General features: G+C 42.6%; 3 protein-coding genes across 3 annotated transcripts; 1 reads left to right on the forward strand and 2 right to left on the reverse strand.

Moving 5' to 3' along the window:
* The first annotated feature begins 5,250 nt into the window (after window positions 1-5,250).
* On the forward strand, window positions 5,251-56,764 carry il16 (interleukin 16). Its single transcript, XM_056278724.1, has 26 exons — window positions 5,251-5,345; window positions 9,992-10,223; window positions 10,581-10,848; window positions 14,178-14,317; window positions 14,759-14,876; window positions 18,071-18,214; window positions 20,078-20,183; window positions 20,552-20,700; window positions 21,864-21,974; window positions 22,400-22,514; window positions 28,997-29,070; window positions 29,384-29,633; window positions 33,188-33,305; window positions 34,071-34,203; window positions 35,181-35,268; window positions 35,953-36,206; window positions 37,065-37,202; window positions 37,694-37,843; window positions 38,946-39,069; window positions 39,449-40,662; window positions 40,911-41,077; window positions 41,865-42,030; window positions 44,032-44,133; window positions 52,566-52,803; window positions 53,320-53,448; window positions 53,559-56,764. The coding sequence occupies exons 1-26, from the start codon at window positions 5,333-5,335 to the stop codon at window positions 53,717-53,719; spliced, it is 4,902 nt and encodes a 1,633-aa protein (XP_056134699.1). The 5' UTR covers window positions 5,251-5,332; the 3' UTR covers window positions 53,720-56,764.
* A 3,225-nt stretch (window positions 56,765-59,989) lies between these two features.
* On the reverse strand, window positions 59,990-68,818 carry stard5 (StAR-related lipid transfer (START) domain containing 5). The gene is made up of 6 exons (XM_056279222.1): window positions 68,551-68,818; window positions 68,401-68,450; window positions 67,825-67,957; window positions 67,493-67,610; window positions 67,020-67,113; window positions 59,990-60,229 (listed from the first exon to the last, which is right to left on the reverse strand). Exons 1-6 carry the CDS (start codon window positions 68,638-68,640, stop codon window positions 60,079-60,081), a joined length of 636 nt encoding a protein of 211 aa, XP_056135197.1. The 5' UTR covers window positions 68,641-68,818; the 3' UTR covers window positions 59,990-60,078.
* A 694-nt stretch (window positions 68,819-69,512) lies between these two features.
* Window positions 69,513-104,421, reverse strand: LOC130111736 (transmembrane channel-like protein 3). Its single transcript, XM_056279005.1, has 22 exons — window positions 104,300-104,421; window positions 103,216-103,362; window positions 98,999-99,074; window positions 97,387-97,468; window positions 97,018-97,124; window positions 95,766-95,864; window positions 95,196-95,338; window positions 94,403-94,550; window positions 93,896-93,939; window positions 91,502-91,649; window positions 86,538-86,647; window positions 85,451-85,529; window positions 85,001-85,261; window positions 78,657-78,785; window positions 78,148-78,215; window positions 77,546-77,674; window positions 72,106-72,216; window positions 71,771-71,896; window positions 71,520-71,598; window positions 71,373-71,415; window positions 70,819-71,092; window positions 69,513-70,497 (listed from the first exon to the last, which is right to left on the reverse strand). The coding sequence occupies exons 1-22, from the start codon at window positions 104,419-104,421 to the stop codon at window positions 69,513-69,515; spliced, it is 3,510 nt and encodes a 1,169-aa protein (XP_056134980.1).
* Between the last annotated feature and the right edge of the window lie 39,758 nt (window positions 104,422-144,179).

Here is a 144,179-nt window from a genome sequence, read left to right on the forward strand (position 1 = left end):
TAGATGGCGCCTTCTACATAAGAAATAGTCCACCTGTGTGCACTTTCCTCCACTCTTGTACGTCACCCTGTGTTCCTCCCTCTTCTTGAAATATGTATTCACCACAGCCACTTCCATCCTTTTTGCAAAATCCACCACCATCTGTCCTTCCACATTTCTCTCCCTGACACCATACCTACCCATCACCTCCTCATCACCTCTGTTCCCTTCACCAACATGTCCACTGAAGTCCACGCCAATCACCACTCTCTCCTCTGTGGGTACCCTCTCCACCACGTCATCCAACTCCCTCCAGAATTCTTCTTCTATCTCACACCCAACTTGTGGGGCATATGCGCTGATAACATTCAGCAATACACCTTTTTAAACAAATCCATCATTGCACTACAGTGTGTACTTCGTCAACAGCCACTCTAACCAGCCAGTCCCGAAATAACAGTGTTTGTTGAAGCCGTCTCCACTTTGCTTGGCCAACGAAAGTTTCTGGTGTGCCAAACACAAGGGCGAAATCACCGGTGGTGATGTAGTCATCGATGTCCTCGCTTTGTCCCGTGTATGCAGCAGGAATGCCTTTTGCTTTCAAAAACTGCACCTGCTCCTCCATTATCGATGGCAAAGGGCATATGACCAGCACCATTGATTTCTGTCCCTGTGTGGACAAGTCGCAGACAGTTGGCCAGGCTTGATAGACCAAGCTTTTCCTGTAACCAGTTGGTAAACAAGCAAACATGTCTTTCTTGTCCTGGGTTAAAAGTTTTAAACAAAGCCGCTTTAAATCCTTAACTGCACCAATCTTGTGGACTGAGCACACATTCGATAAAACGGAATCAAATGATCTAACGTTACTCGGGACATCCATTTTCAATGTTTTAAAAAGCTCTCTCCGCGTTACAAAGTGATTCGCTATATCTCCAGTTTGTTTCACTACAGAGGAGGATTGAGAGAGCACATAGTTTCCAGTAAGGTGTGTCCTTGACAAATTGTAAGGGGCATAGCAGTAGGCGAAGGTTTGTTTTGCAGCCGTTCTAGCAACCATCTTGCATTTAGAAATCCCCAGACGATTGGTAGGCAGAGATCTCCGATTGTCTGGTATCGCAAGACTACCAGTATGTAGGGGTCAGTACCTACCAAGTCATCCAAGGAAGGACAACCGGTGACAGGGTCATGGGCCCCCAAGGCTCATTGATGAGCATGGTGAGCGAAGGCTAGCCCGTCTGGTCTGATCCTACAGAAAAGCTACTGTAGCTCAAACTGCTGAAAAAGTTAATGCTGGCTATGATAGGCAGGTGTCAGAACACCAAGTGCATTGCAGCTCACTGCATATGGGGCTGCAGACGGGTCAGAGTGCCCAACAAGATCCTGTTAGGGTTGTTTAAATGTGTATTCTATGACAAATCTCAGAATGGTACAGCTTGGTTTTCACCTGTGAAATATTTGGTGGAGAAATATGTCAAACAACACTTTCCATTAGAAAAAAAGAACTTTGCAAACAAAGCACGAGTCATTGTCATTTTTACAAATCAGCCATGTATTGTGTGATTTTCACTTGTTCTGACAAAATAAAGCACAACCCACCCCAAATAAATACCACTAGTCTCTGTTGAATATGGTGACACAGCAAATACACCTCCTGCCCCCCATGACCCTGAATTTGATTAAACAGGTTGAAGAATGAATAAATAAAAATGTCACATTTGTTGTGACTTGGTCAACTCGTATGACCCTTGGGCAGTTAATGTGGAGGTCATAGGTCACAAACAGAATTCAGTCACCATTACTCTGCACATATGAACTCATAGATCCAGAACTTGTTACTGTATCACTATTCATGTATACATAGGTAAGTGGACACACACACAGACACTTCCTTTTTTATTAATTTATCTTTTTTATACAAGATGGTTATGAGACCAGCTATGTCATATGGTTTGGAGACAGTGGCACTGATGAAAAGACAGGAGGCGGAGCTGGAGGTGGCAGAGTTGAAGATATTAAGATTTTCATTGGGAGTGATGAAGAAGGACAGGATTAAGAACGATTATATTAGAGGGACAGCTCAGGTTGGATGGTTTGGAGACAGAGCAAGAGAGGCAAGACTGAGATGGCCTGGACGTGTGGAGGAGAGATGCTGGGTATATTGGGAGAAGGATGCTGAATATGGAGTTGCCAGGGAAGAGGAAAAGAGGAAGGCCAAAGAGGAGGTTTTTGGATGTGGTGAGGGAGGACATGCCGGTGGCTGCTGTGACAGAGGAAGGTGCAGAGGGCAGGAAGAGATGGAAATGGATGATCCACTGTGGTGACTGCTAACGGGAGCAGTCGAAAGTAGTAGTAGTAGTAGTAGTAGTACATATCTGTACAATCAATCCAAAATCCGACGGGTCACATTTGCTGATCAAATATTATCCTCCAGGAATTCTGTTGTTGAAGTCCTCATTTGTCAATGCTGCAGCATCCACCACAGTGACGCAGATAAACCATCAGATGGCAGTGCAGGACACCAAACAGCACATTAGGGGGAGGACAATGAGAGTTATTTATCCAGAAGACAAACATATATCGAGATAGCACTGGTCATGTCAGCACATGTCAATAAAATCATTTCATTAAAAAATAAGACAATAGCTCCTTTTACAAAATTTTGGAAAACATATTTTGAATATTGAAGTTTTCATTAGGCCTGACAGGAGAGAGCCATATTTTGAAACGTGAGAATTATTCTATAAGTGACTATACACCGATCAGCCAAAACATTAAAACCACTGACATATAAGTACACAACATTGATTATCTCGTTACAAAGGCATCTGAGTTTCATTCCATGCAAATGGCATTTTGTGTTCCATCTGATTTAAATTTACAGACTTACTGGCCCTGTGATAGACAGGCGGCCTGTCCAGTGTGTCTGCCCAGTTGCCGCCCAGTAACTGCTGGGGTAGGCTCCAGCAGCCCGTGACCCCAATTGGGATAAACGGTTTGTATAATGGATGGATGGAAAGGCATCTGTCAAGGGGTGGGATATATTAGGCAGCAAGTGAACAGCCAGGTCTTGAAGTTGATGTGTTGGAAGTAGGAAAAATGGGCAAGCGTAAGGATCTGAGTGACTTTGACAAGAGCCAAATTGTGATGGCTAGACAACTGGGTCAGAGCATCTCTAACACGGCAGGTCTTGTGGGGTGTTCCCGGTATGCAGTGGTCAGTACCTACCAAAAGTGGACCAACGAAGGACAGCTAGTGAACCAGTAACAGGGTCATGGGTGCCCAAGGCTCATTGATGCGCATGGGGTGCGAAGGCTACCCATCGGGCCTGATCCCACAGGAGAGCTACTGTAGCTCAAACTGCTGTAAAAGTTAATGCTGACTATGATAGACAGGTGTCAGAACACACAGTGCATCGCAGCTTACTGAGTATGGGGCTGCATAACTGCAGACTGGTCAGTGCCCATGATTACCCCTGTCCACCACCAAAAGCACCTACAGTGGGTATGCGAGTGTCAGAACTGGACCATGGAGCGATGGAAGAAGGTGGCCTGGTCTGATAAAGCACATTTTCTTTTACATCATGTGGACGGCCAGGTGCGTGTGTGTTGTTTACCTGGGGAAGAGATGGCACCAGGATGCAGTATAAAAAGCTGGCAGAGGCATTGTGATGCTCTGGGCGATGTTCTGCTGGGAAACCTTGGGTCCTGGCATTCATGTGGGTGTTACTTTGGCATGTACCACCTACCTAAACATTGTTGCAGACCAAGTACACCCCTTCATGGCAATGGTATTCCCTGATGGCAGTGGCCTCTTTCAGCAGGATAATGCACCCTGCCACACTGCACACATTATTCAGGAATGGTTTGAGGAACATGACAAAGAGTTTAAGGCGTGGCCTTGTCCTCTAAATTGCCCAGATCTCAATCCAATCGAGCATCTGTGGGATGTGCTAGAAAATAAGTGCAATCCATGGAGCCCCCGCCTCACAACTTACAGGACTTAAAGGATCTGCTGCTAAAGTCTTGGTGCCAGATACCAGAGGACACCTTCAGAGGTCTTGTGAAGTCCATGCTTTGATGGGCCAGAGCTGTTTTGGTGGCACGAGGGGGACCTACACAATGTTAGGCAGGTGGTTTTAATGTTTTGACTGATCAGTGTGTATCTCACTGCTGAAAGTCGATGTATGAAAGAGTCATTACATTTCTACATGTCTACTGTTTAACGGTTCACATTAAAATGATAGAATATATTTCAACTGAAGGTTGTGGTTGCGTTATGTGTAAATGCTGGTGTGTCTGTGTAGGATACGATGAGCATGAGAGAGACGGCATAAAATCAACCATCCTTAATGAAGTGAGAGAAAACGTGAGCAAGTGAGGCCGATAAGGGCTGCTTATCGATTTGTTTATTCAAGACATTTTTAGGTGACTGATTATTGAAGCTTTTCAATAGCCCACACAGGACAGACAATAATAGATGTGAGCTTCAGATTTTGTTTATAGAATTGCTTGGTTGCCTTACAGATTGAAAATAACCTGTGTCTCATGTTCCTTTGTGTACATAAACTATACACCTTACCCTATAAAGGCCTCTCTTAGTACCATAGTCTGTCTAAAACAAACTGTTAACCTTATAGTTGCCCTCAAAACCCTTTTCCATTACCAGATTCTGCAATTCAAACAACTTGGGCTATACAAATAAAATTGACTTGACTTGACTTGACCACAGAGGGACACATGAGTCGATACTTGCACTTGAATGTGCACTCGTACAAACATTCTCACGCACGCACACACACAGATGCAGACTTGTGCACTTGGGAGTGGAACGTGTGTGGCACAGAGAAACCATTCATCCCCTACAGCATGTGTACCCACATTGATCACTCACACACACACACACACACACATGCACACACTCACACTCACCTTTTACTCTCTTCTTCAGTCTCTCTCGTTTTCTCTCTCTCTCATAGACACACACACACACACACACACAGAACCCATAAAAGTCTATATAACACAGTGATGTAAAGTGGGTGTGAGGTGAGTGTTTTTCTCTCAGGAAGGCAGCCCCGCTCTGACACAGACTCCTGTGTGCTCCTGGAGAGGAGGGAGAGAGGGAGGAGAGGAAAGGAAAGAGGGAAAGAAATAGAAGCATATATTTCGGCTCAACTCAGAGCAAGGAGCCATGCTCTGAGAGGGGAAAACGCCAAATTTGCCTACCCCCCCCACCCCAGATGGGATTTTTGGATTAAGTCCTTCCATTTGTCTTTAGAGCAGAACCGGAATTTTGGGTTACCTGGACCTAGGCCCCAGCACCAAACCTTCCAGATGCTGTCTTAAAGGACAACATGGTCGACTTTGGTAAGTAAGACTACTGCAACTAGTTTCTGAAACTCAAACTGAGACATTGGGTAACCATGTGTTTATCAGCATTGGACAAAGCTCATATTTGCCTGTCAGCTGTGTACATAGTGTTTGGGGTTTCACATTTAGCTGGCTGATATCCATCTAGAACTAGTTCTGAAGTTTATTGTTTTTTTTTAGTTGTTTTTTTTTTGTTTTAAGACTGACAGATCCAGACAGCCTCCTAGATTAGAAAGATATATCATTCTGTTGATAGCTTGAAATTTGATGTTTTTCCTGTACTTTAAATACATTTACAGTTTGATAGATACCCAACATCGGTATCAGCACATGAGTTTCGAACACTGCTGACAAATTGCAGGGAATTTTGTGTAACTAGCCAAATTGATCGCAGAGCAGAACAGTTAAATGATGCACTTGTTGTTCTGAGGGATGCAGCTGATGAATCCGTGCAAGTACATTTGTTCAAATGCGTTAGTGTCAAATGTGCTCACATGGATTCTTTCACTCACATGTGCATACACACACACACACACACACACACACACACACACACACACACACACACACACACACACACAAAATCCCAAATAGAGACACGCACAGAGCGCCTTTGTGAAAATAGAAATTACGTAACATTGTGTATGTCCATTCCAAGACGGCCTTAAAAAGACAAACAGCCCAGTCAAGCCAGTGGTGGACGGGCAAGGCTTCCTGTCTGCTTGCGCTATAGCCACACATAACATTCTTCAGCATGAAATCTACGGGCCATGCTCACCACAGACAGGACACATCCAGTCACATATGTGACCAAGGTTGTGTATGGTCACATATGTGACCATACACAACCTTGCTATCATGGCACTCAAACCCAACAGGGTCTGGACAGAAATCATTTATTTGCATAACCCACATTCAATGTCAGTCCTGTCAACTTCAGTGCCAATAACTGAAGGAAGGCCTGCCCCTCACATACCTTATACAAGCAGAATTCATTTCCAGGTTGATTGGGAGGTTTCCCCTGACTGGGTCAAGTGTTGAGAGAAAATGTTTGGCTGAGAGCACTGCTCCTTCTCTTTGACTGGAAAAATCCACGGTGTAAACTCAGCCAGAACAACATGCCCTCTCTCTCTCTCTCTCTCTCTCGCTCTCGCTCTCGCTCTCTCTCTTTCCCTCCTTCCTTGAGGCAGACATGACCTTCCCCCTCTCCCCCAGCACACGCACACACACACACACACACACGCACACACGCACACACACACACACAGAGTTTTCCTCAATCAGGTTCTGTTAGTCTTTCATGTCTGGCAGGCTAATGCTGGAGTCAAAAAGTATGGTTAGTGTGAGCTCTCTCGCTCTTTCGTTCACTCTCTCTCTCATGCTCTATCCTCTGCACCCCCCCCCCCCCCACACACACACAAAACCTCCCACACACAAACATACACACATTCGAGGAAACTCAATATTTGTACATACGCATGCAGGTGTGTACTCCCTCTCTCTCCCTCTCTCACACACACAGGCATGAATGCACGCATGCACACCCACACACACAGTATTCATACATACATAGGTAGGTGCACACACAATATTTACACATGAATATTGACACACACACACACACACACACACACACACACACACACACACACACACACACACACACACACATCCCCTCCTCTCTCTTCCCTTTCTCAAAAGTTTTCATATGAAACAGTTTTCATGTGAGCATGTGCACTGTGTCCCGTTACATAAATAAAATGTAAGAGCGGGGTGGAGTGCAAGTCAGAGGAAAGTCACAGTCTCAGTGTAGTGCTGCTGGTATTCAGGGCAAGAGAACAACTTCTCTTCCGTACCTTTGAAACAAGTGGCCCTCATAAAGCAAGGCTATAAATACACACATTAACCAACACATAGCCTGGCGGAAAAATGGCTCGAGTGAGAGAGAGGCAGGGAATGCTGACTAGTGGTTGGATATGGAAAACTGTGTAAGCCCAAGGAGAGTGAGAGAGAGACAGTCAGAGAGACTGAGACAGAGAGATAGACTGGTACACACAGAAACTGTTGGGTAGAAAGACAGTCTTGGGCAAAAAAAAAAAGAAGATTGGATGAGAGACAAAGGGACAGAGACAGAAAGGTCGATACAAAAAGAAAGAGAGTGAAAGACTGAGAGATACAAACAGAAAAAGAGAGAAGGGGGCAGTTGGAGTGTTAGGCCCACCACAAGATATATGTGTATGTATTGCCATATGACTGGCACAATAAAATACTACATAATTGCTAATTATCTCTCTCTCTCTCACGCTTCATATCATCTATGTTTGTTCTGGTGGAATGAGTATTTGATACATTTAAGTGTGATAGACTTAATTTAAAAGAAGGGTGAACATTTCCACTGGAGCCGCCATATTCTATGTTTACAGTTTGAGGAGGTCTGTTACTTTGCACCTGCGTGCTGTAATATTCACAGGACACAGAGGTTTTTTGTTTTTTCCTTCATGTTGCTGTTACGGCACCAGCCAAGTTAATTTTTGGTATTCACCAAAACCTATGAGCAGTCGCTACCACTTGATTGTCTTTTTAACTTAGCGGAACAAGTGCACCTCGAAAAGACTTCCTTTTTTATTTTTGTATTTTCCCCCCCTTTTCTCCCCAATTGCACTTGGCCAGTTACCCTATTTTCTTAGCCGTCCCAGTTGCTGCTCCACCCTGTCTGCTGATGCGGGGAGGGCTGCACACTACCACATGCCTCTTCCGATACATGTGGAGTCACCAGCTGCTTCTTTTCACCTGACAGTGAGGAGTTTCACCAGGGGGATGTAGCACGTGGGAGGATCACGCTATTCCTCCGAGTTCCCCCTCCCCCCTGAACAGGCGCCTCAACTGACCAGAAGAGGTATGACCAGGACACATACCGATATCTGGCTTCCCATCCGCAGACACAGCCAATTGTGTCTGTAGAGACGCCCGACCAAGACCAAACCAGAGGTAACATTGGGATTGGAACCAGCGATCCCCGTGTTGGTAGGCAACAGAATAGACCGCTATGCTTCCCGGGCGCCCCCTCAAAAACACTTCTGTGCCTTTTTTTTTTCCAGGGGAGAGGAATAGATTACAAGATTTGTCATATTACCTGAATGGGTGGAATATGCACTTAAAGTTACTTGGCTGGCAGACAGGGCCTCTCTCCATCCGGCTGCTTGTGCTCGCTGAAGCAATATCTCCATTATGCCACACGGTTTCCATCTGTCATTTTAAACCTGCCAACCAAACAATCCCACCATGCTGTCATTTCAATGTTATGTGACTCTGTTGTATGTACCTGTTAGGTCGGATGATCGATGCCAATATTGAAACTTAGGAGCATGCTTGTCTGCAGTTAAAAACGAGACGTCATCACTACTTTCACCAATCAACAAAACAAATGCTGTCGATTGGCTCAGTGAGACATAGGAGTTCCTCGGTTAAAAACTGGATGTTGCTTTCAAACTAACTCTTTTCTTGTGAGTTACACATCAGAAAAATCACCAAGACTCTGGTTTTCCCCAACATTTGAAACATTGCTATAATCTGACCTATCCTGTCTCCAAGAACCTTCTTGTGATTGGTTGATCAAGACTTGATAATGGCAGTGTCCTTCTCTATGACCTGCCATGTACTAGGATCAAGAAAGTGTCGTTGCTAGAATCTCGGCTAAGTTTGACTCGCTGGTTTATCCTAGGTGCCATGTTTTATATCAACCAACGTGCAAGACATATCAAAGGTAATCCATTTTCAGGATTAGACTGCATCTAATGATTCAGACCAATGCCAAGACAGCCAGTGAGATAGGTGTAGGAGATAGGTGTGTCATTATCTGCCCATCGGCTGTTATCTTGAGGAAGTATTAAGAAGTTGGACAGAGAGAGAAAAAGAGGGTGAGCTGATAGTACTAGAGAGAGAAATCAAGGAAGACAACTGAGCATAGTGTGGGAAAAGTTAATGATGTCTTTTGAGTTTTCAGAAAAAAAGTGCCTGTCACGTTGTGTACAGTACTAAGTGTTTGCGGGTAAAGAATATCAGAGAGACCTACTAGAATAACGTGTAATGCATTTGAGGGTCATGCTGCAGTGTTGTCAACCGTGTGAAGTCTGGGACACCATCATTCATTGCAAACCTCTAATGGGACCCGTCAGCCATGACAACATGCACCATTTGCAAGCTGTATGAGAACACGACTTATGTTGAGCAGTGTGCCTCAGTTTGCATGTCCAGCATTGCATTTATTGAGGTGTAAGGACTATGTCTGGCAGTCATGGCCTTAGATAAGTCCTGTCAGTTTGAACTGACTGAAGTGATTGTGTTTGTGAGTGTCAGTGTATGTGTGTCATTGTGTGCCTGCCCGTGTGTGTGTGTGTGTGTGTGTGTGTGTGTGTGTGTGTGTGTGTGTGTGTGTGTGTGTGTGTGTGTGTGTGTGTGTGTGTGTGTGTGTGTGTGTGTGTGTGTGTGTGTGTGTGTGGACGGACAGTGTCAGCACTTAGGACAGAGCTTAGGCACTTAGGAAAGGAACACATACGTATATTTATACACACTCACACACACACACACAAGCACTCTCGAACATAGAGAGGCTCTACTAACTGAATTTTCTAATTGTCCTCCAGAGCGTCCTTCTCCATTAGGCTTTGCGCTGGCTGGGAGGAGTGCATTTGTTCCTGAGCTCACAGCTCACGTGAACACACACTCTATGATGGCCATGCCCCAGAGATACTCCCACCAGCGGAGGAAAGCTAGCACAGTGGCTGCTCGGAGGATGGAGAGGAGAGGCAGGGACCGGGGGAAAGGCGAGATCGGCGGCCACAACTGTAGGTCTAAGAAGCTGGCTATGCTTTCCAGGTACTGCGTTCACACAGGAGGGCTTGCAGCTCTGACAGCATCTGTTTGTCACAGTTGTTGTCAGATCAGTGTGACTTTTGAACACTTGGTTTGATATTGGAAATAGCAATCATGGTTAGAATCAAAATATTGCACTTGCTGAGCAAGTTTTCACATACCAGGAATTTGGCTTGATGAGTTGCTCACTGTGACACTTGAAATTTTGGAAATTAAAATCAAAATCAAATTTAAGAAAGGCAAGTAAGTAAATAGTGAAAGTAAGTTGTTTAAGAAAAGTCATATCCCATATTCTTTGACATAGAAATGTTGCATGCTGGTCGATTGAATGATTTTGTAACTTTTACTGATACCATCCAGGTCCCTGATCCTGTGCCACTCGAAGCCCAAGGATGACTACCCCAATCCAAAAGATGGGAGCGCTGGGGAGAACTGGGACGGGGACAGGGCTTGGGAGGCAGGCTGGGCAGCAGACCTGGCTGGGGAGAGAGACAGCTGCAGAGACAAACAGATGACCAAGCATCAACCCCTGGAGAAACAAGGAAGCAGTGAAGCAGCTAACCAGCTGGACCACAGCAACCCCCTCAGAGAACACAAGAGGAGCATTAGAAGGTCCTTCAGTATCAAGGTAAGACTGGATCACTTTTCACTATGACTAGATTATATAGATACATCACAGTTGCACATAGCCTCAGTGGTAAATGTTCAAGGTGAAATCCATGATTTCCCCTGTTCCTCACTCTGGCAGGGAGAACTACAAACAAGGTTTAAGTGCCATTTTTACTTATGCTGTCAGCTCAGTAGTTTACAGTACTCGCCCTTTTAAAAACGACATCCTCAGACCAAAACTAACACAGACAATATAATATATTAAAAACTACATCAAACTATATCTGAACATAATGGTGGTAGAATTGGCAGATTACCTGTACAACAGAAGCATTGTCACATCGTCATCAGGTTTTGATCCTTCTACCTGTTTGAGTCGGAATACGTTTACTGCTGCACTAGTGTTCATCCTACCAGGTCAGGAATTTCAATGGCGGTATATGGAGAGTGTCTCCAACCATGGTGAAGAGACCAGTTAGTTTTATGTGACCTGGCTCCGAGGTACAGATAGATGAAATAAAAAATTATTAATGAAGGAAAAAAAATCACAGATTCCAGCTTTAACATGTACAGTAACAGTACAGTACTGTAGCAGCATGCTGCACACGTTTTTTTTTTTCAGAACCACACATGACTCACATCTAGCAGTCTCCACAGTAAATAGCATTAACCTTTTGTCAAGTTTCAAAGACTGATTCAGCCACCATTTTATCTGCACTTATGGAGTGTAAGATTTAAGGTAGTCTGAATGGACGAGCTATCAGTTGTTTATACTTGTTTCAAACTTATTTCACTTCAATCATCATTTAAATGTTACCATTTTCAAAGATTTTTTTTTTTACCCGTACAACCTCACACCCCTTTGAATAAATACACTGAAAACGAATGATTACTGAATGTTTGAGGTACACATGTTTTCCTCTTTGTGCAGTGGGATCCATTTTGGATGACTTACTGCAGCTGTAGTGTTTTCAATTTGTAAATCTGTGGTGTGTTATTACATTGGTTGCTTTTTAGAAAAGTAACTGATTCTAAAAGATCATCCCTAATCATAAATTAGCTCTTATCTTCAAGCTAAGTGCTAGTTTAGCACCTAAACAATTGTTTTGTGTGAAAATACCGTGAAACCGCAGCCATAAAGTATCACATGTCCCAAAGGGCATGCAGCATCATCTTGCTCCATGTGCTCTCTGAGAGTTACTTCTCAGACTGAAATCATTATCACATGTTTTGCATTTTGAGTTGGAGGACCGAGGGCTGTTGCTGGCCTGTTTATCAAGCCTTCAGACAAAGACAGTGTTTGTTTTGTCCCAGTAGCTGTAAGTCATCCTAACTTCTGCAGGCCTTGCAGCAGATTCCTCTGGTGTCAGAGCTGTCCCTCTGACCACGGTGGTCCCGCACCCCCACACCAGGTGGGACTAATTGTGTTGTGCCATTAAGATCATAACTGCAAGAATTGCATTTTCTTTCAAATGCATAAACTGAGCTCCAATGATTTTCTTTATATGCTCATTTATATCTTTTAAACCAGTTTTTTTTTTAATTGTGTCCAGAATACTTCAAGCAGAGGGCAAGAGGACATTCTGATGAGTCTCTTGTCCATCACAAAACAAACAGACATATATGATCATTCATATTCATACATGAATATAAGTTAAGGTCTCCGGTTAATCCGATATGCATGTCTTCGCAAACCCATTTGAACACATGGACACGCACGAAGGAACTTGGATTCATCACAGCGTGCCAATGAATCCGACAGTTTCCCCGTGACCGCTGCAGTGACAGTGATCATCCCAATATGCTTGATACATGATACATGATGATACATGGGTAGGATGCACTTGCATTTCCTGTGAACCTTGTTATCTTTGCGTTGTGATCCCTATTGCCTATACATCACACTATACATTGACAGACTAGAAAACACAAGTTCTGGACAACATAGAAGGCAATATATAGTTTTAAAGGTCGTTATGTCTCAATCCAAACGTTCATTGACTTTTAAGCACACTTGTTAAAGCCAGAAAAATTAAAATAAAATACAGAAATGTTTCCAATGGCTGGTTTAGAGTGATTAAAATAACTGTAGTCAATGCAGAACTACATTATGGTGCATGGTGCACATATGTGTATATATTTTGCTCTTATTTCTATTTCTTATTTTATCTTTCATTTCTATTTGTTTCTGTTTTTATTGTTTCTATTTTCTTGTTATTTTGTTAGTTTTTAGTTTTTTTCTTTACCAGAGTGCGAGTGTCTGTAATAGGACCCAATTTCCCCTCGAGGGTGAATAAAGTATTCTGATTTGGATTTTCCAAAGCACTGAAGAGAACATCAGAGAAAGGTTAACAAAGTTAACCTTCCCTTTGAGAAATTTAAAAGACAAGTTTCAGTGGCTATTTTGATCGCATAGTCCCTTCTCTCACTGACACGTTTCTGCCCGATGTGAGCAAAACAAGTTTTGATGATCAGAAGTGTTTCCAGACTTTTTAGCTTTTCATATTTACATATTTAAAATTCACCAAAATGCAGCTTGGTGGGTACACAGCCAGCGGCTCTGTGTTCATTGACTAAAGTTGGTAACTGTCAGTAACAGATGAAATTGAACTGAACGCTGATGTAATTGGACAGTTATTTTCCTGTTTAGTTTTGCCAGGACACTCATCAATCACCCACAATTAACCACAGCAGAAAAAGAAAAGAATGGATATAAGGATATATACTTTTGCCTCTTCTGTTTGTGATAAGTCTTTTCTGGTTGAGCACAGGTTTTTGGATGAAAACAGATGGGATGGAGGCTGAGGTTAAAGTCACGTCAGTGTCTGCAAAGTTCATTTTATGGTTGAATCCAGAGTATTATCCAAGCTCGTCAGTTCTTTTATATTAAAACAGACGATAAAACAGGAAGTTCATACTAAACAACTGCTCTATTCAGAGTGAGCATAATGCCTTTTATTTACATCCATCATCCATCAGGCAACATGTCTCTATGCACTGCTTTTGGTAGCCTTTGTCAGTAACAGACTCATCCATATACATAATTATTATCGTTTGAGAAGAACCTCATTTAACCCCTTCAGAAAAACACCTTTTACCTGTACTACAATCTCATAATGCATAGCTTTCTTTTGAGAGCTGTCTAAACATTCAAGCGGTTAACCCCATAAAGTTACTCCATAAGTTGATGGTTTGAGAAAATGCTATGACTGTTTCCTTATTTTTTTTCTTCTTTGTGGTCAACTCACTAACGCAGAGGGGTGATTTTGCCATAAAGCAGACTTTTCCTAGTATAGAGGTCCCCTTATGCCTCCCTTCTGCGTGTGTGTGTGTGTGTGTCTGGTACAGGAGAGCAGTATCTGGAGGATGTGTGTTGCCATGAGGCCTGCTGAGGAGATGCGGGGCCCACATATGGCTGATAACAGCGCCCAGACAGAGGACAAAGAAACCAGTGTGGAACCAGGAGGAAATGTGGGGGAGCTATATAGGTGAGCATACACAATACCACATGTCCAACTAATTTACAAAACAAGTATACATTTCAGTGGAAGCTGGTGGAAGAAAATAGCATAATTTTTATGTTGCTAGCGGTGATCCTTGTCCTAAAAAGATCCAAATGTAACCAAAGACTCGTTCAACATCCAAGACAATAATTTCCCAGCAGGGGAGCCATGAAAGTAGCCATAATTACACATTACGTCTAACTTACATTCATACATTTCAGTGGAACATGGTGAAAAAGAGACACAATTTTTTGCTGTTTTTAACCTTGTCATCAGTAGATGCAATTGTAAACAGGAACTCTTTCAACATCTAAGGAAGTAAGTCTCCCCAATCACTGATACTGTGTGTAGCAACTACACATTGTTTACTGCAAAGCATTATGTGCCCTTGCACCAAAACAGCTATCTGCTATGTTTTCTTGCTAGGAGCTCTTACCTCCCAAGCCCAGACAAGCTGGCACCCTTTAACGGACAGTGTCTGAATGACCAAGCAAGGATGGAGGGGGATGCTGGGAGAAACATCCACAGTAAAAACAGCTACGAGGTAAAATCAACCTACAAGCTGACTGAACCCAATGAGACTCAAGAACTCAGAGTGGGACTCTCATTTTTCTTTTCCAAATGATCAAAAGGAAACTATGAGCCTCATTCATCAATCGTTCGTACGTACAAATTTGTTCTGACACACCCATGGGATTTTTTTTAGCCCTCAAATTGTCTGACAGGTAGGAGCAATGCCTGATGGTTATTTGTAATTCCTTCCCCCTAACATCTATTGTCTACCTCTTGCAACGAGCCATCACCCAAGCTTGCAAAGACATAATTTTAGCCAACTGGTGTCTAAATTCAGGGGTTACCCAGGTTCTACACTGGTTTCTGAGACAAACTCCAGGGCTAAAAAATCCCATGGGTGTGTAAGAACACATTTATACATACTAATGATTGATGAATGGACCCATTGTCCTTAGTTAAACTCATTAGAGCAAGATGTACATTGATAAAATGGTTGCGTCGTTTTCAAAACACCGAAGTTTAATCTTTGGTGTCTTCTTAAAAACGTCAGACAGTTCTTTATTTTGTTGTTGTTTTTTTCAGTCTGAACACATACCAACTGCGATTTAACACATGTTGAGATGAACAGTTATTCAGTGTTACACAGAAACTACACACACACACACACCCACCCATCCAGACATGTTGAAAACAAAAAGTGTTAAAATGTATTTGATTCTCCTCACTGTAGTCACTTGCGTGGGCTTGGGATTTTTCCCATGCTACAACCACATTCCAAGTCAACCACACACACACACACACACACACACACACACACACACACACACACACACACACACACACACTTGGTCACTGCAGATTCCAGTCAGGAATAGTCGGGCAGAAGATGTAAGAAAATATTATAACTGGAACTTATTAAAACAAAAAAAAACAGTTGGACTAAAATGAAGAGAAAATGTTGAATTCAAGAAAAGATGATGATAAAATAATGCGTGGCTGCATCACAAGTTCGGACATTAGTCCCACAGTCTTGAGACATTCATCAGAGAAACTCTTGTCTTAATGAAATCACAGACCAGAACAGTGTGAGTGGGTGTAAAGTGAGAAGGTTCACTTTGTTTTCTCTCTTCTACTAAGCTCTGTCTTGTTGACTGGAGCAGGACAGATAGATAATTTCAAAAACCTTTTACATTCATTTCAGAGTCAATTACCTGATTAATTGCTTGATATTAAAGAAAAAAACGTATAAGATGTATATAATCAAAATATTATTTCAAAACAACTTATTTATGTACCTAACATGTTTAATGATATTGAGTGTTATGTTCATGTGAGAAACTTATTTTCTTTGAGTGAGCATGGTATGTTTGAATTCGATGAAATTTCATTATAGATGATGGTCTTCTTATAGAATTTTTCAAATTGTGTTTTAATCATTACTAAATAATGGACCTTGTGTGGGCTTCCATGTTTTTCGAGTACAGAGGTAATCGTGCAAGCGGAGATGCCGATCCAAGTGGAGTCAGTTCAAGTCTGTTGGAGAGAATGTTAAAACCTCAGCTGCAGGACAGGAGACAAACACACAGACAGTGAGAAGGATGGAACAAATTGGAGAGAAAGAAAAAATGTTAGCATGTCAAGTGACCACTCTGGACTCAGCAGATCCTGTTATATTCTTTCATAACTGCACCTCGCGGAAGGCGAGTGTGCTCTTACTAACTCGTCCCTCCATGATAATTGATACACAGAAGAGAAATAGAACAGTCACCATGGATATCAACTTCAAAACAGCCATGTCCATTATTTCCATTATTTCAGTCTGTTTCCTGATGGAGATCATTGATGACACAAACCGCTCGGAAAACGAGAGTGCATTGTTATGCAACATTTGAAGCAAGGCTGAAGGCTGTCAACATGTACACTACATGGCCGAAAGTATGTGGACACCCGAACATCACACCCATATGTGCTTGTTGAACATGTCATTCCAAAACCATAGGCATTGTTATGGAGTTGGCGCCCCCCCCCTTTTTTTTTTTACTGCTGTAACAACCTCCACTCTTCTGGGAAGGCTTTCCACTAGATTTTGGAAAAAGGCTGTGGGGATTCACTCCTATTCAGTCACAAGAACATTAGTGAGGTTGGGCTCTGATGTTGGGGAGAAGGCCTGGCTCACAATCGGCATCCCAGTTCATCTCAAAGGTGTTGGATGGGGTTGAGGTCAGGGCTCTGTGCAGACCAGTCAAGTTCTTCCACATTGAACTCAGCAAACCGTGTCTTTATGGACCTCGTTTTGTGCATGGAGCATTGTCATGCTGAAACAGGAAAGGGTCTTCACCAAACTGGTGCCACAAAGTTGAAAGCACACAATTCTCTAGAATGTCACTGTATGCTGTAGCATTAAGATTTTTCCTCACTGGAACTAAGGGGCCTTAGCCTAAACCATGGAAAACAGCCTCAGACCATTATTCCTGCTCCACCAAACTTTATAGCTGGCACTATGCATTCGGGCAGGTAGTGTTCTCTTTGCATCCACCAAACCCAGATTGGTCCATCAGACTACTAGATAGTGAAGCGTGATGCATCACTCCAGAGAACAATGGCGGTGTGCTTTAACACCACTCCAGCTGATGCCTGGCATTTCACGTGGTGATCTTAACCTTGTGTGTGGCTGCTTGGTGATTGAAACCTCTTTCATGAAGCTCCCAACAAACAGTTCTTGTGCTGACGTTGCTTCCAGAGGTAGTTTGGAACTTGGTGGTGAGTGTTGTAACCGAGGACAGACGGTTTTCACGCACTAGGAGCTTCAGCACTTGGCGGTCCCATTCTGTGAGTTTGTGTGGCCTACCACTTCATGGCTGAGCTGTTGTTGCTCTGAGACGTTTCCACTTCACAATAGCAGACTTACAGTGGACCAGTAGGGTAGAAGTTTGAGCAACTGAAAGGTGGCATCCTATGACAGTGCCACGTTGAAATTCAGTGAACGCTTCAGTGCAACCCATTCACTGCCAATGTTTGTGTACAAAGATTGCATGGCTGTGTGCTTGATTTTATGCATCTATTAGCAATGGGTGTGGCTGAAATGACCAAATATACTCATTTGAAGGGATGTCCACATAATTTTGGCCATATAGTATACATGATTGTGTCTAGTCTTAGACTAGATCAGATAAATTGGTTGAGCCCAAAGCTTTTTCATTTTCTCATTTTTTGTGTGTTGTTCAGGATACTTCTAGGTGTGAGAACAATCTGCCCTCTCTTGGCTACACAGCAGGCCCTCAGCATCCTCCTCCCATAACCCCTTCAGATCCTTCAACACTGAATAGCTGCACAGACAAAGAGCTTATGACCAACAACCTTCACATCAAGGTAACAGTCTATTAGCTTCTCTCACACCACACTAGACAGTCAGTAGGAAAGAATGATGTGGAGTGGCCAAAGATGGCCTTTGTCACATTGTTATAGTACTGTTAAGATATTATTCCATATAACCTTTTCAGTACAGTATTTGATTCATAGTAGTAGCGTTTTAGAGATAATGTTCCTTTATCAATCACACTATAAACATAGGTTATGAGGCATAGTTAAGATAAACATGATTAATTAATTGATTAAAGCTTTATTTATATAGCACTTTTTAAAACACACAGTTACACTTCACACACATGAAAAATATAATTAAATAAATAAAATAAAATAATTTACAATATAAAACATGGTACAATGGGAAACAAACCAAACTAAAAACAAACCAAAACAAAAGATGGGGATGGGGATCTGTAAAAAGGCTTGCGTAGGGGGCGCCTGGGTAGTGTGGCGGTCTTTTCCGTTGCCTACCAACACGGGGATCAGCAGTTCGAATCCCTGTGTTACCTGGTTGGGCATCCCTACAGACACAATTGGTCCGTGTCTGCGGGTGGGAAGCTGGATGTGCGTATGTGTCCTGGTTGCTGCAATAGCACCTCCTCTGGTCGGTCGGGGGCGCCTGTTCGTGGGGAGGGGAAACTGGGGGGACTAGCGTGATCCTCCCATGTGCTATAAACCCCCTGGCGAAACTCCTCACCGTCAGGTGAAAAAAAGCGGCTGGCGACTCCACATTTATCAGAGGAGGCATGTGGTAGTCTGCAGCCCTCCCCAGATAAGCAGAGGGGGTGGAGCAGCGACCAGAATGGCTCGGAAGAGTGGGGTCATTGGCCGGATACAATTGGGGAGAAGAAGGGCAGAACCCCCCCCCCCCCCCCCACACACACACACACACAAAACAAAAAAAAGGCTTGCCTATACAGATGGGTTTTTAAAAGCCGTTTAAAACGGTCCAAAAATTCAGCAAATCTAATAGATTGGGGCAGATTACTCCAGAAGTTCGGGGCTAAAACCGAAAAGGCGTGGTCATCTTTTTTTTGCAGTTGAAGCGGGGATGGATAAAAGACCGAGATTTAAGGATCGGAGAGATTGGGTAGATCAGAAATATAGCTGGGGGCAAGGTCCTGTAGTGCTTAAGATATTGTAATTTATTCTGAATTTTATTTGGAAGCCGATGGAGGGACGCAAGAACAGGAGTAATGTGGGACCTACGGCTAGTTCTAGCTAATAGTCTGGCAGCTGCATTTTAAATCAACTGTAAACGATTTAAAGAAGCTTGACTGAGGCATGTGTAGAGGGAGTTACAATAATCAAGACGAGAGAAAATGAAAGTGTGAATTATTAGTTCGAGATCCCTAGAAGACAAAATATATCTGATTTTTGTGATATTTCTCAGCTGAAGAAAACAGGACTGTACGAGCTTATTAACATCGTGGTCAAAAGACATGATGCTGTTACAGTGCTTTACAGTGCTTACATGGTAACTATACATTGAAAATAGTAATTGTTACATTAATATGTGCATTTTTATAGTATATTTTAAATGATTTAAATATTGATTTTGTTGCATAGTCATGCGCTTTGGGCTGTATAGTGTATTTTATGAGAAATTACACATCCTGTAGCAACCTGGGAGGAAGTATTAATATGTTGGTGAAAAAAGTAGATTTATCCGATTTGAATACATTTCTATAAGGAAAAGGTGTCATTTCTTTTAGCCCGAAAATAATTAGCTCCATCTATGTATGCTGTAAATGTGTATTCACTTGTGTGTGTGTGTGTGTGTGTGCGTGTGTTTGTGCATGCACATCTCTTTGTGTTTGTAATTTGTGTACATTTTTGTATTTCTGTCTGTGTGTTTGTGTGTAGTTTCCGATCCCAGAGGTGAATGAGGAGAGATGCTGGGAGAAAGATAAGACAGAGCAGAGCTCACAGGGACAGACGGCCTGCAGCAGGACACGCTCCAATTCAACTAGTGTGTATCAACACACCCACTTTCCAACACAGGCATACACACATCTGCCCACGAATTCATACACACACACACACACACACACACACACACACACACCGTCACACACACATCTAACTCCTTGTTAGACGTGTGTGCCCTCGTTGTTTCCCTTCTCATCACATAAACTGTTGTGCTAATTGATGAGATCTTGTTGAATTTCCTTCCTGTCCTCGGAAGCAGGCTGTCATTGATAATGCAAAAAGAGGACACTGAGCCTTCTCTGTCTGCAGCCTCTCCTGCAGGGTTCTTCTCGATCTCATCCACCTGGTTGATGTAAAGGGTTCATAAACACTGAGGTTCAGATGCGATACTGTGTGCCCTTTACCCAGGTGTGCACCCCTACTGGATCGGAGACCTAGACGCCATCATTATGAAGACGCCAGAGCTTTGTCCCAGTCTTCCTCAAAGAAATGGTGGTTTCTATGGCACCCGGAAGTCCCTGTCCCAGCAGCTAGAGTTTCCTCATATCACTACACAGGTAAAGAAACTAGTGCATAATTTTTGTGTGTGTGTGTGTGTGTGTGTGTGTGTGTGTGTGTGTGTGTGTGTGTGTGTGTGTGTGTGTGTGTGTGTGTGTGTGTGTGTGTGTGTGTGTGTTCTCCAGAAGGTGGGGGATGGGGGAAAGCAGACTGCATATAGCAGGATTAATCTCAAATAATTCCAATAACTGGCAATAGATTCAGTTAATTACAGTTTATCTGTGAAAACTAAATCATGCTTATCAAGCATAAAATACCTATTGGTTGAGGTAAGTGCATTAGCTCTGTCTACTCTGATAATGACACATCATCATATTCCTATATCCTGACTTCGAGGCATGATACAAGATCCTTGATAGAAATTTAGCTCTTAAGTGACTGGGTGGTAAATTGTTTCTGCTCATTACAGCACTACTGATTTAATTTATTTATTTGTCAGTCTGATGTGAACTGTCGATCTCTCAACCGGTGTTAATAAGGTTAAAAAAACATTTTCCTTTATATTGATTTAGAGACTTTAAAGCAAGAGTAGGAAGCTTATATTTCCAGTTGTTCAAGAGAAACCAGAGAAATAATGCAATAATGGGCTATATTTTCGTGAATCAGGGAACAAACGCAGATGCAGGCACACATGGGTGTGTCCAGTGTATCTTTGGTAATTTGGTTGCTCCAGCATCCCCGCGACCCTGAGAGCAGGATAAGCGGTTAAGATAATAGATGGATGGATGGATGGAGACGCAAACACAATCGTCAAAAAAGAGGTTGGATTAGAATGAATATATTATAATCAGATGGCGATGAGGCAGACTTTGACTTGGTCAGTCACATCAGCTCCTCTCATACCCTTTAAATGCACAGTGGTGCAGTGTATTGTCAATTTCATGAAAATGGATACCAAAAATAAACACCCCCCCCAGCTGCACCACCACAACCATCTTGGTGCAGGCGGGTCTCATTTGAGTTCTGAAATTACCAAACAGACAGCAGGCGGGAAAAATTCACATTGGGCTCTAGGAAATTGCATAATAAGCCTGCCGTCTCTGTGACAGCACGCAAATAGAGCCCAAAGTCTTACTCTGTGTGTGTGTGTGTGTGTGTGTGTGTGTGTGTGTGTGTGTGTGTGTGTGTGTGTGTGTGTGTGTTATATTCCCTTCCTCTCCAGCCTGTGCATCGGCCTTCACGCTCTCTGAGCTCCGCTCAGCTTCTCCACTCCTGCAGTAACTTCCAGGCCTTCATCATTTGTAACATTGTGCTGATGAAGGGCCAGGGGAAGGTAGGTCTTCAGATCCATCTCATCTGCTCTCGTTGTAAGTTGCTTTGGATAAACGTTATCTGCTAAATATAAAAATGTAAACCTATGGACACAACACCTAAAACATGTTTTGTTTTTTTTTTGTTTTAATTTTTCATTATTTCACCGTTCTGTTTGCTTTTATGGGGTACATCTTTTACTTCTATTCTTTTAGTTTTCCATTGCTTTCAGCTGTTGTTCATGCACATTTTATGACATTTCCTTTTCTTTGGAGAAAGTGTCTGCACACTGCCCTTATAGTTTTTATTCACAGATCAATCTTTTGTTCTGCTAAGGATTTTTGTCATGGTTTATAATGATTGAGACTGCTGTGATTGGTTGTCTTTTAACATAATCATACTTTTTAGGTTTTCACTTTTTGCAATGGGTGTTTCTGGAATATCTAGGGCCTTGGCTTCAGTATCGTTGGAGGGAGGGACAGCATGTATGGACCAATGGGCATCTATGTGAAGACCATCTTCCCTGGAGGGGCAGCAGCCACGGATGGAAGGCTGCAGGAAGGTGAGTGTGATACTCACGATTAGGTATCTGATTTATATACTTTTTTTTCTTTCTGGAGTTTACGTCTATTGTTTTATACATTTTGCTGCTTGTTATTACCATTGTGAGGCACTTCGGGGCCCTAGTTTAAATGGATGCCTTCATAAAGGTTTACTCTCATGCCAGGTCCATACTGTATTCTTAAGTATAATGCTTTTTAATGGAATGAATCATTCTGCAGTAACAGTGGGTGTATGCATTTTCCGCTGTCTACGCAGAAAATAGACCCTTATTTCCCTCACTTCTACCTAACTTACTGTAAATCTTCTATTTAGTATGTCAAGTGAAATCTCATGGGATTCATGTAAGCCGGCCTGTGGCAAGACCAGTGGAAGGTTCAGAGATGAGGATGGACACGGATTAGTGAATACACAGTGCTTTCTTTATTTACAATACTAAATGTCCTTACTTGCATGCTGCATGGGCTGGTGCTCAGGCATGCTGGCACCTTTTGTCACATGGTCTTCTTTCTCCTGCATTTGCTCCTTTAGTTTTGTCAGTGTGTCAGTCCAGGACTCAGCTCTCTGCAGAATATAAAGCATGGCATGTTAATTGAGCACACCTGAGGCTGATCACTACACAAGCGCCATCACATCCTCTCTCCCACGACCCCTCTCTTTCCGCTTGTAACCGAGGCTAAACCACACCCCTCTACCACATACCCCCACTGTCCAACTTAGACCGGGGCTACATCTGGCCGACAGCCAACCCCCTTCCGGATTGATGGGCAGGCACTGCTTCTCCACAGTGTTGTGCTTTTGCTTCCTCTCTGCTAGCTGAGGTTTCTTCCTATTTTTTCTCCCTTTAAAGGATTTTTAAGGAGTTGTTCCTTATTCGATGTGAGGGTCTAAGGACAGGATGTTGTGTTGCTGTAAAGCCCCTTGAGGCAAATTTGTAATTTGTGATATTGGGCTATACAAATTAAATTGACTTGACTTGACTTAATGTACCGCACCGGGCGATCGACTCCCTCCACCTCCTTGGACAATACGATCCCCAGCCCTCTGTCCAACATGTCGGTCTACAAGACAAAAAGGGAGAGACATTGGGGATGTGGAGCAGTAGCTCCCCACAAAGGGCTTGTTTAACCCTCTTGCCACCTGACACTGCTCCATTCGCTGGACCGGATCTGAGGCAACCTTTCAGATGAGATCGGTCAGGGGATTGGTCAGCTCTACAAAGGCGGGGATGAATCATCTAAAATAGCTGGCTAGTCCCAGGAATGCCCTCACCTGCTTCTTGGTCCTAGGCTGGCTGCAATTGCTGCAGTCTTATCTGGGGGCACACTAAGCCTGCCACCTAAGTGGTACTCCAGATACTGTACTCCCACTGCGTACTAATTTGGGTTGGCTGTGAACCCCGCCTGCTTCAGACTCGAGCATCGTTGCCACCTGCTGCATATGCTGGTCCCAGCTGCTACTGTGGATGATCTCATCATCCAAGTAGGTGGCAGCATATGCAGCATGTGGCTACAGTACCCAGTCCATGAGGGGCAGAAATATGGCTGGAGCTCCGAACAATCCAAATGGAAGTGGCACTAACTGGTATAAATTAGCTGTTTTTCCTTAGACTCTGCAGCAAGCACGGCGTTATGGGTGGGCCTGACGGTCCTAGGCCCGCCCACTTTTCACCAGGCCCACCCTACAATTTTCCTACTCAAAAAAAAAAAAATTTTTTTTTACAAATTTTCATTTAGTAATAAATGATTCGAAATCAGCCAATAATCGCATGATTTTGTGCTAAAAATAGTTTTTATAAACATAATTTTATATGTTGATGTTCATGCGCAAGCAAGTTCATGAGACGTGATGTGATATTCGATGCCAGCGGGATAGGCTAGGCTAGTTCCAACTGCCATACCAAGCGTTGCTTTTTTTCACAGAAACATATAAGCGGTCGGCTATGCTACCGTATGTGGGTGGAGGCTATGGCGCAACCAACTTTGTTTAAGCTCTTTAAACGTGCACGAACGGTGTCAGACTCGGAGTCGTCACTACAACCAGGAGATGACCAAGAGTTGGTATCCACAACTCCACGCTCTTCCTCTCCGCCACCGTCTTGTGATCATAGAGATTTGTAGACTGTGATTGATAGTGATTGATAATGAACTCTAGTAGCATGTCTTTACATGAGAGATAACGTTATGAGCGAGTTCTGAATACTGGCTTGCTGCTCTGCTCGCGTTACTCGGGCGTCCCAATTCAATTCATTTAAACCTCCTTCCCAAAGGGGACTTTGCATATCCTACGCAACGCTGTAATACCAAACTGCACCACTCTAGGTAGTGCGTAGGGTGGGTATTGGGACAGGGCCTTTGATTGGGCTGTGGTTGCTTGGTCACAGACCTGTTGCGCCCTCTATTGGTCGGTCAGGGATAGAATTATAGTTCAAAATAGTCACTCACTGGCTTTCAACGTTGGCAAGTGATGGTACTGCTGCTGTTCAAGCAATATATATTTTGCACTGAGTAATTTTTAACATTTTGGCTCATTTTGTCAATGTTGCATGAATTATGAGGGTTTTTTGTGATTACATTTGTTATTCTATCTAGCTCGATTTTGGTCTCAAAATGCACCAAATTGATGCATTTAAATGATCAATATTGAAACATTTTCTTCCTGGGGAGCATGCCCCCGGACCCCCCTAGGGAATTCCAGGCCCATCCATAATTGGCCTGGCCCACCCAAAACTGAAATCCTGGAGCCATGCCTGCTCTGCAAACAAAGGAATCTGCCAGTAGCCCATGGTTAAATCCAGTGTCCAAAAAGAGCAGAGCCAAGATGGTCCAGAAGTTCATCGACCTGCACCATTGGATAGGCATCAAACTTGGATACATTCACCTTGCGATAGTTTACACAGAACCGTATAGACCCATTGGACTTACACACAAGAATTATGGGGCTACATCAGTCACTATTAAGACTCCTCTATTACCCCCATTTCCAGCATGGCCTTGACTTCTGTCTGAGTATTCTTTTGGTGTCCATGCATTCGGTATGGATGTGAGCGCACTGTTACACCCAGAGATGTCACTATGCGGTGCTTAATGAGGTTTGTGCGTCTTGGCAGGGAGGAAAACATCAGCAAAACCTCGGCTTTCTGGCAGGTTGAGAGATGGTTCTAACAATGGAGGGAGGCAGATTGTTCTGTTTTTGCACCTCTGGACCCAACACCTCTCTGATACTACTGTGGCCAGAGAAAAAGGGACTGCCTCACTCCATGCTTTTAGGAGATTGAGGTAGTAAATCTGTGTTGCACCTCCCCTGTCATCATGCACAACCTCAGTTGATATCGCCCATTCACCATGTAACCACAAAGGTTCTTTGCCACTTGGCAAGGAATTTGGAGTTGGATCTTGGAAGTAATCCGTGGACTTTCTCTGCTGGTGCACATTGATGCAGTTGCACTTTTTATACACACTCTGCTGATGTTCCTAGGCCTGGAGCAAATTCTCCAGTGATAACCACCCCAGTGTATGGAGTTTTGCTCTCAAGTCCAGGACATACTGTACTTTGTTTTACTGGTGCTTGGACTGTTCTCCCAGCTTTTTTTAATCAATCCCAACACACCCCTCGGTGTTCTGCCAAACAGCAACTCACTAGGGTGTGGGGTGTGAGGGGAGACCTCGGAGGCCTGGGGCACCTACTGAATTGTAAACAGCGGATCCAGTCATTTATCCCAATTGCACCTACCCCCATGCACAAACTTATGAATCATGTTTGTTTTATTAAAGCTCTCCACGGGCCCATCTGTTTGGGGATGATACACACTCGGGCGGATCAATTAACTTGAAACGTTTGCATAGTGTGCGTGATATAAACGATGTGCCATGGTCAGTTAAAATCTCTTTTGGGATTCCGACGTGGGAAATTACATGAAAATGCCTGCGCAACACTCTTAGCCGAGTTGTTATGCAATGGCACAGTTTTGGTATAGCATGTTGTGTAATCCACTAACTAACAGAAAATGTTATCCCCATGCATGGAGATCTAATGGCTCGATAAGGTCCATGCCAATACACTGAAATGAGACCTCAATTAATCGTTAAGGGCGCAATGGCGCTTTTGGGGGGGCAGTTAGTTTACCAACTGGCATTCCCAGCAAATCGCACACCACGGCCAAACGTCGTCGTGAATGCCCGGCCAGTAAAATTGAGCCAATATTCGGTCGTTTTATCGTAACTGAGGTGACCTGCCATGGGGTTGTGATGGGCTGCCTGGAAGATCAGTTCCCAGTGGCCTGTTGGTACCAGTTGCATGGCTGCCTGCCCAGTTTGAGTATCGCGACTCACTCGATATATCCAGTCTCTAATAAAGTGCAAAATATGGTGGAGTGAGTACGGTGTTTGGGTGGACCTGTTGACCGTCCATGGTCATCACACGGTTAAGGTCAAAGTGCAGTATGTTATCCCAAGTGTGCTCGATGGGGAAGTCCTCCATTGGGCAGATGACCGGAGCCATGGTTGACTTCCCCTTGCCTGACTCGGATGAGTTCGTATCACCATTTAGTACCACGCACTACTCGCACCGCCCTGGCTGTCGCTCTTGCTGCCCTGTGGTCTCAACCATTTTATCAAACCCTGGCCAATCTGAGCCTAATAAAAGGGGTGGAAACTGACCATGGCCTGGACGTTTGGCCCCCCCCCCCCCCCCCGATATCTTATTTCGATGGCCATCACCAGATACTTGTGAATATGTCCATGCACACACCAAATTTCCACCCACAATGCCCCTGCCAGTGCCCCGGGCTGAACCAGGCTTTGGTGGATCAGCGTCTGCATGCAGCCTATGTCCACCAAAGCCTGATAAAGTATACCCCCTTGCATACAGTATGCTTTTTTTTCCCATCTGGAGTATGTGAGGGGGCTGACGTGCCAAGAACCCGGACCAATTCCATTGATGGACACTCCTGCCACCAGTGGCCCGGCTTCCTGTACTGCCAAAAATCCTGGCCTGATGTTCGAGGAGCCCCCTGTGGGTTGGGAGGGCAGAGGCTGAAGCTGGGCTCTGTGGAATAGTGAAGAGGGGGGTTACAGTAGGGATGAGGTGTGGGGGGTATGTTCTGCTGTGTGGATGTGTGGGTGCATGTGTGTGTAATCTCCTATTCAGAGCTGGAATGGGGAGAACTACCGGCTCGCTATGTTGGTCCCGAGCGGGAAAGGTGAGGTGGTCCTCCGCCAGGGCAATGGCCCTGGCCAGGTCCTTAGTACTGTGGCACTGGACCCAGTCGGCCATTGCAGGGGGAAGACGTAACGAATGGCTCCAGTGCCACTTGATGGATGATGTCGTTGATGTCCTGGGTGCCTGGTTGTAAGCACTGTCTCGCTGCATTGAGGAGCATCTGCACCAGGATGAAGGGGTGGCTGACATCGGCCAGGTTTAACATCCTGACCGGCGCCGATGTCCATCTGGCATGAGTCCCGCCCTGTCCAGGACAGCTTGCTGTATGACTCAGTTTTCCCTTTGGGAGGTCACCGACAGGCTCTATGCGGCAGCCCAGGCTTTGCCGATGGGCAAGCGGAGTACTCACACATCCCATTCCTCCTCCGGCCACCCACATGCCAATGTTGTGCTATCTAAGAGGTCCAAGAATGCCTCGGGGTCATCGGCAGATGTAATCTTGGGAAGTATGATATGAGGCTAATGAGACGAAGTGGCCAGATCACCCTTGCAGATAACTCAAGGGGAGCACAGCAGCTCCCTTAGGAGAGCCCGATCTTCTGCCTGCCAAGCGGCCAGCTCCTGGAGGCCTTGCGTCTGCTGGTGCTGCATCTGAGCCTGGGTCTCCTGGAGGTCAGCAATTCGGCGGAGGGCTTGCCCTAGCAGAGTATTTTATTCCATCTCTTACACCCGTATGGGCCACCACTGTGGCGCAAGACTGTTGCCAGTGGAAGGGGCAGAGATGGAGGATGGACACGGATTAGTGATAACACAGTGTTTCTTTATTTACAGTATTCAATGTCCTTACTTGCATACTCCACGGGCCTTCTCTGTCACGTTTCGTCGTCTTTCGCCCATGTTCGCTCCTTTAATTGTGTCAGCGTGACAGCCGAGGACCCAGCCTCACTGCAGAAAGCATGGTACGTTAATTAAGTACACCTGAGGCCGATCACTAAAGTGCTATCGCGTCTGCTGTCCCGGGACCCACGCCCCTCCTTTCTCCACTTGCAGGCAAGGCTAAACCACACCCGCCTCTTTCCGCTTGTAGGCGAGGCAATTTCACACCCCACTACCACATGGCCATAAAGGCTAACTCCTTGAAAGTGTAAACTTACCAAATGATAAAACAAATTCTGATTGTGATGTTCATAATGTTCTTATAATAAAACCGGATTCATTACTGTCTACCATGTACATTTTCTGACCTCTAGGAAACGGTGTTTGTGTATCAGAGCAGGCTCTGTGCAGATGTTTTCTTAGATATCCATGTTTGGATCCATACAGGGGATGAGATACTGGAACTGAATGGAGAGTCTCTTCATGGTCTCACTCATGAGGATGCCCTGCAGAGATTCAAAGTAAGACTTTTGCATCACACATCATACCATGCTATGATCCGTCCATGCAAATAGATATTCTGTCGCAGCCTCAATGCTTTGCCATGGTTCTTAGAAGAAGAACACAAATAGAAAAAAGTAAATCTAGTGGCCATTTTAGAGCAGAATAGGCCTGTTTTTGTTGGGTCCCCACAGGACAAGTATGCTATCCCCACCTTCATTCAGAAAGGCAATGCGTTCACCTTATGTATTCATGGGGAAAATTTTTCACACAACCCACTGCATCATGTAGGATAATACCAAGTCTCTGGATTTCTGTCTTGCTCTGTGTAAGCAAATCAAAAAGGGTTTGTTGACCCTGGTGGTGCGGACCAGCCTGCGAGTCGGCGCCCTCTGTGGCCAGGCCCAGGTAGCACAGCTGTGTCGGTCACGGTCCCTAAGCTCCAGCACCGGTATAGCGAGGATCAGCACTGACATGGGAGACTACAACTACCTGACCAACATCAGTAACAACGCACTGAGTGTCTCAGGTCAACCAGCCAAACCAAGGGACCGCATCATGATGGAGATTACTTTGCATAAAGGTAGGTCTGAGGTGACAGTGTAGACTCTACTCTTTACACTTTACTTCGTGGTTCAGAAGAAATGCTGTTCAGATACTGTGGAACATAGACAGAAAATGAGACAACAGACCCCTGGGCACAGATATGTAAAAGTACCTGACCCCCACCTCTGCCAGGGATACTCGGTAAAATCAAACAGCAGGAGTAACTAAGAATCCACCTGTACTTCAACAGTATTTACAGCACAGGTGTGCTCAATTAAAGCCAATAGCACATTAACAAAATACAAGTTCAAGTTCAACTTTGTCATATGCATTAGAATACAAAGAAATTCTTATACTCTGGCTCTCTCTGTCTTAACACAAGGGACACAAGGACAAAGAACACAAGGACACACCATCCCCCCCAAAAAATCAGACTACGCACACAGTAAATTTACACATTATATACACAATATAGAAAAGTACACGATAACACAACAATGTAAGGTGCATATGGGTGTGTCAGCTGTTCGGTAACCTGACCGCCTGTGGAAAGAAACTATTACTGAGATGGGCGGTGTGTGATTTGATGCTCTGGTAACGTTTTTAGATGTAAGGAGCAAGGACAGAACATGAGCGGGGTGGCTGGTGTCCTTAATGATGTTTTGGGCTTTCCGTTTGCAGCGAGCAGTATAAATATTATGAAGTTGTGGTAGTTCCATGCCAGTGATTTTTGCTGCTGTCTTTACAGTCCTTTGAAGCAGTCTGCAGTCCTGAGCAGTCAGGTTGCCAAACCACACTGTGATACAGCCTGTCAAGACACTCTCCATGGTACTGTGATAGAAGTTCATCTTGAGACGCATCAGAAAATAAAATCTCTGCTGTGCCTTCTTGAGGATGCAGTTGGTGTTGAGAGACCATGTGAGGGTGTCTGTGATGTGTAAACTGAGAAATCTAAAACTGTTAACAGATGAACCATTGATGGAAATACCGATAAATAATCAGTGAAAAAATCTGGTAGGTGGTGCATTTGTTTTTAAAGAACTGAGTGAGAGTGGTGTTTTAGAAAAATGTGTATTTGCCAGATACATCGTAACACATCTCTGATTGAGGCTATTTATCCCATCTGTGTGCTGTTGATGGTTTCGTCAGATTTCGCGGTGAATCCAACCTGGAGACAAGCATTTGGACTCATTTTATAGTAATATCTTCTCACGGTCTGCTCATTTGCTGAGGTTGGTCATACAGAGGTAGCAAGATTCAATTGAGACTGTGGCAACACTCATGCCATGGGAGGAGTTCGAAGGGAGTATGGACACTGGCAATAACACAGTCTTTTTATTTAATAGAGTCTTTCGGTCATTCTGCACAGGCTAGTGTGCTCTGGTACCGCTGTTATAGAATTTTCTGACCTCCCCAAGAATCTGATTCCCCTTGGCATGAAGCTAGGTTAGGTTAGGCTTACCCCCCTAACCCCTTAACCATAACCCTCCCCCCCCCCAACCCTAACTGTAACCCATTCACACCAAGGGGAGTCAGATTCTGTCGGGAAATAGGAAAATTCTGTAACACTGATGCTGTTCACTCGCTCTCTTCTTTCAGAGTTTTCTTGGGTTCCTCTCTTCGTCTCTTTCAGGGTTGTGTTCGCAGTGCCTTTGCCAGTGTCAGTCCCAGACCCAGTTTCACTGTGGTATATAAAGGACAGGTTGTTAGTTTGACACACCTGAGGCTACGTGAGGCTGATTGCTAATCAGCCTCCCTATTGTCTGCTCTCCCGCAAGCCACACTGCCTCTCTCCCTTTGCAGTCGAGGCTAAACCACAGCCCACTACCACAGAGACCGATCAGTGAAAAAATCCTTGTAGTGTAACAGTTTTAATATCAACAAATGACAGCCAGTGACAGCACGTTGTTATTGTCTCAAATGACTGAGTCCCTCAACTCGGCAGTGAAAAATGGAACATTAATAACAGCATGCACTGGAGAGAAGAGGAATTAAAGTCAGCAGGAGCAAGACGGAATACATATGAGTGAATGAGAGGAAGGACAGTGGAATGCTGAGGATGCTAGGAGTTGAGGTGACCAAGATGAATGAGTTTAAATACTTGGGGTCAACTGTTCAAAGTAACGAGGAGTGCGGAAGAGAGGCGAAGAAGAGAGTCCAGCCAGGGTGGAGTGGGTGGAGAAGCGTGCCAGGAGTGATTTGCGACAGAAGGGTACCAGCAAGAGTTAAGGGGAAGTTTACAAGATGGTAGTGAGACCAGCTTTGTTATATGGTTTGGAGACGGTGGCACTGATGACAGGAAGTGGAGCTGAAGGTGGCAGACTTGAAGATGCTAAGATTTCCGCTGGGAGTGATGAAGATGGGACAGGATTAGGAATGAGTATGTTTGAGGGACAGGTCAGGTTGGACGTTTTGGAGAGAAAGCAAGAGAGGCAAGATTGAGATGGTTTGGACATGTGTGGAGGAGAGATGCTGGGTGTATTGGGGGAAGGATGCTGAAGATAGAGCTGCCAGGGAAGAGGAAAAGAGGAAGGCCAAAGACGAGGTTTATGGATGTGGTGAGGGAGGACATGCAGGTGGTTGGCATGACAGATAAAGATGCAGAGGACAGGAAGAGATGGAAATGGATGATCCATTGTGGTGACCCCTAACGGGAGCAGCCGGAAGTAGTAAGTAATTCAGTTCGTGTAAGCCTAATGTTGATACACAGTCCTCTTGAGGGTCTAGCAGCAATTATAAACAAACTATCGAAGTAACTAGAGACAAAACGGTTTTTTTTGTACTCCAAATAAATCATAAACCCTTGAATATGAAAATGACTCACTGAAATTGATTGATAAATGTAAACGTCATAGTGCTTTTTATCCAGACAAACTGCAGCTTCCCCATTTACAGGTATTTGTTTACAGGCCAGTCTTGCCCGGTCCAATATGGTGGTGACATTGACGTATCACAGCAACGGACTGAAGCAGTCAATGCAGCGTCTACAGAGGCTTACACGCAATGCATTCTGGTACCTGTGGGAAAGCCTCTGAGCAGGAGAACACAGATTTGTCCATCAATATAGTACACAGCGAGGACTTCACTTAGTCAATCGACTACAATACTTATCAGTACTGATTGCACATACACAAAACCAATAGTGAAATTTTCCTTTAATTCAATAAAGGTATGAAATGTCCTGGTGTCCAATGCATTTCTACAAAATGTTGCATGAAACTGTTTGAAGTTAGAGGCTCTGTTGTGTATGCATGTGTCCTGTCCTTCCACCAAGTTAAACCATTTGTGTGTGCAAACTTGAACCTGAACTTGAATGAGACAAAAAAGTGTGTAGTATATCACATTGTATAGTATGACTTACTTCAATAGAACATTCACATATACTGATATTGTTGACTTGTTTGCATGTTATTTTGGATAACAATGTCTAGTAAATTACAAAATGTAAATATAAGATGTAATCAGTCTATCAGCAATGGATATAAATATTGGCTATAGATAACTGCAATGAATGTAAACAGTGAATAAAGCTATTTTAGATGATTTGAGATAGAATATGAGATCTGATCCAGAGTACATTTGGTTTTCCAGAGGCTGGTGTTGGACTAGGTATCGGACTCTGTTGTGTGCCCTCTGGGGATGGCTGCCCTGGCATCTACATTCACACCCTCTCACCTGGCTCTGTTGCACACATGGACAGCAGACTCAGGTAAGGATGAAACATGTACCCTTACTCCTACTCATACTCTCAAATGAGTTGTTAAGGGGTTGTTTGCAAACCATTTCATTATAGAGGTGAACTTAAAGCTCACTGGAGGCCCAGAATAGATTGCCAGTTACTGCTATTTCACTGTGGTCACATTTTTTTAACCGCTCCTTTGTCACTGCACTGGTATTATATAAAGCATTTTGTAACACTGTTTTAGAAAAGTGCAATATAAATAAAAGTTATCATTATGCCTTCCTGCAGCTGTGTAACCGCACACCTACAAATACTCATTTTATATTGTATGTTGCCTCTTGTGTTGCATTTGACCTTTTGACATTTTTTGTTTCAAATGACTTGTATGAATTATAGAATATTCTCCTATGCAGCTGACCCTGTCCTATTAAAACCAACAATGTCTTGTAGAATACATCACAGTATAGAAACCATGTACAGATCATTGAATGTTCCTCATAAGCTCATCTTTTTTAGGGTTAGCCCTCATAATAAATGTCTAAATTATGACTTTGGAAAAAATGCACATGAGCAAAATAATTCTGATTCAACCATTTTGTAATTCATATGTACTATTAAGACTTGTTTTATGAACACAGATGTAAATGCGCATCCGTAAATACGCATCCGTAAATGCGCATCCGTTCTCAGCTTTTATTTTATTTTTATTTTTTTTACAAAACTTGTGACTCATATACTCTCATTTGCTCCCCTCCTGCTTTTCCCCTTTTTCCACTCTCATTCTCTTTCCAGGTGCGGGGATGAGATCATGGAGATTAATGACACGGTGGTTTACAACATGGCGCTGAACGATGTCTACACAGTTCTGAGCCAGTGCAACCCAGGCCCAATTCAGATCATCATCAGTCGACACCCCGACCCCAAAGTATGTGACTTCCCACCTTTAGCTTGCTTTAGCACGCACGTACGTGCATGTGTGTGCACGCACGCACACACACATACACACACACACACACACACTAGCGTTACTCTTTACCATTGTGATGGATGTGCACATTTAATTGTGTGGCTGTGTATATGTGTTAGGATGATGAAGCAGTTATGGAATTTGTGACAGTCGAAGTCAGAAATCTGTCTGTTGAAGATTTTCCCATGCAGTTCAGCCTGAGACAGTTCCCCAAGTCAGAGTAGCTAGTACATAAATTGCCCTGTTGTTCACGGGCTTTACTCCTTATGTACAGCCATAGGGGTGGACTTTCACTCATGTATGGTAATGTTCTAACCTGGCAAACCAGACCAATCTCATGAGTCAGTCACATCCGTCCTTTGAGTTTGAGAAATGGTGCAACCTACCTCTCACTGAGAGTAAATTCAAAATTGGCTGATCCATCCAAGAAGTGGATGGTCTAATCACAGCTTTGGACACTGATCAAATTGGACTACTTAGTTCAAATGTGGAACGGGGGAATTGAAAAAAAACAAAAACAAAACAAAACAGCAATGGCAGCAGAGACATAATAATAATAATTCCTACAATGTGGGATTATTTCCATACACAACACACCTGAGCCAACATAAACTAGCATGTAGTACACTGTGCCTGTGTCATGTGACTTATTGCTCTGTGATCCGTCTTCCTCAACATAATTACTGTGGCTCTACCCTTCATCACTGCCACCATTGTTGTGTACAATTCTCCCAGGCTTTGTTTCACTATGTAGCCTGTGCTATCCAGCCTGCAAAGCTGTATTTGGACCATCCATCAACTTGAAGATACTCTTAATGAAAGGGGGACCAGACCAAATCCCAAGAAATATTAATATCATCAACTCATGAGACTGGTCTTTCTAATAAAGCTATTAATGACCTCATTCTCCTTATCTGTGCTTTGTATCCATCCAGGTGTCAGAGCAGCAGCTAAATGATGCCATAGCTCAGGCAGTGGAAAACAGCAGACTGAGGAGAGACAGGAGCCAGTGGAGTATTGATGGTAAAAGATTCTTTGTCTATCTGTAATAATGGAACAATAACTAAAATGAAGTTTAAGGGGTGTCCAGGGAGCATAGCGGTCTATTCCGTTACCTACCAACATGGTGATCGCCAGTTCGAATCCCTGTGTTACCTCCGGCTTGGTCGGGTGTCCCTGCAGGTGGGAAGCCAAATGTAAGTATGTGTCCTGGTCGCTGCACCAGCACCTCCTCTGGTCGGTCGGGGCGCCTGTTCAGGGGGAAGGGGGAACTGGGGGGAATAGCATGATCCTCCCACGTGCTACGTCTTCCTGGTGAAACTCCTCACTGTCAGGTGAAAACAAGTGGCTGGCGACTCCACATGCATTAGAGGAAGCATGTGGTAGTCTGTAACCCTCCTCGGATCGGCAGAGCAGGTGGAGCAGGGACCGGGATTGCTCAGAGAGCAGGGTAATTGGCCAGGTACAGAAAAAGAGGGGAAAAAAAAGAAGTTTAAACAGCTGCTTAAACAGCAAAATCATTTGGTTCAATTTCAGGATGAGAAATATTTTCACTCCAATCCAAACATCCCTTAAACATAGTCAATACTGGGACTCCATGCAGCATTAGAAAAACTTAGGGAGAAAAAAAAAAGCTGATATCTTTGGCTTCTCTGAACCTCTCCATCTCTGCATCTTTGTCTCTTTCACTTTCACCCTCACTCCCAGGTCTGCGTAGGCTAGAGTCCTGCTCTCATAGCAGACAGAAATGTGAACGCTGTGTGGAAGGGAGCTTCGGTCAGCTGATGGCACGGCGATCCCAGAGGACCATGACCCGCTCATGCAGTGACACCTCACACAACCAGCACCCAAACCGCTGCTTCGGACCCACTGTCAACCTGGGCTCAGCTATTGCCATCAAGAACCTGCAGAACACACACCATAATCCCCCGGCCCGCGTCCATAGCCTGGACCCACCCACGGTAACCACCCATGGTTTCTCATGGTTACCAATTGAACACATGGGATTTAAGAATATGAAGGAGGGGGGGGGGCGCCCCGGTGGCTGACCTGGTACAGCATGTACCACATAAGGCTGGGTCCTTACCGCAGTGGCCTGGGTTTGAATCTGACTCAGGCCCTTTGCTGGATGTCATCCCCTCTCTCCCCTGTCTCACTCTGTACTATATCACTACCCAATAAAGGTGGAAATGGCCAAAAAGAAAAAGAAAAAAGAATATGAAGGTCTGTGTGTGAGAGAGTGAGAGCGAGAGAGAGAGAGTGAGAGAGAGAGAGAGATTGAGCATATGGTTTCATGATTCATGTGCACATGCAGATAGAGAGCTAGCTTAATGTTTGCAGAGAGGAAATTATTTTTCACAGCAAGTGCAATATGGCTTTTTGCTGATCTCAGTACATGTCAGTAAGCAGTATCAAAATACAGTACGCAAATACAGAGCAGACACAAGTGTACACAGATGCCCACACATATAACTATTTGATATACACCATAGCATTCACATAAGCAAATGCTCAGAAATGCATAAACAATCAACATGGATACACTCACATTATTAAGCCCATACATTCACATAAGCAACAGTCAAAACAGCCAGCAGTCATGAGTGGCGATCTCCTATAGCATAGAGAACCATACTTATGCTGAGGCAGGTCATATTGACCATGGGGTCCTTGATTTGTGGCTGAAGAGGAGATGTGTAAAGTGAAGATGGAGTGAGTGAACACTGGGTCCTGGGCTATATTATTTTTTGTTTTACATGTCAATAGCTGTGGTGATAAGACAAAGTGATGTGTGTCCATGTTATTCCTATTTCCCCTAGTCCAGGACTGAGCCATGGCCTGACAACAGAATGTCAGTGCCAGTGTATCCTGAAGATGACTACAACGTCCCCTACAATTCTGCCACTGCCAGCCTTTCCAGTCAGCAGGCTTTGGATTTGGCTTTCAGGGCAAACAAGGTAATTGAACTACATTTGAACATTATAGTGCTATCGGGTTTATCCGGTGCACAACTTCCTCACCAGGAGACTTTCCATTGGTCAATAAATTCATGACAGCATAGCTTGATGTCCTCTATGGTATCCACTGATAGGTTAGTACATTTTGTCTGGACATGGGTTAATGGATTGGCTTTCTGTCTGTCTGTCAACAGGGCTTCTGTGTAAGTGCTTAGTCTTGATTATGGCACAGGGATTGATATATATCCTGTGTATGTGTGAACAGACTGCCAAATGTGTACACAAAAAACATACACTCAGTATGTGAAAAGACAACACATTTTCCTTTGTTTCATGACATATACCTTCATGCTGCTGCTGGGGCCGTGTGTGTGTGTGTGTGTGTGTGTGTGTGTGTGTGTGTGTGTGTGTGTGTGTGTGTGTGTGTGTGTGTGTGTGTGTGTGTGTGTGTGTGTTTGTGTGTGTGTGTGTCTGTCTGTCTGTGTGTGTAGTCCAAGTCCAGGATTTGCTTCCCTCCACAGAGATACTGCCGATCCCATGATGTGACCAGTGAGGAAGGCTATGCTGGAGACTCCAGCGGCTCGAGCAGAGGATCCCCTGTCAGAGAAGGAGGATTGGGTCTCCCATACAATGGCTGCCAGGTACGGAACAAAAAAAAAAGAAATCATTTTTTAAGTTTTCATAATTTGTACTATAGCCACTATTATGTAGGAGCTACTCGCACTTATTTTATATACATAGAATTTTTTTTTTAAATACACCAAATAATTTCACGTCATATATCTCAGTGAGAAACTCACCAAGCCACATTTCTGGTATGTGAAAACTTAATTTTAACAGTTTTTATACATGACTGTTTTTCAACAAACCGTACTGAAGCCTTTAGAATTAAGCGCATTCATGAAGCAGACATTTTAGAGCAAAGGAGGAATTCTTTCTATCAAATTTAGAAAGTGATTGATTTTATGTTATTAATTATAAATGATCATTCTAAGTAAAGGGTAGTAGTATCAAAGAGGTTGCTAGCTGCAATTCAGATCTCTTGTCTAGATATCTAATAGAGATTTATTTATGTCTTCCCTTATTATACTCTGAATTCCTGTTACGCTTTGTGTAAACCACAACCATCCAAGCATCATGGCTGACAGAATGACTGCATCTAATCAGCACTCTGCTTCTCTCATTGTAGTTACCATGTAGCACCTAATACAACTGCTCTCCTTCTAGTTTTTCAGCAGCGTATACAAGGCCTTAAAGATCCTGAGGTTATTCTTTAGAAATGTATGTGAAGTGTATTTGCTTCAAGTCTTTTGCTGGTGAAGGCATGATGGCTGTAGTTTTTGCCTTTTTCATTTTTTTTTCTTCAGAAAAAACTGAAGATGTCAGGTCAATTACAGAGAAATGCAGAGGATGCAAACCATCTTTTTTCACATTACTTATCGTGAATGCTTTTGCATGTATGTGTGTGTACGTGTGTATGTGTGTGTGTACATGCAAGTATCCAAAGTGCTCCTGTTGTGCCCCCATGCATTACGCTCTTGTTGCTATGAGACTCTAAACTATTGGCTATGGGAATACAGCTATGGCTGTTGGCTTTTAGTGACTTGATTAGATTGTCTGCAAGCTGCTGCCTTGATGCATGTCGGTGTGAGTTTTAGTGGAAACATGGCACATCACTGCACCTTTTTTGTGGTTGTTGTGAGAGGAGCGCTCATGCTCTACACTTCCTGTGTTGTGTACCAGGAAGGAGAACAAGACAGAGAGCACACAGAGAGAAATAGAGAAGTTCTCCCTCACAGACACGTTACTGTTCTCTCTGCCGACTGCCCAACACAGTCATCTTGTACGGAGGACAGATTACACAAAGGTAGGAGAAAGATGGTATTATTATCACATTGTTGACCTCACACCCAAATCCAAAGGCATTTGATTCATTATTTTTTTTAATTATCACATAAAAGGGATCTGAATTTGCTGTCTAAGCCCCAGTGTTGTGGTCCATAACGTGACAGCAAACATCAACAGCAAAGTTTAGTTTACTGTTCAGCGGAGGATTCTAAAGAGTCACCAAGTACATTTCAATAAAGTAAAATTCCAATAAGTTACACAGATTTTATTTGACTGTGGTTGTTGTGTCAACCCTGAAAAACATTTATTTTATTTGATGAAATATTAGAGATCTTGAAAATCTGTGAACTCTCCTCCATGAGGTTCTGTTTTATCTCTGCTCTCTGCTGTATGGACAGGTGACTCGGTGCCCCGGTTCTGCTCCCTTGGTAAGAAAGGAGCCCTGAGGAGGCAGGCGTGTGTCAAGCAGCATACACAGGAACACCTGCATGATCCCTGGATTCGCCTTTCAGACAGCTCCCCCGGAGAACTGCCACATCAGCACACTGTCAACAGCTCACAATCTCTGAACACACAACGCATCCCGCACTCAATCAACGGAAACGACGCTGGCACCATGACTGACATAGGGTATACATATGACCTCAGCGGTACAGCCACATGCTCCACTTCAGTACCTGCCTCTGATCTGCCCCCCGATCCCAAATCAGAGAACCAACCAGAAGTGAAGAAAGGACCCCCGGTGGCACCTAAACCCTCATGGATCCGCCAAAGCTTGAGAGATATTCGTAATGAGCGGGAAAAGAGGGAACTAGCTAAAGATGTGGATCACAGAGCCAAGCCGGGACCCCAAAGAACCTTTGGATCAAGCCTCAGATCCCCCTCCTCTGCAGCCAACTTGTCATTCAAGCAGAAAATTCACTCATTTGAGACCTTTTCCAATCCTGGGGATCCAGAGAAGGGGGAGAACAGGAGGCCGCTAGCCCCCTCTACCTCCCTCCCTCTGATGGAGAAGGACCCTCCTAGAAGACATCATGCTGTGGGAGATTATGGGACTAGTGAAAATGAAATTGCCAAAGAGGTCAACAAAACCATTCCTCTCTCCACTGAAGAGAAAGGTTACACAACCTGTTCTCCTTCAACTTCAGCCCCTTCATCCCCTGCTGAAACTAGCCTCCTGGTCATGGATAAATCCTCTAATGCAAACCCTCCTCCCCCTCTGTCCTCCACTGCTCCCCCATCATCTGAGAAAACCAACACAGATCCAGGATCAGAGATAAGTAACTCCCAAATGGTCTTAGTTAAAGATGATATGGACACCACACCATCGAGCCAGGAGGCAGCGATCCAAGAGGCGTACCCAGAGGTGGTCTCTGTCAGTGGATCCACAGAGCAAGTCATTGCCTTCAACCCTGTTCAGACCCGCATGAGATCCAGAAGTGACAGAGAAGACAATCCTCAAGCTGACGAGAATGGCGAGCTGAGCCAAGAAAAACAGCCGAGCCTGAGAACACGCAGTCTGCCCCTGAGTGCTTCTCCATGTCCAGATGGTTCCTCTCTCAGAGGCCTGGAAGAACAGACCCTGGGCAGAATCCTAGCCTTCAGCAACCAGGTATTGCTTCAGTGTGAGAAAACTAACATTTAACTTCTGCATGTCTCAATGATGCTGTAAATAGTCTTTCAAACTCTTTTTTATAGTAAAAGTTGGAAGGAGTAGGGAAGATACAGGAGAGAAAGTTCCTAGTCATTTCCAGTTTAGTGGGGTCACTCAGAGGCAGCTGATATGACAGATCAACAATCTCTGAGGACCCAATATGTGTAAAGTATTTTGTTCTATTCCATTTTTTTTCTCTTCTCTAGGTGTCCCAAGCTTTGATGCGTTTGATGCAACCCCTGCCCATGACTCCCTCTCCTGACCATCAAAGTAATCCTTGGTCTTCCTCAGAAACCTGTGGACCTCATGATGTTGAATCCAACTCCACCCAGTCCTCTGGACTCGATAGTACTGACAAGGGATTCTCTGTTAGGTAAAACTGTCACTTGCTTCCATCGAGCTATTTTTAGATGCAAATTTTGTAGTTGCGAACAGTTAAAGCTGTATAGAATCATTAAAATACTAAAAAATATCCAAAATACTGACGAGTTTTTATGCTCACATTAGGTGGAAAAGTTGAAGTGTCACAATATAATGGGATACATGCTGATGGATAAAGCAAGTTATTATCCACCCTTTTCAGTTTTTTGTTTGAATGCTTTTTGTGACATAGTCTTGTCACATTAGCCGAAGGGAAAAAAAGACACGATTCACAGTGGGATTTTCTCAACTATTCAACATTTTGCTTTAAATTCCTGTAACATTTAAATGGAAACATGGCTACAGATGCAGTTCAGGCAGATATGATTTGATCCATTACTATGGGGAGACAGGTAAAACTACAACAGAAAGCAAAGGTGGTAGTGAAACACAACACAAAACTTTCACAAAGAACATCAAGAACAGTAGGAGAAAATACAAAGTACAATGCAAAATCCTTTGAAAACACAGAATTGCATCTCTGCATCAGATTTTTAACGGAAGTGGGGGCAAGATGAGAGTTTTCTTCACTTCCTGTTGAGTCACCGTCTGTGTTCAACATAGAGAAACAGTTTGCAAGCTTCAATAATCAAACCCAGGTCATACAGCATGAATGTGCGCTCTTCCTAACTTTGTTAGAAATATGCAAAACAACATACATGTAAAATGTGAGGTTGTATATCGAATAGGTGTCCAACAGGTCATGTGATGTTCATGTGTTTTCTCCTTTTTTGATACAGCTTGGCCAAACTGAGGGAATGTACCATTGAGCGAGGGGAGGGGGGGTCATTTGAGGACGCAACACTAACTTCTGCTTGCGCACAGTCTGTCATCTCAGCTATCCCCTCACATGAAACACAGAGGATGATCCAGGAAGTCAACTCTCTGGATGAGGAGACCCTGAAGGTAATTCATCCAGAGAGATTTTTTTCTCCCTATGATTTTCCCTACCAGTACTTATGTGATAAATTCAAACCTTGTGTTTGGCCATTTTGGTCAGAGTAATGAATTTTGGGTTTTAGTGGTGTTTAAAATCACTAAGATTTAAAGGGAATAGATTTTTCATGTCAAAGAACAAGCATTTTGACTTAACTTTCCAATCATTTTGTAACAAATTGGATAACAAAAACAAAGAACCAAGTATAAATGCTATTCTTTTTCAAACAGGTATGGTACACACTGCTAATCTACACACCAAAATCATCTTCTGACAGTCCCCAGGAAAAACTGGGTGACTGCAGAGGCTTGCTCAAAACTGAATCGCTAAAATTATCACAGCAAGCTCTTGTTCTATGAGAGTGCTTGAGGGGAAATTCAAAGATAGCACATCACACTCCCTCGAGCATATAGGGTTTTAAACCCATTAGCAGCACTACAGTATGTGACTCATGCCAAGCTATGTCTCAGAAGTCATGTCCATTAAAGGTGGAAGCAAATTACTCTGCTGCTAAAGGTACTAAGACACACAAAGTCGTGCACGCCAACACACAAGTGCACAAAAATTCAAACAGGTGGACACATATGGAAATTGAGTGTTAACATCGTTTTCTGCACTATATCACCCAAAAAAAAAGAAAACTGACCTTTTGCTGTTTCTGCTAGTAAGGACAACTTAGCCCTTCTCTTTCATTCATGTCTTGGATCCCATCTCCACCTCGATTCTCCTCCTAGGCTTTGGCAGTCTGAGCACAGTCCAAAACTGGGCCTTACATCACCTGACTGGAGTCCCAGACAAACCAGTGCTACTTAACCCTTTGTGTTTAATGAAGCTTTTAGCACAAGTCAAATCAGGAACATTTTCATCCTCTCACTGGTAGTCATACTATGTTACCCCATTAAGCTATCACTCTGCCACATTATCTTTCAATCAATGATGTAGTATTCCATTGTCTACTTGTTTAAGCCCACCATCCAAAGTCCTTCCTTGCAGGCATTTCAACGTTACCATACTCTTTGCCTTGCCACTACAATGTCCATGGCCCTATTTGAGTCATTAAGGGGGAATGTTCATAGCATTTACTTGTAGGGTTTTATCTTCCTTTATGGGTTTTCCTTGTCAGGACAGGCTAAACATAAAAGCTTGGGCCAGATCTAGTTGTGTCTCCCTTGTTTAGACTATTTGGCTATTTAGTCTTGTGATATAGGGGTGAGAGTGAAATTGCTTCATCTGTCTATGCACTGTTAGGTTGGATCACAGCTGTTTGTGAGCAACATGATCTGAGATCTCAGGCTTTCCACACAGAAGGGATGGCATCATGGTGCATTTTTGTCAAATCTATGAACTCGATCAACTGCTTGCTTTCAATTGTGTGGGTGTAAGTCAGCTATCTGGTGACTAGAGGGCATAATCTGGACTTCCTGAAAACAGAGATAAAGAAGAATACTAAAAAGCTCTGCCAGCTGGCTTTTAATGATAAGTTGGAAGGATGGAAGGATGTTGGTTGACTTGCTGGTCTGGCACTGTTTTGTTGTGTGTGTCTGTGTGTGTTCTTGTTCAGCTATATAAGAGTGAGGAAATTTTTGCAGACAGCACGAGAGCGAATGTGTGTGTGTGTGTGTGTGAGGCCTGAAGGCAAGATGGAGCTGATTGCATCTCCTGGCTGGCCATGGAACTCTCTTGCAACTCAAAAGTCAAAACATCTGGTTGCCATAATGTGCTCAACATCTGATGTTTATTACGCCATCATAGTGGGATTCTCTGTTAATGCAGATGATTCCTACGCTGAGGATCACTCTTTTAAAACACCAGTATATGTCATACAAGTGCACACATTCTCAAAAACTCTTTTCAGATGTTCACAATAGGAACACCTCAGTCAAATCAAATACACGACTATTCCCGTTGAAACTTCAAGAAAAAAAAATGCAACCATTAAGGCACTTCCGTCTATCACCTCTTTTCTATAGCAACTGAGGGACATCCATGTGGTGATTCTCCACAAAGAGGATGGGGCTGGGCTTGGCTTCAGCATTGCTGGAGGGATCGACCTGGAGAGCAAAGAACTTACGGTGGGTAGGAGTTCCAAATCCCTTCACCATTATTCCAATGTTGACTTTATCCGTGTTGTAGGAAATCTATTTTCCATGAGGGCATTTATACATGAAAGGACTTATCTGTGAAATTGTGATTCATTGCTTGAACTTGACTTGACGCATTACTCACTGTGACAGTTAGATATCACCCTAAATTTAAGAAAACATAAAGAGAAAAAGGTAATTGTAAAATAGTTAAAAGTAGTAGAGCGAATATTAGGAATATTACCAGAAAACAATATACAGAGAGCACCAACCTTACTAATAAGCCCAATCAGGCAAATTTGTAATTTGTGATATTGGCCTATACAAATAAAATTGACTTGATTTTGATTCAATATTTTTGCATATGAATCATAGTTAGACAAGTATGCAGTAGCAATGGAATCTGCCATCCCTGTCTTTGCATTATGTTGAGTCTTGCATAGTTTTGCTAATGTCCTCTACTGTGATTTAGTTGTTCATGGTCAATTTGTAGATATTTTACAAGGAGGATGATTGGAAATGTTGGGAACCACTTGGGGCTGGTGGGCTGGAGGGCATGGGGCTTTACACTGTACAATCACCATATTATCTCCAGCCATGCATAATAAAAATAATGCATTCAGACACTCAGGTTTCTTCTGAATCTTCAAAAACTTCCAAAAAATGTCGAAAAACAGCACTCCAGTTATTGGCAGATGCACATCTTTCTCCATCCTCATGATGTTAACTGAGTTGGAAGAACATACGTGCAACAAAAGTTGGTTACTGCCAATTTCCAACGTGACAAAACATATGGATAGAATTTAAATATTGGACATTTACTGATCTCAGATAGGGCCCTTCATCAAAAGAGAAAGGAAATGCAGGATGGTAACTGTACAGAAGACATGTTTTGTTTTTAACTTTTTTATTTCCTTTTATCAAGTGCAAGAGACACAACACAGGCATAAATGTCCTAGGGGACAGTCTATGGATTTCGGCATCCTCTCAATGTCCATCGATAGTTCCCATTCTCAAAAAGAGGGAATGAATAGTGACATTTGTCCATGAACATAGCGAAAACAGATAAATATACATTATAAAAGAAAAAAAACACATAGTGTTCACATTTAAATGAAAAGAAATCCACAAGAATTGTTTCACTATCTCCAATCATCTATCCCATTAATTGAAAAAATATTAAATAATTAGGGACCATTTAGTCAACAATACATCTGTTTTTAGCTGTTACCTTGTGGTTATGTTTTCCATGTAGTAAAAATTCTTAACCTTCTCCCTCCATTGTGTTACCGTTGGGGGCTGCGGCCTCAGCCAGGAGACTGTGATCATCTTCTTAGCAATTAGAAGAAAAACTCTCTGTAGTCATGTCTGATTGTTGTCTGCTACATCTTCTGGTAATATTCCTAATATGAAGCAAGATGTTTCTAAGGGCAGTTCTATGTCTAAACACTTAAATTTCATTTTTTATGTTTTGCCTATAATTTTGGACAGTCCCAAAGTGTGGTCTCAGGGTCTGTGGTACCAGGCCACAGCCCCTCCAGCACTGATCCGAGGTGCCACCAGATTTTGATGTGACGAGGAGCCCTGAAAAATCTCATATTAACTTTCCATTCAAATTCCTTCCAAATAGGGCTAGTTGTTATTTTATGTCCCTCTCTGCATGATAATTCCCAGTTTTTATCTGAAATTATGACATTCATCTCCAATTCCCATTTTTCCTTGATATCCAAACTGTTATTCATTAGTTCTTTTAGTAATATCTTATACACTCACCGGCCACTTTATTAGGCACACCTGTACAACTGCTCGTTAACGCAAATTTCTAATCAGCCAATCACATGGCAGCAACTCAATGCATTTAGGCATGTAGACATGGTCAAGACGATCTGCTGCAGTTCAAACCGAGCATCAGAATGGGGAAGAAAGGTGATTTAAGTGACTTTGAACGTGGCATGGTTGTTGGTGCCAGACGGGCTGGTCTGAGTATTTCAGAAACTGCTGATCTACTGGGATTTTCACGCACAACCATCTCTAGGGTTTACAGAGAATGGTCCAAAAAAGAGAAAATATCCAGTGAGCGGCAGTTCTGTGGGCGAAAATGCCTTGTTGATGCCAGAGGTCAGAGGAGAATGGCCAGACTGGTTCGAGCTGATAGAAAGGCAACAGTAACTCAAATAACCACTCATTACAACCGAGGTATGCAGAAGAGCATCTCTGAACGCACAACACGTCGAACCTTGAGGCAGATGGGCTACAGCAGCAGAAGACCACACCGGGTGCCACTCCTGTCAGCTAAGAACAGGAAACTGAGGCTACAGTTCGCACAGGCTCACCAAAATTGGACAATAGAAGATTGGAAAAACGTTGCCTGGTCTGATGAGTCTCGATTTCTGCTGCGACATTCGGATGGTAGGGTCAGAATTTGGCGTCAACAACATGAAAGCATGGAGCCATCCTGCCTTGTATCAACGGTTCAGGCTGGTGGTGGTGGTGTAATGGTGTGGGGGATATTTTCTTGGCACACTTTGGGCCCCTTAGTACCAATTGAGCATCTTTTCAACGCCACAGCCTACCTGAGTATTGTTGCTGACCATGTCCATCCCTTTATGACCACAGTGTTCCCATCTTCTGATGGCTACTTCCAGCAGGATAACGTGCCATGTCATAAAGCTCGAATCATCTCAGACTGGTTTCTTGAACATGACAATGAGGTCACTGTACTCAAATGGCCTCCACAGTCGCCAGATCTCAATCCAATAGAGCACCTTTGGGATGTGGTGGATCGGGAGATTCACATCATGGATGTGCAGCCGACAAATCTGCAGCAACTGCGTGATGCTATCATGTCAATATGGACCAAACTCTCTGAGGAATGTTTCCAGTACCTTGTTGAATCTATGCCACGAAGGATTAAGGCAGTTCTCAAGGCAAAAGGGGGTCCAACCCGGTACTAGCAAGGTGTACCTAATAAAGTGGCCAGTGAGTGTATATGTGCTATATAATCTTTTTAATAGTCTCTTAATATAAAGACATTTTCTATGTTGGATGGTGAAGTAGATCGTTTGTCCCATTCTTTATGTAATTATTATATAATTATGTAAGTAATTTCTCAGCTGTAGGTATCTAAAAAAGACATGGGCTGGGAGGTTGTGTTTTAAGTTATACACAGTTTGGTCAGTTTATGATGAGGTTTGGGAGACACCAGTACAAGGGGAAAGCACAGATCATAGGCCTGGGAGATACATTCTGAAAACAAAGTAAAGGCCTTTTGTGGATCTACAGACTGAAGGATATCTGTCTATGGATACTTGCTGACCATTAATCCGAACGTCGCTATATTTGCTTCATTGAAGGTTCTCTTATATTTGGGATATAGTGTAAATGTAGGCTTATCATGTTCCTTGAATAATATTAAAAAGATCGGGCAATGGTCAGCAATATCCATACACGGAACTCCTGATTTCATGCCCATACCCAACACATTTGTAAATATATTGTCTATCAGGGTGGCAGAGATCTTTGGTTGGTAGTGTAATCATAGGATGAAAATAATGAGAGAACATTGTGTCAATAAAGTCCTTATTAGTCTTATAGTTTACAATATTGATATTGTAATCACCAATTGAATAATTTTTTTTTCCTTAGAAATAATATCAAGAACATTTGCTAGGCTAGTACTGAATACAGACAAACTAGAGCTAGGTGGTCTATAGATACATGCAATAATGGTCTGGTTGGTTTTCAATAATTACAGCCTCAGCAGAAAGGGTAAAATACTTTTCAATATCATATCTTTCTTTTTAGACCAGGCTAGGGTTAAGAGGGTTATCCCCCCCCCTTTTTTCCCCTCAGTTGTATCCGGCCAATTACCCTACTCTTCTGAGCTGTCCCAGTTACTGCTCCACCCCCTCTGCCAATCCGGGGAGGGCTGCAGACTATCACATGCCTCCTCCGATACATTTGGAGTAGCCAGCCGCTTCTTTTCACCTGACAGTGAGGAGTTTTGCCAGGGGGACGTAGCGCATGGGAGGATCACACTGCGCCCCCCAGTTCCCCCTACCCCCTGAACAGGCGCCCCAACCGACCAGAGGAGGCGCTAGTGCAGTGACCAGGACACATACCCACATCTGGCTTCCCACCCGCAGACACGGCTAATTGTGTCTATAGGGACGCCCGACCAAGCCGTAGTAACACAGGGATTCGATCCGGCGATATATATTATATATATCAACACAGGTACAGGAAAAAAAAGTTTTAATACATTGCAGTTTTTTTTCCTGTTTCTGTGTTGATATTCCGCTTCTCATTAGTTGAGCACTTATAACACCATTGACAGTTTCGGAAAAAACGCTCTACATATATATGTATATATATATATAAAAAACAAATTCCAGCGGCCTTGGTCGTGTGGCTAATAAAACAATCTAATCTAATCTAATATATAAATTTAGCACAAAAAGTAAGGAAATTTGTGTTTGGTAGATTATTTCTTTGCTGTAACAATGCTTCTTGGCAATAAATCTTATATCAGGCATCTGATTGTCAGCACCTGGGGTAACAGAAGCTCAAAACAAGATTCAACAGCAACAGCAAAATAAGCTGTTTGGCATTGGCAGAGAAGATTTGGCAAATTTTTCATGGGCGCAACCCACATACTCAGCTCTGCTGCTCATCCCACAAATGCATGTTCCTTACAAATGTGGCACCATTTAAAAGGGAAATAAACAGGCTTTCCAACGGTATAAGATTGATTGCCAAGAAGCATTGTTACAACAAAGAAATAAGCTACCAAACACAAATTTCCTTACTTTTTGTGCTAAGTATGCTAAGTATATGTGTGTGTATATATATTTGTTGATAGTCCGCTCCTCATTTGTCAAGCACTCACAACACCATTGACGGTTTCCGAAAAAAGCTATATATATACACTACCGTTCAAAAGTTTGGGATCACCCAAACAATTTCGTGTTTTCCATGAAAAGTCACACTTATTCACCACCATATGTTGTGAAATGAATAGAAAATAGAGTCAAGACATTGACAAGGTTAGAAATAATGATTTGTATTTGAAATAAGATTTTTTTTACATCAAACTTTGCTTTCGTCAAAGAATCCTCCATTTGCAGCAATTACAGCATTGCAGACCTTTGGCATTCTAGCTGTTAATTTGTTGAGGTAATCTGGAGAAATTGCACCCCACGCTTCCAGAAGCAGCTCCCACAAGTTGGATTGGTTGGATGGGCACTTCTTTGAGCAGATTGAGTTTCTGGAGCATCACATTTGTGGGGTCAATTAAACGCTCAAAATGGCCAGAAAAAGAGAACTTTCATCTGAAACTCGACAGTCTATTCTTGTTCTTAGAAATGAAGGCTATTCCATGCGAGAAATTGCTAAGAAATTGAAGATTTCCTACACCGGTGTGTACTACTCCCTTCAGAGGACAGCACAAACAGGCTCTAACAGGTACTATTTAATGAAGATGCCAGTTGGGGACCTGTGAGGCGTCTGTTTCTCAAACTAGAGACTCTAATGTACTTATCTTCTTGCTCAGTTGTGCAACGCGGCCTCCCACTTCTTTTTCTACTCTGGTTAGAGCCTGTTTGTGCTGTCCTCTGAAGGGAGTAGTACACACCGGTGTAGGAAATCTTCAATTTCTTAGCAATTTCTCGCATGGAATAGCCTTCATTTCTAAGAACAAGAATAGACTGTCGAGTTTCAGATGAAAGTTCTCTTTTTCTGGCCATTTTGAGCGTTTAATTGACCCCACAAATGTGATGCTCCAGAAACTCAATCTGCTCAAAGAAGTGCCCATCCAACCAATCCAACTTGTGGGAGCTGCTTCTGGAAGCGTGGGGTGCAATTTCTCCAGATTACCTCAACAAATTAACAGCTAGAATGCCAAAGGTCTGCAATGCTGTAATTGCTGCAAATGGAGGATTCTTTGACGAAAGCAAAGTTTGATGTAAAAAAAATCTTATTTCAAATACAAATCATTATTTCTAACCTTGTCAATGTCTTGACTCTATTTTCTATTCATTTCACAACATATGGTGGTGAATAAGTGTGACTTTTCATGGAAAACACAAAATTGTTTGGGTGATCCCAAACTTTTGAACGGTAGTGTATATATATATATATATATATATATATACACTGCTCAAAAAAATAAAGGGAACACATAAGCAATGCAATGTAGCTCCAAGTCAATCACACTTTTGAGATATCAACCTGTCCAGTTAGGAAGCAACACTGATTTGTGAATCAATTTCACCTGTTGGTAAATTGTCTTAATTTCCACCAGGTGGAAATTAGACAATTTGCAAGACAACCCCTATAACAGGAATGGATTTGCAGGTGGTGGCCACAGACCATTTGCCTGTCCTCATCTTTTCTGGCCGATCTTTGGTTAGTTTTTCATTTTGCTAGTGCCCTCACCACTAGAGGTGGCATGAGGCGGTATCTGCAACCTACAGAAGTTGCTCAGGTAGTGCAGCTCATCCAGGATGGCACATCAATGCGTGCTGTGGCAAGAAGATTTGATGTGTCTCCCAGCACAGTGTCCAGAGCATGGAGGAGGTACCAGGAGACAGGCCAGTACACCAGGAGACGTGGAGGGGGCCGCAGGAGGACAACAACCCCGCAGCAGGACCGCTATCTGGTCCTTTGTGCAAGGAGGAACAGGAGGAGCACTGCCGGAGCCCTACAAAACGACCTTCAACAGGCCACTAATGTGCAGGTTTCTGCTCAAACAGTGAGAAACAGAATGCATGAGGATGGTATGAGGGCCCGACGTCCACAATTGGGGCCTGTGCTCACAGCCCAACACCGTGCAGCCCGATTGACTTTTGCCAGAGAACATCTTGGTTGGCAGATTCGCCATTGGCGCCCTGTGCTCTTCACAGATGAGAGCAGGTTCACACTGAACACATGTGACAGACGTGAGAGAGTCTGGAGACGCTGTGGAGAACGTTCTGCTGCCTGCAACATCCTCCAGCATGACCGGTTGGGCGGTGGGTCAGTGATGGTCTGGGGAGGCATATCCTTGGAGGGCCGCACAGACCTCTACGTGCTAGCCAGAGGTACCATGACTGCCATTAGGTACCGGGATGAGATCCTCAGACCCATTGTCAGACCATATGCTGGTGCAGTGGGCCCTGGGTTCCTGCTCATGCATGACAATGCTCGTCCTCATGTGGCCAGAGTGTGTCAGCAGTTCCTGTATGTCGAGGGCATTGATGCTATGGACTGGCCTGCACGTTCCGCAGACCTGAATCCAATCGAGCACCTCTGGGACATCATGTCTCGTACCATCCGCCAACACGATGTCGCACCACAGACTGTCCAGGAGTTGACCGATGCCCTGATCCAGGTCTGGGAGGAGATCCCTCAGGAGACCATCCGTCGTCTCATCAGGAGCATGCCCAGACGTTGTAGGGAGTGCATACAGGCACGTGGATGCCACACACACTACTGAGCCTCATTTTGAATCGTCTTGAAGAATTTCCACAGAAGTTGGATCAGCCTATGTTCTCATTTTCCACTTTGATTTTGAGTATGATTCTGAATCCAGACCTTAATGGGCTAATGATTTTGATTTCCATTGATCATTCTTAGGTTATTTTGCTCTAAACACATTCCTCTGTCTAATAAATAAAGATTTTCAGCTGAAATATTTCATTCATCGAGGTCTATATTGTGTTTTTAGGTGTTCCCTTTATTTTTTTGAGCAGTATATATACACTATATATGCATACAGTTGTTAAAGTCATACAAATCAGCATTGTCTTTAGTCAACCAAGTTTCACTTAATCCTATTACATTAAAAGAGAAGTCGAGATTGGCCAAGCAACTGCATGAAGTATCATAGTTTTTTAGCAGGCTGCGAACAATAATATGACGAAGGGAAAAGTCACTCTTCATTTTTTGGAGGTCAACAGAGGATTTAAATTCGTTCTCATGGTAGTAATCAGGTATTTCTAAAGACTCTTGTTTCAGTTGAGCAGGTTCATGTTCTGTTTGACCTTCATCTTTAATACCCTTAATACTATAATTTTGTCTCATTAATGCTGCCAGAGGTTCAATATTTATAGCAAAGAGCAAGGGATTGAGAAAATCTCCCTGTCGGATCCCCCTCTCAAAAAGAAATGTTTTTGATCAATTTTTTTAAGGAGTGGCATAGCATCCCCTTTCAAATTAACCCGTCACACTCTTTTGTGTGTATATTTATTGTACCATGCACATTTTTACTGCTGCTGTTGTACTCATTATGATGCCAACATTTGCTCTTAACTGGTCATTAGATGTTAACCATTACATCCTGTTTGAAATTCATATTGTTTCATTTGGACACATTTCAGTCACAGGCCTAAAATGACTATAAACTTGACTTGACTCACGTAGGCTCTTCCTGTCATTCTCTCTAGGTCCACAGAGTGTTTCCCAATGGCCTGGCAGCTCAGGAGGGGACCATTGAGAAAGGAGATGAGGTACTGTCTATTAACGGGCAGACCCTTCGCAATGTCACGCATGCAGACGCAACAGCTGCCTTGCGCCAAGCCCGTGGTCTGAAGCAGGCGGTAGTTGTGATCTCAAAGAGACCTGAAGCTGAGAGGAGAGAAGGAGGGGACAAGAGCATGAACACACAGCACTCTGGCCCGGCAGGTGAGCAAAGGGCTTTCTGTGGTAAGACTTATGAGTTACTTACAGAATTTAACCTGCTGGATTCATACTGGTCACATGCTAAAAATATGTAATTAATTAGAAATATAATTCACTGAAATACTCAGTTACATTACTTTAGTAGACTTCTAATCACACAATTTAGTTTGTAATGATCATTAGCACCTTTTTTTAAGTGCAAAATATGTGTAAAACGGTCACAATCTCAAGAAATAACTATCTTTTCCTTCACATTAGGCTAGGTTATTCAACAAGTAAGCCTTTATTTCTCCGAAAGTATCCATAATGTATTAACAGGTTAATTACCATTTTGAAAATTTGTAATGACAATACTGTGAGTAAAATCTTATCACATAACTGATAACTTCTCATGCTTGATAGTCACATATATAGCTTTGGGAGTAAATTGCAAAACAATCTGTTTGGAAAGACTATCTATTCACTGTATATAATATAAGTGTGATTTATCAGAAAAAACCCCAGTGCTTGTGTGTTTAGTGGAGGAGCTTGGAGCCCCAGAGAGTGTGATGCTAGAAAAAGGAGCAGGAGGAGTGGGGTTCACCCTGGAAGGCGGAAAAGGTTCCCTCCATGGTGACAAACCTCTGGTCATCAACAGGATCTTTCAAGGTAGACTGATAGTTCCACAACAATCATAACAGATGGGCATTTTGTTGTTTCATCAGCCAACAGGACGACATAAAGAGACATCAAATCTGTGTTTACTCTGGTGAACCTAGGTGGTGCTGCAGAGCAGAGTGGGCTGCAGTCTGGAGATGAGCTACTGCAAATCGAGGGCAGCTGTCTGCAGGACATGACCCGCTTTGAGGCCTGGAATATAATCAAGGCCCTGCCCGAAGGACCAATCACGGCTGTCATCAGGAGGAGGGGGCGGGTATAGAATGACCAGCCCAGCCAATGATACGCAGCTAAAAACGATTAGGCCAAAGAAAACGGAAAATAAAACAACCCTTCACATTCTGGGAATGCAAACTACGACAATGGCAAGCTGAGTGATAACACATTCCTATATAACAAATTGAAAAACAAGCAACTTATACTATCTCTGTGCTTTATAGAGGATTATGAGTGACTGTTGACTTCTGTGGAGGTGGTTTTCACGGTGATTTTCAACTGCTTTTCTGCTTCCAAAGCTGCCCCACAAACCTGCTATAATTGTAAAAATTAGTGTGTGTGTGTATGTATGTATGTGTATATATATATGCACTGCCCTCAAAAGTTTCGTACACCTTGGCTTTTTTTAAATTTCGGCGTAACGTCTGATTTTGTTTTATTTTTCTATGAAAGCTAAATTGGCTGCAAATCTTTTAACATAAAACTATTAACCGATACTATGGTTAGATTTATGCAACACTCAGCCTCATGTTCATCAAAGTGTCTTCCTTGGTATTGGCATGTTTTCTCTAAATAATGATATGACAGTTTTCTTTTTCCCAAATTAATGCAACTGTTAAAGAGTACCATTAAGCTGTCAGTTAGGACAGGTTAAACATGAAGAGAAATTGATTATTTAATATGTTTGTGGAGTTGTTCATCTTGGCCCTCTACATCTCTTTCTCTCTGTTGGAGCCAGTGCTGTCTTTTCTTTTCAGAGTTATAAACCCCATTCTTTAGTTTCTTAGCTATTTGTCTATTAATATGACCTTCACCTTTTAAACCAACTACAGATTGACAAACTTTAATAGAAAGCAGTTTAGAGCTTGCCATTTCTCTTTGTAAAACTACATAACGAATGGGATAAATGACTAAAGTGCTATCTGGAAATAATGACATACCCCAATTTTATACTCTTGTTACGATGTCAGCACTCATCAGTGGCTACCCTTTAGGTGTTTTAAACTAAAATATCTTCAATTACTTTTAAAGTACTTTTAAAAATAGTTTGGAAAATGAAAGCTTTCAAATCATTATCTAGGCAAAAATGAAGCTGAATGTTGCATTAATATACCCAAAGTATTAGTAAATAGCTGTTTTAACAAAACATTTGCTGATTTTTTTTTTTTACTTAATTGAAAAGTAAAAGAGAAAACCTTCCATCATCTGGAAAATGTAAAGGCAAGGTGTGCACACACACACACACATCAGCCAAAACATTAAAACCACTGACAGGTAAGTGAATAACAGTGATTAACTCATTACAGTAGCACCTGTCAATGGGTGGGATATATTAGGCAGCAAGTGAACAGTTCTTGAAGTTGATGTATTGGAAGCAGGAAAAATGGGCAAGTGTAAGGATCTGAGCAACTTTGACAAGGGCCAAATTGTGATGGCTATAGATGACTGGATCAAAGCATCTCCAGAACAGAAGGTCTTGTGGGGTGCAGTGGTCAGTACCTACCAAGGAAGGACAGCCAGTGAACTGGTGATAGGGTCATGGGCACCCAAGGCTCATTGATGCACGAGGGGAGTGAAGGCTCCGTCTGGGCCGATCCCACAGAAGAGCTACTGTAGCTCAAATTGCTGAAAAAGTTCATGCTGGCTATGACAGATAGGTGGCAGAACACATAGTGCATCGCTGTAGACAGATCAGAGTGCCCATGATTACCCCTGTCTACCACAGAAAGCACTTGTGGCACCAGGATGCACTATAAGAAGAAGGCAAGCTGGTGGGGGCAATGTTCTGCTGGGAAACCTTGGGTCCTGGCATTCATGTCATTGTTACTTTGACATGTATCACCTACCTAAACATCGTTGCAGACCAGGTACATCCCTTCATGGCAACGGTATCCCATGATGGCAGTGGCCTCTTTCAGCAGGATAATGCACGCTGTCACACTGCACACATTGTTCAGGAATGGTTTGTGGAACATGACAAAGAGATCAAGGTGTTTCCTTGGCCTCCAAATTTTCAAAATCTCAATCTGATCAAGCGTCTGTGGTCTCCATCCATTATCTGAACTGCTTATCCTGCTCTCAGGATCGCAGGGATGCAGGAGCCTATTCCAGCAGTCACTGGGCGGCAGGCGGGGAGACACCCTGGACAGGCCGCCAGGCCATCACAAGGCCAACACACACATTCATACATAGGGAACATTTAGTATGGCCAATTTACCTAACTTACATATCTTTGGACTGTGGGAGGGGACCAGAGCCCCCGGAGGAAACCCACGCAGACACGGGGAGAACATGCAAACTCCGCACAGAGGATGACCTGGGAGGTCCACCAAGGTTGTGGACTACCCTGGGGCTCGAACCCAGGACCTTCTTGCTGTGAGGCAACCGCGCTAACCACTGCGCCACCGTGCCGCCCGCATCTGTGGGATGTGTTAGAAAAACAAGTGTGATCCATGAAGGTCCCATCTCGCAACTTACAGGACTCAAAAGATCTGCTGCTAACGTCTTGGTGCCAGATACCAGAGGACAACTTTCAGAGGTGTTATGGAGTCCATGCCTCAATGGGTCAGAGCTGTTTTGGTGGTATGAGGGGGACCCACACAATTAGGTAGATGGATTTAATGTTTTGGCTAATCTGTGTGTGTTTGTATTTATGTGTGTGTGTGTGTGTGTGTGTGTACATATATATATATGGAGAGAGAGAGACATAAAATCAGCGGTGTTGCTAGATGTTGAAATTACAACATAAAACTCAAACACTGATAAGCACATTTGTTTGCCGTTTGCTAGCCTCAATTTTGATATTTGACAATTTCTCCTGTACAAGTCAAATTAAAGACAACTGAAAGGTCTTTGTATGTAAACTGAAAAGCTGACAAGTTTCCTGAGGTTCACTTGAAAAATGTCATTCTTTAAATCGTTGATATGTTACATCTGCTGTAAAAGATCAAAATAACTTAAGGATATAAAACTATCCATATTGGAGCTACATACACGTGTCTGTACAACATTTTATCCCAGATCAAAGATAGTCAATGTAAGTTACTTTTCATTTGTATTCCTTTACAGCTTAAATACATAATGGACGCCAGTGGGTGAACATCCTTGTCAATAATTTTAATGATAATGCTGGTGAAATACAAAACCTATTGGGTACATATTAGTAAAGGTAATGTCTGATTAACATGTGCTGAGTTGACAAGTCAACATTAGATCACTTACTAGCAGCATTGCTTTCAGTAGGAAAACATGACAGGTGTCAAAACAAGAACAGTTGCTGTCAGAACAGGTATAAATACTAGGTTGCACAAAAGTGGTATCAGTTTATGAAAAACAAAATACCCAGGACACCATGCAGTTAACTTCCGAGATGCAAGAAACGCCCAAATTGAGTCTCCTGACAGGATAGCGGGCTGCAATAGGGGCAGGATCCCTGCTTTTTGGCAGTTAAGTATTATTTACTCTCTTGAAGAAAGACAATCACTTTCCAACAGGAATTTAAAAATTTGATCGATAACCGATTTGATGGATGTTACAATTCTGTCAATCAGGGTGTCTGCAAGTTCAATTTAAAGCATTTTAAAATGAGATGCATACAATAACAGTTTTGAAGATACATTTTAAATTGATAATTTTAGACCTGGTAGATTATAAATCTGTGTTAATGGGCTGAATTCTGATCAAAAAATAAAAAGTTAAAAAAATATAAACAGTTCAACATTAAACAGCAACATTTTCAAGTCTTGTACAACTGAATTTGACTTAAAATTGCCTTCTTTAGATTACATTTCAGCTCTTTTTAAGGCCTTGAGTTTATGATTTAAAGTATTTTTAAAAGCAAATTAGGTCCTGCAGACACCATGTCAATTATCAGTCAAAATGTCTGTCTACTGAGAGGTTAAGTGAGTGTCAAGACCATAGTGATAAAATGCACTCGACATGTTTTCAAGGTACTAGTTTTCTTTTTTAAATCACCTCCCTACCTGTATGTATTCTGTTTAACACAATGGCACACTGCAAGAATTTCCTCTCTATTCACTGATCTACGCTTGCATAAAAATACTTCAGATCTCTTAAGGAAGCAATAACACTAAGTGCCAAACACATGAGCAGTAGGCAGTGGAATGTGCTTTTAAGATTTGCCATTAACAGGATTATCACCATAGGACATAAGGGGTAAAAAAAAAAGCTTAAGAATTACAGTTCAAACAGAAACTTACCAAGGTTAAAAAGATTGGTTAAAACATGATTCTTGTAGAACTCATCATACACATAAGGCTTGAAAAACATTAGGCATGCAGGTCACACTGCTATCATATCACTGTAACAGATAATTATTTTCTATCCATTCCTTCATTCTCATCTGCATCATGATACACTGATTTCATCTTAGTTTACATTTCGACTTGGGCCTCAACATGTGAGCCTGGCTTGACTCGATCTTAAACTTACGTTTGTTCTCAGGGATATTGGGAAAATCCTGAAACTACAGATAAGTTATTGACTATAAAGGGCTAATAACAGAAGTTTTATCAATAATTGAAACCTGTTCAATTCAGTGCCAAATACTAAGGTAAACTTCCAGCTCATCATGAGTGCCATAATTAGGATTCTGAGGGCTTGACAGATAATGGGAATGAGAATTGCAGGTAATGTTTACACAGTGCATATTAGACCACCAACATGTCATTATTGTCTTTTCTTGACCAAAGCCCACCATATGGTAAGGAGATTAAAGGACTGTGAGGATACATTTCTGACCAGCTATTAAATGTCTTGTCGTGTAGAGCAGAGAAAAAGGACTTTGTGCAAAGTCCATTACAGCAGCACTGTATTTTATTTAAAAAGAAAAACAGCATTACTTTTGGAAACAAAGATGTTTCCATTAATTCCCTCCCTTTATCAAGTAGTTTCCCATTTAAATCTTTAGCAGGTAATATTGCCTTTTTCCCATATTGCAAACTAGTCTAACTGTGCTTATTTCTGTGCTTGAGTGTACACTAGATATTAGAGGCAGATGTTCTTGGTTCGAGGTGAAAAGAGACAAAAGTAAAAACAGTACAAAAAAACCCCCAAAAACACACACACACAGTATGAGGTATGAGTCAATACCCATGCTTAGGAATCTGATTCCATCATAGGGTAAGTAAAGTCCATGCAACATGCATGTTTACCGTACACTGAGTGTGCATTCAAGAGAGGACTGGCCCGGGAATTAAACAGCTACGGTAAGAAAGGAAAGATCTTCAGTTATTCAGTACCTTAGACACATAAACAAAATATAGATTTTTCATTTATTTTCTTTTTTAAGTGAGGAGGAGGAAAGGAAATGTAAAGGGATTTTCCTCTTTAAATGAGGCTGGGCAAATGCTAGCTCTCATTCTTCTATTGGTGCAATCGACTGTGCAAATTGTAAGCCTGCACACCAATATGAGAAGTGAGAGAAAAGATTTGACCGATTTGCCTGACAAAGGTAACCCCCAAAAATGCTATTTTGTTTGTGAGGGAATATTTTTTCGATTAAATGGACACTTTTAATTACAGTATATAGGATATTCAACTTGGAGAAAGCACCATTGTAAATCAGGCTTGGGTCCATTGATCATGTTATATCCAAATCTCCACTGATTGTTTCTCAATTTGGATGAATTTAAAGGTGCAATGAGTAAGGTTTTTTTTTTTTTTTTTCCTGGAGCATAATAAGGCTGGTAAATATCAAGAGGGTTGATGACTGAGTGGTGATTGAGACTGAGATTTCTGGATGAAAAACCTAAAGAGGCATGATAGGCTAAATTATTTCAGTTGTTGCTTGACACCTCGCCGGCCAAAGACTTGGCTCACACTTGCTGTCCTTAGTAAACTATGCAGCAGCTGCAGCAAACTGATATCGGCTGAAGTTGTTTGAAAGTGTCACACACCAGCTAATCTTTATTAACAGATTATATATATATATCTGTAGGCACGGGACAAGATTTTGGTATCGGAAGCATTCTGGTTTCTGTTTCCGTAGTCCGAGTAGCATCGACCAAGACATCATCTCTCAACTCCGACTCCATTCTCGCATCTCAAATTGCTAATCTGACTCTCAACAATGATAGGCGCATGGAAGAGGAAGTCTTCATAGGAAACGGAAGTGAGCAGCCGACAGCTACACTGGAAGCCCCGAAATATTGGCCGTTGTTTCCAGAGGCTAAATTGTCTAACAATGATTTAGCCTCTGGGTTCTGAGATTGCGCACCATCAAACATATTAAATATTTGATACCTTTCTATTTAAATTTGCTTGTCAGATCTATTTTGATTTGTGTTGTTTTTAACACTGATAAACAATAGAGGTCAGCATTTAGAAATTACACATTGCATCTTTAAAATGTAATGGAACAGTGTAGCTCCTAGACTCTTGGTATCAGTGGTCCTTGAGGGACTTAACAGCCTTGGCCAGGTTGGTGTAGAACTCTGCCATGCTGGAGGGGAAGAAGGAATCGACCACAGAGCGAGGGAGGAAACCACCCAAGTCTGTTTGGAAGAAACTCATCACTTGCGTTTTGTTGGGTTCTCTGCAAAAAGAAAAAGAGGCCGAAGAACAGACAGAGAGAAAGACATACAGAAAGACACAAACAGAGAAAGGGAAAGAAAAAAGGAAAAGGGTGACAGAGAGGAATGTCAGTTCCGAGGACAATGTATTACTGTGTGATTCAATGCTGTCCTCCTGTGGACAAATACTGCCTCTACAAACGGCAACAAAAAGAAAAAAAATTAGTGTGAGATAAACACTTCATGGCCAAAAGTATGGACAACCGAACATCACACCCATATGTGCTTGTTGAATATCTCATTTCAAAACTATGGGCATTAATACGGAGCTGGTCCCCCCTTTGCTGCTATAACAGCCTCCTCTGTTGCTCTCCCTGAGGTTTCTTCCTATTTTTTCTCCCTGTTAAAGGTTTTTTTTTAAAAAATTTTTTTTAGGGAGTTGTACCTTATCCAATGCGAGGGTCTAAGGACAGGATGTTGTATTGCTGTAAAGCCCCTTGAGGTAAATTTGTTATATTGGGTTATACAAATAAAATTGACTTGACTCTTCTGGGAAGGCTTTCCACTAGATTTTGGAAAATAGCTGTGAGGATTTTCTCCCATTCAGCCACAAAAGCATTAGTGAGGTTGGGCACTGATGATAGGGAGAAGACTTGGCTCACTGTCAGCATCCCAGTTCATCCTAAAGGTGTTGGATGGGGTTGAGGTCATCGCTCTGTGCATGCCAGTCAAGTTCTTCCATATTGAACTCAACAAACCATGTCTTTATGGACCTCACTTTGTGCACAGGAGAGGGCCTTCCCCAAACCTTTGCCACAAAGTTGGAAGAACACAATTCCCTAGAATGTCATTGTATGCTATAGCATTAAGGTTTCCCTTCACTGGAACTAAGGGGCCTCAGCCTAAATCATGAAAAATAGCGTCAGACCATTATTCTTCTTTCGCCAAACTTTATAGTTGGCACTATGCATTCGGGCAGGTAGTGTTCTCCTGACATCTGTCAACCCCAGATTGGTCCTTAAGACTACCAGATAGTGAAGCGTGATTCATCACTCCAGAGAATGTTTCCACTGCTCCAGAGTGCAATGGCAGTGTGCTTTATGCCACTCCAGCTGATGCTTGGCATTACAAATGGTGATCTTAGGCTTTTGGAAAACCCATTTCATGAAGCTCCCAACAAACAGTTCTTGTGCTGATGTTAATTCCAGAGCCAGTTTGGAACTCAGTAGTGAGTGTTGCAACCTAGGACAGATTATTTTCATGCACTATGTGCTTCAGCACTCGCTGGTCATGTTCTGTGAGCTTGTGTGGCCTACCACTTAACAGCTGAGCTGTTGTTGCTCCGAGACATTTCCACTTCACTCAAACAGACTTACAGTTAACCAGGGCAGATCTAGCAGGGCAGTCACTGACTGTAGTGGGGGAATGTAATGTGCAATGCAGCTTAGAATGCTTAATTTATTTATTCTTTTAACTTATATGAATTTTTACCCTTCACCTGGTCCTCGTGTGAGTCTGCATGCAAGGCCACACAAGGGTGACAGTGTGCATCTCTTGCCCATGTACTGATCTGTCTATTGTCTCTGACATACTGATGATTGCCACTGAGTAATTTGGTCAACTGACTTGTTGGAAAATCAGTTGGTCAAATTGGCATCCTATGACAAGGCCTCTTCTGAAGTCACTGAGCTCTTTGGTACAACCGAATCTACCACCAGTGTTTGTCTATGGAGATTACGTGGCTGTATGCTTGATTTTATGCACCTGTTAGCAATGGGTGTGGCTGAAATAGCTGAACACACTAAATAGAAGGAGTGTCCACATATGTTTGGTCATATAGTGCTGGTGGTGGACCAAAATAACAGAAACAAAAGACTACAAATAATAGGGACTTAAAACAAATAGGGTTAATATCTGAATTCAACTTCAGTCCTTGGAATGCTTTGATATGAGTCTTGAATTGTGTGTAGTGAGATAATAGTAAACCTGTGATCAAGAAAACCTCAAACTCTTTGAGGGATGAAGGGAGGATCAGACCTACTTCACTCTGTGCTACCCAGAAATTCCCCAAGTGGTTTCAGTAATATTGACTTTGGTGTTGTGGGGGTGGAGGCCGAAGAACTAGTCCTGGTGTTAAAACATTTTTGATCCCATTTGGTAGTGTGCGTGTGTATGTGTGTGTCTTGGTGGGGTATTCTGGAAGATGGGGACATTATGAGGGAACATTGTTTGATGTTTGGACCTTTGAATGCATCTGCCTCTATAAAAACACCTCTTATTTTGTGGTTGTTACACAACAATGTAGAGAAATCATTAAACATAATGACTTCCCTGGCATGGTTGCCTAAAACAACACAGAGCCCCGATGTGTGTAGCAGATGTGGGCAATAATGTCTGCATTAGGGGTCGGTGGGGCCTGAACCCACCAGATGTCGCTATTGTACGACATGATGAATAATTCAGTGTAACAGATTCTTTTTTCTTCGTATCTTAAACATTGTTGTGCATTTATTACATATGACAGCAATAGCGCTGTCTGATACATTCCAAATATCTTCCTGCAGCTGTTGCGTAAAGGTCAGTACTTCTCCTACAAGTCTTTGTTTGGTGAGCATGGGGCCGGCCCGTCAGCATTCATTTAACCAAGTGAGCAGTTGAAGAAAACACTGTGTATGTTCAACGCCCTTTCAATGATGAGCTGTGGGGCACGATCATTGGCTCCATGCTGAGAGCCGCCAATAAAAAAAAGAATAGAATGAATGACGTAGGTCAAGACGCTTAGTAAATTTTTATGGTATTGGGTTGCTACGTAGATACAATTGACACCATGGGGCAACGGAGGTTAAATGCACCTGCTTTGCTATCAGTTGAAAATGAATTCATTCATGGATTGGTGGACTTCAACAGAAAAGTTACTGACAAGTTCGCCCAGATGAGAGATCGTCGAGTATCTTTTGTTTTCAAGCAGTGAAGGTCCCTGGTGAGTCTATTTTGTATTATTACAAGGTGTGATTTTTTTTTTTTTTGGCTGTACGTGAAGACCCAGAAAGCAATGGGTTTCCTTGCTCTGAAATGTTGCTTTGGATGTGTTATTAGAGTTGCAGACTACAATGATCATATACTTGCTTGACAGGGATTAAAATTGGGCCGGGGCTCAGCACTGCCACATAGCACCTCAAATGTCACCAGGCAAAGTTGAGCACCAGCAAAAAAAAAAAACAAACAAAAAAAACAACAAAAAAACCGCCATCTTCCATCAACAAAACATTTTCCTCTGCCTTTACTGTTAAAAGAATACATATATTACATGCTGGTCCAAAGGAATTGAATCAAGTGCAACTGGACTTGGTATATATCCGTGAGGACGTTTCACCTCTCATCCAAGAGGCTTCATCAGTTCATGCCTTTCTGACTAGACCAAGCTAGTCTGACTGGCTGGTGATGAGACTCAGTATTTATCCTCTTTGGAGTCGTTATCAGAGCTATAGATGTCCATGGCTCTTTGTGTTCCGATGTTTAGCAACGCCCATCGGACATCGGAACACAAACAGCCATGGACATCTATAGCTCTAATAACGACTCCAAAGAGGATACATTTCTGAGTTTCATCACCAGCCAGTCAGACTAGCTTGGTCTAGTCAGAAAGGCACGAACTGATGAAGCCTCTTGGATGAGAGGCGAAACGTCCTCACGGATATATACCAAGTCTAGTTGCACTTGATTCAATTCCTTTGGATAACCATGACCTGGATGAATGAGAACATTCACAGACATTACATGCTGGCCATTCAAATAAATAATGATTCATGGTTTATCGAGTTCAAAATGATGTTGTGTTATCACTTTCGCGGTCAGCAGCAAGCTAACAGTCGTATCCACCGGTCGTATCCGTTAACACCGTTGTTGTCATTATGAGTTTATTAACCGGTGGGGAATTTTCCTCACTGTGGCATGAGTAAGTATACCACACAGTTTGTCTGATATTATAACAAAACAATGTCTCCTCTATCAAAATTGACATTTTAGCAAACTGTTGTAAACGTATCACAAAAAGTTGAATCAGTTCATCTGGACACAATGTTTATTGACAGAAACGTTTCATCACTCATCTAAGATACCTCTTCAGTCTCAACTGACTGCAGGTATCCCCACCCTTATAAACAATACAGTGGCATAACGACTGAAACCAACGATCAGTTTCGTATGCAAATTGCCGTGACCATTAACTAGAGTTTCAATGGCAATGTGTACTATTTACAGAGGATTGGGGAATAGTTGTAATCACAGCATTGTAAGATGGTGAAAGATGTACTCTTAGGCCCCCCCTCCGTTCAGGGATGCCCGCTCCCTCTTCACATAGATGGCCTGTTGTATTAATTCACTACAAACCAGTAAATATGGTCATTCATTATCATCAAGTTTTTTTTTTTTTAGTTTTAATTCAAGGCAAACTCATCATACCTCAGACAGCCACGTAACTTATTTTAGCTAGCTAGGTATGGCAGTGATATCAACAGCCAGGGCTATTTTGCTAGGCTCAATTTTGTGACTGTAAATTGATATGAACCATCCTGTTAATCAGGTTAGGCTGGAGGCAAGTATGCGGCATAGGTGAATAGCAAGGTAGGGGGAAAATAGGTCAGAATGAGAATAACAGAATGCAAATTGCTCTGATATTCTGCTTAAACAATGTTTTGATTTTACAAAATGATACACAGTAAAATCCTGAGTGTTAATTTAACTCAGAGTGTACAAATGGACCAGAAGGATCCATTTGTACACTCTCGGAGTTAAATTAACACTCAGGATTTTACTGTATACTAATGCAAGACAGTCTGTGGCAGGTTGCCTCCAATCTTTTGGTAGCCAACAGTCATGGAAAGGTTTGGAAATTGGAAAGTGTTAGCAGCTTGTGTAGATTTGTAAAATGTAAATTCCATATTAATGTAACTATTGAAGAGATTGTTCTATTCATATTATTTTGTGTTATTATTCTCTTATTTAGTGGTAACAACACTATTGATACAGATACACTTACAGAAAGATTTTATTGTCATCAGCCGTAGTTTTGTGCACTGCCAACAGTATATAGAATGACTTTGATGAACACTTAAGTGTTCAAAGCAAAGGGTTGTCTCACCTTGTTATATTTTATTTACAGTTTGTCAAACGACATCAATCAGATTTTGTAGTGTCTTGATGAATGCTCAGTAATCCAGGCAATAAAATCAAAAATTCAGTTTTAGACTGAAGATGTTACTTAGTTGAGTGATGAAAGGTATCTGTCAATAAACGCATCCACATGAACTGATTCAACTTTCTTTGACCAGATTTTGTAGTCTATGGGCACACATGGCAACCTTGAAACCACAGAGCCCCACCCCCCATTACAAATCCCAATTTAACCCCCGCTGCTTGATAAGTTTGGATTTGTAAGGCGATGCTGTATAACAAGGTAATATACCAGTTGTGTGAGAGCAAATGCTGTTATTGATGGTGTCACTCATATCCCGGTCTCCACTTCCACTAACTCTTGCGTCGCGTTATGTTAATGTGTGCATTTGTGATTTCATTAATTGATGGGGTGCGTTTGTGTTTGGATTCATTGAGAAAGTAGGTTTGTGTGCAGTTTCATTTAAGAGTCGGATGCTGCCTATACATAGTTTATTGTGCCCTACCAGACTTTGTGCCAGACACACCACTGGATGTGGGGAAATAAGTAAGATGACTCATCAGACCATATTATCTTTTTCCATTGTTTTGGGATCCTGGTTGTCTGCTCATTATACCAGGTTATCACAGAAAGTTGAACCAGTTCATCTGGATACAACGTTTATTGAGAGAAACGTTTCATCACTGAAGAGGGAGACTGAAGAGCTCACTTAGATGAGCGATGAAACGTTTCTCTCACTAAACGCTGTGTCCAGATGAACTGGTTCAGCTTTCTGTGATTTCCTTACCTGGATTATTGAGCATGCATAAAGACATGTACCAGGTTGTGCATTTTAGTGCATTTGCCATAATTATAAATGCTTTCTGCAAGGCAGCACTTCCATTAGATAGAAGTTCACAAGGTCCCGTTAATGTTGAGACTGTGTACCAGAGTTTTTGATTCAGTTTTGTGGTAGGTTTTTAATCTGTAGCCCCCTAAGATGTTTTCTTATTAACCCCAAATAAATGTTTTTATGCATGCTCAATAATCCAGATAAGGAAATCACAAAAAGGTGAATCAGTTCATCTGGACACATTTACTGAGCGAAATATTTCATTACTCATCTAAGTGACCTCTTCAGTCTCAACTGACTGCTGGTATCCCCTCCCTTATGATGCCACTGTATTGTTTATAAGGGTGGGGATACCTGCAGTCAGTTTAGACTGAATACATCACTTAGATGCGTTATTAAATGTTTCTCTCTCAATAAACATTGTGTCCAGATGAACTCGTTCAAATCTTGGTGAATCCCAAATAAAGTTCAGCTGTTCCTGACACCTTCTTAGTTGCATCCAACTGCAAATGCCATGGTCCACAAAGAGCTTACAAAGCATGAATGGGATCTCATTGCTGGAAAGTATCGATCAGGAGAGGGGTACAAAAAAAATTCCAAGGCATATTTCTGTAGCTTTTAACTGTGCTCCTGCCTTGTTTTATTTCTCTTTGTTCTTACTTATTTATTAAAGCACTTTACTACATGTGTTAAGATGCTATATAGATTTAAATGTCTATACAGCACTATATACATTAGGTTAAGCTATATCTTACACAAAACACGTGTACAAGACAGCTAGTTAATTTCCATAAAAACCTGTACTCACCCAGATATTGGTACACAGATGCAGCCACACGGATGGTTGAAGCCCCTTACGTAGCCTGACTGGGGAGGACAGCTGGGGTGAACTACATTGGTAGCTGTCAGACACAACACACGGGCAGAGAGAAACATAGTGAGAGGGACATGACCGCATTATATATTTATTACACATGCACGCACACATCAATCTCTAATTTTCTTTATAATATTTCAGCAGTTCCTTCTTTATAAAGATAACTATAGCTACAACATGAACATTTCTCAGTCAGCTTACAAAAGGGTGCATGATGGTGGCTGATTGTTACATCAGCATCAACACCTATAGGAAACCACAATAAACAGTCCACTGTCTTAAATCAAACTAAAACCACACATTTCAAACCTACGCATCCATTCCTATGTATGCAAATAAAGCCACAGCTCAAATGCTTCACTGATATACAAAACAAAATAAAAATAGAACACAGAATTACGCACCATTTGATGTAATGGTGCCATCTTCATATTGCTTAATTAAAATAACATCGACAAAGTCTCGTGGAGCTATGATACCCATGGCAGCAGAGGGCGTGACTGTTCGGCAAACAGAGATGTCCTATGCAAGATGAGGACACATGGTGAAGCACTCAAAGTCCCATTAAACAAGAGCAAACCACTTAAGAAAATAAACATATCTTTTTGGTGCTGGATGGTGTCGTGTGTTTAAAAATGGAAATCAATGCAAGATGAATAAAAACGTGTATCACACATAAGCCTGAATCACAAAAAAAAAAAAAAGATCAGATGGAGGGTGGAGGAGTGCAACAAACCTCTGTGACCTGTTCCAAGAGCTCAAACTTTTTGACATTGTTGTCCCATTTGACTCTCAGCCCACTGGGTACAGGTTTCAGGCACTCCCACACCTTCTCTGGGCTGCCGTTGACTATTCCCTCGCCCTTATAACTGCCAGGAAGGTGACATGAGAGAATACAGTTAGTGGGTGTTCAGCAAGATTAACAAAACACGATTCTTCACTGTAAATTAAATTAATGTATTCTAGGGCAGGTACGTGATTTAATGGAAACCAGGCACGTGTACTTTCTTCGACAGCTCATGCCAACATTTTGATAGGTTGGATACAGACCTAGTTAATAAAGTGGATGACCCATCAGGGGAAGATTTTAGTCTTACAATTAGCTGTTTAAACTGTAAATTATCACAGCTTTGCTGTGAATCGCTATGAATCAAATACTGGATGCGTGACGACTAGCATGAGTGTGCCCCTTATCTCACATAAATAAAAGCAAAGGTTACTATGAGACTATATTATGCAACGGTGATCTTTAATGACAACACAGTTAAAAACGAAAGGGGGAAACGAAAAAAAAATCATTGAGTTTTCTCACACATTCCCAGGAAACTCAGTGGAGGGACGCCAGGATACAGTAACCTCATTCTATGAATGAAAATGTTAAAAATCCAAAATGAGCAACTTTATCTCAGGGAACACGACCACCAGTCTAAATTTTATAGAAGAGGATAACAACAAAGATTACCGATTTCTTGCAGACTTTCCATCCGGATTCGTCTTTCTTGTAGCCGAGAAGGCAGTCAGCCACTGCACTGGCCTTATGCCCATATTCCATGTCTGCCAACTATTCACAAATCGGCGGCTAGGTGGCTAATGTAACAGAATCGCTCTTAATTGATCTGAAAGCGACAACAACCTAGTATAAACTGTGTGAATATGTCACTAAAACTAACGCGGCAAGAAATGGCTGGCTGGCAAACAAAGCAAAGGTGAGTGAGGTGGCCCCACTAGCAGGTTAGCTAGCAGACACAGCTAGCCGAAATGAATGAGCCGGGCTTGTGTCAGTCAACCTTCGCATTGTCGGTTGCCAGCTAGCCAGGCTATTGTCACGAGCTCGTAAGAAATAACAAATATTATCAGTAAAATAAATTTCAGAATAAATCCATCTTGCGTTAGCTAGCGGCGGACCTATAATCCATATTTTTAAGTGTGCCTCCAATCAAAAATTCTTGGATAAAAGGAAAGCTGTTGGCTTCCTCAATGGGTGAGGCAACGCATGCTGGGAGATGTAGTTTGAGAAAGCACTAGCTCACAGCGCGAGGATCAAGTGGCGTTTATTAGTCTTGAGTACAGAATGGATCCATGCGAAATGAAAGTCTACGTAATTTCATGAGAAGTAATATTAAGACGAAGATCTCATATTCTAACTGGTTTGGTGGTTGAGCTTCTAGTTGTAACAATCTGTCTTACTGGCTAGCAGTTTTGTTAGGTTTCATGATTTTGTTCTTTCACATCACAAGGAAAACCAAGCAAATAATTGGCCTTCATTGTCTTTTTTCAAATGACAGAAGACTTACACAGAGAAGAAAGCAATGATAATAATTCTGACATGTTATACTGGTATTCAGCTTTATGCAAACTATTGACCTCCTATATCTTTATTTTTTTTAAATAAACATCTTAAAATATGTCATAACAATAAAGGCATCATACATTTGAACAAACCAGGTCATTTGTACTTGAGACATTAAGATCAATGCTGGCTTTGGACTTCCTTTTAGCAAACTTGCCCTGCCTGACATCAGACTTGAGATAGCGCTCTTTGTTGTGGATGATCTGAATGTATTGGTCAGTGCTGCTGTTCTGCTGGTCACTGCTGGAGGCCAAGGAGGCTGAGTCTGACTCTGTCAGGGGGGGCTCCATCTTTGGCCTGGTCTTAGGCTTGACCTGGGGCTCCATGTGTCTCGTCATGGCCAGGGATTGACTTTGCCTTGCTGGGGATTGTGTGCGCACCAAAGGAGATTCCGCTGCTCTCATATTCGTCTGGGGGTGGGGATGTGCTTCTAAGTCTTCCCAGTCCATTGCTCCTTCATCATCCTCCTCGTCTTCCTCCCCCCGGGCTCTGTAGTGTCGGTCTTTGGCCATGGGTAGCTGGCTTTCAGAGGGGTCGCCAACATAGAAGCGTGCCGGGCGGTGGAGGTCTGTGAGGGACTGTGGACGATGAGCCTTTCTCAAAGACCCCCTCCTCATGGCCCTTCCTTCCTTTTCTGCCTCTACCTCTTCACTCAAAAGTGGTTTTGTTGGCTGTGATAGGTGAGACCGGTGGGAAAAGGGCTGGTGGCGAGGGGTTCGAGGGGTGTAGTGTTTAATATTGCATGGACACAATTCTAGGATCTCTCCAGGGTCTTCTATACAGTAGTGGCGTGGGACCCTTGTGGCTGACCGCAGAAGCTTCTTCCTGGCCTCGTGCTCATTGATGATCACGTAGCGGGCAGCATGAGCATGCCGGCCCACATAGCTCTGCGCCGCGATGATCCCTGGAGGCTCAGCCAAGTGCATGGAGCACATGGTCTTCCGGTACAAGGGGTCAGATTGGATGCTGTCGGAGTAATGAGGTGTGGCACTGTGCACCATATGGTGGTAGGACTTGGACCTGCAGGAGCCACTAGGGCCACCAAGAAATGGCAGAGGCCTGTAATGAAAGTGGAGAACACCCGATTAAGATCCATTGCAGACACAGGGTTAGGCTATTTCTTTGTGTTTTTTTTCTTTTCTTTTTTTTTGCCAGTTTCACCTTTAGTGAATAGGAAAGTGAAGAGTGACAGGAAAGATGGGGTGAAGAGAGAAGGGAAGGCATGCAACATTGGTCCTGAACAGGATATGAGTACAAGATGTTGCACGTATGTCTGACACATCATGATACTTTCTTAAGCCTCTAGTATGCCTCATAAAAGGCTTTTTCATATTTTTTTTTTTAATGTTGATTATATGTTAGTAGATGTTTGCATGACACCTATTTGGTACGTGCTCCAGCCTGTGTTTGTGCAGTATTGACATTGATGGACTCCTGGAGGGTCCAGCAACACTCCCTCTATTAAGGTCCACTCTAGATGCTGATTGGCTGATGGTGCGGATGCTGTTGTCGCGACGAACAGGAGACTGAAAGTTGGTGACACTGCCATTGTGCCGTGGGGACGGAGTGTGGATGGAGGACTCGTGGCTGGTGACATCACTTTCTGGCTGATCTGGCTTTTTATCCACTGCAGTGTCCGGAGCCTGCAGCCGGGCTGGGGAACAGGTAGGGGTTGGGGTTAAAAGCCAGAGCTCAGGGACCATGAGACCATGACACCACAGGAAGTAATGGAATGGATTACTCTCGCTCTCTCTCATATATATATATATATATATATATATATGTGTGTGTGTGTGTGTGTGTGTAATTGATATTATTCTTATTTCAAAATGATTATTAAAGCCACAACCACAAGAAAGCACTTCATTGCAAGGATGCATAAACTTGAAACTTAAATGCACAGATTGAAAAAAAGACAAAAATGCATGTAGCACCTGCAGCCATCTGAAAGACTTTCTTCTTGTCTTCCGTACGCTCCTAATAACCCAAAGTCATTGATTATTCTTGGAGATATTGGCAGAAGTAGACATAATGTAATGGAAAATTCGGGTTGCTTGATCCAGAGAGCATGATAAACTCACTGTTTGGAGTTGCATCCTCAGTTGGTTGTTGGTGTATTTAAGGGATCTGGCAATGGCCTGGAGGTAGTATATAAGCATGCTGAAACATAAAAGAATGTGAAGTATGGAGAAAGGAATATAAAAGACATGAGGTACCTACATTAATTTTTTGTCTCATGCACAGTGTTATTTTGTTATGGATGTCTGTGTGTCTCTGAGTGTATGTGCATGTGTGCATATTTATGCACACATGCATATGTGTAAAATCTTACAACAGTAATAGCAATGCTGGCAGCACCACGACAGGACTGGTGACATAACTCATCACTTTACTGAACCAGAGAGGGAAATCAGTGGCTATCGTCTCAGAAATGATGTCATAGATCTTCTCCTGACCACTGCAACATAGACGCGTGCGAGCGAGCGCGCGCGCGCGCGCACGCACGCACACACACACACACACACACACACACACACACACACACACACACACACACACACACACACACACAGAATAAATCTCTCTTACAACTGCAGAACAGTAGGAGTGGAACCAAGCACTGCCATTAAACAAGAATCGAGTTTTTGAAAGTAAAAGTGGCTTTACCTAAATGGTCCACAGTACTGGGATGGTCTGTATCTCACTATGGCAAAGATGGTGGGTAGCATACACAGAAAAAGCATGAACAGCAGCATAGCTAGATAGAAGTTGTTTGATCTGTGAGAAGGATAAAAAAAACATAGAGCATTATTTTAATGCCACTGCTATGTTATACATGGTAGCTCCCATAACAGAGTAGTACTCATCAAAATATTCATCTTTTATAACAGTACATTTAATCATTTTGCACATGTTTTAACAAATTGGTATGGTTTTGTTTATATAGTAAATGGAGTTTGCTTACACAATGATCACCTGTATGACTGATTTATAAATACTGTAGATACATAAGTCCCACCATATCCCACAAAATAGCCTCAGCTATACAGTTTGGATGTTACTAATTTCATTACAAACCAATTAAATCTCCAAATGTTGCTTTAGAACAAAAGCAGAGTTTTAGGTTAGCATTGTGTAGAGGCATACATTTTTTTCAGCTCTAACATTGTCCCAATTTGAACTGATATCTACTGACAATGCAAACAAAAACAGGTTGGAATGAATGTTTACTTTAAGGTGCTTTACCTGTATGAGCAATTGAAAATGATTAATGATACATAAATAATAGGATTTAGCCAGTAAATAAGGTGGGGAAAATTAGGGGAGACAAGTTGTGTTGCTGTGGGTTTATTCATAGCCTATCCTTTTCTAGTAGCTGTTAATAACTTTCCTGATAGCAGTAGGCTCATTCATTCATCATCAGCCGCTTCTCCGGGGTCAGGTGGTAGCAAGCTAAGTAGGGCACTCCGGACGTCCCTCTCCCCAGCAACGCCCTCCAACTCCTCCTGGGGGATCCCAAGGCAGTCCCAGGCCAGGTTGGACATGTAGTCTCTCCAGCGAGTTCTGGGTCTACCCCGGGGTCGTCTCCCAGTTGGACATGCCCGGAAAACCTCCAAAGGAAGGTGCCCCAGGAGGCGTTTACAAATGTTTGATATTTGTTTTGATCTATTTATACCGTTTTTAGTTTTACTCTTACTTATTTTTATAATTGTTTCAATTAACAAAGCGCTCTCTTCCCTTTTGCCTTTATTTTACGGCGTTATTTGTCAGTGCTTTTTATTTTATTTTATTTTAATCGCTTACAATATTTTTTGTGTCACTTTCAACTGTTCTATTCTGTTCTGTGATGCACTTTGTAACCCTGTTTCGAAAAGTGCTATACAAATAAAGTTTATTATTATTATTATCCTAATCAGATGCCCGAACCACCTCAACTGGCTCCCTTCGACGTGAAAGAGCAGCAGCTCTACTCTGAGCTCCCTTCGGATGTCCAAGCTCCTCACCCTATCTCTAAGATTGAGCCCAGAGACCCTATGAAGGAAACTCATTTCAGCTGCTTGTATCCGCAATCCCACCCTTTCGGTCACTACCCAAAGCTCATGACCATAGGTGAGGGTTTGAACGAAGACTGACTGGTAAATTGAGAGCTTTGCTTTCCGGCTCAGTTCCCTCTTCACCACAACGCAATAGGCTCAATAGATAAAAAAAAAAAAAAACGGTGGTGATCATTATCGTTATCAGTGAATAAAGCCATATAACATTTGTGCAAAATTGTCAGTACTGGGAAATCTATTGTTGCAGAAACAGGCCAACCACTGCATGCCTCAAATGAGTATACTGATGATAACATGGTGACGTTTATAATGACAGTGGCATTGCAAAAGACAGTATTTTTGATTAGAAAGGGGTGTTCCCCACACATTTCTGATTGGTCTGTTCCATACTCGAACACTTATAAAAGTTATCAGCATGAAGGAGGAAACGCCATCATTCCTGAAATTTTTATTCTTTCAGTCGACCTGCCTTGTATGGTTAAAGGTAGGTTAGCCATCTCTTTAAGTGTTGGGTAAATTGGGGTATGGGCTTAGACAGAGGGATGATATGGAGCCTAAATTAACAGGGGGAATTGATAGCTTGGCAAGCTAGTTTGTCTCTGACCAGGTAAAATAATGAAAGACAAAGAAAACACAAACCTATCAAACAGATGTTTCACTTAATTACTCACATTTTAACCATATAAATGTACCACAGCTACTGACATGAATGAATGAAACCTTTTTCAGACCATGTGATCGGAGCTTGTTAAGCAGCTGAAAGCTGTGTGGAACAAAGGATGTGATGCCTCTTTTAGTCCACATCTTGGGCATGCTATACCTTTGCCCCAAAGGTAAAAGTGCATATTCAGACCATAGAGGGTACAGTGGCTGCTATGATCTTGTGAGCTCAATTCATGGTGTACTGGTCTGTTATTTATGTAATAATGCACATTTACTCGGCATCATTGTACATTAGGGCCAGCCCTTAATGATTTCTCGAGTTTAAATAAAGGCAATAATAATAATATTTGTTCTGCAGTTATCTTGTCACCCATTTTAACAACCCTGTCTAGTTTGCTGTTTTGTACAGACAATGCTCCCCTATACTGAATACAAAAGGTCAATATGCTCCAAATGAAGATCTTGTAAAACAGTGTCAGCATAATTCTATCCACATAAAAAATTCTAAATTTACTTAAAAACTATAGATATAGCTTGTTTGCAGATGAGGCGCGACCTGTAGGGGGAGGGCAGGAAGTGATTTTCTACAGAGGAAGCACTATCACAAACTCTCAAAATGCCGGTTGCTCAAATCGATTAAACCGAGAAACTACGAGGAGTGTTTATCGAGTACCAAAAGCTGTTGTTCGTAAGACGTGGAAAAAATGGCTTGCCATCTGCAGTCGGGAGGAGCGGAGTCGGATAATGCGCGTGTGTGCAGTGACCACTTCGTCAAAGGTAAAGTAATTTTATGTGGTTATGTTTATGCAGCTTAACTGTTTCCTTACTTTATTACGCTAAAGTTGTTTTTCTTTGCTTTGTTGGAGTTTGTACCCATCTCGTTCATTCTGCTTTTTACTTCCTGCCCTCCGTCTGCAAACTTAGCATTGTTGTTAGCTTCCATTTCAGTCTGCTATCAATAATAGTGCCCAGGTACTTGTACTCTTGTTCACTTTCAATGGTTATATTGTTCATAATTACAGGGGACAGAGTGGAGTTTCTTCTGAAGTCAATGATCATTTCTTTAGTTTTCTTTGTGTGTAAAATCAATGCGTTATCTGAACACCAATTATAGAAGTGGTTAATCTCAGTTCTATAACCGGTCTCATTGTCGGTTAACAGGCCTATCAGAGCCACATCATTTGCAAATTGTATAATTGTACGATTACATGAAGCTGTCATTTTAGATTACGTATGTGTGCTCCAGCACGCAATGATGATGATGTTTGTTTACATGCCCAGAGTATTACCTACTGCATTCTGTGTTCTGTGCTTGGAGCTACCGCTACACACCTCTGTAACAATTTCCATATAAATAAAAACATGAATACGATACTATAAACAGATTATTATATACTGTTATATACTTTCAAGCAACTAAACACGACATTATCATGAGTAGAGGACGTTGAACTGGTTTTCTAATTATTAGCAGTGTCACCATCAATTGAGAGATAGAGAAACAGAGAGACAGAAAAAGACAGACAGAGAGAGAGAGAGAGAGAGAGAGAGATAATGTAGGGGGTGTGAATGGATGCTGGTACAGTACTTCCCACCACAGCTGGGAGTGACTGATAAGGCCTGAAAGAAGCAGCAACAGCCTCGTTACATAAATCAGAGAGGGCCGAGGACTGTGTGTGTGTGTGTGTGTGTGTGTGTGTGTGTGTGTGTGTGTGTGTGTGTGTGTGTGTGTGTGTGTGTGTGTACAAAGTGGCTGTATCTTTCTGTGCACATTTGTATATGCAGGGATCAGTGATTAATTATTTTGCACCACTCACAGTGGTGCAGAATAATTTAATTAGGTAAGAAAAAATGCCAAGAAACCCCAGGTTAACAATTTATAATCAGGTTAATAATCTATTAACCCAGGTTAATAATCTATAATCAATAATAATAACAATCAGCGAAATGCTTAAAGAAAACTCTGTCTTGTCCACAGAGAACAGAGGAGTGCTATCAGACCAGAGGGTTGTTTTACCTAAACTTTCATTCATCGGAGTACATCTCTCTGTACACTTTACAATGCGGTAAAAAAACAGAAAAAAAGAAAAAACACAATTATTACATGTAAAATAAACATACATAAACATGCACTCACACACATACACAGGTAATAATATTAATACGACAAGTCTGTGAATGTTCTCATTAATTAGTTAATACGACAACAAGGTTGAAGTTAGTCATTTTAAAAACAGATATAAAACTAAGAGTTGGGGTAGCTACTTGTCAAGGAGGGAAAACACTCAAGTGATTTGAGTTCCCAGTTGGTAAAATTAGGAGCGGTCATAATGAACAGGGGGGGGAAAATGGTTTTCAGTCTGGATTTGAAAGTATGAACAGAGCTTGCCTCCTGAATGTACAGTGGTAGATCATTCCAGAGGAATGGAGCTCGGTGAGCAGACGCTCGACCACCAAAAGAGTTCCTATTGAGCAGTAGATAAGTAACCAGCATCAAGGGAATGTAAAGGACCTGATGGAATATATGGCGCCATAAGGCTGGAGATAGTATATGAGGGAGCCCGGCCATTTAGAGCCTTATAGATAAGAAGGAGAATTTTGAAATCAGCTCTTGCGAGAACCGGTAGGCAATGTGGAGACATCAGTACTGTTACTATAGGATCCTACTTCTTAGTTCTTGTGAGGACTCTAGCAGCTGGACCAAATAAAAACAGAATCACATCAAAATAGTAAGATATGCATTTCTTAAATCTATAGAAAATTAAATACACTCAAAGGGTCATCTGGAACCTTTGCTAAGATATGGAGGCCCTTTCTGGATTTCTATGAGTCTCTACAGGAACCCCTTGAAAGAGTAGGGTAGAAGCCATAAATGTCCTATTACAGTAATGAGCAACCCCCTCCTGTTTTTGCCTCTCCCCTTTATCTTTTCTTCCTTTTGTTTGAATAATTAATACAATTATTTGATTATCTTATGTTTTCCCTTCTTTACCTAAATGTATTCTCTAACCTGTGATCCTATGAGTGGGTGGGTGGGTAGGGATGGGAATGGGGTTTTCAGTTTGTCAATACATGTGATGAATAATACTTTGTAGCTGGGGGAAGACTAGTTGATTTGATGTCATACATGTTTTGTAACTCTTGTGGGATAAAACATTTGAAAATCAATAAAATATTTTCACAAAAAAAAATAGTAAGATATTTATATTTCGAAAAATATTCATGTGAATTCTTTTCAATATGCATGTGTGCCCATGTGTGTACCTTTACATGTGTATTTAACTGCGTTCCCATGTGTGTGCCTGTGTGCATACGCACGTGTGTGTGTGTGTGTGTGTGTGTGTGTGTGTGTGTGTGTGTGTGTGTGTGTGTTCCAGGTTCTTGCTGACCTGGAAGCTCTGAAGACTTGCTGATGGGGAACATTGCAGGTTAGAACAGCCCAGCTTCTCAGATACATCAAACCTATCAGCTTCAACACGTTGAAGGCAGGAAGACATGGGGAGAAAAACGCACCCATCCTAGTAGGATCCCCCCCGCCCAACACAAAAATCCACTTGCATCAGAATAGTCAATATGTTAAAAAGTAGAGAAAAATCAGATAGCAAGCTAAATAGATACACACAGCCACTGGGGTCAGCTCACACCCCATATAAGACTTAACACCAGTTGGCTCATGGTTTTGGATCATTATGCTTATCCTCGCAGAACGACATCTCTGAAATGAGTTGGGGAAATACTGCCCAGCCAACCATACAGGTGTAATGGATAGATTCTAGAGAGGCCAAAGTCGTTTTACTCAGGGTCACAGGAGCTGTTTGGGACTGGCAAGCCAATGAAAAGTGAACGGGCTCATGTAATGCCCAGGGCAAAGCAGATATAATGTAGTTTAAAGTGACCCTATCATGCTCATTCCGGCGCTGTATTTTATTTTGCATGTTTTCAATGTTGTAGTATAAATTTCCCTAAATTATGTTTTTACAATCAAACTTACCAGATCATTCCTTGGTTATAAATCAGGTGCAGCACATTCTCTGCTATTTTAAATTCTCCATATTCAGGCTGAGAAAAGACAGATAAAATGTGATATGAATGTCTTTTGATTCTGAAATGAAACTAAAAACACTGTGTTGCTTTAAAAAATATATATTAATGTTCCAATTAGCTTATCAGGAACTGAACTTTTTTTCAATTTCAAAATCATGGGATTTTGAATGTGATTCTGTTCTCCACATTTAAAAGCATGATTAAGCCCCAGTCAATATAAACGGGATTTAAGTTAAAAAAAAAAGAGGAATAGAGCATCAAATGACAGGCACCACAGTGATGGCACTTAACTGAGTGTTGAATTGGTATACCATGTAAATTAGAAGCAATTTTCTTCTTGAATGTATATTTTTATTTATCTTTTTACCTGCTTGTGTACAGTGCATTGCTTTTTTATGGCTCAAGCATTCCATATAAATATAGTTTGATTGACTGATTTGAGCGACTGATACTTACAAATTTGCTCTCTAGGTCCCAGCAGCAGCAGTCACTCAGATAGCGTACCACCAAGCCCCTGATGAAGTCGATCAGTAGAATGCTGGCCACAGTGAAGATCATATCAATAATGGACAACTTAAGCATCTCCTGCACACACACAGTAAACACACATGCACAGAAAGTTGAAAATATATATAAAGTTTAATCCATAGCAGAACAAGCCTGTTTCGTGTGCCACACACTCTAGCCACCTTGGCAGCTGATGAGTGCGTGGCGCACGAAACAGGCTTGTTCTGCAATGGATTAAAGTTTTTTCCTACATCTATCTTTCCATCTTTCTATATATACTATATAAATCCAGTGATTCAAGTAAATTCTTTATGAGACTACAAGCCTGTTTCAAGTCATAAGCAATCATCAACTGTCAATAAAGCTACACAGGAAAGAACATATCATTAACTGCCTAGTCATGCACATCATGTGCACAATGTCCAGTGGGTAAGGGAGAGGTGCCTACATTCAAAAATTCAAAAACACGTGATCGCTAACGGTCCAGTAAAGGGGGGGTGGATTGGTATTTGTCTACTGGCATGATTTATTTATAATTACAAAATAGATGTTTATATCTATGTCTGCAACTGCTGGCCAATTCATTCCTGTTATTCAATGTGGACATTTCTGGTTTGCAAATGATAAAATATTTTTCAGTTAGACAAAGATTGCACATTTTATTTCTGGTTGAATATGCCCTGTTCTTTGAGAGGATTTTCCAGTGGTTGAATAATTAATGTTTCTGTCTGCCAATGACCACATATAACGGCTTAACAATGTTACATTCTTTAAACGGTTGTTTCTAAAGCTACACATGTGCATTAAACCTCTTTTTGATTGTTCCCTTTGTTAGACCCACGTATATGTCTCTATTTTGCCATCGTTATTTCTTGTCACCATAGCTTGGTCGATAACTCCTTTCATCTGGCATTTCCGTTCGAGGGGGCATGAGTCCGTTCACATGGCAGTTGTAGTTGGGGGAGGTCCAGTTGTGATGAAGGTGTCATTGATTTGTTCATGATTCTTGTGTTGTGGGATGATATTTGTTGAATGTTAGGCATGCAGCTGTAACTAATTTTGAAGGTGTTCTTATTGAATATCTTCCTCAGTTGATGGTCTGGGGTAAAGCACTTATCCAAAAGTTCAAAAAAGTGCTTACCGATTTTTGTGGCCACGGTGTCATTGTAGGGTGGGTTGTACCAGGTGATGTTTCATCTTCTGCTATGTTTGTTGATTTGCTGGCAGTCAGTATTTGATGGTGGGTTGTACTTTAGCTTAAAATTGTAGCCACTCTTTTGTAATGCATCTTGGTATGGGGGTGTAACTTCATTGAAGATGGACTCAGATGATAATTTTGAGAGTCTTCTATAAATGCTTTCTGGGATGTTCTTCAAGATGGAGGGTGGGTGGTTGCTTTCTCTATGGACATACTGCAACATGTTGTTTGGCTTGCCGTACATTAAGTCAGGGTAAAGCACTTATCCAAAGAAACAGAAAGCATTAGCTCCTCGGTGGAAAGGCGCCGGGTGTGGATGAGATTCCGCCTGAGATGTTGAAGGCTGTGCACGTTGTTGGGCTGTCTTGGTTGACACGCCTCTTCAATGTCGCGTGGAGGTTGGGGAGAGTACCTGTGGAGTGGCAGACTGGGGTGGTGGTTCCCATATTTAAAAAGGGGGACCGGAGGGTGTGCTCCAATTATCGGGGCATCATATTACTCAGCCTCCCTGGGGAAAGTCTACTCTAGGGTGCTGGAAAGGAGGCTACAACTGATTGTCGAACCTCGGATCCAGGAGGAACATTGCGGATTCCGTCCTGGCCATGGAACAATGAACCAACTCTTTACCCTTGCGGAAGTGCTGAGGGGGGCATGGGAGTTTGACCAGCCAATCATAATGTGTTTTGTGGACTTGGAGAAGGCTTACGACCGTGTACCCCGAGGCTCTCTGTGGGGGGTACTGCAGGAGTATGGGGTACCAGGGCAGTTGCTACAAGCCATCCGGTCCTTGTATAACCAAAGTGAGGGCTGTGTCTGCATTCTCAGCGCAAAGTAAAACACGTTTTCGGTGGATGTCGGACTCCGCCAAGGTTGTCCCTTGTCTCTGATTCTGTTTGTGATATTTATGGACAGGATCTCAAGGTGCAGCCAAGATGAGGAGTGTGTCCGTTTTGGGAACTTCAGAATTGCATCTCTGCTCTTCGCAGATGATGTGATTTTGTTGGTTTCACCAGAACGCGACCTCCACCACGCACTGGGGCGGTTTGCAGCTGAGTGTGAAATGGCTGGGATGAGAGTCAGCACCTCCAAGTCTGAGGTCATGGTTCTCTACCGGAAAATGGTGGATTGCTCCCTCTGGGTTGGGGATGAGTTGTTGCCTCAAGTGAAGGAGTTCGAATATCTTGGGGTCTTGTTCATGAGTGAGGGTAGGATGGAGCAGGAGATTGACAGGTGGATTGGTGCAGCATCAGCAGTAATGTGGACGTTGTACTGGACCATTGTGGTGAAGAGGGAGCTGAGCCGGAAGGCAAAGCTCTCAATTTACCAGTCAGTCTTCGTTCAAACCCTCACTTATGGTCATGAGCTTTGGGTAGTGACCGAAAGGGTGGGATCGCAGATACAAGCAGCTGAAATGAGTTTCCTCTGTAGGGTGTCTGGGCTCAACCTTAGAGATAGGGTGAGGAGCTCGGACATTCGGAGGGAGCTCGGAGTAGAGCCGCTGCTCCTTCGCGTCGAAAGGAGCCAGTTGAGGTGGTTTAGGCATCTGATTAAGATGCCTCCTGAGCACCTTCCTTTGGAGGTTTTCCGGGCACGTCCAACTGGGAGAAGACCCCGGGATAGACCCAGAACTCGCTGTAGAGACTACATGTCCAATCTGCCCTGGGACTGCCTTGGGATCCCCAAGGAGGAGTTGGAGGACATTGCTGGGGAGAGGAGGGACATCCGGAGTGCCCTACTTAGCTTGCTGCCACCGTGACCCTACCCCAGAGAAGAGGCTGAAGATGAATGAATGAATGAATATATATATATATATATATATATATATATATATATATATATATATATATATATATATATATACTAAAGTGTTTTTATTAACTTTAAAATGGTGTGTTTATGCTCTTTTGTTTTTGTTCTTGTGCCGTAGTGTTGAGCATCATGCCCAATTGTACCAATTCAAATGTTCCATATGTACAAACCAACTTTGCTAGTGACAGAATCTTGAACTTCATTTTATCTATTTACTTTTTCACCTAGTTGATGTTTTTTTTTAATGTCAAATATGATTACCAAAGGGAAACAGACGCACCGAAGAACACCATCGAATCCAGAATGATTCCTGTTTAGTGATTTAGGGCCACATTTCTAGCTGTGGCCCCTCTCATGAGGTTAGTGAAATGTGTAAGGCTGCACATCTTAATTCCTACTCCATCTGTAGCAAAGGGTTTCAAGGGAGGGTAAAAAAAACTTCTCTTATCAGTATGATACTGTTAGGGACTATTAGAGATAAGTATGTGAGGAAGTTCTTTAGCAATCATCCGCTCACTGAAGAGAGCAAAATGTAGAGAACAATAATGCTCACTGGTGTGGACTTGAATTGGAGACAGAGCAGTAAGTTACGTAATTTCCCACCAAGACATCTGAGCCCTTCTTACTTTGGTTCAAGCACTTTTCCGAGTAGTTTTTAAACTCGCATAAACCACATGAACATAACTTTGAGGATCTGGATCAAAGTTACACTTTTAAAAGCGATTTAACACAATAGTCTCTCGGGAGAACTGCCAGTCCTAAATCACTTGGACTTTTTTCCCTTTATTTTGATATATATAGTGAGCAGAAGAGGAGGAAGTGTTCTTGTATCCTGCCCATAGAGGCTAGTATGTCAGCTGCCTTAGTTTTTCAGTACTTTGCTGGCAGCCGCTATTGGTCATACATTTTAGTCGGCAATATTAAACTGAAATTCATGTTTACTGGCAGCCCAGTGAGTTTACATATATTGAGAATTTGTCTACATATATTAAGAATTTGTCTAACAGGAATGTCAAGTCAATTTTATTTGTATAGCCCAATATCACAAATTTGCCTCAGGGAGGGCTCTCTGTGGTACGTGTCACAAACTTCTTTTATTTCCATTCAACTTTGTTGTGTAGCACAAAAGGTTTTTAAGAAGTGCTGTGTAAATAAACATTATTAAGATGATGATGATGTAGATGTGTCTGAAAGCTTTCAGACCCCTGACCTGATATAATGCATTTAAGAAATAGTGTATTATGGGTAAATAAATTCACATTACAATGGCATGGATGCAGCAAATGCACATCATGCCTGAGAGAGACAAATAATCTGATGAGGAAAATTAACTGAGTGAATTAGGAGCAGCAGGCTCCAATTGTTTGCTTCTTTCATTTTGGGCTCAAAATACACAGCAATAATTGAAACTCATTCTTAAAATTTGTTATGTGGGAAAATAAAAATGTCTGAACACGAGTTTGTAATTCTCAACCTGAACACTGTCAGGCTCGACCCAATCACATCGGTCCAGGCTCAGATTATTTAATTATTCCAGCAGGTTTGAGAGGGTCGGGCTCTGTGCTGCGGTGGATATATGAACTTGAACAGCGTGGTGGGAATCCCACAATTTCTCCCTGAATATAAATAAAACAAAACAGATGATGATTGACTTCAGGAGGGCCGACAGGCACCATCATACGTCGCTGACCATCGATGGCTCCTCTGTGGAGATGGTCAGTAACTAAATTCCTGGGAGTGCACCTGGCGGACGACCTGACCTTCAGTAAATTTGTTCACTTTTTGCCCTTGTCTAGACTGCCTTCGGCCCGAGAGACTGCGGATCTGCTGGTCAGGGAGGTTTTCCGGGTCCACGGTCTCCCCCGTGATATCGTGTCTGACCGTGGCCCCCAGTTCACTTCTGCTGTCTGGAAGGCTTTCTGCTCTGCCATCGGTGCCACCGTCAGCCTGTCATCGGGGTTCCATCCTCAGACCAATGGCCAGGCCGAGAGGGCCAACCAGGCATTGGAGACGGTTCTCCGCTGTCTGGTGTCTGCCAACCCATCCTCTTGGTCCTCACAACTTCCCTGGGTAGAATATGCCCATAACACCCTGCCATCGTCTGCTACTGGGTTGTCCCCTTTTCAATGCCTTTACGGCTATCAGCCTCCCCTTTTTCCTTCGCAAGAGGTAGACATTCCGGTTCCATCTGTCCAGGCCCATGTCCATTGGTGCTGTCGGACCTGGCGGCGAGCCCGTGCCGCACTGCTCAGGACCTCTGGCCGTTACCAGCGCTTGGCGGATCGTCATTGCACCCCTGCTCCGGACTACTCCCCCGGTGACCAGGTATGGCTCTCTACCAAGGATCTACCCCTTGAAATCGGACGCTAAGAAACGGTCCCCCAGGTATATTGGTCCCTTTCCCATTGTCAAAGTCATTAACCCCTCGGTGGTCCATCTGAAGCTGCCCCGCACTCTCCGAGTTCACCCTTCCTTCCATGTGTCCTGCCTCAAACCTGTCTCTACCAGCCCTCTAGTTCCTCCGGCCCCGCCGCCCCCACCTCCTCGTATGATCAACAATCATCCAGCTTACACCGTTCATTGTCTCCTGGACTCTCGGCGCCGTGATCGCGGTCTGCAGTATCTCGTGGACTGGGAGGGATATGGCCCAGAGGAGAGGTGTTGGGTCCCTCGTCGCCTGGTCCTGGACGCGAACCTCATCCGGGACTTCCACAGGACGCATCCTGATGGGTCTGGTAGGTCGCCCGGTGGCGCCCCTCGGAGGGGGGGTACTGTCACAGCCTCTTGCCCTTGACATCAAAGCGTTCGCCCTTGACACCTGCTGACCCCCCCTGTCAAAGCCTCTCTCCCTTGACTTCAAAGCATCCCTTGACTTCAAAGCAATCAGCCTCTCACCCTTGACATCAAAGCGTTCGCCCCTGACACCAGCTGGCCACCAAAGCAGTCAGCCGCTCTCCCTCGACATCAAAGCGATCATCCCCCTTAAAAAGCCTCCACTGTGGTCCAGTCTTCGCTGGAACGTCGCCTTTCATGGACTTCTGCCTGCCTGCCTGCCTACCTGCCACTGAGCCGACTCCTGCTCTACCCCTGAGATCGGTTACTTCAATAAAGACTTGATTCTTCCCTTACCTGGTTGTCCCGTCTGCTTTTGGGTTCTTTCCTGATACGTGACAACCCTCAGTGTTCAATATCTAATGACATTTGATATTAGATATATTAGACAGAACTACTTTGACAAACATTATGTTCATATACAGCAAGATGTAAACTGAACAAGAAACAGAACCTGCCCAACATAGGTCTCCCAGCAGGGGTCCTGCTGTGAACGTGTGTTCTTCTCAAACAGAGCTGTTTGGTTGAGGACAGCCATTGTGCTGTTCTTGGCGTTGTTGTTGACATCTAGCACCATGGCAATGGTGGCGATGGTGCTGTTGCGTTGTTCCGAGACAGATATGTCGGCCACCAGAGTGGAGAGGCTCTCCTCAGACTGGGAGATGGTAGCTAGGAAGGAGCTGGAATCAGACCAGTTTCCTGGGCTCACTGGTATCTGGTAAAACATAAACAGAATAATGCTTATGCTACAGTTATATGGGACATGTATTGTAAATGTCTGGATCATGAAATTGATTTTTACATTAAGTTTTGACTGTGGGAGGAGCCAGTGCTCTATGACAAAAAGCATATTTCAACATGCAGACTAGTTGAATTCAGAGACTATGGAGACATCTATACTCACAGCAGAGCTCATACTGTTGACCTTATCAAGGAGGGCAATTATGAGACTGTAGAGATTACCAAGGTATAAAACAAGTACCCTGCACAGTAAAAACAATACAGTTGATGTTATTTTGAATTAACATCAGTCATTAAAACCACATTGCTTTTACCATATCCAGCTGTGATCAAACGAGACTCAAAACTCTTCCCTTACCTAAACCTGGTTTCATATCTTGTCCTTACACCACCCATTATCACACGCCTATAAAAGCACAGACTTACGCACTTGGTCCTTACCCTTTCACCATGGTTCATATTCACCCTCTCTCTCAAGTTTACTTGAGTCCACAACATTATTAAATTGTATTACATCCGGTTTGTTTCACAGTGCCTAATAACAAGCACACCTTTCAGTTAAATTGTAGTTTGTTGTGGGATTTTCTTGTTGCTTTTAGCTTACTAACTAGAAGGTTAGTTTGACAAAAGTTGTGGGATCAAATGGGCAAACTGGCGATAAATTACCAGTGATGCTCCACTTTGCCTTATTGTTCTGCCTCCTATGTTCTTCAAACTCTAAATCAAAGGATTATATAGAAGCATACATATGTATATACAGCGGCTTTGTAGTAGGTGGAAAAAGAGGAAGGACCTACCAGGGCCCAGAAGGGGGGGGGGGGGGGGGGCTCGGGAAGCCTGGAATTAAAAGTTTGTTTTGGTTTGCAAATTTTTATTTCTAACTAATTAGTGTTCTAACTAATTTTTTCAATCACCGCAAGATAGTTAAGTTAGGTTAAGGTTAGGTTAAAATAGATTAATGTATTGTGATTGTAAATAATATACAGTATGCTAGAACTCAAAAAAGTGATGTGTGAGAGACGAAAGAGGAAAGGGGCCCACAGAGACTGCTTATGTATAGGGCCCAGAATTCTGTGCTACACCCCTGTATATACATATTTTTATATGGCATCTTGTGTAGGGTAATGCATTGTATTTTAATGTATGAAATGTGTTATTCAAATAAAGTATATTAATTGTTATTTATTGGTTGATTGATTGATTACATTACAAGTTCAAACGTTCTATACATTTTATGCACATTAGAATACCTGGCTAATTGGAATCGGAGCGAGGTTCTTGGATGGTACATCTCCAGTTGAGCCACCAATTCAAAGGCAGATGGAGCAATCATTGTGATCAGGGAAACCACCACACTGACCTTAAAGGAAATGGGACAAAAATGTAGATTTCCTTTAAACATGTTCAGAAAAAAAAAGCTATGTGAAAAATTGTGTCTGCATAAAATTAGATAAATCTATGAAAACTATTTTATAAATAGAGGTTATTAAAAAAGTATTTCACAAACATTTTCCTGTATAAGGTCTTTGAACGGCCTAGTGTAGAAGACCAGCTGCTACCGTTTTGTCTGTGTTATCCGTATTGCTTTTCTGACACAACGCCAAGCAACCTCATTGCAGTCACTTAACACAGACCATGAGAGAATGTATTAGCATTTACTGCTGTACAGTGGGTTAGCATGCAGCAGTTTAAGGCATGATTTATGCTTAAACATCTTTGTGTTTTTGAGCGTGTTTTTGTGCCGACACTGATGTACATATGGGTATTTGCATACATATTTGCATGTAGCACTTGCGACAAACAGCTGTGTTGTGTTTACAAAACCAAAATCAAAATATAAAAGAAATGCTGAAAAATTAGCCCGAGGCAATGGAATAGACTGCTACGCTACCTGGACGCCTCATAGATGTCTGCTGCTTTCTGCTTTAAAACATAAATAAAGTTTATTATAATCATTACTATTGTTATTATTACTATTATTATTATTATTATTATTATTAGTAGTAGTAATAGTAGTAGTAGTATTGTTACAAGAATAATAATAATAATACTGCCACTACTATACATGTATATATATATATATATAATATATATATATAATATATATAATATATGCATATATATATATATATATATACACTGCTCAAAAAAATAAAGGGAACACATAAGCAATGCAATGTAGCTCCAAGTCAATCACACTTTTGAGATATCAACCTGTCCAGTTAGGAAGCAACACTGATTTGTGAATCAATTTCACCTGTTGGTAAATTGTCTTAATTTCCACCAGGTGGAAATTAGACAATTTGCAAGACAACCCCTATAACAGGAATGGATTTGCAGGTGGTGGCCACAGACCATTTGCCTGTCCTCATCTTTTCTGGCCGATCTTTGGTTAGTTTTTCATTTTGCTAGTGCCCTCACCACTAGAGGTGGCATGAGGCGGTATCTGCAACCTACAGAAGTTGCTCAGGTAGTGCAGCTCATCCAGGATGGCACATCAATGCGTGCTGTGGCAAGAAGATTTGATGTGTCTCCCAGCACAGTGTCCAGAGCATGGAGGAGGTACCAGGAGACAGGCCAGTACACCAGGAGACGTGGAGGGGGCCGCAGGAGGACAACAACCCCGCAGCAGGACCGCTATCTGGTCCTTTGTGCAAGGAGGAACAGGAGGAGCACTGCCGGAGCCCTACAAAACGACCCTCAACAGGCCACTAATGTGCAGGTTTCTGCTCAAACAGTGAGAAACAGAATGCATGAGGATGGTATGAGGGCCCGACGTCCACAATTGGGGCCTGTGCTCACAGCCCAACACCGTACAGCCCGATTGACCTTTGCCAGAGAACATCTTGGTTGGCAGATTCGCCATTGGTGCCCTGTGCTCTTCACAGATGAGAGCAGGTTCACACTGAACACATGTCACAGACGTGAGAGAGTCTGGAGACGCTGTGGAGAACGTTCTGCTGCCTGCAAAATCCTCCAGCATGACCGGTTTGGCGGTGGGTCAGTGATGGTCTGGGGAGGCATATCCTTGGAGGGCCGCACAGACCTCTACGTGCTAGCCAGAGGTACCATGACTGCCATTAGGTACCGGGATGAGATCCTCAGACCCATTGTCAGACCATATGCCGGTGCAGTGGGCCCTGGGTTCCTGCTCATGCATGACAATGCTCGTCCTCATGTGGCCAGAGTGTGTCAGCAGTTCCTGTATGTCGAGGGCATTGATGCTATGGACTGGCCTGCACGTTCCCCAGACCTGAATCCAATCGAGCACCTCTGGGACATCATGTCTCGTACCATCCGCCAACGCGATGTCGCACCACAGACTGTCCAGGAGTTGACCGATGCCCTGATCCAGGTCTGGGAGGAGATCCCTCAGGAGACCATCCGTCGTCTCATCAGGAGCATGCCCAGACGTTGTAGGGAGTGCATACAGGCACGTGGAAGCCACACACACTACTGAGCCTCATTTTGAATCGTCTTGAAGAATTTCCACAGAAGTTGGATCAGCCTATGTTCTCATTTTCCACTTTGATTTTGAGTATGATTCTGAATCCAGACCTTAATGGGCTAATGATTTTGATTTCCATTGATCATTCTTAGGTTATTTTGCTCTGAACACATTCCTCTGTCTAATAAATAAAGATTTTCAGCTGAAATATTTCATTCATCGAGGTCTATATTGTGTTTTTAGGTGTTCCCTTTATTTTTTTGAGCAGTATATATACACACACACACACAGGACCGGAGGGTGTGCTCCAATTATCTGGGCATCACATTAATCTCCAATTATCGGGGCATCACATCCCTCCCTGGGGAAAGTCTACTCTAGAGGGCTGGAAAGGTGGCTATGACTGATTGTCGAACCTCGGATCCAGGAGGAACAATGCGGATTCCGTCCTGTTCATGGAACAATGGATTGACTCTTTACCCTTGCGGAAGTGCTGAGGGGGCATGGGAGTTTGACCAGCCAGTCATAATGTGTTTTGTGGACTTGGAGAAGGCTTAAGACCATGTACCCCGAGGCACTCTGTGGGGGGTACTGTGGGAGTATGGGGTACCAGGGTAGTTGCTACAAGCCATCCAGTCCTTGTATAACCAAAGTGAGAGCTGTGTCCACATTCTCAGCACAAAGTCAAACACGTTTTCGGTGGGTGTTGGACTCCGCCAAGGTTGTCCCTTGTCTCTGATTCTGTTTGTGATATTCATGGACAGGATCTCAAGGTGCAGCCAAGGTGAAGAGTGTGTCCATTTTGGGAACCTCAGAACTGCATCTCTGCTCTTCGCAGACGATGTGATTTTGTTGGCTTCATCAGAACGTGACCTCCACCACGCACTGGGGCGGTTTGCAGCTGAGTGTGAAATGGCCAGGATGAGAGTCAGCACCTCCAAGTCTGAGGCCATGGTTCTCTACCAGAAAATGGTGGATTGCTCCCTCTGGGTTGGGGATGAGTTGTTGCCTCAAGTGAAGGAGTTCAAGTATCTTGGAGTCTTGTTCACAAGTGAGGGTAGGATGGAGCAGGAGATTGATAGGCGGATTGGTGCAGCATCAGCAGTAATGCAGACGTTGTACCAGACCATTGTGGTGAAGAGAGAGCTGAGCCAGAAGGCAAAGCTCTCAATTTACCAGTCAATCTTCGTTCCAACCCTCACCTATGGTCATGAGCTTTGGGTAGTGACCTAAAGGGTGGCATCATAGATACAAGCGGCTGAAATGAGTATCCTTCGTAGGGTGTCAGGGCTCAGCCTTAGAGATACGGTGAGGAGCTCAGTCATCTGGAGGGAGCTCGTGTAGAGCCACAGCTCCTTCACGTCGAAAGGAGCCAGTTGAGGTGGTTCGGGCATCTGATTAGGATGCCTCCTGGGTGCCTTCCTTTGGAGGTTTACCGGGCACGGTCAACTGGGTGGAAACCCCGGGATAAACCAAGAACTCGTTGGAGGGACTACATGTCCAATCTGGCCTGGGAATGCCTTGGGATCCCCCAGGAGGAGCTGGAGGGTGTTGCTGGGGAGAGGGATGTCTGGAGTGCCCGACTTAGCTTGCTGCCACCGCGACCCGACCCCGGAGAAGCAGCTCAAGACGAATGAATGAATGAATGAATATATACACACTGAGTTATAACATGCTTTGAACCACTATGTAATCGTAAGCTGCGATAGAGATTGTGATGTTGGAGTGTTTTGCTGAAAAGTACCAGATATTCCTCTCTGCTCCACCTACATATTAACATTGGTGCAACATCTAGGCTTGCAGTCAACAGGGGATGTCCTGTCGACACGTCCATGTGTCTGTAAACCTTTGCGAAACACAGAACCCGAGAAATCCCCTTTATGTGAACCTTTGCAACAGAATGCTTGGTTCTTAAATCCCTCCTCTCCAGACACTCAATGGGGGAAGGTGCTTGGCTGAATGAAATAATACAGGTCCTAACAATCACCCCCATAGGATCAAAATGCTTTCTGCGTAATAGAGGCAATTGGAAATGTGTTTTTCTCTTCTCTATCTCTTTTTCTCTGAAATAATATCTCACCTGGTCCCGAAACCCCGACTGCATAATCCCCACACTTGCTGCTCTACACCCAGTGATCCTACTGTCTTATATAAACAAACTTTAAAATAATACATATTGACAGGTAGTGAATAGCCAGCTTAATACTGAAAGTTTGATACTATACACAGTGGTGAAACTACTGACAATGTTTTCATAGCACAGTAGTGCTATAAAGACCTTTCAGAACTTTATAGTTTTATAAATATTCAGTGTTCAATTTTACTGCAGTCTCAGGACAGTAAGTCTTTCCAAAACATAGGCGGCACATAGGCGATGATTACCTTATGTTTGAAAAAAAAACTTGTGCCTATTAAATTGTGTGAGTGTGCATGCATGTGTGTGTTTTTGATTGTGAGAGTGCCATGATAAATATACAGTACAATAGGTAAAATTTATCACACAATTATAAAATATTGCAGAGACAGACAGAACCAAACATCTGGGCAATGGAAACATTTGGCATATAAACCCCCATTCCACAGTCTCTTCAGAGGCCAATTAAATTATCAGCTGTCACTGACAGATGGAGGTATATGAAGCTGACAATTAACAGTTAGCTTCCAATGTATCAGGCACAGGGCTCCAATTTCATTGGTTCCTTTTAACTGTATTGTACAAGGAATAATCAAATGAATGACGGCAACGTCCGCCCGCGCTAAAGCTACCTCATTCTTCTCCCACAGCGTCAGCTCGGGCTTCTCCTGCTCCAGTTTCTGAGAACGATCCACCACAAAATAGATGATGTAGATGCTGCCAGCCAGTGAAAGAAGGACCAGGATGTTGGCTAGAATACGAAGGCTGATTAAAACTGCCCTAAAAGACACCAGGTTGAGAAAGAAAGACAGAGAAATTAAAGAGAGAGTGAAATTCTGTTACTCCAGATGCAATCTCTAATATTTCTGCACAATATAAGCAAGGTAAACTGTGAACCTCACCCATTACAACCAAAGGTTTCTAACATATGCATTATGCATCTGTGTGCAGAGCAAACTTTGGCGATTAGGTTTGAGTGTTGATATTGGCCAGGAACCAGAAAAAGCCAGGAGCGGTTAAGCTGGCAAACAAGGCACACCTGTTTAACGCAATGAAGTACGGTAAACTAGCATCTAATTTAAGTTGAAATACATGATTTTTATTTTAATCATACTGGGCCATGAAGTCAAGTTACCTACTAAAAACTCATATCTTCACCACAGTTGGAGATGCTCTTTGTATACCACAGTTGAATTTTTGACAAATTTTATAATTTTGGCAAGACGAATACTGGTGCAAGAGCAAACATGTTCCTACTCAAGCAGGAAAAGGGACCGAAATGTGATGACGAGGAGGTGATCTACCAATTCTAGAACTATTATTACAGGAGAATGGTATTCCCATATTGTTTGACATAGTTTGTAATATATTGATTTGCCTGGGTCAGCTTTGGCCCGAGGAAGCCATTTTTATAAGGGTGGGAACAGTTTACTGCTGACCTTATGGCACACAAGTGACAAAATCGGCTGCACCTTATTTGAAGTTCTTGGACAACTGGGGAAAATCGTGCATTGCAACTTTAAATCCCACATATGCACATGTTTTACAGTAGCTACTGGAAGTTAGTTTGTGCAAACATGTTCCTACTCAAGCAGGAAAAGGGACCGAAATGTGATGATGAGGAGGTGATGCTTGTGTTGGACAGGTGATCTACCAATTCTATAACCATTATTACAGGAGAACGGTATTCCCAAGGCTGTTGTTAGAGGTGCTATGTGTAATTTTACTTGTATCCTCACCCCTGTTCAGCAATGTCAATAAGAACAAGAAATCAAAGCAAGCGAGACAAACAATTTCAAATACAAAGCGAGCTGATGCAGCACGTTTGCCAACATTTAAAATTGTCCAGTGATTGCTGCATGGTTTGCTAAGGACTGTAAGTGCATGTTTTTGAATGCAGAAATCTGAGGGAGATCAGAGTCATTTACTTTGTTTTTATTAATATTATTCAGCAACCCCTACTGATATTTACTCATTATATTACATTGAATAAAAATGACAGTCAAGAATTGTAAGAGCCTCTCAGATGTCCTTCCTGCTAGAAGCTTTGCTTTGTTGTAATAAAAGTATTTTTATCTGAAAAAATTGCTGAATTTATACTTCAAATATAAAAAAAAACCCTTATATCTAAAAAAAAGTTTATACACTCGCTTGGGTAGAATATAATAGAAAGTTATCAATTTCCTGTGGGAACAATAGAAACAATGCTTTAAAAACTGACAGAAATGTTTTTTGACTATCAAAATGCAAGTAGTTTTTTTTCCTCATGAGCAAACATGTCTGTGAATGTTCTCATTCATCCAGGTCATGGTTATCCAAAGGAGTTGAATCAAGTGCAACTGGACTTGGTATATATCTGTGAAGACGATATATCCGTCTTCACGGATATATCGTCTTCACAGATATATACCAAGTCCAGTTGCACTTGATTCAACTCCTTTGGATACTCTTGAGCAAAGTTGTGCGTATAATAATTGTTGAAAACTAGGTAATTAAAAAACAGTTTATCCATACTGTTTTTTGCTTGAAATTTGCTGAAGATTGGCATGAAAACCTGGCCATAATCTTTTAACTTAATCACACCAACATCTCAGTTATAAGGCCTGTGCTATGTGAGACAGCATGCCGCTGTTGGAGTTTGATCGAAAGGGGCCCAAGCTGCTATAGCTAGAGTGCTCACTGATGTGGATTAATCCAATCTTAATGTTTCCAGCCACACTGATGATGTTCCATCGCTGATTTAGGGCCCATCATCCACTGCAGTATAGAGCCATTTTTAAGAGTTATGCCAGGAGGCCTTCATCTCTGTATGAGAACTATTGGTGTTGCACTGTGCTTGAAGATGTAAATCAGGTGGGCCATTAAGAGTGCTTAGATGGGAGTGCATGCAAGGGTCAGGTGGGGGATGGGGGGGGGTGCATAGGACGCTACAACATGACACAAAGTGATGAAATTGCTGTTTGGTTTTTCACTGGAACATGAATAAACAACTGAAATATCAACACAGTAATGACACAAACACCTACAGACTTGTGTCCTTTTTCTTCTCCTGCTCCTCAACAATTGCCTCCTGTAGGGAGAAAACGTAAGACTTACTTTTTTGATTTATAGTTTTAAAATGTTATTTTTCTTTTTTGTTATTTGAAATGTTATCTCTAGGCAATGTCAAAATGTATTTAATGAATAAATAACACAGCCCATGCTTAGGGATTCATTTTCGGATGCAAGGTATTCTGTTTTGATGATTTTTAAGATGATTTTCAGAGGTTTGATGCAGGAGAAATTACAACTAGCAAATCTTCAACTGGTTGACTTGGCACTTTGCTCTAACTGGAACAAAATAGCTGTGTGTTGAGACGTCAACAGTATTTATATACTGACTGCCGTGGCTGGTTTATTTAAAGACAGAGTTTTGATAGAAATCATGAGACTGAAATGGATTAACTGGTTCCAACAAACATGTGCATGCATGTCTGCTTGAGCGTTCATGTTTGTATGCGTATGTGTTTCTGACAGTGTGTTTACGCATTGACCCGGATGTTGTTGACGATGGCTGCTCCTTTGCTCTCAGCTGCCTCTGGGTTGCCTATTAGGTAGTCCCAGGCACAGAAGACACGCCAGCAGAATGTAAAATTCTCATCGGATGCACTAGCCAGGCTCAGACGGGAGTTCTTGGCCATTCTGGTGAAAATGCAGACATTGCGTTGAATAAATCATTTAATATGGAATTATATTATCATCCAGCACATGCTGTCATAGCATGCATTTTTCAATGAATGTTGATGTACAATGAACTTTATCTTTGAATACAATGGTATGAATATAACCTAAAATGGATTAATCCTTTGACTGCTTTAGAGATTCAAGGATGTAGGAAACAGAACAGTATAGAATGGTATGAATATGTTATATTCATAGCATTTCACTGGACTATGTTTAGCCATGTAGACGAGTTCCATGCTTATTCCATTGGAGCTGAAGTGAAGTGAAATAAATAGAATGAACTGTGGTCTTTATTGCAGCTACTAGTCAAAAGTATGATACTATTTACACTAAATTCAGCCTCTGGCCTCAGATCTTGTGAGATACACGACATTACTTACATGTAAAACAAAATACATTGCAAGTTATCAGTTTAAACCTTATAAACCTGACAAGAATGTATTATGACATCACATCACATCACAATTCAGTATGACCCTATTCATATATGCCATTAAACAAATATCAATGCAAATGAAATGAGGATAATAACACCTGGATAAGTCACATCCACCAGTCACATAAATCAGAGCTTAAGAATTGTAACAGACTTGGTATGTTTACTTTCTCAACAGAATGATGAAACTGTAGGCAAAAACAGCCATCCCAACCAGGAAATATGCCAGGGGCAACCGGTAGCCTGCACTGCCGATTTTCCGTACCCTGCCGTAATAACCATAGAATAGCACGGAGTACTGAAGGTAGCCCTGTTGAAAGTCAAATGGGAAGACAGAAACTCACACACACACACACACACACACACACACACACACACACACACACACACACACACACACACACACACACACACACACACATTTGCAAAGGAACAGATTTGTTATAACGACGAAATAAAAATCATAATTTTTTTCAAGACATTATCAAAACACGTAATATAAAACAATAAAACAAAGAAACAAAAAACTACAAATCCCCATTAGAGGGAAATCAATTTCATTGATCTCAGTGATTAGCTACACTGATTATATAACGTCTGGGGAAGGGGGAATTAAAATTGTCCATGGAGTAGAGGTCAGATAAACACTAAAGTAATGTTTGCTTAATGCTCTACTGTGTCTGTCTGTGTACAGTATAATGTGATATTGACAGGACAATAAAAGAAAAAAGGCTTACCCCGAGAGACCAGATGGTGTCCAGGTCCTGAGCTGAGCTCAAATGCTCCTTGGGGATGGTTTTGCTCCTGGTTGTTCCGAACGGTGCCCCTGCTAGCAGCTAGCATGAACGAACGTAAACCAAAAGGTAGAACAAAAATTACTGAAATGATCAATTCACTGTCTCTTTGAGGGTTATGATGACATGCTATTGAAACTGTCAGTTCCTGCTGCTATTCCTCAGGTATCCTCTAGACCTTCCCCCTGTCCCCTGCAGTTTCTGTGTGTATTTAAGTTCCCAGCTTTTTTGTGCTTTGCATATTTTCATAATTTTTTCTCACCTGTGTACCCTTGGTGCTTAACTGCTAGCCTCATTGTCTCGAGTACTTCTGTCTGTTGCTGTTGTTTGTATTTTGTTTGTACTACAGCCATCACAGCTTTAAGTCAAACTATCTTCACCTTTGCTACCATCACTTCCTGTTTCCCTCTGCGCCCAGGTTCCCAATCCTGACAATTATCATCAAGTCATGTGTTTATTTTCCAACAGCACAGTGTTGCACTTGATGTACAGCACAAAATAAAGCATTGAATCTGACACAAAAAACACAATAAAACAAACTAATCACACAAACCCCCCCCCCAAAAAAAACAAAAAAACAAAACAAAACAATGTTTGATGTCTGAAGGCAAATGGGCCAATAAGAAGAGGTGAGAAGAAGGTGGGAAGCCTGAGATGAGAAACCATAACATTTGCTGCAAAAATGAAAGGAATAAATAAAAGGCTGAAAGGGAGAGAAAGAAGGATGAATGAGATTTGGGGGTTGGAGATGATGAGTGATGGAACATCTTATTACTGGGGAAATTGTCTGGGTTTGCATGTCAGGGAGTGACATAAATAAACAGGGGTTTTTTCCCCACTCTCCTCCATTGTCCTTTATGTAGCCTATTACTGGTGCTGGTTCAAGCATCGATCTTTACCACCTTCTATTTTCAAAGCGCATCCTGTGGGTTGCTTTTTACTGCACTGACAAAATGCCAAAATAGAGGAGAAAAAATATATTTGAATGAATAGAGAGAGAGGAAAAAAAAAGACCTATAAAGACATATCCCTTTAGAGGAAATGAGAGACCAAACACATTGACATACAATTCATTTTGATGTGAATACAGTACATGGTATGGATTTATCTATGTAGCATGTTAAATTACACACTGTCACACACGAACATACATTTAAGACACACATTCGTACAGTATTCAGGTTGACATGCTCACCTCTGGCAGCACGATGAAGGCTCCAGTCATGATGGTGAGGACGATGTTTATTCCAAACAGCCAGCGAAGGAAGATAAAGTAGGATGCCACCCCTGACCCAAAATGACCTGATGCAGAAATAGTGGAGGAAATTTAAGTCACTGTGTATGGCCTGGGAAGCATGTGAACCTTAAAAAGACCATCAAAGCATGGCAACATTAATTAACAACAATCCAAAAAGATGCAATTAGTAGAATTCAACAGATGGTATCTAATAGAAATTAGACATGCTTGTAGACTGTTTACAAATTGTTTTCTGGTGTTTACAAATTGTTTTCTGGCAGTACAAATTTATAATTTTTGCTATTTTCTCACTATCAGAATTCTCACTTTCAATTTTCTTGATCCTCATCTCCCAGGGAATGAACAGAACCACAATGTTGTAAAGCAAACGGGAAAGCTTCTTCAGCAGCTGAAGGAGGAGAACAAGATCAAATATAGAAGAGGAAAGTTTGATAAAACTCAGACACAGGAACTTTCCTTTTAAAAGTGCAACGTGTAAATTGCACCCAAATGATGACCGCTTGTTGTTCAGCATTGTGAATAACAACAACAAATCAAAACAGACCCACTCCTGGACCCTTCTCAAGCAAGCGAGATAAGCAAACTCAAATAGAAAGTTACCAGATGCCAAACACATTTGACAACAACTGCCATTTTTGGATATCAAACATTGCACCTTTTAACAATTTCCTTCGATATTTCTTTTTAAGCACCTTTGTACAAACTATCAGTTATACTGGGCCTATTTCTTGCCTGGAAACCAAACAGCATCTATGAAAAATATTTGTGATTCAATTTCATTCATACCTCTGCAGTAACTCCTCATCAAAAATTCAAGATGATGATTATGAAGTAGGATGAGTTAAGCTAGGCCAAAGATTTCTAATTTCAATTAACTGGGACGCAATCTTTATAATTAATAATTCATCATCAGTTTGCAAGCTAAGTCAATTAATCCTAATGGTGCTTGCATAGCCTTGCCCAGTGACGCTGGAACATTTTAATTAAACTGGTCTGTAACAAACAGACAATAAATTTGCTCATGGTGCTGCATGTGTAGAGGTCTATCTCTCTCTTTGTGTATGTGTTCATGTCCATGTGCTTGTGTGCATGTGTGTGTGTGTGTGTGTGTGTGTGTGTGTGTGTGTGTGTGTGTGTGTGTGTGTGTGTGTGTGTGTGTGTGTGCGCATTTCTATGCATTTGTAGAGATGGAGAGAAAGAGTGGGTGAGAGAGGGCTTCCTCATCAACCCACAAGCAGAGGGAAGCATTGCCAATGTTGTAACTCAGTGGCCAGGACAACAGGAATGAGATGTGTTGTATATTTCAGCCGGTAGGCATCAGGTTGCTGCAGTGCGGTAAAATAAAACTAAGCTTCTCATAACATTGAAGACCAAGTAGATAGATTTAAGATAATAAAGTGTTCATTTCTTGCAAAAAAGAAAAAAAATCTGATACTTTATTTAGTATTCACTAAAATAGTATCAGCATTTACTGAAATAAAGTAGTAATATACTTTGATATTTTAGTATTTTGTAAGTCAACATTAAACAAGACTAACGTCTAATAGTGAATCGCTTTGAGGGGGTCTGTAGGATGAAATGTACACACGTCTTTATAATTAATCATCATATTGTAGCACATTTCAGTTATTCTTGGAGCATTTCTCTCCCGTTTCCAAACATTAATTTTACAGATATGTACATGAACTGTGTTGCAGATTACATACCACAGATTATAAGATTATATTCTGCCTGTATAAAATGATCAGAATCCCAGACAGGTGTCTGACTCGGCAATAGATTAACGCCAAATTAAAACATGGTGAATTCAACTGTCTACACATCCAAATCCTGTCTCTCACACACACATTCTTTCGGATCCTGTCCCTCTCTCTTTTCTATCAGTTGCCATAGTAGTACATGACTGTCGTGTACCTACATCTGCTCCAGCTGCCTGGTACCCTCGGGTTCTGGTCAGTCGGCCTTCATACCTCAGGACGATTTCTCTGGCCTGTCTGTGACACAGAGGCAACATAAACAGATTCATCACCACGGAGTAATTCCACAGTAAACTTAAAGGGGCTATGTGTTAGTTCTGCCTGAGTGCTGACCTTTATTCTGCTCAGTGATGTGGCTGACGCCGAATCCAAATAAACACACAACCTGGTCCTTTATCAAACAAGCAAGATGAGCAAATTCAAATAGAAAGGCAGTAGATACCTAGCACATTTACCAACAGCTGCCATTTTCGAACAACTTTAGTAGATATTGTTTTAATGTAATGCATAGTTTGCTCACTTAGCCCTGCTCCAGTGCCTTTGAATACTGGGGGATGGTGAGTCATTTACTTTGTTTTGATCACTACCTCTCAGTAACCTAGCTAGTCATATTATACTTTAGCAAAGCTGAAATACTGCATATAGCCCCTTTAAAATGAAAATCTCAAACATAAAGCAAGAGTGTATGTTTGTATGCTCGCTTAAAACTCCAGAAATACTCACTGTAGAACATAAACAAGGGTATTTTTAGAATCAGCACTTTCCAAGAATTGCACAGTTCGAAAAATATTTCAAAAACCAAGTAAAACATTTTATTTATTCGTGAAATTGGGTTTATTTTGTGGTGATTTGCGGTGGCAGATTTGCGGCGATTAATACACACATTGGCAAAGAAGCTTGATGAATGGATTGAAAATTATGACATTTGATAATTTTCGTTAATAAGATTTGTTTATTCGACATTCGTTTATCACATGTACCTTATTATAAATTATCCTTTAATAAATTTATTTCTGATTTTTCCCTGTTTCTCCCAATTTAGTAGCCAATCGATCACTATTTTAATTCAAACACCCACCCTAGTATTGCGTGCGTTCGCCAACTGCATCTCTCCGGCCGGCAGTCTCGAAGGAGACGCCTCGCCACTTTCGTGATAAGGCGACCCCAGGCCGAACCACTTTTTTTTTCCGACACACCCAGAGACGCATTCATGTGACGAACACAAGCCGACTCCGCCCCCCTCCCAAAGACAGCGTTGCCAATATTGCCACTTCATCGAGTCCGGCCATAGTCGGATCTGACGAGACCGGGGCGCGAACCCCGGTCCCCAGGGGGCAACTGCATCGACACAAAGCCGATGTTTAGACCGCTACACCATCGCGGACTGTATATCATAAATTATCCTATATTTCATCATCGATTATATCATAAAGATCAGATCGTGTTGGTTGTTTTGGTCAGAACATTTCCCCCAGGCAAGGCCGGGTACCTCTGCTAGTACAGTTGCATTAATGAGGATAAAACAGCATGAGACGTTTGACTCAAAAAAAGGTATTGGTCAGTATAGAGTATATATACAGTATTGTAGTAAGTTAAATATGTCAGACAAGAGCTTTCATTTGTTTTTTTCTGCTGAGTAGAAGTTAATAAAAATACTTTCTTCGACATTTACTCCAAAACCGACTCAAGCATCTCATCCCCATCTAAGTGATTATCATCAACACATTGTAGGGAATTCTTAAAACTTTGCTCAACTAAGACAAAACATGAATTACTAATTTTAACACCTCAAGACAGCAGTTTTGGGATGTTTGCAGTTTTTCATACATTTGAGGTAAAGCTTAGGCAACAGTTACAAGGTCTATTCTCAAAGACAACTTGCTTTGCTGTAAATGAGTTATTTGATCATGTAATGGTTGATGTTATTACACTCATTTGTCTTACTGTGTAGGAAGAAATACTCCTACACCTACTACTGCCACTTCTACTGCAGTTACAGCTAATGACAACAAATTACTCTCAAGCCCGAGGAGGTGCATTTAATATGATGTGACTGGATGACGGCTTGGTCGGGCGTCCCTACAGACACAATTGGCCATGTCTGCAGGTGGGAAGCCGGATGTGTGTGTGTGTGTGTCCTGGTCGCTGAACTTGCGCCTCCTCTGGTCGGTCGGGGCGCCTGTTCGGGCGGAGGGGGAACTGGGGGGAATAGCGTGATCCTCCCACGTGCTATGCCCCCCTGGCGAAACTCCTCACTGTCTGGTGAAAAGAAGCGGCTGGCAACTCCACATGTGTCAGAGGAGACATGTGGTAGTCTGCAGCCCTCCCTGGATTGGCGCGGGGGGGGGGGGGGCAGCAACCGGAACAGCTCAGAAGAGTAGGGTAATTGGCCGGATACAATTGGGGAGAAAAAGGGCCGCCCCCCCTAAAAAAATAAATAAAATGATGTGACTGGAGGGTGAATGTACTGCAATTCCAAGCATCTCACATGAGTCAATAGTAAAAGAAAGGCAGGTAGAGGAGTATCTCTGATTAGACATATATGATAAATAAGTTTGTAATGAATATGTTTATATTTTTGACTAAGTGATTCAAACCCTTTCACAGCTCAAAGGGCCACGAGCCATGTGCTAACTAATGGTGACTCTCCTCGACAAAGATCGTACTCACTAAACAGCTTCGTAAAAAAACAAAAAACAAAAAAACAAAAAAAACACACACAAAAAAAACTGTTGAATTCTGACAATCCCACAACACAAAATGGCCGACGGATTTTATGGTGTCATTCATATACTTCGAAGAGTAGGAGTCAGCTCTTGGAAGAAAAAAAAAAGGATAAAAAATAAATCAAACAAAAAAATGTTTGCGAAAATGTGTGGGTTAAAACATGGAGAGAAATCTGTGGTGTGATGTATGAGTTGTTATTGCAGTGGGAGTAATCACAGGCATTCAGCCAGAGATTATTGAGGGTGTGTAAACGTAGACATGCATCTCTCTCCTGATGACAGTAATAAAGTCTCCACACAGTAATAACAAGCCACCCATATAAAACCTGCTCTGCACCAGGTCATCTCGAGGTTATCTCTCTATTACCTTCTCTTTCTCTGCACCCCCCATCCCCATTTCTCTCTCACCATCTCCTTACAGCTGTGTTGTACCTATTTACCTTTAGATGTTTACCACAACAAAACATCTCTCACTATCACACGGGAGATTTGGTGCATCTATTTGATTGTAAATTGCTCAGCGGTGAGCGTGTTTGATTAAAACAGTTCTAACAGCCCATTAGGCTTGTTGGCACATTGAAGTAGTGGGGTTCCTGTCATTTGTTTAAATGCTTCATTCAGATTTGCAGTTGTGAATTACTCAAGATATCACTGAACAGCTGAAAGAGCCAAGCAGCTATGGTTAAGGAGGGCTCAGGTCTGAAGTCCTAAACCTAGTAATAAGATGAAATCATGTAATAAGTGACATGAAAACACTGCAAAAATGGTGGTCTGTTTTCCCATAGGATAGTGCATTAAACCTGGGGGAATGCTTGTTATTTACCTCCCAGGAGGTAAAGGTGTTACTTACTAAATTAGTGCTCTTTAGCTATTCAATAGTTTTCAATATTTGGCCCCCTATCTAGGCTGATACTAAGGGATGGATCATGCTTTTACTGTCGCTGACCCAAGACTGTGGAATAAAGGCTTTACTAGATCTGCAGCCTAGGTACGCTCACTGGTCTCAGCTCAAAAACCGCTTTTAACATCTTCAGTTTCATGTCTAATTATCCAGATTTTTTTTTGCGTGGCTTGCATAGCCTGTTCAAAATATACTTTGTTTTATTGCTTAGAATTTCTGTAATTTATGTGTTGTAGTTTTCTATTTTCACCTCTACCCTGACCTTTAATGGAGGTGGAGTGTCTATGCTTTGCTTTGTACATTTAAGCCTCTAAAAGATGATAAAGATTATTGCCAAAAGGGAGACCTGTAGAGCTATGGGAATGTTAGCAGCCGTGCTGACATGGAGTTTCAATTTGTTGAAGTGTGTGCGTGTGTTTATATTCTTGTACTTCTATCTTTATGAGAACTTTTTTTTTTTTTTAATCATCCAAGTGAGGACATTTTGGCAAAGTGAGGACGTTCTAGCCGGTCCTCATCTCTTAAAGGGTCTCGGGAAAGGGTTTAGGTTAAGCATGTAGTTCTGATGGTTAAGGTTGGTGTTAAGGGCTATAGAGAATTAATGTAATCAATGAGGGGTCCTCACAAAGATAGAAGTGCAAGAGTGTGTGTGTGTGTGTGCTTCAGAGGTAGATTGACAGACAGACAATGGCTAAATGGAGAAATAAATAAGGACCATTACAGGAGCAGAATCACACAAACAGCAGGTTACTTTAAGACTTTGAGCTTGCGTCTCATGGGCCAAGGTCTGGTTCGGATGTTGGCAATGATCTCCTTCTGGAACTGAATGTTCTGAAACATCTCCTCTGGGTCATTGCTGTCTGCCCGCTCATCAACGTTATTCTCATCATCTGATGAACTGAAGAACGAGACATAAAATATATTCTGTATTTTAGAACGAAAAACACAATTATATGAATTTCAGTGTAGGCTGTACGTGAGATATCTAATAATGCTGTGGAATATATGTGATATTTATTTTATATATAGGGCACATTTATCAAAATTAACATGTGGAAAGATGCTTCAAGGCATCTTAAGAAAGGTTTTTTTTAAAGGAGAAATTTGCTGTTGAGCAGGTTTATATCTTACATGTCAGTGAAAAACAGCTGGAGGTGCTGGCTTTTTTGTTTATTCTGGTCATATTCTGCATTGACATTTTGTGTGTAATTTTTGTTTCTTTGTTTTGTCAAAGAAACCGATGCATAAAAACTGTGTTTTTTATTTTCATTTTGTTAAGCACTCAGTTTAACAACGAAACACAAATGTTTAAAGGCTATTAGGATGGATGACCAGCCTAGGAATGGCTTTGGACTAATTTATTTATAAGTAGGTGAGTAAAGAAGCGCTGTTGTGATCAATTTATCGAAGATTTATCCGTTCAGCCCCAACAAGGGAGTAATTTCCTGTGCACATATTCAAATAGGCACTTCACATAAACAGCAATGACATATGAAACAGTGATGGCTCTGTGATGCTGCTTTTGTGCTCTATTCAGCAGCCTTTTTGATGGCCGTTTCTAATCAAATATCATGACATATTCAAACTCTGTTAAAGTGTAATTTACAGTTTTGCTAAATTCCCAAACAGGGCCAGAAGTTAAGTACCATTACATCTTGTGAAAACCCATTTGTGGAGGATAAATAATAACATTGTCTCGTTGATTTTCAAAGACCTGGTGCTATATCTAAAACTACAGCAGGATAGTGAAAGAAGTAAACATTTAGGGAACATTTGTATGTCTCAGGAATATGAATTAAAATGTTTTTTTTTTAATTTCTTTTAAATCTACTCACCCCTGCTGGTGGTCCTGGTAGGGAGAGTAAATCCTCCTGGAGTTTTTCCTGATACTCTTGTGTCTTTTGGCAGCAGATAGCGTCCTGCCACTCCCCACCAAAGGCTGGGACCCAGTGCTCATACTGACCCCCCTCAAGAGAATATGTGCATGACCCTTCAAAAAACAAAAAAAACAAAGTGTGTGTTCAGTATGTGTTTGTGAGTACGCATGCGTGTAACTGAGTGTGTGTGTGTGTGTGTTTGTGCAAGTTTTAGAGTGCCCTCCTTCCTTAGTCACAGAGAAAGTCCTTTCACTACTTACAATGTACAGGCTTCCTTCTCCCTCTTCGCAGACTGACTGGTGGGGTGGAGGACTTGCCGGTGTGCCCTGGCCCCTCAGTGGAGCATCACAGACCTCAGCAATACAGACTACAACACATCCTTCATCAATCCAATCGGAGCTATACTGACCTCTTAAAGGGCCAGCGCGTTAACTATCAACCAACCTCCATCCCAACAACCTCTTGGATTCCTCTCTCTCTTCTCTCTCTCTCTCTCTCTCTCTCTCTCTCTCTCTCTCTCTCTCTCTCTCTCTCTCTCTCTCTCTCTCTCTCTCTCTCTCTCTCTCTCTCTCTCACACACTCACTCCACACACACACACACAAACACACATTCGTCTTCAATTTAGTTTTTGTCCAAATTTCAAAACTCCTATAGTTCAGTTTTCCTTGTATTTAGTTAATGTCAAAAGATTTTTTTTTTGTTGTCCTTTTCATCATTATTCATTTCAGGAATCAGTTCAACACAAAACTAATGACTGAAAATAAACCCTTCGGAAACCAAACCAGCACACACACACAAATGTACGTATGCGCAAGCGCGCGCACGCGCGCGCGCACACACACACACACACCATCAAATAAAGTTCATGCAAATTCATAATGAAAAGACAAAATTATGCTCATCCAGATTTTCAAGAAAAATCATCTGGGTTTTAGAGTGAAGGATAGATATAAAAACAGATGGAAATTATATTGCAAATATAGCTGTAAATATCAAACCAAACCATTAGTCAGGTAAGTCTAGTTCTAAGTCTAGCAAGACAGAGACACCATTTCTTCTCTAGTGCATTGAAAAATGTATGCATCACACACAAGTTCAGCAAGACATTGGGAGATGTCTCCTCCTAAGGATAGCAGAGGACACCCCCTGAAAATTAACTAAAATATGACAATATGCCATCTGTTCACTTTGACTTCTGAGTCAGTTTATAAACCATTTAAGTTGAGGGCAAAAGGAGCATAGAGCTTTAATGGGACCTTGAAGGTTCTGACAGACGTTAGCTATTTGATTGGACTCAGTGGGGCACTTGAAATGGAAAACATGGAGGTTAAACTCATTCTCCTGAATGCATACTATAACGTTTGGACAAAGAGCACAGGAACATATGTGTTGTGCACGTACCAAAAAACAAAGGTGGCAGTTTTCCTTAAAATCTGTCTTTATGTATTGATTGATTTTTGAAACTTTTGTATTGTTTTGTAAGCTGACCCCCCTTCATTTTGAGCTACTATACAGTCGCACATAATAAAATGATGAGATAAGTTCCAAACAGAAATTTCTGCAAGTGAGTCCTAAGTGATAGCTTTTCTCCCCATATAGATTTGTAGAGTTGGTTGTTATGCTGCAAGTGTCATGGAGACAGGTAGCAGCAGAATGCAGTTCATCCTAGGGAATGCACCAGCAAAGAAGCCTGTGTCACACCTGTGCCTCATTCTGGGGCTTGGTACCCCCACTAGTTATATCTAAAACCTGCTTTTTTTTTGCATTTCTTTGCTTGATCTTGGCATTCTGTGGATACTCTGTCACACAGTCTCTTGAGCAGTCTGTTTTCAGTATTTGCTATTCTCAGTTCTTAAAGAGCTTGTCTGTTTTTTCTTTGTTCCTTTTGAATGTATTTCCATTTTCTTAAGTGAAGCCACAGTTTGAACTCATTTTCCTTGTCGTCTCTTCCAGTGGGTCCAGCAATCTCAGTAAGACATAGCAGCGAGATCAAGCCATTAATATGGACCCAGAAGAGACTGAGCAATTTCAAGCTGCTGTTTCAAATCAGGGAGTTATGGTCAACCAACACCAGCAGCTATTAGAACAGCTTTCACAATCCATGCAACAAGTGCTTGCTACCCTGCAACACAGCTCCAGACTCACCCACAACCTGAATCATCCTCGAATTACTCACTTAATCCAGAGCCCTCCATCTGCTCCAGCCAAACCAGTCCTTTCTCCAGCTCAAGGGCCTCAAATACCAGTACCACTCGGGTATGATGAAGACCCAGGACTCTGCAGAAGTTTCCTCATACAATGCTGTCTAGTGTTTGAACTACAACCATCTTTCTTCAGCACTGACCATGCAAAGGTGGCTTATGTGATATCACTTCTGAGGCAGAAGACTTGTATGGGCCACTGCTCAATGGGAGTTAAAGACATCTGACTGCTCAGTTTGCATTTTTCAGCCAAGAGATGAGACGAATGTTTAATTATCCATTCACAGGCCGATCAGCAGCCAGACAACTGTTTGATTTATGTCAGGGAGTTAGCCCTGTTTTTGAGAATGCCCTCAAATTCCATTCTTTGGCAATGGAGAGCCAGTGGCCCTCAGAGGCTCTGATTGCTACCTTCCACCATGGGCAATCTGAGAAGGTCACAGATGAACTGGTTTGTAGGGATTGGGGAAATGACATAGAATCATTCATCTATCTTTCGATTCAAATTGACAACTGCATCAGGGACAGAAACAGGGAACATGCCATTTCAAGAGAAAATGCATTTCAGTCTCCTGCTCCAGGCTTCACTCCTGAGCCGTCCTCAGTTCAGATTGAAGAGCCCATCCAGCTGAGATGTACAAGACTCTCCAATGAGGACAGACTGAAGAATGCAAAAAGGGAGGTGTCTCTACTGTGGGAAGTCTGGTCACTTCAGTGCACACCAACCTGAACTTTCAAGAACAGAACAAATCCACCTGGGGAAATGAAGACCTTGATGACTGGCGCACTCTTTCCACCACGTCAGCATTCTTGTCTCCTGTTACCAGTAACTCTGTCCTGGGGGAAGAATTGCCACTACTTGGAGGTGATTGTAGATTATTTATTATTTTTTGAATTCTTCCTTAGCTTAAGGTTTATACATACCCCTAGTCAGGTGCTGGCCAAAGTTAAATGTCCAAGCGATTGATGGTAAACCAATAGGCTTTGGAGATCTCATGCTCCAAACAATTCCCTTACCATTAACTGCAGAACAAAACCACAAGGAGTATATTACATTTTATGTTCTAGATTCCCTTCTCAACCCCCTCATCCTAGGTTACCCATGGTTAGCTGGGAATAACCCACCAGTTCTACAGGTCATCAGCCTCTCTCCTTGCCTGGAGTCCCTCTTGTCAAGAGTCCTGTTGTGCTGAAAATCTGACCATCTCCATGGCCACTACTCCCACTCCTAGCAGCACTGTCTGGTTTCAGACCCATTGATTTGCTGTCCAAATTGCCCTCAGACTATCACAATCTGGCTGAGGTTTTTGATAAACAATTTGCCATAGTTCTACCCCCTCACAGTTCTTGGGACTGTGCAATTGACCTCCTCCCAGTGACTATGCCCCAAAGAAGAAGACTGTTCTCCCTTTCCATTCCAGAGGCTGCAGACACGGAGGAGTACATCCAGGATGCATTAAAGAACGGCTTCATCTGACCATCCAATTCCCCTGCAGGAGCTGGCTTCTTTTTTGTGCAGAAGAAGGATGGGGGTCTGTGCCCTTGCATTTACTACCGGGGATTAAACAAGATAACTGTCAAGAGCAGGTACTCCCTGCCCCTTGTGTCATCTGTGAATCTACCATCTTTACTGAGTTAGACTTGTGCAATGCCTACAGCTTGATCAGAATTAGGGAGGGTCACCCTACTACTACTACTACTACTACTACTACTGCTGCTTTCAGCTGCTCCTGTTAGGCATCACCACAGCGGATCATCTGTTTCCATTTCATCCTGTCCTATGTATCTTCCTCTGTCACACCAGCCACCTGCATGTCCTCCCTCACCAAATCCATAAACCTCCTCTTTGGCCTTCCTCTTTTCCTCTTCCCTGGTAGCTCCATATTCAGCATCCTTCTCCAAATATACCCAGCATCTCTCCTCCACATATGTCCAAGCCATCTCAATCTTGCCTCTCTTACTTTGTCTCCAAACCATCCAACCTGAGCTGTTCCTCTAATATAGTCATTCCTAATCCTGTCCTTCGTCACTCCCAATGAAAATCTTGGCATCTTCAACTCTGCCACCTCCAGCGCCGCCTCCTATCTTTTTGTCAGTGCCACTGCCTCCAAACCATATAACATAGCTGGTCTCACAACCATCTTGTAAACCTTCCCTTTAACTCTTGCTGGTACCCTTCTGTCGCAAATCACTCCTGACACTCTTCTCCACCTACTCCACCCTGCCTGCACTCTCTTCTTCACCTCTCTTCTGCACTCCCCATTACTTTGGACAGTCGACCCCAAGTATTTAAACTCATACGCCTTCTTCACCTCTACTTGCATCCTCATCATTCCACTGCCCTCCCTCTCATTCACGCATAGGTATTCCGTCTTGCTCCTACTGACTTTCATTCCTCTTCTCTCCAGTGCATACCTCCACCTCTCCAGGCATTCCTCAGCTTGCACCCTACTCTTGCTACAGATCACAATGTCATCTGCAAACATCATAGTCCACAGAGACTCCTGCCTGATCTCGTCAATCAACTTGTCCATCACCATTGCAAACAAGAAAGGGCTCAGAGCCGATCCTTGATGTAATCCCACCTCCACCTTGAACCCATCTGTCATTCCAACCACACACCTCACCATTGTCACAATTCCCTCCATGTCAAATTGAATAGGAGAAAATTAAGTCTTTCTCATCCGCTTCTTCCTTCTTCTGTCATACTGTAATACAGAGTTTGTACATTGTAAATGGATGTCTATTGATCTTTTAATGGGATAAGCTATGGTATCATTGGTGAATTAATTGTAAAGCGTTTTGAGCAGCTGTTGCAGCTAGAAGAGTGCTCTATAAAATGCAACTTGATTGATATCCTGCACCACTCCTACATACTTCTCTACAACTCCCGACTTCCTCATACAATACCACACCTCCTCTCTCAGCACCCTGTCATATGCTTTCTCGAAATCCACAAAGACACAGTGTAACTCCTTCTGGCCTTCTCTATACTTCTCAATCAATATTCTCAAAGCATACATCACATATGTAGTGCTCTTTCATGGCATGAAACCATACTGCTGCTCACTAACCATCACCTCTCCTCTTAACCTAGCTTCTATTACTCTTTCCCATATCGTCATGCTGTGGTTGATCAACTTTATACCTCTGTAGTTGCTACAGTTGTACGCATTGCCCTTTTTCTTGAAAATCAGTACCAGTACGCTTCTTCTCCACTCCTCAGGCATCCTCTCACTTTCCAAGACTGTGTTAAACAATCTAGTTAAAAACGCCACTGCCATCTCTCATAAACATTTCCATGCCTCCACAGGTATGTCACCAGGACCAACTGTCTTTCCACTCTTCATCCTCTTCATAGCTGCCCTCACTTCCTCCTTGCTAATCCACCGCACTTCCTGGTTGACTTCCCCCACATCATCCAACCTTCTCTCTCTCTCATTTTTTGCATTCACCAGCCCATCAAAGTACTCCTTCCACCTTCTCAGGACACTCTCCTTGCTTGTCAGCACATTTCCATCTCTATCCTTCGAGGCACAGAGGCATGAGCCACTCAGGAGGACCTTCAAGTCTCCTGTTCATGTCTCGCTCTGCATGTTCCCAAGTACTAAAGTGGGGTCACTCCTCTAGACTCTTGGAGCATCCAGGTGTTAGTCACATGCTAGAGTTCCTGACATGCACAAAGACGTGCAATCCCTCATCCTCACCTGCCAGACATGTGCTTGGAACAAATCCTCCTATCAGTGTCTATTCCTTCTCGACATCCCGTCTCTAATGATTTCATTACAGGCCACCCAACGTAATATCACTCTACTAGGAGTTGTTGACAGGTTTTCAAAATCGGCACATTTTATTGCACTACCAAAGTTATCAACTGTTAAAGAGATGGCTGAGGTTATGTTAAGGGAGGTGTTCAGAATTCATGGATTCCCTTCAAACATTGTGTCAGACCGTGGGCCACAATTCGTCTCAGTTTTGGAGAGCCTTTTATCAGCTGCTTGGTGTTTCTTACTGCCTTTCCACAGGATTCCATCCTCAGTCGAATGGCCAGACGGGGAGGGTCAATCAGTAACTGGGAAAATTCCTCCAATGCTTTGTGTCCAGTAACTCGGGATTGGAGTAACTGGCTCACCTGGGCAGAGCTGGCTCACAAAACATTGCAGGATTCATCTACTGGGATGTTGCTCTTCCAATATCAGCTCAGTTTCAAACCTCCACTCTTTCCAGAGAAGGAGCCAGAGGTGGGGTTCCCATCTGCACAGTATCTGAAGAGACACTGCCAGACAGACTGGAAGCAGCACAAGCCACACTAACAAGAGTTCCACATGACAGCAGCGAACAGGCGCTGCCTGCCTATCAGATTATATACCACCCCGGCCAGAGAGTGTGGCTCTCCACAAAGGACCTTGCTCTAGGGGTTGACTCACAGAAGCTCACACCCAGATTCAGTGGCCTGATGCACCAACCCGGTATTAGAGTCACGTTGCCTAAGTCAACACGAGTCTGTCCCACTTTCCATGTCCATTGTTGAAGCCATTTTACACTTTTCCACTGTCACAGCCCTCTTGCTCTCCCCCCACCCAAGGTGATTGATGGGCAACTTACCTACATCGTGTGGCGACTGCTGGATTGCCGTAGAGTGAGAGGTGGCCTCCAGTACCTTGTAGACTCCGAGGGTTATGATCCAGAGAAGTGGATTAGGGCCCATAACATTCAAGACCTAAAGCTCATCAAACACTTTCATAGACAACATGCAGATCGGCCAGTAGGGGTGGAGCCAAGCACAGAAGGGGGTAATGTCATGAGGCATCCCAGGAGACAGGTGGCAGCAGAATGCAGTTCAACCTAGGGTGTGCGCCAGCAAAGAAGCCTGTCACACCTGTGCTATGTTCTGGGACTCGTTACCCTCACTAGTAGAATATTTAAAACCTGCCTTTTTTGCTTCTTTGCTTGTTCTTGACATCCTGTGGATACTGTCAGTCTCTTTTGAGTGTTGTTTTCAGTATTGGCTATTCTCAGTTCTCAAGAACTTGTCTGTTTTCTTTGTTCCTTTTTGAATGTGTTTTCATTTTAATAATAATAACAACAAATGTATATAGTGCTTTTCTAACAATCAAAGTCGCTTTACGGTAAATGGGGTGAAACAAGACAACAGATAAACATAACACAAACATACAGGGGTGGATGGGAAGGGGGGGCTATGAGAGGGAGAAGCAGCAGCCACACACGACGCCAGCAGTACTCTCCCATTTAAACAGGTACAAAAGGGCAAGAAAAACAAAAAACAACAGCACTGTAGACGTTGAGTTTCTGTAGGGGTTTACACCCGTAGCCCATTTCTCTCCCGAGGTATCCACTAGGCAGTGGCACTATTTAACCCATAGATGGGGGCTGGTTCGTGGGCATCAGGGAATACCCCCACACCGGTGGGCCTGCGTACCGCACGTCTAGGGGCCAGACCCCCTCTGAGTCCCTTGTAGTTCAGCCAGGCTCAAAAACCCTTAACAAAAACAAATCCTGACAAATAAGCTCAAATTTGCAAAGCAGGTCACTATGTCCTTGTCCACCATGTAGTATGGGATAACATACATTTCTTTATCTAATAAAAAATAACTGTCTTATCTAGTTTCAGTACTGTCAGAATAGCATGGATTCCAAATATCTCATCTCCCCTTCATACTTTCTGCATCCTATGAATGAGTGTGAGAGCCAAGATAACAAAAGATATCAAAACATAATCATGACCCCCAGTTTTTCAGCAGTGCTGACTCTTGCGGTATTTCCTGTCTTATGATGACTTCATGAGTCACAGTGCATGTCTCTATCACACTGTATGAACAGGACATCAGACTGTCTAGCTATTCAAGTAGCAAGCCTCATTGTGAATTGTTCTGTACTATAGTCAGCTTAGTGCCTGGGCTTTGAATTTTAATACCTCATAAGCACTTAATTGGATGAAAAGTAATTAGAAGCCCATGGGAGCGTATTGTAAGAGCTTTAGGAACATCTTCTCATGGAAGTATAGCTTCAGTCACAGAAACCTCTGTGTAGCTTAGACAAACCAACCAAGTTTTTAAAGACTTATGATCCTACATTGGGCCTACTTTGAGTAATGACTCTCAGAATAATATGTACCAGTACATATGAAAATAAAACTCTCAATGTAAAATTGAGCACAGCCTGATATGTGCTCCTAGCTTGTTAAATTCAGTGTGATCTGCTGTAAATCTTTCAGACTTATAAACATTAAGAGTACCAATACAATCTTCAAGCACAGACTCAGATCACAGCTCTCTGTCTTCATGTGGCTTAATGTCCCTTGTGTCCTTTGGTTGTGGATCTGTTTCACAAAGCACATAAATGGTCCTTTGAATTTACAGGGGGAGACATCATGATTCAGGTGCTGCTGCTTCCTTTATTGCTACTTCATGATTCAATTTTGTCCTGCTTGATTGGTTCTCAGAGCTATTGCCCCGGACCACGTCCTGACCCTGTGAGCTGGGCTTTCCGTTACAGCTGATGAGATTTTCCTTCAAACTGCTCTCAGGATGAACCCACGGTAACAGTGAAGAGACAAACATCCGTGACCTTGCTGAGTTAGAGGTTGTCTTGTCAATTACACTCCGAAGTGCTATAAGCCATATATTACTTAGATTTTTTTTAAATTATTTGAAGGACCACAGCCTGCACTTTTTAGATTTACACCACAAGAGCTCATATAAGTTGCTGGTTTACACTGAAGAAAGGGGATGGTCAGAGAGCCTTTATGCATGAACTGCATGTACTTCATTAGTTTGGACAAAAATACAAGATCAGCTGACACCATTTTTTTCTGCAGCAATAGAGCTATTTGTGGTTCAATTTTCCTGTAGCCAATCAATGCAAATGAAAGCTGCTGCAGCCGAGAGATGGACAGTCTATTTCAAAGTGCATTTTCCTTGAAAATCTGATATCATGAGAGCATATACAACATGGCATTTACAGGAATGAGGGCCACTTTGAATTTCTGAAATAAAACAACTACATTACATTAAGGAGCTGAAATATGACTGCACCAGGTGTGAGTTTTTATTAGCATACTATAATGTCATCTGTGGGAAAATCTGGTCTTTTTTTATCCAATTGTCCTTTCTGTGTCTGACATTATATGACATCACCTGTCCTGGACCTCAAGAGGTCCAATCAAGTAAGGTGATGGAGTATATGAATTGTCAGCTGTCCAAACTGACATCGAGAGCTTTATGTTTTACTCTTATTTTACAAGCCTAATCTATAAAAAATATGTACTTCAGTTTATCGACAGTTACAGATGAAGAAAAGTAGATCCAGAGCAAAACAGCTTTGTTTTGCTCTGGTAAATGAAAATGTAAAAAGTCTTGCCTTTTAGCTTTGATTTTTTATCTATTCAATAAAATCCTTAATGTTCAACACAGTTACCCTGAACATACACCAATTAACCAAAACATTAAAACCGCCTAGCTAATATTGTATAGGTCTCCCTTGTGCTGCCAAACAGCTCTGAACCATTGAGGCATGAACTCCAAAAGACCTTTGAAAGTGTTCTCTGGTATCTGGCACCAAGATGTTAGCAGTAGATCCTTAAGTCCTGTTAGTTGTGAGGTGGAGCCTCTATGGATCGGACTTGTTTTTCCAACACATCCCACAGATGCTTGATCAGATTGACATCTGGGGAATTTGGAGGCCATGGCAACACTTTGAACTCTTTTTTCATGTTCCTCAAGTCATTCCTGAACAATTTTTTGCAGTGTGGCAGAGTGAATTATCCTGCTGAAAGAGGCCACTGCCATCAGGGAATACCGTTGTCATGAATGGGTGTACTTGGGTCTGCAACAACGTTAAGGTAGGTGGTACGTCTCAAAGTAACATCCACATGAATGGCCGGACCCAAGGTTTCCCAGCAAAACATTGCCCAGAGCATCACATTGCCTCCACCAGCTTGTAGTCTTCCTACAGTGGATGCCAGTGCCACCGTTTCCCCAGTTAAACAACACACATGCACCCAGTCGTACAAATGATGTAAAAGAAAATGTGATCATCAGACCAGGCCACCATCTTCCACTGCTCAATGGTCCAGTTCTGACACTCATGTGCCCATTGTTGGCACTTTTGATGGTGGACAGGGGTCATTTTGGGCACTCTGACTGGTCTGCAGCTACACAGCCATACACAAGCTGTGATGCAGTTTGTCCTGACACCAGTCTATCATAGCCAGCATTAACTTCTTCAGCAATTTGAGCTAGAGTAGCTCTTCTGTGGGATCGGACCACATGGGGGCGGACCTACACAATATTAGACATCCATCCATTATCTGAACCACTTATCCTGCTCTCAGGGTCGTGGAGATGCTGGAGCCTATTCCAGTAGTCATTGGGCGGCAGGCGGGGAGACACCCTGGACAGGCTGCCAGGCCATCACAGGGCTGACATACACACACACACACACACACACACACACACACACACACACGCACACACACACACACACACACACACACACACACACAAATCCATACCTAGGGACAATTTTAGTATGGCCGATTCACCTGACCTACAGGTCTTTGGACTGTGGGAGGAAACCAGAGCCCCTGGAGTAAACCCAAGCAGATATGGGGAGAACATGCAAACTCCACACAGAGGACAACCCTGGACAACCCACCAAGGTTGGACTACACTGGGGCTCGAACCCAGGAATTTCTTGCTGTGAGGCGACCGTGCTAACCACTGCGCCACCGTGCCGCCCACAATATTAGACAGGTGGTTTTAATTTTTTGCTGAGTGGTGTATTCCTTTTAAATAAGTTTGTTATTTAAAAAGTAAACTTTTTTTTTCTCGTGGCACATGTACATATGCAGTTAAACAATTTTTGAAATAAGAGCCATTTTGAGACATACTAAAATTATAATCAGCTTGGGGATTTTGTGATGAGAGCTGTTTAATGTTGCACCAATGAACCTGGCTCTGTAAAAAAAACAAACAAAAACAGGAGCAAAATCAATATGGTTATAGCCCCACATTAATTAGATACTTACTGTAGATGCATTACTAATATGCGAGACAAACTTGTTGCACATAAAAGATGGTCCTCATTCTAAGTAAAGCTCAGCCTGCAAATTATTGGGGGCACATTATTGTCTAACTGTGCAAAGGCATTTGTGAAAATGCAGCAGTTATTAAAAGCTAATAAATAAAATGCACTGGTGAGCATCCCTGTGTGTGTGCGTTTGCAAGAGCTATTAATCAATGAGGCGTTAGAACAAAGCTTTATAACCCTGCCTGTTTGTGATAACTGGCATTAAATTTAATCTGCCCATGAGCCTTATATCAGCCAATCCTGCATAAATAAATTAACAAGATCCATCTTCTACCAAGGCAAGCAGTGAAATTTGGCATCAGAGCTCTCTCTAGTGTTATTCAAATGGTATTGTGATAACTTCATCCAAAGGTGGATTTTCTTCACGATTACCTGCCATTTAGAGGGACTTTTCAAGTACTGTCTGAAAGTCATTGTCTTGATCCTTATCTTTCATTTATGTAAGGTTCTTTTTTGTGCTGAGTTTACAGTGCAAGTGTAACCAGTATATGTATTACCACTAAGTACAGTGTGAGAAATGAATAATAAAGGTAAATGTAAGGATTGGACCAGACTCAGGATTGGACCAGACTCAGAAGAATTTAGGAGTGGCAGGAGCCAAGAAGATGGGTGGCCATAGTGATATAGGAACATGGGACATGGCTGTAGATTTTTACTGCATGTACTAGAGACTAAACCAGGTAATAACCAGGTGGGACCCAAGGTAAATTCAAGTTATGCCTAGTTCACACTACACAATTGTAGCCCTGATTTTACATTCCCCCGACAGTTTTTGAAGCTCCTCGACAAAAGCCCCATATCAGAGGCAAATTGGCATTAGCTCGGCGCTCGAGTGCTATATGTGAACTGTTCAAAGACACGAGCTGAGATGTTCGCCAATGCATCACAGACACAGTCCAGATATCTAGCAGGCTAAACATCAGGACCTGTTGGGAAGTCCAAATCCTGTAGTGTGAAACATGTTGTGATCTGGTTGTGACTGGCAACAAGCTATAGTCAATGACCAGAATGAAAGCCAGTGAAAAGCTATGCTTAATCAGTTTCATTTACATTATCAGCATTTGATTTACTCTTTTATATAGACGGATTGTTATTTTTTGATCTTTCCATTGTAGAGAAATTGCTACACTGTTCCATTTTTGATTGCCAGCTCCAAACCTCCCTCGTCACTGCTAGCCGTTTCTTGCTTCCACCTTGATGAGATTTTGAAAGAAAAAAAAAACACCTTCATGAGATTTGGCTTCGTAAGATCGATAACTACCATTTGTTCTCCTACTCTCTCTTCTCTATATTCTGTCCTAACCTCTTCAATTGTCCTACTGATTTCGCTATAGATTCTCTAGTTTTTATTTCTCAAACGACTCGTGTTAGTGGGCAGCCTTTGTTTCTTACTCTGTTTACTAGCTTCGAGTGTAGTATATTTTAGCAGTTAGCTTTATTGCATTTGCAGCCAAAGCAGCCTTGTTAAAATGACGGTGTGTAGCGAGTGTTCTGCAGTTAAAGATACGTTTTTTCTATTAGAGGGACATGTCCGTGAGTGAGAGCAGCTTCTTTCAGCCAGGATTACATTAGACGTGGCAGCCACTCCAGATAGCCTTAGCCGTGGGCCTGACAGCAGACCTGCTATTGTTAGCACTAGCTCAACCTCATCGGCAATGCAGCGCAACGGAGTTTGTCTGTTTGCTGGCATGGGAAGGCTCACAAGACCAAGCCACTGGTCTGCAGTCACCTCCCCCGACTGCAAACCGGTTTTCGCCCCTCACCAGCCCTGTTGGTAGTCCTACCAGCCAGTGTGCCTCTCCCACTCCTGTTGAGTAAAGCAATTCACACTAGTGAAAGGAGATTCCATCCATCCATTACCTGCAATATCAGATTAGCTTTGCCAGCCTTGGTTCACTGTTTACCCAGGGCCAGAGTCTCCGACATTGGGGATAATCTTAGTGTACTCGGATCACGGATGGAGAATCAGGGAACCCAGGCACACAGAACCATTACTTTCAGCAATATTTGTCTTTATGATGCTCAATATTCCAGGTAATATAATCAAAGAAAGTTGAATAAGTTCATCTGGACACCGATTATTGAGAGAAACGTCTCATCACTCATCTAAGTGACCTCTTCAGTCTCAACTGACTGCAGGTATCCCCACCCTTATAAATAATACAGTGGCATAACAACCGAAAACAACAATCGGTTTCATATGCAAATTGCTGCGACCATCTCTGCGAAAGAAGCCAGCTGAGATGGTTTGGGCATCTGATTAGGATGCCTCCTGGGCGCCTTCCTTTGGAAGTTTACCGGGCATGGCCAACTGGGAGGAGACCCCGGGGTAGACCCAGAACGCGCTGGAGGGACTACATGTCCAATCTGGCCTGGGAACACCTTGGGGTCCCCCAGAAGGAGCTGAAGGGTGTTGCTGGGGAGAGGGACATCTGGAGTACCCTACTTAGCTTGCTGCCACTGCGACCCAACCCCGGAAAAGTGGCTGAAGATGAGATGAGATGAGATTGCTGTGACCATTAAGGGGCCGTGCACACAGCAATGTTTTCAACATAAAACGGTAAAGTATTGTTGCGTTTTCGCGGTTTGTTCACATGACAAGGGCATTTTGGGGGCCTGAAAACACAAATATTTGAAACCGGGTTCCAGAGTAAAATGTTTTGAAAACGCAACTCCAGCGTCACTGTGAAAACTAGCAAAACGGGTTCCTGTGAAAACGGCAACGTCACAGCTCCACTTCGCAGATGGATATTACTGTAACATGTAAGGAATAAGTAGACACGTTAGCCCTTGGCTAACGGGTCAGGACCCTTTAGTCGACTGGTTAACGTTGTCGCCCGCGGTGTGGGAGACACGGGTTCGCCCGGGAACCGCCACAGCCACTTCTGACACCAATTCGCTTCATTGGTGTCAGAAGTGGGATGGTGAGATTGTGAGGTCATCGGAAGTGCGTGCGCCCAGAGGCGTGAGGGAGCTGATATGCTGAAGCGCGGGGACACGCTTCCTGAAGGAGGGGGGTAGTGTAACGTGCAAGGAATAAGTAGACACGTTAGCCCTTGGCTAACAGGTCTGACCCTTTACTTGACTGGTTAACGTTGTCGCCCGCAGTGTGGGAGACACGAGTTCGCATCCCGGCTGTGGCGGTTCCCGGGCTGCCCCCTGAATTCGCTGCATTACGTTTTCAGTTAGGGAGCCCAGGTAGCGTAGTGGTCTATTCCGTTGCCTACAAACACGGGATCACCAGTTCGAATCCCCGTGTTACATCCGGCTTGGTCGGGCGTCCCTACAGACACAATTGGCCGTGTCTGCGGGTGGGAAGTTGGATGTGGGTATTTTTCCTGGTCTTTGCTAGCGCCTCCTCTGATCGGTCGGGGATTCCCTCGGCTCAGCAGAAGGGGTGGGGCAGCAATCGGGACGGCTAAAAAACAGCAGGGTAATTGGCCAGATACAACTGGGGAGAAAAAGGGGGAAAAAATTACGTTTTCATTCTGCGGGTCGGGCAACATGGCAGCCAGTGAACACGTTTTGCTTTGAGCTCTGACAAGTTTTGAGCTCCACGGTTAATAAAAGTAATTACTTACCTTGGAGCAGACAAAGCTGTGCTTGTTGATCTTTGATGGGTTCAACTGGATTTGAGAACGTCCACATAGCTTTATCCACAACCTACACTTTTCAGGGTTTGATTTTGGTTTTGGAAAGGGAAAAAAAACATACATCTCCTTCCAACCTCTCCAGGTAATGAGTGTCACTGTTACAAGTGCCCCAGGCACAATGTTTAACCATAACTAGCTAAAAGTCCAGAAAACCAGCTCGAAAATGAAGAAAATCTGAAACTTTTGCATCGGAGTCAATGGAGCGCTGCCATCAAAGTGTCGGACCTCTGTCGGAGCCTGTCCTATGCTGCGCTGTGACTGGCCAGTCTGCGTTTTGGGGGTGTTGCTTAGCAAAGGGTGAATTGCTTTAAGAAGAAAACACCACGAGATGTTACTCAAAAGAACCACTGTTTGAGAAAAAGACACAGTAAAGATACCAGTCTAACATTGTCATTACTTTTGAGAGAAATACAAACTTTGATAAGCACAACCGAATTAAAGTTAATCAGCCTGCAATAAGCTAACGTTACCGGATGTCAACATGCCAAAGCAAGAGAAGAAAAGATGGAGGAACGCTTTGATGGATTTTGAAGATGAAAGCTCATTCTCTATGCTCACCCTTACCTGAATCCCCCACGTCAAGTTCTAACCCCACGAAAGTCTGCTCAGGCAGCCAAGGTGATGAGGTGTCCAATGCGGACATACTGAAAGCTGTCCATGAGTTAACGGGGCGTTTCACTTCCCTGGAACAAAAGAGAAGTAAAAACACAATAGATATTGTGACAATTAAAGAAAATATCGAAGGGATAGAATACCAGATGAAGATAATGAATGATAAGGTGCAGGCAGTGACTCGGTGAATGGCTGAACAAAACCTGAAGATTGAAGAAACGGAACTTTACAATCGACATTGAAATCTGAAACGTTTCAATCTCCCTGAAGCTATCAACGAAACCGCAGAGGATGAAAGGAAGCAGATCTTTGAGATCTTTGGCCAAATTGCTCCAGATGAGAAAAACAAACTAGGTTTTCTCATCGACACTGTACACCGGGTCGGACGCCCCAGGAAGACAGAAGCGCACGTCCAGTAATAATTCAGTTCACCATGCGCACCTTCAGGCAGAAAATTTGGAGAGCTTCAGTAAACACCATGGTAATGAAGGAGAGGAAGCTCCGACTCGCAGAGGATCTGACATACTGGGAGAGAAAATGTCGGAAAAAACGTTGGCTGCTTGTTGACAGCAGGCAAGGAAGGGGGAAAAAACTACATGGCGTGGCCCTGGTGTGATCATTGATGGAAAAAGAGTCGCAGCAGATTCAGTCAAGGACACCGTATAAGTTTCACTTGACTCTGTTCCTAGTTTTCGTTCTACCTATGAAGGGTTTAATGTTGGACTAGGTAATAACAGGTTGGTTGACAAGCTAGTCTGTTAAACTACACTGCTCAAAAAAATAAAGGGAACACATAAGCAATGCAATGTAGCTCCAAGTCAATCACACTTTTGAGATATCAACCTGTCCAGTTAGGAAGCAACACTGATTTGTGAATCAATTTCACCTGTTGGTAAATTGTCTTAATTTCCACCAGGTGGAAATTAGACAATTTGCAAGACAACCCCTATAACAGGAATGGATTTGCAGGTGGTGGCCACAGACCATTTGCCTGTCCTCATCTTTTCTGGCCGATCTTTGGTTAGTTTTTCATTTTGCTAGTGCCCTCACCACTAGAGGTGGCATGAGGCGGTATCTGCAACCTACAGAAGTTGCTCAGGTAGTGCAGTTCATCCAGGATGGCACATCAATGCGTGCTGTGGCAAGAAGATTTGATGTGTCTCCCGGCACAGTGTCCAGAGCATGGAGGAGGTACCAGGAGACAGGCCAGTACACCAGGAGACATGGAGGGGGCCGCAGGAGGACAACAACCCCGCAGCAGGACCGCTATCTGGTCCTTTGTGCAAGGAGAAACAGGAGGAGCACAGCCGGAGCCCTACAAAACGACCTTCAACAGGCCACTAATGTGCAGGTTTCTGCTCAAACAGTGAGAAACAGAATGCATGAGGATGGTATGAGGGCCCGACGTCCACAATTGGGGCCTGTGCTCACAGCCCAACACCGTGCAGCCTGATTGACCTTTGCCAGAGAACGTCTTGGTTGGCAGATTCGCCATTGGCGCCCTGTGCTCTTCACAGATGAGAGCAGGTCCACACTGAACACATGTGACAGACGTGAGAGACTCTGGAGACGCTGTGGAGAACGTTCTGCTGCCTGCAACATCCTCCAGCATGACCGGTTTGGCGGTGGGTCAGTGATAGTCTGGGGAGGCATATCCTTGGAGGGCCACACAGACCTCTACGTGCTAGCCAGAGGTACCATGACTGCCATTAGGTACCGGGATGAGATCCTCAGACCCATTGTCAGACCATATGCTGGTGCAGTGGGCCCTGGGTTCCTGCTCATGCATGACAATGCTCGTCCTCATGTGGCCAGAGTGTGTCAGCAGTTCCTGTATGTTGAGGGCATTGATGCTATGGACTGGCCTGCACGTTCCCCAGACCTGAATCCAATCGAGCACCTCTGGGACATCATGTCTCGTACCATCCGCCAACGCGATGTCGCACCACAGACTGTCCAGGAGTTGACCGATGCCCTGATCCGGGTCTGGGAGGAGATCCCTCAGGAGACCATCCGTCGTCTCATCAGGAGCATGCCAAGACGTTGTAGGGAGTGCATACAGGCACGTGGAGGCCACACACACTACTGAGCCTCATTTTGAATCGTCTTGAAGAATTTCCACAGAAGTTGGATCCGCCTATGTTCTCATTTTCCACTTTGATTTTGAGTATGATTCTGAATCCAGACCTTAATGGGCTAATGATTTTGATTTCCATTGATCATTCTTAGGTTATTTTGCTCTAAACACATTCCTCTGTCTAATAAATAAAGATTTTCAGCTGAAATATTTCATTCATCGAGGTCTATATTGTGTTTTTAGGTGTTCCCTTTATTTTTTTGAGCAGTATAGTTAATAGGTTTGAGTAGGGTTGCCAACCGTTCCTTAAAATAAGGAATCGTTCCTTATTTGGAAGCTGAATATATATATATATATATATATATATATATATATATATATATATATTTGTGTGTGTGTGTGTGTATGTGTGTGTGTGTGTGTATAGTGTAAGGCACATTATATTTGTTATGCCCGCGCTGCCCCATTCATACAACCCTCGTACGTCCCCTATTTTCATTTCAAGGAGTTGGCAACCCTAGGTTTGAGCTAACATACTAGTCACCATTTCAGCTGCAGTTAATAAGGTTAATTGCAGGTGACTAAAACTTGAAAAACTTTTTCTAGATTCCTTGAGATATTCACATAAACAAGCCTATTCAATTTCAAGGCTTAAATTTACTTTTTGTTCTTCAGACACTGTACTCATTTATTGTTATTATTATGGCTGATTTTAAGTTCAACTCATTGAAATGGTTTATCTTAATGCTAGGGGAATAGGAAACAGTATTAAAAGAAAAGCAACATTCCTCTTTCTTCGCAAAACCAATGCCACCATTATTCTTTTACAAGAAACACATTGATGTGATACAGACAGTAAAATTTGGAAAGGACAGTAGGGAGATCAAGCATATTTTTTCATGTTTCTCATCATTCAGCAGGTGTTGCTTTTCTGTTTAACACATTTACAGGCAATATCTTAGAAACTTTCAGTTCGGAGGATGGCAGGTGGATTATGGCTACATCCGTCCATCCATTATCCAAACCGCTTATCCTGCTCTCAGGGATGCTAGAGCCAATCAAACTAAATAACTCTGTTCATAATATATAACATATATCCTTGCACTGATATAAGGGCTTCCCTAGAAAACTGGGAGCAGGGGGACACCTCAGCTAGCCTACAAAAAAGGTATCAGCCAAGCCACCAGACAATTCATCCTGCTCACTGGAATTTCCCTTTTCAGCAGCCAGAGCCTGAGCCCGTGTCACCGCACATGCCGTAAGCACCTCAGGATATTCTCTTTCCAAAGCCATGGTCTCAGGGAACTCACAAGGTGTCTCACTCACAACAGGTGTCACACAAACCTAAGTACCAGCCAAATCATTGCCCAACACAAAGGCAACTCCTTCAGTCAGCAAGGAAGGGACAATACCCACCACTACCAGTCCATTTACAATGTTAGATGCCAGAAATACTTTGTGCGGAGGGGCACTAACAAAACTACCTCCTACCCTCTTCACTGGGGTAGAAGCTTTTAAATAGGTGGCGGGTGGTAGGTCTATGACACCCTGAACCATTATGGACCATGGCACCTGTGTCCCTCAAAATTGATATAGGGACCATTTTGCCATCGGGTGCACCAGCAACTACCCCTTTTGACACAAAACCTTCAAACCCCTTCACTATTGGGCAGGAAGGCAGGTTCAAACTGTCCACACGGGGACCGATCTGAGTCTGGGCGCTAATCAATCCCACAATTTTCCCATCTAAGTTTTCCTCTTGAGACCAGTACAACTGGACTTTATATGGCCAGGTTTTCTGCAATAATGGCAGATGGCATCTTTTTGGAAAAAAATAAGGCTTGTCATAGCTTTTCTCTGGCCCTGGAGACTGAACAGAGGTGGGAGTAGATTTTGTCATGAATGCCTCACCAGGCCTGTCCATTGCAGCCTGCCTCCTATCCTGTCTGCCAAACTTTCCTTTCCATGACACTTCTCTGTGAGTTAACTCATAAGAATCTGCTGCCATAGCAGCTTTTCTTAAATCAGTAATGCGTATCTCATTTAACTGTATCTCCATATGCCGGGGTAAACTGGTTTTGAACTGCTCCACCAGCATAAGTCGCAACTCTTGAAAGGTGTGAGTGTTAGTGCTTGCTAGCCACCCATCAAACACAATCTCCTGTTGCCTAGCCAAATCAAGGAACGTTTCACTTGATTTTTGCTGCAGAGACCTGAACTTCTGTCAGTAGGCTTCTGGCACCACCTAGGCTGCCAGAACCACCTTCCTCACAGTATCATAGTCTCTGCTGTCAGACGCATCTGTCGCTGCATAAGCTTCCTGGGCTCTGCCCTCAAGCACACTCTGGATAAGCAACGTCCACCTATTCTCAGGCCATTTTAACTCTTTTGTAATTGTCTCAAATGCGTCAAAGAAAGAGCCCACACCATCCCGATTAAACTTTGGCATGAGTCTCTAACAGCTGGAAACATCAAAACAAGCTTTGTGCTTACGTTGTAAGTCGCTGTTGTTCACTTTAAGCTTCCCTTGCGATAATATCAGCTTTGCTAACTCAAGCTGAAACAGCCGCTCCCCCTGTCTCTGGTCTTTCATGTACGGGATCTTTTAGGTGTAACACCGAAATCAGGGTCTCCACAAACTCTGGCTTTTTAGTCTCTGGAGTGGTGTCTACCTCACAATATTGAGCTACTGCAAGCAAATCTTTTTTTAAGTTCACACAACTCTTTGCGCCCAAAATCACTCCAAAAAACAAATTTACTGATTTCCAATACTAGAGAAATGACCGGGAGGTGGGCTAGCTTACCAAGGTAGCAGACTAGCAGTTAACAGGTCCCTCCGACAAGGCCTCGGCCATATGGGTCTCAGCTCCCATAAGTGGTGGACTCCGTTTTGGTAGATTAGTTCAGTTTAGGTTGATGGGGTTGAGCTGGAAAGGTGTTAACTTGTAGTGTCCTGGCCAGCGTGTTCAAAATGGCGTATCTTGAGTATGCAAACTGCAGGCATTAACTAACTTCAGGGGATGCGCGCACCTCACAGCGACGTCCTGTTATAAACACTGCTTAACCACGCCTCCAATCATTTCTCAACGAAAACCAGCCCAAGTATGTAAGAAAAGGAAGACGGGAAAAGGGCAAATATAACCCCCATATCTCTTCTAATAGCAACACTTGGTAAATCTTCTCTCTTCTCTGCCATTTAGTCAGGTGAACCCGCGAACTCTCCCGAGATCCCTACTGTACAGCGTCAACGTTGTGACGCGTGTCAACAAGATGGCGGCAGGACTAGTCGTACTCTGAGGAAAAAAAAGTCGTACTCTGAGGAGTTAGCTGGTCTTTTTTTTCCCCTCTCACCATGTCCCCAATACGGCTCCGTAGTTAGCTAAGCTGTTAGCTGCCGAAGAACCGTGCCGAAATAGCTCAGTTGGGAGAGCGTTAGTACAGTTTGTTGACGTTGTCATCTCTGAGGGCAGGAATACCGGCTCAACTAGACTCATTTCACGGAGAAAAATCACATGTGCACTTCATCGGTATTGCTGTAACGGGAATGGTTTCTTTATTTTGCGCATGCTCTTTTATAGACCAAAGGTCAATACAACAGCGCCCTCTAGTGGTGACATCAGTATAAACGCACATACACATAATCTTGGCCTAGCCAATATTCTAACACCCCCCCACTTGCTGTATGCTGTACACATCAGTCACAAAACATAGACTGTAGTCGCAACACAATGTTTGACAGTTACATACAGTAGGTTACTTTACACTCCCCTCCTCTTTTTGGCCTTGTAGGTTTCAGAGCTGTCTGCATTGTCTTTGATTGCATAAACCCAACAACCCCCCCCCCCACTGCTTTCTTACCTTCTGGCAGTGTGGTCAGTGTGAAAGTATAATTTTCCATAAGAGAATCCATTTCCTCTTTCATAGCACTAGCCCACATTTCTGACTTTGTTGAGCTCATGGCTTCTTTGAAGGTTTGTGGTATATTGCAGACCACTCTGTAGCAGTAGTCAATATTGGTTAATATCTGGTCATTACACTCAACTTCACATTTAGTCTTCGAAGTACTTAGGATTTTCCTATCTCTTTTGTGGTAACGTGCCCCATGACTCTCTCCTCTCTGTTCTGTCTGAGTGTCCTAATTACTCTCTAGATTTTCAATTTTAGGCTTCTGGCTCTCTTTTGGACTCTGGTCAGCCATCTTGGCCTTTGGCATGGGGATACATATTCCTTCTCATGAAAATTATCATCAATCATTTCTGGATGTGTCTGAGTTTGGCGTTCAGTGCCACTTTTTGTGACAAATTTGACTAGCCTGTGTTTTAGGACCTTCCCAGTGTTTGGGTAGTAGACTAGGTATGATGGGCTATTCTTATCATATCCTACAAAAATCCCCTTTTCACACCGTGAATCTAACGTTTTCTTGTCTTGCTTGTATGTATAGCACACTGATCCAAACACTCTCATCTTTGACACATCAGGCTTTTTCCCTGTCAGCATGTAGTATGGAGTCTGTTTCACACGCCTATTGTAGCACCTGTTTCAGATTACTGCAGCAGCCTTCACAGCATATGTCCACAACTTCTTAGGTAAGTTGCTCTTGATTAACACGCACCTTGCCATTTCAAACAGTGTTCTCCAATTCCTCTCAGCAGTCCCATTTTAATGGGGTGAGTAAGGTGCTGAAGTCTCATGTCTTATGACATTCTTACTAAGTAAAGACTGAAAATCCTGCTCTGTGAACTCTGTGCCATTATCTGACCTTATACACTTGATCTTCCCATAAGGGCAGTGTCAGCTATGAACTTTTCAGTAGCTTTGGCAGTATCACTCTTTGTTTTCAGGAAATGCACATACTAGACTACTCCTGAGTAATCATCAGTAAATGCCAGAGTATATCTGAACCCATCTTTTGCTTCTTGCTCTATGGGGCTGCATAAGTCAGTGTAAACTAAATCAAGTGCTGCTTTTGCTCTGGCGTCTGGTTCTGTTTCTACTCTGAGCAAATTTCCCTTGTGTGCACACTTCACAGTTTGGTTTAGACTTACCACATTTTCTCTTAATTTTCATTCCCTCGACTACATTTTCCAACTTTGACACATCCTCATAGTTACAGTGACCTAGTATTTCGTGCCAGGTTTGTATATCATAGCACCCATCACCTTGTTCATCATCTAGTGTTCAGATAGTAAAGTCTATTGTACACTTTGATGTCAAACCTGGTGCCATCCTTGTGGATGAGGTGGTTGTGTCCTTCCCGAAAGTTGACTGCAGCTCCGCTTCCCGTCGCTGCTTTAACAGAGAAAATGTCTTGTGGATATGATGGAATATACAGCGCCTTCTTCAGCGTTGTCTTCACCCGGCGACCCTCACTGTCCAGCAGGCAGACCTCCGCTTCACCTCTCTCCAGCGCGACACCGCTTGTTGTCGTCCCGTCAGCCAACTCCAAAACGCGTGTCTCTGGCTGGAAACTGTCATCAAACCTCCTAAACTTTCCGATGTCGGCGATCATGTGTGACGTTGCGCCCGTATCCACCATCAGACGTCTGTTTTACTCCACTGACCTGACAGTCATAAATTTTGAAAGCGAAAGTGTGATCCTGTGCATCCACTGCTTGTTGTACGTTGTCTCGTCTTTTCCGTCTGCACGTGGCGTCTCTGTGAGTGGAGCTCTAGCAAACACTGCGCCACTGTCTGTGCTGGACGCTCGCCTCCAGTAACGTTGCATGTCCGGGATTTGGGTCCCTTTTGGCCGCAGTTGTAGCCCGTTATCTCCGAGTTCTTTTCTTTCTCTCTCCCCCTCACTCTCATTGCTGAGCTGCTTGTCTTCATCAAGTTGTCATCATTCGGGTTGCCATTAAACTTTTCCGTGCTCTCATAACTTCTCAGCTTGGTTTTGAACTCCGCAAAAGTTATCTTCTCATCACCCTACGTTATGTGGATGGAAAAAGGCTTAAATGATTCGGGCAAGCCTTTCAGAATCATAGCAATTAACAGTCCGTCGCCAAGAACCTTGTTGTCAGAGCTGAATTGTTCAGCGATTCTGGCGTGCATACATACCCAGTGCTAGACCGGAATAAATGTTAACTTTACGGAGGAATAAATACACAGTGGGGCGTCAGCTCTGTTCTTACCGGGATCAAACGTAGAAAGAGAAACTTTATTGACAGACGCACTGTTAATACGCACAGGCCACATGTCAATCTCAGCGCATTTCATTGGCTGTTATCATTGTCCGTCACACAGTACCCGTATGTACTCATGACGTTTGTCTGTGTTGAATAACCGTTGCGTGGTAAGCCAAGATGGCGGCGTAGTGTTCGGTCTACTGCAGAACCCGCTCTCTCTTGAAAACGTTTTAAAAGCAACAAAACGAACTTTCAGGATAAAAAATTGAAGCCATATATGATGGCAAAAAATCTGGGCTGAGATAAGAGAAAAATTACGACTCCCAGTTCTTCTCCATCCAAACGTTTTGGCAAGAGACAAAACATGGAAACCGACGCCGCAGAAAACATCATTGCTACGCTCAAGATGGCTATCAGAGAGCAAGGAGCTAGCATTGGGGAAAGTATCAGTGACCTGCAGGTTACTGTTAACTTTATTTTTGAAGATCTCAAGGAGCTGAAAGGAAAGTTGACGCACACCGAAGCGAGAGTGAGTAAAGCAGAGGAAAAAAATCCAAAATTTGGGAAGCAAGCTGCTGGAGCTGTCACGATACAAACGAAGATGGAATCTGCGACTTCACGGGCTAACTGAGGAAGACGGAGAAGACGTTCGCAGAAAGGTAATTGAAATCTGCCAAAACATGGCTCCTGACCACCGAGAGACATTCCCGGAGGTACTCGACTCAGTGCACAGGCTTGGGCAAAGACGTGAGTCTTCAGCGGCACCACTGCCCCGTGTAGTAATCATTCAATTCACTATGAGGCATTTTCGAGACATTATCTGGAAGACGGCGAAACTATGACTGGTAAAGGGAGAGAGCTGGCTGACATGATGGAAAGAAGAAAGGTAGGCATACTGTGTGTGCAAGAGACCAGGTGGAAGGGGAGTAAGGCCAGGAGTATCGGAGGTGGGTTCAAACTCTTCTACCATGGTGTGAATGGGAGGAGAAATGGGGTAGGGGTAATTCTGAAGGAAGAGTATGTCAAGAGCGTGCTGGAGGTGAAGAGAGTGTCAGACAGAGTGATGAGTATGAAGCTGGAAATTGAAGGTTTATTGCTGAATGTTATCAGCGCATATGCCCCGCAAGTTGGGTGTGAGATGGATGAAAAAGAAGAATTCTGGAATGAGTTGGACGACATGGTGGAGAGGGTACCCAAGGAGGAGAGAGTGGTGATTGGAGCGGACTTCAATGGACATGTTGGTGAAGGGAACAGAGGTGATGAGGAGGTGATGGGAAAGTATGGAGTCAAGAAGAGAAATGTGGAAGGACAGATGGTGGTCGATTTTGCGAAAAGGATGGAAATGGCTGTGGTGAATACATATTTCAAGAAGAGGGAGGAACACAGGGTGACGTACAAGAGTGGAGGAAAGTGCACACAGGTGGACTATATCTTATGTAGAAGGCACCATCTAAAAGGGATTGGAGAGTGCAAGGTGGTGACAGGGGAGAGCGTAGCCAGGCAGCATCGGATGGTGGTCTGTAGGATGACTTTGGAGACCAAGAAGAGGAAGCGAGTGAAGACACAGCCGAAGATCAAATGGTGGAAGTTGAAGAAGGAAGACTGTTGTGTGGAGTTCAGGCAGGAGTTAAGACAGGCACTGGGTGGTAGTGAAGAGTTGCCAGATGGCTGGAAAACCACTGCAGAAATAGTGAGGGAGACAGCTAGGAAGGTACTTGGTGTGTCATCAGGACAGAGGAAGGAAGACAAGGAGACTTGGTGGTGGAATGAGGAAGTACAGCAAATTATACAGAGGAAAAGGTTGGCAAAGAAGAAGTGGGATAGTCAGAGAGATGAAGAAAGTAGACAGGAGTACAAGGAGATGCAGCGTAAAGCAAAGAGAGAGGTGGCAAAGGCAAAGGAAAAGGCGTATGGTGAGTTGTATGACAGATTAGACACTAAGGAAGGAGAAAAGGACTTGTACCGATTGGCTAGACAGAGGGACCAAGCTGCAAAGGATGTGCAGCAAGTTAGGGCGATCAAGGATAGAGATGGAAATGTGCTGACAAGCGAGGAGAGTGTGCTAAGAAGGTGGAAGGAATACTTTGAGGGGCTGATGAATGAAGAAAATGAGAGAGAGAGAAGGTTGGATGATGTAGGGATAGTGAATCAGGAAGTTCAGCGGATTAGCAAGGAGGAAGTGAGGGCAGCTATGAAGAGGATGAAGAATGGAAAGGCAGTTGGTCCTGATGACATACCTGTGGAGGCATGGAGATGTTTAGGAGAGATGGCAGTGGAGTTTCTAACTAGATTGTTTAACACAATCCTGGAAAGTGAGAGGATGCCTGAGGAGTGGAGAAGAAGCATACTGGTACCGATTTTCAAGAACAAGGGCGATGTGCAGAACTGTAACAACTACAGAGGTATAAAGTTGATCAGCCACAGCATGAAGATTTGGGAAAGAGGAATAGAAGCTAGGTTAAGAGGAGAGGTGACGATCAGCGAGCAGCAGTATGGTTTCATGCCACGAAAGAGCACCACAGATGCGATGTTTGCTTTGAGAATGTTGATTGAGAAGTATAGAGAAGGCCAGAAAGAGTTGCATTGTGTCTTTGTAGATTTAGAGAAAGCTTATGACAGAGTACCGAGAGAGGAGGTGTGGTATTGTATGAGGAAGTCAGGAGTTGCAGAGAAGTATGTAGGAGTGGTGCAGGATACGTATGAGGGAAGTGTGACAATGGTGAGGTGTGCGGTTGGAATGACGGATGGGTTCAAGGTGGAGGTGGGATTACATCAAGGATCGGCTCTTAGCCCTTTCTTGTTTGCAATGGTGATGGACAGGTTGACGGACAAGATCAGGCAGGAGTCTCCATGGACGATGATGTTCGCGGATGACATTGTGATCTGTAGTGAGAGTAGGGTGCAGGTTGAGGAGAGCCTGGAGAGGTGGAGGTATGCACTAGAGAGAAGAGGAATGAAAGTCAGTAGGAGCAAGACGGAATACCTATGCGTGAATGAGAGAGAGGACAGTGGAATGGTCAGGATGCAAGGAGTGGAGGTGACAAAGACATCTGAGTTTAAATACTTGGGGTCAACTGTCCAAAGTAACGGGGAGTGCAGTAGAGAGGTGAAAAAGAGAGTGCAGGCAGGTTGGAGTGGGTGGAGAAGTGTGTCAGGAGTGATTTGCGACAGAAGGGTACCAGCAAGAGTTAAAGGGAAAGTTTACAAGATGGTTGTGAGACCAGCTATGTTATATGGTTTGGAGACAGTGGCACTGACGAAAAGACAGGAGGCGGAGCTGGAGGTGGCAGAGTTGAAGATGCTAAGATTTTCACTGGGAGTAACGAAGAAGGACAGGATTAGGAACGATTATATTAGAGGGACCGCTCAGGTTGGACGATTTGGAGACAAAGCAAGAGAGGCAAGATTGAGATGGCTTGGACATGTGTGGAGGAGAGATGCTGAGTATACTGGGAGAAGGATGCTGAATATGGAGCTGCCAGGGAAGAGGAGAAGAGGAAGGCCAAAGAGGAGGTTTATGGATGTGGTGAGGGAAGACATGCAGGTGGCTGGTGTGACAGAGGAAGACGCAGAAGACAGGAAGAAATGGAAACGGATGATCCGCTGTGGCGACCCCTAACGGGAGCAGCCGAAAGTAGTAGAGATCTGGAAGACGGCGAAACGATCCGACTATTTGACGACCAGGAAGCTGCGCTTTAAGGAAGACCTTTCTCCCGAGGACCGAGAGGCGCAACCTATTGTGGCCGCAGGTTGAGAAAGCACGAAAGGAGGGGAAGATTGCATACTTCGTGGGAGCCCGTGCGTTTGTGAACAGAAAGGAGATTCACTGAAGTGCCTTTCATCATGTAAACTAATATGACTCAGGAGTTATTTTTCCTTATTCGTTTTCTAAATATACAATATGCTGTTGTTGCTAAAAACACTTATTATGTAATGACAGAGTAGTTCTGTTCTCTCTGTAATTTACACACTTTTTCTCAAGATGAAAAGTTAGTTACACTCAAAATTTCATCTTTATCTTTTGTTTCTTTTAATGCTCAAGGATTAACGGACAATACCAAAAGGAAAGCACTGCTATTATATGCTGAAAGCCTGAATACTGATTTTTGTTTGATACAAGAATCTCATTCTGAACCTAATGACATTAGATTCTGGAAATCCCAATGGGGAGAGGACTTGTGGATGTCTCATGGCATAAACCACTCAGCAGGAACTCTGACTTTGAAACACAAGTTTAAAGGGAAAGTTATCTCTTCACAGACAGATCCAAACGGTCACTTTATTTTGTTGGTTATTTCATTTAATGACCAGGTATTTTTATTGGGAAACGTTTATGGTTATAACAGCAAACAGGAGAATATTACCTTAATGCATTCAGCAAATGCAAAAATTGATTCTATAATAAGTAAATTTGCAGATCTTAAGATCATATTCGGAGGAGACTGGAATCATTCAATTAATGATATGTTAGATAGATGGCCAAATAAAAGTAATACAAATAATAGTTATTTGTTAGATTTCATAAATGAAAGAGATCTGATTGATATTTGGAGATATAAGAATCCTACAGTTAAAGAATTTACGTGGAAGAACAGGTCAGGGTCATTACAGTCTCGTATTGACTATTGGTTGATTTCTGATCCATTATCTGAACATGTCTCTTCAGTTAAAATGTTACCAACACCCTTGACGGATCATAAAACTATCTTTTTGGAGCTGTATATGTCTACTAGTCATCAAACTAAAAGAGTCAACTCATATTGGAAATTAAATAATTCTCTTTTATTGAATGAATCTTTGGTAAAGGAGATTAAAATAAAAATAGATGAATGCTGGGATAGGGCATGTGCTGAAAATATGTATGGCAAAAATTGGGAGTTCATGAAATTTGAATTAAGGTCCCTTATAATGAAAAGAGGAGCTGAAATAGTTAAAAACAGAAAAAAAGAATCAGAAATGATCTCTGAAATTATTGCTTTATCATCACAGCCACTTGAAAATTTATCAGAGAATAACAAGAACAGACTTCAAATTCTACAATTAAAATTAGATAATATATATATTCACAAGGCAAAAGGAGCCTTTGTGCGCTCTAGGAGGAGATGGCTTGAGGAAGGAGAGCAAAACTCCAGCTATTCCTTCAAATTAGAGAAACAACATAATACACTTTGCAGCATGACCAAACTGTTCAGATGGTGTCATCACACAAGACCCTAAAAAGATTTCTGAGACATGTGAACTATTTTATAAAGAATTATATAAGTCTAAACTGTCAATAAATGACATGGAAAGTTTCTTCAACTCTTTAGGTAATATTGAGAGCATCAGCAATGCTAATAAAGATTTGTGTGATGTCCCCATCACAACATTGGATGTTGAGGATGCTATTAAAAAAATGAAACTTAATAAGAGTCCTGGGAATGACGGATTAACCTCAGAGTTATATAAATGTTTCTCCAAGGACTTTTCACGCTTTTTACATAAAGTATATATAGAAAGCATTGCTAATGAAAAGCTCCCTCCTTCATTGTATCAGGGGTTGATCACTTTGATTCCCAAACCGCAAAAAGACTATTTGTTGTTAGATAATTGGAGACCTATTTCACTCTTGAACAATGACTACAAGATAATTGCTATGTGTTTGGCTAAAAAATTGAAAAGTACACTTAATGACATTATTGATGAAACACAGTCTGGTTTCATGACTGGTCGACATATAACAAACAACATAAGACTGGTGATTGATATCTTGGATCATTCAGAATTAATTACAGATTACAGCTTCATTCTTTTTTTAGATTTTTATAAAGCTTTTGATTCCATTAAACACAAATTCATATTTAAAGCACTTGACATTTTTGGTTTTGGGAATATGTTTAAAAAATCTGTCAAAACATTATATGCAGGTGCAAATAGTTCAATCAAACTCCCATATGGCACTACTAAAAGATTTAACTTAAATCGTGGAATCCGTCAAGGTTGTCCGATCTCGGCATATCTCTTCCTTCTTCCTATGCAATTACTCTCCATTCATTTCAAAAACAGTGATGTATTGGGTCTTGCAGATGATACAACACTTTTTTTAAAGGATAAATTTCAAGTTAATAAAGCAATCAAAGTCATTAACTCTTTCTCAATGGCCTCCGGCCTTAAACTGAACATTTCAAAATGTGAGCTTCTTCCTGTTAATAGTTGCACAGATACTATTATTTCTGGGATCCCTGTGAAGCACAAGGTTAAATATCTTGGTATTATAATTGAAAAAGACCAAAGCTCCAGACTATCTGAAAATTTTAATCCATTTATAGCTTCAGTCCAACAGAGATTTAATCTTTGGCTTCAAAGAGATTTGTCTATTACTGGAAGATCCTTGGTAGCTAAAGTTGAAGGCCTCTCCAGACTTATATATGCAGCTATGGCACTTGATGTCTCAAAAGACATATGCACTAAAATTGACAGAATATTATTTGAATTTATCTGGAAAAAAAGAATACATTATATTAAGAAGAATGTCATGATAAATAAGTTATGTTCTGGTGGGATTAATTCTTTAGATTTCACCTCCTTAAACTCTTCTTTTAAAGTCAAATGGATCAAACTTTTCTTAAAAAATACCAACTCAATCTGGAATTTTATTACTGCCCATATCTTTAATTCACTAGGAGGAATGCATTTTCTCTTAAGGTGCAATTACAATATTTATAAATTACCGATAAAACTGTCCAACTTTCATAGTCAACTTTTGTTATCCTGGTCGATGATGTACTCACACAATTTTTCTCCCCATAAATATTTCATTTGCAACAATCAAGATATTGAACAAATCTTTATACACTGCTCAAAAAAATAAAGGGAACACCTAAAAACACAATATAGACCTCGATGAATGAAATATTTCAGCTGAAAATCTTTATTTATTAGACAGAGGAATGTGTTTAGAGCAAAATAACCTAAGAATGATCAATGGAAATCAAAATCATTAGCCCATTAAGGTCTGGATTCAGAATCATACTCAAAATCAAAGTGGAAAACGAGAACATAGGCTGATCCAACTTCTGTGGAAATTCTTCAAGACGATTCAAAATGAGGCTCAGTAGTGTGTGTGGCCTCCACGTGCCTGTATGCACTCCCTACAATGTCTTGGCATGCTCCTGATGAGACGACGGATGGTCTCCTGAGGGATCTCCTCCCAGACCTGGATCAGGGCATCGGTCAACTCCTGGACAGTCTATGGTGCGACATCGCGTTGGCAGATGGTACGAGACATGATGTCCCAGAGGTGCTCGATTGGATTCAGGTCTGGGGAACGTGCAGGCCAGTCCATAGCATCAATGCCCTCGACATACAGGAACTGCTGACGCACTCTGGCCACATGAGGACGAGCATTGTCATGCATGAGCAGGAACCCAGGGCCCACTGCACCAGCATATGGTCTGACAATGGGTCTGAGGATCTCATCCCGGTACCTAATGGCAGTCATGGTACCTCTGGCTAGCACGTAGAGGTCTGTGCGGCCCTCCAAGGATATGCCTCCCCAGACCATCACTGACCCGCCGCCAAACCGGTCATGCTGGAGGAGGTTGCAGGCAGCAGAACGTTCTCCACAGCATCTCCAGACTCTCTCACGTCTGTCACATGTGTTCAGTGTGAACCTGCTCTCATCTGTGAAGAGCACAGGGCGCCAATGGCGAATCTGCCAACCAAGATTTTTCTGAGCAGTGTATATTAAGAGATGGGTTGATAATAAAATTTTACTTGTTAGTCAATTACTGAATGACAATGGTCAGCTTTTCGCTTATGAAGAATTTCTTTCTGTATATGGTTTCCCTGTTACACCAAGAGAATATTCTATTGTATTTGATGCAATACCAGATGGAGTTAGAAGGTTATTGTTGTCTGCTCCTAAAGGTAAAAGTTGTACTATTCCAGGTTTAACTCCTGAAGACATATATATTGGTAACTTGTGTCCTTTATTAAGTGATAAAGCCACTAATCAATGCGTTAGAAATATTATTCAGAGAGACATTGTTTCTAAACCTGCAGCCATTTTCTACTGGAATAATATTTATAATGACATAGATTGGAGGAACATTTGGATTTTATCACGAAAATATTGTATTACAAATAAGGTACGAGAAGTTACATTTAAACTGCTTCACAGATGTTATCCAGTCAAGTCCCTTCTTGTAAAATACAAGATTAATATTGACACACTCTGTTCCTTTTGTGGCAATGTGGATGAAACCATATGTAATTTATTTTGGGATTGTACCTACTCTCATTTTTTTTGGATTGATCTAAATAATCTCATAAATAACAAAATTGACTATTCTTGTAAACTGGACATCCAACATGTTTTATTTGGTCTGTCACAAAATGAGGAAATAAGTTCAGAAAAAATGTATATTATCAACCTTCTATTAATATTTGCTAAATTTCATATTCATTGTACCAAATTTGCACACCAGCGTCCAAACAGTGTATTCAAAGCACTTCTTTCATCCTATTTAGAATCTTTAAAAGAATGTATGAATCCTAAAGCCAGCAAAACCAGAAGACTATGTGAAGAATATTTAACTTAAATCCTGTATCTCGAGCTTTTTTATTTTGTCTTTTCTTTTCTTTTTTTATGGATATGTAAATTTTAATTTTGAAATAATTTATATTTTTGTAACTACTTTTTGTCCTATTGTGATGTAATATTTTCTTGTTTATATGTTTTGTTCAATAAAAAAAAAAAAAAGTTTGCCTGTGTTAATACAAAAATAAAGATGTACTTCTACAATTGAGAGCATACATTTCATATATGTCAACACTCCCACTTGCTCTCATATTGTTCATCTTCTTAACTCAAAACACCATAAGGTTTTCTACCTTGCATCATGTAACCTTTCACTTACATGGTTACTCTCCAAACATAAACTTTGCAAACTTAATCAACTTCAATTTTGTTATGGGTTTCATCATCACATCTGCTACCTACTATCTCTCTGTATTTTCTGGCATCACTCAACATTTCTGCATCATTAGTGTAGTTCAATTTTTGTTCACAGGGTGTTGCTCTTGGTTTACAATCTTGCATGTCAAATCTTTCTAGCATTTTTCTCTCTCTCACATACCTCTTCTGTGACATTTTCACACATTTATCACACTGGTCAAAATCGATACCAAGAAAATGTTTCAATTTACACAAGTCTTTCATCTTGAATTTTGCTGTGAGCATCTCCTTTACAACCTTCAGTGCATTTTCATCACTGGCTGCAATAATCAAGTCATCAACCCATCTTATAATTAGCCCTTTCTCCTGGTCTTTCCTCGTGTAAACACAATGATCAGCTGGATTTTGCAAAAACTCATTTTCGTTCAGATACTCATGCAACATTTTGTTCCAGTTCCCGCCTGACTGTTTTAACCCATATAATTACTTTTCTAGCTTATACACCAACTTGTAATTTGTCCTAGATTTCACCTCGTAACCCTCTGGTTGTTCCATGAAAATCTCGCAATCTATTGGTGCATGTAAGTAGACAGTTTTGACATCCATCTTATGTAAAATCAGGTTTTCCTGCACTGCTTTTTGCATCAGCACTCTGATACTGGTCAAGTTAGCAGTAGGAGAAAATGTCTCCTCATAGTCTACACCCATCTTTTGACTGTATCCGTTAGCTACATACCGTGCCTTGTATTTGTCAGATCCGTCAACATCGTTCTTAATCGCATATACCCATCTACCCCCCCACTGCATTCTTACCCTCAGGTAAGTTGGTCAGGGTGAATATGTCCTTTTCTCTGAGCGATTGCATTTCGTCATCCATTGCATTAATCCATTCCTTTGAGTTATTTGAGGTTACCACTTCCCTGAATGTTAGGGGTACATTACACATCAGTCTGTAACAGTAATCTTTGTTCGTCAGTACCTGATCATCACTCTCCTCATCAGATACATATTCACTTAAATAACCTGGTTTCTTCCTCACTCTAGAAGGATATCATGTAGCCTCATGGCTGGGCTCGCCCGTCTGTTTGGCTGTTCACCTCAGGCCTAGTTACTGGGACCTGGCTCTGAGTACATCCTGAAACCCACGTCAGTATTTTGCCTGGTCTTGCTAGCCCTATTCTGCACCTTGAAGTCGTCATCAGGCATCATGCCAGTCTGTGTCTGCTGCTCTGCAATCGTTTTTGTCACAAACTTAACCAGTCTGTGCTTCTGCACTTTCCCATTGTCAGGATAATAGACCATGTAGGCTGGGCTATTCTTGTCGTACCTGACAAAGATGCCTTTCTCACACCTCAAGTCTAGTTTTCTCTTGTCATGCTTAGAGGCATAACACACTGACCCAAACTTTTGCATCCTAGACATGTTAGGCTGTTTTCCTGTCAACATTAAGTAAGGCGTCTGTTTTGTGCGATTGCAAAAGCATTTGTTCCTCACTGTTTGCACTGCATAGATCCATAACACTTTTGGCAACTCGCTCTCTATTAGCATACACCTTGCCATGTCAAACAGTGTTCGCCAGTTTCGCTCAGCTGTACCATTCTGGTATGGTGAGTAACGTGCTGAGGTCTCATGTCTAATTGCATTTCTGCTGAGTAGTGCCTGGTAATTCTTTCCCATAAATTATGTACCATTGTCAGATCTGATACATTTAATTTTCCCATATGGGGCTGTGTCGGCAAGAAACTTCTCTGTTGCTTGCACTGTGTCACACTTATTTTTTAGGAAGTACACGAACACTGAACTGGAATAATCATTGTAGTGATATAACGCCATGTATATCCACTGGAACTACACTAGGTGTTATGTACTACCCGGACTGTTATTATGGTTACACCACTACCATGTATGATTATTACGTCTGCCTACTGAGCCACGACTAAACCTGAGTTCTATAACCCGGTGTGGTCATTGATCCTCGACCAATACTACCCCAAGTATTACTTCAATCATCAGTGAATGATAACGCAAACCTATGCCCGTCTCTAGGCTCTGGGTCTATTGGTCCCGCTAGATCTGTGTGTACCAACTCTAGAGCTGCTTTGGCTCTCACATCAGGCTCCCTATTCATAGTCTGGATATATTTTCCCTGACTGCACACTTCGCAGTGTAGGGTAGAGTTGTCGACTTTGCCCTTGATTGTCATACCATCAACAAAATTTTGTAATTTCTGAACATCATCGTAATTACAGTGCCCAAGAATCTCATGCCATGTCTGTATGTCAAAATACGCTTTACATTGGTCATCACAGTCATCATTTACTGTGTGCAAGTAGTATAGTCTGTTATGCTCATGAATGTGGAATTGTGTACCGTCTCTGTCTCGTAGAACGTCCCTTCCTTTCTTGAAGATTACGGTCACTCCGCTGACAGTAGCTGCTTTCACAGAAAAGATGTCCTCCGGGTATGAGGGGATGTACAACGCCCGTCTCGGCGTCGTGTTGTGGTGTCGCCCTCTGCTTCGATCAAGCACACCTCCGCGTCTCCTCTGCGCTCTGCGATTCCGTTGCTTCTTAAGCCATCAGCCAACTCCACGAAGTGTGTATCGGCCTGGAACCTGTCGTCGAATTTCTTGAACTTTGCTATATCTGTGATGATATGTGAAGTTCCTCCCGTGTCCACCATCAGACCTCTCATCTTGACACCGCGCCCTGGCTGCGTCTCCGCGTCCCCGTCGCTCGTCAGGAATGCATACGCGTTGTTGCTCGCCTCCTCGGACACTGCTCGCGCGTCGTCCCGCCGCTGCCTCCGTCTGCAGGTTGCGTCCCGATGTGTGGTGCTTTTGCAATGACTACACCACTGCTTGCGTTGACATGCTCTGGCTTTGTGTCCTTTCAGGCCACATCTGAAGCACGCTATGTCCGCATTCGCGGCTCCCCGATCACCAGCACTCGCCAGAGCGGGTCTCGCACTCGGCTGCATTCGCGCCTTCATGACGCTGTCGTCGGATGCTGTTGCGCGCATTTTCCCAGTGCCCTCGTAGCTCCGTAGTTTCGTTTTGAATTCGGCAAAAGGCATCGTCACATCACTTTGCGTGACATGAATAGCGAACGGTTTGAATGATTCTGATAGTCCCTTCAAAATCATTGCTACTAACAGCCCATCACTCAATGTCTCACCAGCGTTACTCAATGCGGTGATGTCTCTGCGCGTATAACGTATTGTAGCGAACTCGGGGGACAACGCAACCACAGGAACTGCCGCGGCCGGGAAGCGAACCTGTATAGTCCACACCGCAGGAGACATCGCTAACCGCTCGACTAAAGGGTCAGACCCGCCAGCCAGCGGCCAGTGTGTCTTCTTATCCATGCACGTTACACTACCCCCCTCCTTCGGGAAGCGCGTCCCCGCGCTTAAGCATATCAGCTCCTTCACGTCTCAGGGCGCATACGCTTCCGATGGCCTTACGGTCGCTCCATCCCACTTCTGACACCGATGTAGCGAATTCGGGGGACAACGCAACCACAGGAACTGCCGCGGCCGGGACGCGAACCCGTATCGCCCGCACCGCAGGAGACATCGCTAACCGCTCGACTAAAGGGTCAGACCCGCGAGACAGCGGCCAGCGTGTCGTCTTATCCATGCACGTTACAGTATTCAGTCCCACTCACTGCTCGACATTTGAAGTGAAGTCAGTTCTGTGTACAGGCTAATTATACACGGCTTCCCTTTACCTGCATAATAGTCTCACAGAATTTTCAGCGCTTTCCGCCCATCGTCCGCTGCTTCCCGCATTACCAGCGACAAACTTTTATCATCCAGAAACTGGATTAGCTCCGCATATACCTCGACATTTTTCACTCCATCTACTGCCCGTGCATCATCGTCGATAGGCTCATTTAAAATAGTGTCCTTGAGCCCTTGTAACCGAAGATGGCCCAAAAATGTCGTCTCCCACAGTTCGTAGTTCTTTTCATCTCCATCAAAGACTAGTCGAGACCAACGGCTACTCGATCTTTCCATCCTGGGTCTTTTGCCCCTGCTATTTGACTCGGCGACCCTTCTACTCATGGTGCTAGCATGCTAACCGACACACGCGGTACGTCGCGATATTTCTCTCGGCGGCAAATCGCTTGATAACCATCTCTGGGTAACTCGGGGCCCATAACCTGTTGTCGGAGTTGAATTGTGCAGCGATTCTGGCGTGCATACTGTTGATTGATATTAAATATAATCCGAGTGTATTTTGTATTACTCAGCATGTAACCAATGTATGTAACCAGAACAGAGGGTGAAGAAGACACATTCATGTAGACCAATATATTACAGGTCTCCCACAAGAATGTGGGTAGGAGAGGGGGTCGCCCTCCCCTGGGGCCTTGGGAGAGACACCGTGTCTGGTACGAGGAGGACCCCCTGCTAAGATCAGTAGGTTAAAACAGGATGAGCACTTCTTAAAGCTCAACCACCAAAAGGTTCTATTGATAGGATAATCAAGACCAGAGGTGTCGTGAAGGAGAAGCAGGGGGGTCTATATAACCCACCAGGACACACAAAGAAGTCAGACACACACGACGGATTGGCAGTGTGTCTCCAAATCTATACTCAATAAAATCATTTTAATCTCCTAAAACGTGGTGGCTGTTTTCTTCACATCAACGGACCCGGGGACGAGGACCACGAAGGTGATTCTCAATAAATTGGGGGCTTCGTCCGGGATGTGAAGAAGCGGTCCTAATTGGACAGTGTGGCTGCCCGCCGACACCTCCCGAGCTTGGGGTCGACCCACAATACGAATAAGGTAAGCAGAACCTGTTTTAACGAAATCTGCATATTGGACTGAATTACTAAATTGTACTAAGCTCGGGAAGGAGAAGGCGGCCAGTTTAACAAAAGAGGAGGGGTTGGAGTCCCCTACGGTAAGAGTAAAAAGGAGATTATCGGTAGAAGAGGTTAGAGTCCTCTGTCTAAGATCCTAGGTAGTGGCGCACCCACTCACTCTCTGACGAGGGGGTGAGGTTAAGGCTGGGAAAGACTCTCCCGGGGAATTGAGGACCCCCAAAGGAGGTACACGTCAAATAGAGTAAAGGGTTGGAGTCCCTAAACAATAGGTTAAATAGAGTAAAGGGTTGGAGTCCCTAAACAATAAGTAAAGGGTTGGAGTCCCTAAACAATAGGTAAAGGGTTGGAGTCCCTAACAGATAGACAGGAGAGTAAAAGGTAGAATGGAAAAAGAAGGAGAAAAAAGCGGGGGCGGACCGCAGTGGGAGTCCCTGCAGAAGCAGAGCGACATAATGATACAAATGATGACGAACCAAAAAAATAAGGGTCCCAAGGCAAAGGCGAGACGAAGGGAGGAAGAACAAAGGAGGTTAGAAGAAGCTATTAGGTTGGGAGAGAGAAGGGTGAAGAGAAGCCCCGGTGGAAGTCCTTACGGGAACAAATAGATGTACTGGTCAGAATAATGTTGAAAAGAAAGGGTGTGAAAGTAGGGAAAGAAAAAAGCTACAGAGGACTATGACACAAAACCATTGGTACCAAACCGCACTTTGACTGACCCTGACTGACTTTTGTGTTTGACATGACTTGTCTGTGTGTGTGTTCATAGTTTGTTCTGTGGTGTTTGTCCGTCTGGCCATTTTGTGTTGTTTAGAAGTTGCAAGTCCTTGAGAGTGGCTTAAATGGGGATATAAAAGCTGGGGGAGGTTTTGTTTTGGCTTTTCAAAACCTTTTGTTTTCCTGACAATTGGGGTGTGAGAGGAGTCTTCAGAGACCACCTCGTTTAGCATCCTTATCAGACCCAACCCGGCTTTTGTTCTTGTGTGACAAACAACTGGCTTTAGAAAGTCACCAACCTGAAGCATTAATTATTTAAATCCTTTCAAGAAATCTATTTCTTTTCTTTCTGAGGTACCTCATATAAAATGTGATATATCCATTTGGTTTTTGTTTTTGTTGCATTGAAACGTTTTTGTGGTGTATTTTTCACGTTAACTTGATCCTGTCCTCACTTCTTTTAGGATTCCCCTAAACCGAAGGATTTCCTGTCCCTATTTCATTTTCTGAACTGTTAAGCAGAACTCTATTATGTCCAACGCCACAGTTGCAATATTTTTAATTTTACTTGTTCTGTTTTTCTTTCTGTTACTGGGATTTTTCTTTTAAAGAATAACTGGTGGGAACCAACTGCCTACCCACTTCACACCTTGGGGGAATGGGGGGTTGCCTTGAGAGTAACAGGGACAGTGTAAACCACAGTTATGTTGTTTTAAGCTGTTGTTGTTTTTCTTTCCATTAGAAGACACCCATTGGTTTATTTGTTTTTATGTTGACTTTCCTCTGTGTTAAATTGAACTTGTTTTGTTTTTCAACACTAAGGTGTGAATTTTATGTTTTTTTTTTTAAGAGGGTATTCATTTCTTTGACAATTTCTTGTGTGGAGGACGATTACGTTTTATTTGAATATGAATGAAACCTACTGAGTCATGTGTTTTAAAGGTCTATGCTATGGCCATGTTTATGTTATTTTTTACCATGAGTTTAAACCTCCTCATAAGACTCATTTTTGGTTTGATTTATTTGGTTTTAACTAATTACATCAATTTCTTTGTATTGTTAATTGAGCATTTCTTGTCTTTGAAACCCCCCCCCCTCTTTTTGGGGCCTTGAAAAGGGGCTTCTTGTTGTTTCATTTGGTTAAGGTGGGGGGCATTTGTTTTTTGTCTTCAAACAGCTCATTGTTTCAATGATTTACAAGATACCTTATGGTTTTATTCATTTAGGTTTATTTGAACGTTCAGGATCTGAGACAACTATCTTTATTATCCCTCGTCTGTTTTAGTTTTAAAGACAATTTATTTCAGATAAGTACAACATTACAGACTTCAGAACATTTGTAAACAGCTTGGATGAAATGAAAGTCCGATTCATTCGACTGCATGAAATTGTTTTTGGTTTACTAACAACTAACATACAAACTGATCATATCATACTTTCATTTTTTCTCTTCTCCTTCATGGTTAAATGGGTTGACACAATGTGTTCTGTTCTTGTGTAAAAGGCGGGGTAGTGGGAAGGAGGAATTGAAATTTAGAATGGTTGTGAGCCTTCTTCTGTACAGTTT

Source organism: Lampris incognitus, chromosome 4 (assembly GCF_029633865.1).
Source record: "Lampris incognitus isolate fLamInc1 chromosome 4, fLamInc1.hap2, whole genome shotgun sequence".
In the NCBI taxonomy this organism is placed as follows: domain Eukaryota; kingdom Metazoa; phylum Chordata; class Actinopteri; order Lampriformes; family Lampridae; genus Lampris; species Lampris incognitus.

Excerpts from the sequence above, each read along its gene's own strand:
- il16 (XM_056278724.1), top strand. Across the intron at positions 37,203-37,693 it reads TGGCTTTCAGGGCAAACAAG|TCCAAGTCCAGGATTTGCTT; the intron begins GTAATTGAACTA and ends CTGTGTGTGTAG. Across the intron at positions 37,844-38,945 it reads TCCCATACAATGGCTGCCAG|GAAGGAGAACAAGACAGAGA; the intron begins GTACGGAACAAA and ends GTTGTGTACCAG.
- LOC130111736 (XM_056279005.1), bottom strand. The coding sequence starts at position 104,421 with ATGAGCACTGGGTCCCAGCCTTTGGTGGGGAGTGGCAGGACGCTATCT. Across the intron at positions 85,530-86,537 it reads CTCCGATTCCAATTAGCCAG|GGTACTTGTTTTATACCTTG; the intron begins GTATTCTAATGT and ends TTTACTGTGCAG. Across the intron at positions 72,217-77,545 it reads CAAGTCTTCAGAGCTTCCAG|ATCAAACAACTTCTATCTAG; the intron begins GTCAGCAAGAAC and ends TCCTTCTCACAG.
- stard5 (XM_056279222.1), bottom strand. The coding sequence starts at position 68,640 with ATGGAATATGGGCATAAGGCCAGTGCAGTGGCTGACTGCCTTCTCGGC. Across the intron at positions 68,451-68,550 it reads GGAAAGTCTGCAAGAAATCG|AATGAGGTTACTGTATCCTG; the intron begins GTAATCTTTGTT and ends TTTCATTCATAG. Across the intron at positions 67,611-67,824 it reads TCTTGGAACAGGTCACAGAG|GACATCTCTGTTTGCCGAAC; the intron begins GTTTGTTGCACT and ends CATCTTGCATAG.